General features: G+C 48.5%; 4 protein-coding genes across 5 annotated transcripts; 1 reads left to right on the top strand and 3 right to left on the bottom strand.

The window, feature by feature from the left end:
• Nucleotides 1–6729: 6729 nt before the first annotated feature.
• Nucleotides 6730–15259, bottom strand: RIPPLY1 (ripply transcriptional repressor 1). Its single transcript, XM_084638265.1, has 5 exons — nt 15136–15259; nt 12920–13204; nt 12091–12166; nt 8000–8070; nt 6730–7621 (listed from the first exon to the last, which is right to left on the bottom strand). The coding sequence occupies exons 2-5, from the start codon at nt 13150–13152 to the stop codon at nt 7366–7368; spliced, it is 636 nt and encodes a 211-aa protein (XP_084494391.1). The 5' UTR covers nt 13153–13204; nt 15136–15259; the 3' UTR covers nt 6730–7365.
• A 14992-nt stretch (nt 15260–30251) lies between these two features.
• On the top strand, nt 30252–31864 carry CLDN2 (claudin 2). The gene has a single exon (XM_084639720.1). The coding sequence runs from the start codon at nt 30435–30437 to the stop codon at nt 31122–31124; it is 690 nt and encodes a 229-aa protein (XP_084495846.1). The 5' UTR covers nt 30252–30434; the 3' UTR covers nt 31125–31864.
• A 19161-nt stretch (nt 31865–51025) lies between these two features.
• On the bottom strand, nt 51026–84637 carry MORC4 (MORC family CW-type zinc finger 4). Its single transcript, XM_084639241.1, has 17 exons — nt 84470–84637; nt 84310–84382; nt 80389–80521; nt 76942–77160; nt 75235–75381; nt 68412–68574; nt 67982–68110; nt 65969–66088; nt 65066–65157; nt 62807–62905; nt 61862–61990; nt 60185–60262; nt 59604–59667; nt 57818–58008; nt 53200–53941; nt 52620–52903; nt 51026–51250 (listed from the first exon to the last, which is right to left on the bottom strand). The coding sequence occupies exons 1-17, from the start codon at nt 84512–84514 to the stop codon at nt 51097–51099; spliced, it is 2862 nt and encodes a 953-aa protein (XP_084495367.1). The 5' UTR covers nt 84515–84637; the 3' UTR covers nt 51026–51096.
• Nucleotides 84638–88453: 3816 nt separating this feature from the next.
• On the bottom strand, nt 88454–99701 carry RBM41 (RNA binding motif protein 41). Of its 2 annotated transcripts, none has more exons than XM_084640274.1 (7): nt 99551–99701; nt 96030–96146; nt 95283–95475; nt 94189–94393; nt 91913–92307; nt 89586–89661; nt 88454–89180 (listed from the first exon to the last, which is right to left on the bottom strand). In XM_084640274.1, exons 1-7 carry the CDS (start codon nt 99556–99558, stop codon nt 89014–89016), a joined length of 1161 nt encoding a protein of 386 aa, XP_084496400.1. In that variant the 5' UTR covers nt 99559–99701; the 3' UTR covers nt 88454–89013. The 2 variants fall into 2 exon arrangements, with proteins under 2 accessions (XP_084496400.1, XP_084496399.1); XM_084640273.1 differs by having other exon boundaries at nt 89586–89733; nt 99551–99685.
• Nucleotides 99702–104167: the final 4466 nt, after the last annotated feature.

Below are 104167 nucleotides of genomic sequence, written 5' to 3' on the forward strand. Positions count from 1 at the left end.
CCACTTGCCCCAGACTTGGAAGGAAGTTGCTCCCAGTGGAGCCTTGAGCAGCCAGAGAGCTGCTGGGGTCATGGGGGAGGGTCCCTTTCCTCTAGGCCGAGGCTGAGATCCCAACCCTGTTGTGCCAGGTGCACACACAGTAAGGGACAGGCCGTGTCCAGGGAGCTCACAGTCCACACAGACAGGGCAGTTAAAGACATGGGGTGAGATGGGCCAGGCTTCACCCTGCTGACAGGTAGTAGCACATCCCACTGCCACTCTGACCCCAAAAGCATTGTTGGTGCTGTTGCTAACAACAACAGAGAAGGGCTCAAACCAAACAATTCCGAGCTGCAAAAGTTGGTCCCAGCACCACATGTTGCAGCATATAAATAACTAAAATGATGATGACTAATGATGCTCTGCACTTCTACAGTATCTGTCATCTCAGGCTCTTACAACAACACCAGGGAGGGAATGGGGATTAAACTGGCCACAGATAAACTTAGGCTGGAAATTAGAAGGCTTCTAACCATCACATGAGGGAGGTTCTAGAACAGCGTCCCAATGAGGACTAGTTTTAAAATGGAGTTCGGTATATTTATGAATGGGATAATATGAAAGAGCTGCCTGCGATAGCAGGGGACTGGACCTGATGACCAAGGAGGTCCCTTCCAGTGGTTGACTGAGGGTTGTCACTTGCCCAGGTTTTCCCAGGATCATCCCTTGTTTGAGGTAGCTGTCCTGGGAAAATCTATAAGGGGGCTCAGTACACTCTGGCAGCTGTCTAGGTTTATGGGTTTGGTCTCCAGATCATCCCTGATGTCCTGTTTTTTTGTACCTCAGAGGAGCCAACCCTACCCGTCCTTTGTTCCTAACACTGCACAAACAGCCATTCACTCATGGCATAAAGAAAAGGAGTACTTGTGGCACCTTAGAGACTAACCAATTTATTTGAGCACAAGCTTTCGTGAGCTACAGCTCACTTCATCGGATGCATACTGTGGAAAGTGTAGAAGATCTTTTTATACACACAAAGCATGAAAAAATGGGTGTTTACCACTACAAAAGGTTTTCTCTCCCCCCACCCCACTCTCCTGTTGGTAATAGCTTATCTAAAGTGATCACTCTCCTTACAATTTGTATGATAATCAAGGTGGGCCATTTCCAGCACAAATCCAGGGTTTAACAAGAACGTCTGGGGGGGGGGGGCAGGAAAAAACAAGGGGAAATAGGTTACCTTGCATAATGACTTAGCCACTCCCAATCTCTATTCAAACCTAAGTTAATTGTATCCAATTTGCAAATGAATTCCAACTCAACAGTCTCTCGCTGGAGTCTGGTTTTGAAGTTTTTTTGTTGTAATATCACAACTTTCATGTCTGTAATCGCGTGACCAGAAAGATTGAAGTGTTCTCTGACTGGTTTATGAATGTTATAATTCTTGACATCTGATTTGTGTCCATTTATTCTTTTACGTAGAGACTGTCCAGTTTGACCAATGTACATTGTCAAATGCAAGGCACTGCATTTAGCCGTATGGAGTGGAAATCTATCAACTGCATGAAAAAACTTGTACAGATACAGACAGACATCATCTTCCTTTCCAAATGCAAACAGATGGACATCGTACCAAAAGGACTGAAGGTAAAAAATCCATTACAATCTACATACCACACAGACTATGCTGACAGCTTGTGCCACACTCTCTCAAAGAAACTGCGGAACCACCTGATCAACATCCTCTACAACAAACAGGGAAAGATTAAGAATGAGCTCTCAAAAATGGATACTCTCATAAAAAAACAACCTTCCACACAAACTTCCTCGTGGCTGGACTTTATTAAAACTAGACAAGCCATTTACAACACACACTTTGCTTCTCTACAAAAGAAAAAGGACACTAAACTTTCTAAACTACTACATGCCACAAGGGGCCACAGCAATGGTTCCCTCAACGCACCCAGCAATATTGTTAACCTATCCAACTATACTCTCAGCCCAGCAGAAGCAGCTGTCCTATCTCAGGGCCTCTCCTTCTGCCCCTCCAGCCCCACGAACATGATACAGTTCTGTGGTGACCTAGAATCCTATTTTCGACCTCTCCGACTCAAGGAATATTTCCAACACACCTCTGAACAACATACTAATCCATAGAGACCTCCCTACCAACACTACAAAAAGAAGGATTCTAGGTGGACTCCTCCTGAAGGTCGAGACAGCAGACTGGACTTCTACATAGAGTGCTTCCACCGACGTACACGGGCTGAAATTGTGGAAAAGCAGCATCACTTGCCCCATAACCTCAGCCGTGCAGAACACAATGCCATCCACAGCCTCAGAAACAACTCTGACATCATAATCAAAAAGGCTGACAAAGAAGGTGCTGTTGTCATCATGAATAGGTCGGAATATGAACAAGAGGCTGCTCGGCAGATCTCCAACACCACTTTCTACAAGCCATTACCCTCTGATCCCACTGAGAGTTACCAAAAGAAACTACAGCATTTGCTCAAGAAACTCCCTGAAAAAGCACAAGATCAAATCCGCACAGACACACCCCTGGAACCCCAACCTGGGATATTCTATCTACTACAAAAGATCCATAAACCTGGAAATCCTGGGAGCCCCATCATCTCAGGCATTGGCACCCTGACAGCAGGATTGTCTGGCTATGTAGACTCCCTCCTCAGGCCCTACGCTATCAGCACTCCCAGCTACCTTTGAGACACCACTGACTTCCTGAGGAAACTACAATCCATCGGTGATCTTCCTGATAACACCATCCTGGCCACTATGGATGTAGAAGCCCTCTACACCAACATTCCACACAAAGATGGACTACAAGCCATCAAGAACACTATCCCCGATAATGTCAAGGCTAATCTGGTGGCTGAACTTTGTGACTTTGTCCTTACCCGTAACTATTTTACATTTGGGGACAATGTATACCTTCAAATCAGCGGCACTGCTATGGGTACCTGCATGGCCCCGCAGTATGCCAACATTTTTATGGCTGACTTAGAACAACGCTTCCTCAGCTCTCGTCCCCTAACGCCCCTACTCTACTTGCGCTATATTGATGACATCTTCATCATCTGGACCCATGGAAAAGAAGCCCTTGAGGAATTCCACCATGATTTCAACAATTTCCATCCCACCATCAACCTCAGCCTGGTCCAGTCCACACAAGAGATCCACTTCCTGGACACTACAGTGCTAATAAACGATGGTCACATAAACACCACCCTATACCGGAAACCTACTGACTGCTATTCCTACCTACATGCCTCCAGCTTTCACCCTGACCACACCACATGATCCATTCTCTACAACCAAGCTCTGTGATATAACCGCATTTGTTCCAACCCCTCAGACAGACACCTACAAGATCTCTATCAAGCATTCTTACAACTACAGTACCCACCTGCGGAAGTGAAGAAACAGATTGATAGAGCCAGAAGAGTTCCCAGAAGTCACCGACTACAGGACAGGCCCAACAAAGGAAATAACAGAACGCCACTAGCCATCACCTTCAGCCCACAACTAAAACCCCTCCAATGCGTTATTAAGGATCTACAACGTATCCTGAAGGATGACCCAACACTCTCACAAATCTTGGGAGACAGGCCAGTCCTTGCCTACAGACAGCCCCCCAACCTGAAGCAAATACTCACCAGCAACCATATACCACACAACACTAACCACACTAACCCAGGAACCTATCCTTGCAACAAAGCCCGTTGCCAACTGTGCCCACATATCTATTCAGGGGACACCATCACAGGGCCTAATAACATCAGCCACACTATCAGAGGCTCGTTCACCTGCACATCTACCAATGTGATATATGCCATCATGTGCCAGCAATGCCCCTCTGCCATGCACATTGGTCAAACTGGACAGTCTCTACGTAAAAGAATAAATGGACACAAATCAGATGTCAAGAATTATAACATTCATAAACCAGTCGGAGAACACTTCAATCTCTCTGGTCACGCGATTACAGCCATGAAAGTTGAAATATTACAACAAAAAAACTTCAAAACCAGACTCCAGCGAGAGACTGTTGAATTGGAATTCATTTGCAAATTGGATACAATTAACTTAGGCTTGAATAGAGACTGGGAGTGGCTAAGTCATTATGCAAGGTAACCTATTTCCCCTTGTTTTTTCCTACCCCCTCCCCCAGACGTTCTTGTTAAATCCTGGATTTGTGCTGGAAATGGCCCACCTTGATTATCATACACATTATAAGGAGAGTGATCACTTTTAGGTAAGCTATTACCAGCAGGAGAGTGGGGTGGGGGGAGAGAAAACCTTTTGTAGCGGTAAACACCCATTTTTTCATGCTTTGTGTGTATAAAAAGATCTTCTATACTTTCCACTGTATGCATCCGATGAAGTGAGCTGTAGCTCACGAAAGCTTATGCTCAAATAAATTGGTTAGTCTCTAAGGTGCCACAAGTACTCCTTTTATTTTTGCGAATACACACTAACACTGCTGTTAGTCTGAAACCATTCATGGCATAGGAGTCACATAAGACCCAGCTTGATTCTCAGACTTTAGGTGGACTGGAGACTAGAGTGCAGGAAATTTGGGTGGGGAGAAGGGATTCTCTTTTTGACATATAAAATGGGGCCCTTACTATGGGAGTGCAGGATGTGGGGTCCACACAACTGTAGCTAAGAAACATTAATTTAAAGGGGAACAGCAAAGTGTTGTTTAAATTGAGGATATAAGTGATTGATGCATAATATGGAGAGCATAAGCTGCCTATTAGCTAGAAATCAACATTTTTCCTCGCTGAATCAAACTGAGAGGGGATCCATGCTCTTAAATGACAGAAAGAAAGGTCTGTGGACTCAAACGGGCTTTGCCAACTCAAGAAATAGCTGAAGAGGTTCACATAATCTCCAACTCTACAGTAAAATGTTAACTAAAGTGCAACATGCCTAATGTCCACCAGGTGTCAGTAGCTGCTAATATTTTAGAAAGGCCTGACAGCACAGTAATTAGGACGGGTATCAATTAGAGGTCCTGGAGTTTTCATTACAGTTTACAAGTAGCATACGTTTTTGTTTGGAGGCTGTGTTTTAGAACTGGGACCCTTATAACAATAATAATACCTATAAGAACATAAGAATGGGCATATTGGGTCAGATCTATGGTCCATCTAGCCCAGTATCCTGTCTTCCAACAATGGCCGGTGCCAGATGCTTCACAGGGAATGAACAGAACAGGGCAATTATTGAGTGATCCATCCGCTGTCATCCAGTCCCAGCTTCTGGCAGCCAGAGGCTTGGAGATCTGAGAGTCAAGCTGGGTTCTTCCTGGCTCATGGATCCCCAGCAGGATTAAAGATTCTGCAGCTGGAACGTAGCTGACAATGGCATGGATGATCCTTAAGCCAGAACAGATTCAGAGCTAGGATGGCTCTGCAGGTCTGCCCATAAAAGCTCGTTTCTGTCCACAGAGGCAGCAGCTATGACTCGGGAAGGGCTGACACCTGAACTTGTACCAAAACTACAACCCTGCCTTGGAGTCCCACCTCTTGTTATTTCATTGTAGGTCTGTGTATGGACACCTATTTCACCTGTTCTGATTCGCTCCTGACTTCAGCACACTCAGAAGAAGGCACTTTGACTCTGGGATAAGAGCACCCCTCCCCAGGGTTTGTCTACATGGACATTGCACCAGTCGAACTGATGGGGTCACTCTGCAGCCACTTTTAGTTAAGCTGCTGCAAATGCATGCGTGGGCCCAGTGTTGGGCATCCTCAGCAGACGTGACCCTCATCCCCCTATGAACCTGCTCACTCACCGCAAGAGCCAGCCTGAAAGAGGAGCAGGTGGGAGTGGGGAACGGGTCTGAGGAGATGGGGGCATTGGATGTTCAAATGGCAAATACGCTCACCCCTCAGTCCATTCAGCAGCATCTTCTAGCAGCGTGACTAGAACTTGGATCTCCTGATTCTTAGTGCAGAGCTTTAACCACTAGAGGTTGCTGTCACACTATTAGTTCAGCGAGTCACAGCTAGTTTTGTCGTGAAGAAGGGGCAGAAATGCTGCTGCGTGGTGTGGTTCCCCTCGGTGGCTCTAGGCCGCGCTGCATTCGGCCACTAGATGGAGCTATTTAAGCAGTTTGACATAAAAATAAGAGTTTCCTGTCCTCAATGCCACTGTAGATTCTGCTCTGAGCCTGACTGCATGGCAAGGCTGGTGTAGTGGAGGGCATTGGGCACCCCCTGCAGCCTCCCCCAGCCCCATTAGCCTGCAGGGCTGCACTGTCCTTGCCTGATGACACCTGTCCCCAAGTGCTAATGGAGAGGGTGCCCCAGGTCAGAGCACAGATTGGCACCCGGCCTGGCCAGCAACATAGTTCTCGCCCCACCCAGAGACTGGCTATCAGCCATCTGCCCCCTGCAGACAGAGGTGCAGGTTGTAGACGCCATAATCTTGTGCCCGGCTCCAGGGACAGCAGTCAGACCTTGGAGCAAAGGCACTAATTTGGCACTTCCCTTTGCCGTTTGGGGCCCCCTTGTCCCATCCTCCCCACCTTCTGTTGAGCACAGTGATGACCCTGCCCTGCCCCCACCAGGTCATTCCCTGACCCACAGCCCTCTCCCCTCATCACACATGTGCCCGCTTCCCCATGCTAGGCAGATTTCCTGGCCATGGACTCCAGAGCACCATGAACCCTGATGTTAGAGGATCACATGCTTTATTTCACTCGTCAATGCCCTGCTATACATTAACCCCCAGAACACACAGACTAAAACCCAGAGCCACAGCTGAGCTCCACCAGGGCACCAGCACCCCCGAGTGGGAGCAGACACTCCCTCGGGGTTAGGGGGAGCAGGCTGGAACACTCACTCTCAGCCCAGCTCCCACAGCGTTGTCTGTCCAGGCTTCTTCCTTGAGACCTCCTCACCCGGCTCCCAAAGGGGCTGGTGCAGAAGGGCAAGCTGACCTCTGCCCTCGGCCCAGCCCCACTCCCCAGCACTAGGCAGGCATTGCTCAGGGGACGTCATAGTCTGGAATGGGAGAGTCCTCTCCCTGGCAGACACTTAGACCAGCTGCCCCGAGCTCTGACTGCTCACCTGGGACAGGCGTGGGGGCCTCTCGCCTCCCGCAGGACCATCTTGGAGTTTTGCAGCCCCTGGGTTTGAACTGTGCTCCCTGCTGGAGAGACCTGAAAATGCTTCCAAACAACCCTCTGGCCCCCATCACCGCACACAGCCCGGTGTAGGACGGCAAGGGCCGGGGTCTCAGAACCTTGGGGCGGAGTCTCTGGCAAGGCTCCTTTACCGGCAGCATTGGGAAAGGTGGTGGCATTTATCCCCACAGCTGAGTCTTGCCCAGGTGCGCTGGGCACTGTGGGGGTCACTTCAGACAGAGCTTTATTGGCTGGCTGGCCCCAGCTGGCCCCTGATGGCAGCTTGCCTCCTGCTGTAACACAGACTCCTCCGCCTGCTGACCCCACTCCTCCGCCTGCCCTTCCTCCCCCCAGCCTTCCTCCTCCTCCTCGCTGTCGGAGTCCTCATAGAGGCTGATGGTGGCTTGCACAGGGAAGTTCTCCAGCAGCTTCTCCCCCTCACTGTACAGGTAATCGAAGGATTTGGAGCGGGGCCAGAAGAGTCTGTGGGGAAAACATGCTTGACAAATACAGGTTCCTTTGCTTCCTCTTTGGAAAGCCCAGGGGTGTGAAAGAGGCACCACATCCTGCATGGGGCCCAGCACTGGGCTAGCAGGGGGTTGCAGGTCAGGAGTGAGAGGCATCAGCACAGCTGCGTGTGGGGCTGCAAGGCAGGCTTGCGGGGTCTTGGCAGACCTATGGGGCAAAGGCAGGGCGGGACTGGCCAAGCACGGGGGCACTGCAGGGCTGGCCAGTGGGGCATTGGCCGAGCCAAGTGCACGAAGTTGACGCTGCACTCTAGTGAGCACCATGAGCACTGGTTACCCGCCCCAGCGAACAGAAACAAGCAGCCTGCCTGCCATCACTGTGGGATGCACGTACCTGACGGGGTGCCGGAACAGTGCCGATGCCTTGCCAGAGCCACCATCCACCATTGTCTCGCTGCCACGGGCCTTGGGAAACACAGAACAGGAATTCGGATGCATGCCTTCAGCACCTACGCTGCAACCTCCCCCCAGCATGAAGGATGGGGGCAAGTTAGGATCCCTTTGGGGGCTGATGGGATTCCAGGGGCAGGGATGGCGGATGCACTGGGAGAGCCCAGGGATCTCCTGCTGGGAAAAACAGGATGTAACTAAGCAAAGGAAAAGTTAGTTTGACTAGCAGGAAAGATTGGCCTGCCAGTGGGATCTCTTGGGCCATGGGATCATCTGTCAAGGGAAGAAGGAGCAGCTCCGGCACACAGGACCCACCAGCTTAGATGAAAGATCAGCCATTGTTGTTTGCAGTGCTGTTGTAGCCGGGTTGGCCCCAGGAAATCAGAAAGACAAAGTGGGTGAGGTCATGTCTTCTATTATCTTAATATTTCTCACCAACAGAAGTTGGGCCAATAAAAGATATGACCTCACCCACCTCATCAGACTAGATCAGAGACTAGGTCCATATGGCCTGTCTCTGGCAGGGGCCAGCAGTCAAAAAAGCAAACAGAACGCTGGTAATCATTAAGAAAGGGATAGATAATAAGACCGAAAATATCATATTGCCTCTATATAAATCCAGGGTACACCCCCTCCACCCCCCCACTGTTCCTCAGACGTTCTTGTTAACTACTGGAAATGGCCCACCTTGATTATCACTACGAAGGGTTTTCTCCCCCCCTCACTCTCCTGCTGGTAATAGGTCATCTTAAGTGATCACTCTCCTTACAGTGTGCATGATAAACACTCATTGTTTCATGTTCTGTGTGTATATAAATCGCCTCACTGTATTTTCCACTGAATGCATCCGATGAAGTGAGCTGTAGCTCACGAAAGCTTATGCTCAAATAAATTGGTTAGTCTCAAAGGTGCCACAAGTCCTTTTCATCTTAAATACTGCCTGCAGATGTGGTCGCCCCATGTCAAAAAAGATATATTGGACTTGGAAAAGGTTCAGAAAAGGGCAACAAAAATGATCAGGGGTATGGAACAGCTTCCGTATGAGGAGAGATTAATAAGAGTGGGACTTTTCAGCTTGGAAAAGAGACGACTAAGGGGGGATATGATAGAGGTCTATAAAATCTTGACTGGTATGGAGAAAGTAAATAAGGAAGTGTTATTTACTCCTTCTCAAAACACAAGAACTAGGGGTCACCAAATGAAATTAACAGGCAGCCGGTTTAAAACAAAGAAAAGGAAGTATTTCTTCACACAACGCACAGTCTTTTGCCAGAGCATGTTGTGAAGGCCAAGACGATAACAGGGTTAAAAAAAGAACTAGATAAATTCATGGAGGATAGGTCCATCAATAACTATTATCCCAGATGGGCAGGGATGGTGTCCCTAGCCGCTGTTTGCCAGAAGCTAGGAATGGGCGACAAGGGATGGAGCATTTGATAATTACCTGTTCTGTTCATTCCCTCTGGGCCTCCTGGCACTGGCCACTGTCAGAGGACAGGATACTGGGCTAGGTGGACCTGTGATCTGACCCAGTATGGCCACTCTTATGTTCCACACCATCTGCTGCAGAGGGAGAACCTGCAAGCAGGCGGTGAGGGACTAACCTCCCCGCAGGGAGAGTGGCGTCCTTACTCCCACTAGTAAGAGTTGGGCTCATAGCCCGAACACGGAGGGGTCATACCTTTTGCTCTAGCTGATTCAATTTTTCTGTGGTGCCTATTCTAACCCCAGGATGTTAGTATGCTTTTATGAGCCCTGCTAAACTCTTGGCCTCTGTGATGCTTTGTGGCAGAGAGTCCCGCAGGCTAACTGTGTGGTGCCCAGCAGGAAAGTATTTCCTTGAACCAGTTCTGAATTTGCCTCCCACCAGCATCCCCTTGTACTTGTGTTAGACCCAGCCCCTTCACTGATGCATGCACTGTAGGGACCAGCCTGCATAGGCCGGAAGAGGAGGTGAGTCCTCTCCCAGCTCTGGAGTGTCCAGTGCTTTCCAGGCAGGATAGGAGATCAGCAATGGCATGAGATGAAGAGAGGGGACGTTTAGGCTGAATAGCAGAAAAAGGTTCCTGCTCGTGAGATGTGGGAAGCTGTGGGACCTGCTCCCAGCAGAGAGTGGGGAGCCCTGTTGCTAGCCCGGCCGGGATGGCAGCCCTGGCATGAGGAGCCAGCTGCCCTTCTGGGACTTTGTCGTCTCTCCTGGAATCTGAGGCTCCTTTGCCTACTGGTATTCTCCAATGAGGCAGGGCACATGAGCAGTGCAGGGAGTAGGGAGGCCATGCTGGCCGCTCCCCATCCCTGGGGGAATCACACCCAGCAAGGCAGATTTCCTTTCCTTCCGGCTGGCTGCCACCCATGCTGAGAGGGTGAGCCTGCTAAGGGGACACGGTCTGGCCTCCTCCACACCCCAGCCTCACTGAACACACTCCCTGGTGCCCACAGCAAAGACGAGGGCCAGGGAGGAAGCTGGCTCTACCCTCGGGAGGGCTTTATCCATTGTAATCTCTCCCTGTGCCAAACCCCTGCCTAGCGCAGCTAACCCCTGAGGAATCCCAGCCCTGGCCAGGGAAGAGGCATCCCTTTCCCACCGCCCAGAGCCCTCTGAAATCTAACCCCCCACAGCAGCTATACAGGGAGAGCCAGCCCTGCCAGCAGAGGTGCCAACCTGGCACTGGCCTACACTACCCACTGCAGGGAGGGGGCTCGTTTCACAGCTGCTTGCCTTCAAAAGGAGAGTCTGTGCCAGCTGGGAGGGCTGGGAGAAGATGCCCTGTCTTCCAGACAGGTCTGCCTGCCAGCCTCCAGGATGCCAGCCAGGGTGGTCTGCCCCCAGCCTCCAGGGGGCACCAGCTGGGGGGTGAGAGGTTGGCCTGCCAGCCTCCAGGGTGCCAGGCGGGAAGGGTCATCCAGCTGGGAATGTCTGCCCCCAAGCCTCCAGGGGGCACCAGCCTGGGGGGTCCACTCACCAGCCTCCAGGGGTGCCAGCATGGGGGGGTGGCTGCCTGCCAGCCTGCAAAGTGCACCAGCCGGGGGGGTCTGCCCACCAGCCTCCAGGGGTGCCAGCATGGGGAGTGGTTTCTTGCCATCCTCCAGGGGTTCCAGCCAGGGGGCGTCTGCCCCCCAGCTTCCAGGGGGTGCCAACTGGGGAGGTCTGTCCCACAGCCTCCAGGGGGTGTCAGCCGGGGGGGTCTGCCTGCCACCCTCCAGTGGTCACCAGTGTTGGGGGATCTGCCCACCAGACTCCAGGGGGCACCTGCTGGGGAGGTCTGCCCCCCCCCCAACCTCCAGGGGATGACAGCCGGGGAAGGTCTGTGCACTAGCCTCCAGCAGGATGCAAATGGAGACTACACAAAGGATCCCATGCATCAGGTTGCCAGGCCCTGCACTTAGAATAACTTTGCTTGGCTCCCACCCCCTCAGTCCTTTTCTGCCTCTGAGTGGTCCCTGTGTTCAGCCCAGCAAGCCAGTGGAGCTCGGAGGTTAGAGGTGGAAAAGGCCCAGCAGCTCAGCCTGTCCAGCTCCTGGGGCCAGCCAGGATCCGGCCCTGTCAGGTGCTGTCCAGCCCTAGCTATAAAAAAGTGTTGAGGGATGGATCTCCCCTGGGAGCCAATCACCCAGCCCCCCCGATCTCACAGCCAGGCAGCTTCCCACGAGCTCCATCCTGAATTCCCCCTCTGCAGTGTGTCCCGTCAGGCGAGCTGAAGCTCTGGGCCTCATGGAAACAGAATCCAGAGCCGGAGGTCACCCAAGGCTACCTCCCTGGTTCCCGGACCAGTCCCTGCTGGACAGCGACTAGCAGTGTGGGGCCCAGAGCTGAACGCAATAACCCCAGGGGCTGGGGACAGCAAAAGAACCTAGGGGAAATGCCTCGGGAACAAGGCTGCTCAACCTAGGAGCGGCCCCACCATGGGGATGCTGTGATGCAGAGGTCCGCAGCCCAACCCCGCCCTCCGACCCACCTTGAGCCCCAGAGGGACTAGGCGGATTCTGGGGCTGGGCCAAGCTGGATACCCTCTGATCAAGAAGGGTGAAACTCACTGGGTCTGTCTGGTCCCTGTTCTGCCTGCACAGGTCCTTTGCAGTGGGAAGCCAGGGTCTCCAGAGCGGTGGGAATCTGCGAAGTGAGACAAGAAGAGGGGGTGAAGTGGGCCAGTCAGCGGTCATCAAGCCCAGGGTGCTATCATGCTGAGAAGCCCCAGCTCGTCACAGCTGATAGAGCCGTGGCATCACACAAGCACCAACGCAAATGCAGGCCCATAGTGCCTGCACACCCACACAGGGCAAGGGTGTTCTCAGCACTAAAATCCCCTGTCCTGCAGCCCCCCCACATTCACACACAAACGCAGCGATGCAGCCCCGTCCCCAGCCCTCCGCCTCCCCCGCTCCGGGGGATTTGTTTTTTGTGGGCAGACCCTGTCCCCAGACTGCCAGCGGTTTTGCAGGATGATCCTCGGAAGCCCTAAGCTTTGCAGTGCCAAGGGATGGTCGGGAAGGGGAAAGCGCTGCAGTCCCCACCCTAACCCTCCCCCCAAAAGTAGAGCTCAGGGGCTAAGGGCTAGCAGTGACAGCAGGAGAGTTCCTGCATCGTGATCCTCTGACACAGCCTCAAGGTGTCCCCATCTGGGAGGTGGGTTTAGGGGCCTGTTTCTGAGCCCCCAGCGCAGAAGGGAAGAGAAGCACAAAGCCCTTATTAACAATCACAGACAGACGCACCCCATTCCGTATGACACTCCCCGCCACCACCCCTTTGCCAAAAGCAGCAAGACAGAGTGCCACACTTCCCCCTCTGCCGGCCCCGTCTCCTCTGACTCGGCTGCGCCAGCCACAGAGCGGGTAATGGGCACTGTGGCCACAAGACCCTCATTACCTTCTGCCTTGTTCTTGGCCCTGCACAGGGCATCCACAGCCCCAGGCAGCTGGGGGGCCCCAGAGCCAGCCGGCCAGCCCGAGGGGAGTGTGGACAGAAGCATCCATGGTGTGAGCTGGCGAAGAAGGAGCAAGGTCTCTCTGTCTGGCCTGTCCTAGGAGCTCTTTATAGCCCTCCCAGCCTGGCTGGGGCTGGTGAAGGGGGAGAGCAGGAGGTCCCAGGGTGTCCAGCATGTCCCAGTTGAGTAAACAGTGGCTCAGCAGGAGGCTGGGGGGGCACCGTCAGCTCCGGTGGAAAACCAAAACACAGAAGGGAAAAGTTAGACACCATTTGTGAGAAATGCCCCAGGGAGTCAGGGGGAGCGGGGCGGGGACAATTAATGAGGGTGATTAGGAGCTTTGTCCCCATTACCCTAAGGGAGGGGACTGGAGGGGCAGTAATGTGGGGAGGAAATGGGTCTGTGCAGGATGGCCCAGCTAATGGAGAGAAGGCCAGAAGGAAAGAGAGGGAGGAGAGAGTGACTTTCGAGGGAGGGGGGCAAGGAACAGAGGAGGGGAGGAGAGAGAGGCGTGAGATTTCAAGGCTGTAACAAAGGGGTAAAAAGGGAAGCAGGCCTGGCTCGGTACTAGTTGGGGGTTTCTCACTGCAGGCCCCATCCGGCTGCCAAGGGCACCCACAGGGCAGGGTCGGGCCTTGGGCTCAGAGTCCCTGCTCTCAAGTCACTGCTGTGTAGGCTGGACAGCACCAGGGCAGCCCAGAGATCCAGCCCCAGCAGCACCGGGCGGGGCGGGACGCACATAGTCAAAAGGATTTGCTCTCTGGGATGTAGGTGAGCGGGGAGCAGCCCTGCAAGGGAAAGCGACACTTCGGCTCCTCCTCCGGGGCTGAGCTGCATCACTGATTGCCGGAGAAACAGGCGACTGGTGCCTCTGGGGCAGCACAAGGCAGCCAGATCCCCCTAGGCCTGTGTTCTCTGGCAAGAGAGCGATGGATAATTCAGCAGGGGTGATCAATGGGGCAGCCCCATTGCAACTGGAGATTACAGGCCCTGCTTTTGTCTAGCTTGGTGTATTCCAGGACTTTCAGGGAGCCAGCTCCCGCTTCCCAGCCCCAAGGCTCAGCAGGAGAGACTCTTTCCCAAGCATTCTGCCCTCCCAGCCTAGCATGGGGCTATGCCACTGCTAGGGGCAGCCCTGTGCGTCTCCCTAAATGAGCTTGTTTTCAGCTGGGCATTGCCAGCAGGCGCTGGGCTGTTAGCAGGGGCTCCCTGGGGAGCGGGTCTCTGGAATTTCCCTGGCAGACCAGCCTCGCAGAGCCCTCTCACCCGCCCAGGGGGGACGGTCCATGCACCTTCCACTAAGCCCCTACCAGAGCTGCCTTCCCAGCACTGGGCAACTTGCCCCCCTCCCCACCTTGCCCCTTCTCACTGACAGTGCAAAGGGCGTGCAAAACCGGCCCAGAGCCAAACAGCACCATTTCTCCCCTGCTCTGTACAAGGGATATGCTGCACAGGGCACGAGGCTGGGACCAACCAGGCCCCATGACTCATGCCCCCCCACGCCGCTCTACTTCCCAGTCTGCCCGTCACCTGATTCCTCCCCTCTGGCCTTGGGGAGGCATTGCTCTAGTATCTGCAACACCAGAGGGAGCCTCTGATAATGATAGCCTCGAAGGGGCCCTAATGAAGCTTTAATAGGATTTGTTACAGGCCTCTGATTAACACTGACTCTGCAATGCAACCGCTGAAGTGAGCTGTAGCTCACGAAAGCTCATGCTCAAATAAATGTGTTAGTCTCTAAGGTGCCACAAGTCCTCCCTTTCTTTTTGCGGATACAGACTCACATGGCTGCTACTTGGAAAACTGGCTCTGCAGTGACATCTCCACCTCCCGCCCTGGCCGGGCCAGCTTCCCCTTTACCCAGCCCTGGGAAATCTCTACCCAGGCTGGGGCCACAGCCCCCACTTCCCAAGCCCTACCTTTGGGCCAGGAGGAAGGAGTTGGAGGGAATTTTCCCAGCTGAGTCAGCACAGCCTGGAAAAAACCTACAGGGAGGGACTTTGCACACGGCACACCTTAGAGCACCTGAATCGCTAAGCGTTGCAAGCCCTGAGACAGCCTAATGCTGGGTTGGGGGCACGGTCTCCTCTTCGGAGCTGTATCAACCCCGGCTTACGCTGGGCCCTTCCTCACTATGGCAGCTGAATTTTTCACTCACCTCCAAGGCTGCACATCTGGAAGCCACCACTCCAGTTCTTTCCTGTCCATGGTCACAGAGCAGGGATCCTACTTCAACAGGTGTTGGCCACTAACTCTGCTCCTGGCAAAGCTATCATTGGCCCTGGAACAAGAAGCTGGGAAAAGGATCCTATGGACAATCCAACTACGGAAAATGCCTGGAGTGACTATTTCTGAGCCGAGCACTGCAGGACTGAGCATGCTGATGACCTATAAAGTGTGCAGCACACCCAGTGATCACACAAGAGTCTCAAGCCATGAAGCCGTCCCTGCTTTCAGTGCAGAAGCTCGCTCGTGTCTGATTGTTAATACTTGGTGCTCGATTTCTTGGTACAAGCTACTCCTCAGCTCTGTAAAACATGTCATTTAAAGTTTACTCCCCAGCAGTATCTACCGTTACCAGAGAACTCGCCAGCTGCAGCTCGCCCAGCCCTTTACACAGGGGAGATCAATAAAACAAATCAAAGGGTAGCTCAAGCAGAGATGGGACACTTCAAAAGGAGCCAGGCCAGAGATTCCAAGTCCCCTAGGAACTTCCCCATTGCTATCAATTTCATATGGAAGGTGCCCACATACAACGATGATGGACAGCAGTATAAAATCATTAGCTAGACTGTATTGTTAGCCCCATTTTACAGTGGAGGAAGCTCAGACATGGGGAGGGAAAGGCCCACAACCTCAAAGGTATTTAGGCACCTAGCTCCCATGTCAAGGGAATTTCAATGAGTGCCTAAATACGTTTGAAGATCGGAGCCTACGTGACTTGCTCAAGGTCACTCTACAAGTCAGTGTGGGCTTTGACAGCCATGAGACATCTCCTTTCTGGGCCCACGTGACCACTGGACTGGTGCTGTCCTTCCACCTGCCCATTCGCATAGCAGCCTGCCATGGAGGTGACCCAGCTCCCACTGCTTGTTCAACAGAAATAATCAAGGGAAAGAACTTGGGGATTCAGTGCACGGATGGGACCCCAGCCCTGGCCTACTCCCCCACCACGCTGGCTGCTCCGATGCCTCCGACTGCCCTTTGATTCCAAACATGAGGGGACTGTGCTCTGGTCTTTTTATGGCACATTTAGGGGATCAGTGCTGCTCGGCCCTGGGGAGTCACGGGTGTTATTCCCCCTCCCAACTGTGTTTGCTCAGGTGCTGTAAAGCCAGAAATGTTACCTTCTCTGTGCTGGGCCTCTCCTCCATCCCCACCCCCTGGGGCTGAGGAGCCATGCAGCTATCCATATGGGAGCCTGGGCTATGGGGCACTTCACATCACGCACCTGCCGGCTGAGACCAGGGGAAACTGATGCAGGCAGGCAGGGAAACAGCATGCGTCTGATTCCAAACAAGGCTCATTGTGCAGAGCTGCTGCCGGGTGTCGTACAGCAGGGAAAATAACCCTCATTCCAGAGACATTCCGTTTTAGGGTCTGATTTGGGGGGGACTTCATGCCAGTTGCTTCCCACCCCTTTGCCTCCATTCCCTGCCCTCATTCTAACCCCAGATTAACTGTCTTTCACTTTGAAACAGAGTCAGCAACCATCCCCCTCAGCCTCAGCATAACAGTACAGCAAGAAGCACATGGGCCTTAGCTGATGTAGAATACAGGGCATGCAAAGAGGTAAATAAAAGCAACCTAAACACGATGCTGTAGGATGCCCCCACCCTATCCCAGGAGACCCACTCCAAGGATATGCCTCTTCCCCGTTTGCTATTCTCATCATCGGGTGAGACCCGGCTTAGAAACACTGGTAGGGTGGGGACGGGGGCAGGAGGCAAAGTGGGGTCACAGGTCAGCCCCCTCTCTCAAGATGCCTTGAGCGTGGGAGAAGAAAAGAAAATAGCAAATGGTCCCGTCCAGCCTCTGCCTTCTGCGTCCAGCTGTCCCAAATGCTCCGGCTCTGGGAACAAGCATTGCAGGCTTTGCTGGGCCCTTCTGGAGAACACAATTTGTCACCCCCGGGGCTTCCCTCTGCCCCCCATTTGTGACAGTGGTTAGGCCTTTGCCTGCACGGCAGCCTGTGCAGGGCTTCTTACATTTCCCCATTTGTTTCTCATTTGGGCCAGGAGTCTTAGAATAACAAACCCTGGGGAGGGCGGAGAAGGCTGCTGCTGAGAGAGGTATTTCAGCCAGTCAGTCCAGATCCCCCGTCCTCCTCCCTTCCCCGCTACCCTGCTCCAGAGAGCCCTGCAGCCTCTGGGAACTAGCCTGAGTGCCCCATCACCTTTGTTACACTGGTGGGGGGGAGGGGGGAATCACATTGGGGTTATTTGTACGCACCAGACAGACAGACACCATGGCACAGATTTTCAGGATCCCCTCCCCTCCGGTTCACAATGCTGAGGATCTGTGTTTAGGGGCACTCCAGCTTGTGTGTGCATTCACACTCCTCCCTCTAACCTTCAGGGTCTGCCTAGCCAGGCTGCGCGTGCAAATGCCGCTTGCACACACAAACCAGAGGGCTGGGGAGACGCGGGGATAACAGTCCTTCCCTGCCTACCAGGAGCGTTAGGACACTAAATATATTACAGGTTGTGCAGTGCGCAGATGTGAGGGGGCGGTTAGGAAAACATGGGCCTGCCCTGGAGTAAAGAGAGCGAGCGCTGAGCTGGCATGCCCTGGGCATTGCTGAGCTCTGTGTGGGAGCCTTAGCCAGCCTTTAGCCACGGCATCCTCACCCAGGACTCAGTCTTGCTCTCACTGCCGGCATGAGGGGCTCTGCCATCGACTTCAGTGTGTTGTACCAATAAAATAAAAACCAGCAGGATCGTATTAAAGAGGAAAAGGCAAAACACCACATTTATTGTGAATACAGAAAGAATCATAGTAAGCAGTTAGTTATAGCTATAACATGCCATTCAATCTCATATTTATTCACACATTCATTCATACAAACACACGCTCACAGGTTCTGCAAGGTTGTTATCATAGTTACCAGCCTTAGAGTTGCTCATGCCAAGCCACTGGCCAGGTGGCCTGGACATGAGGAGGGAGCAGGGCCTTGTCAGATGCTCATCTGATGCTCCTGGAAGTTGATTTGCAGAATCAGACCCCAAAATTCTCACTTTTTAGAGTCTATTTTTATAGGAATTTCTTCCTATGCCAGTCTATGGGAATTGCTTCATCATGCTGTTGCTGAATCAATCAGCAGATAGCACATTCCTGACGGCTCCAAGATGTTATCTTGTTCTTTGGTTCTCCCATTCTTGAGGCTGTTGGGTGGATTCCAGTCTGCCCTCCGGGTGGGGTCCTCTGGTTATTTCCACTTGACGCCTTCTTCAGCCGATGGACACTGGATTCTTAGGCTGGCACCTCCCTGATCATTCAGTTATTATCCACACCAAGCATCCATCCACATACATCTTCTATCTCTATTTTAATCACAATGGTTAATACAACAAAAGGGCGGGGAGTCTCTGGGTGCTGTTTCTGTTGTTACAGAGTATTGCTTTGAGTCTCTCTCTCTGTGAATTGCTTTGAGAACAGACTCTGTCTTAGAATGTACTAACGCAATTAGCAGCTTGCAAGTTTCACACATAGAGGGAGAGAAACAGTACCAAAAACCAAGAGACCTCTGAATTAGTAATACCCTGGAATTTAAACTCTGGGGAATCAAACTCATTTGTGATTTTAATACAGAACTTCTTTAATATGATCCAACATAATCCCCCTTTTGACACTAAGATTTATAATCGTCAGTGTCACTTTCTATGTAGCCTATTCAAGAGAAGGTACTGTGAGGCAATTTGAGTTTGTGATTCCAATTCATGCCACATACATGATCCTAGTGATGTATCTTTACTACAAGGTTCTGGGGCAACAGGCAAGGTGAGGCACACCCACTTTTGAGGAGTCCATTCGGTACAACCTCTAGTGTCCAATAGCTTCCCTCCCTCCCCAGCCCACTGGCTCAAGGTCCAGGGTAGCCAAAAGGATCCCATGTGTAATATGGGGAGTGGGTTAACCTTCAATACCTTTGCCTCCAGGGACTGTTGGTGTGCAATTTTGACAACAATTTCTCCCATTAACAAGTCTGGTTTACAATAGTGGAAACATATTGCATCCATTCATATTGATAGGTGTCAAACAATGATCTCTTTCTTTTTTAACAAATGCATCAAACCCTTAATATTTCCCAATATGACCCAGAACATTTTGTGTTCCAAAGTAGCTAGTGCAAGTATCTGCATTTCAGTGCATCCCATAGCTATGGCTGTGTAGTTTCCTATTTCTAATATATATATATTTTTTTATGGATAAGCCATGTGGTAGTATTAAGCCATTACTAAAGATTCCATCGGCCTTTTAGGTTACCCAGACCAATTTGGACCAAGTCTACATTGGCATGTACTTGTTTTTGTATCAGGCTGTCCTGTAGCTGGGACAGAAAGCTTAATTTATTTTTAATTACCTGCAGGTCTTCAGTATTTTTTTTTAAACACACAACAGTGCTAGCAACAACACAAAACACAAGACAAAACATAGAACACAGAACACAATTTCTATTGTGACAGTAGATTCATGGTATTGGGTTGCTTTTCAGCTGGCAGCTTTTCCTGATTTTCTGAAAGACAAAAAGAACATGTTTCTACCCCTTTTGGGGTGGCAGATTATTGCTTAAAATATTTCTTTTACAAATACCCTTGCTGATTGCAGGCAAAACAGAGAAATTGCCCCCATATTTTCCTGTTTTTGTTCTATAGGCAGGCCAGGTTTCAAAGGCTTTTATCTTTTAAGGGTTATGGGGAAATTATCCCACTGTTTAGTCATTAAATCCCTGAGTTTTCCTTCTTATACAGCAGACCAAGTTTATAATGTTTTTCCTGCTGTGTTAAGCTTTAAGTTTTATTTACAGGTAATAACTGAGAAGCATCATTACCATACGACCTTAAAGGATTTTTCCAAAAATCATACACACTATACGTTGTTACAGGGATACTTATTATCATTAAATTTATTAAAATTATCTTGTTATCCCATGCCTTTTATTTAGACAATTTGTTTGCTGACTAGGTATGTCCTTTATCTGCAGCTCCTTTGTGCTGCTAGTTCTTTCCTTCCTTTATCATTTAGGTAATTTGCATTTTCACAGAAACTTCCTGCTTTTGGATTTAAAGCCATCAGCAGCTCAGAGACTCTATCTTAAAAGGGACACAATCAACTTTCACCAGAGTTTTGATTACTTTTAACTTCTGCTTCCAAAACACACAGCAATCTGAAAAAGAAAACCCAACCTATTGTGGCTCCCTTTGGAGCCCTAATAGCATTTTAATTAAGTAGCATGGTATGTTTGCATTTCTTTTGCCCCTTCTACAATATATCCTGCACATGTTCTGGGGCAAATGCACATTCCTTCCATAGTTTAACTTCTATAACATTATCCAGATCCATTTTTACATAAGGTGTCACTATTTCTTTTTTTTTTTGCTTACAGAGTTTTCATGTACCTTTATCAAAGTGACAGTCTGATTACTCAGAGCCATTTTAAGACTCAGTGTTTCTAACATTGCTTCTTTTTGTTTTGTGCACCTCACCCCTGCTGTTGCTTCAGAGAGGCACTGTCTTTTTTTAATTTTTTTTTTACTATAACTCTCATCTGCTATTTTGTTACAAAAACAAACAAACAAAAAACAAACAAAAAGAATCCAAAATATTTTTTTTTATATTCTCCTGATTTTGACTGCCCTGCTGCAGCCACAACTTAAAAACATTTTAAATTTTGTAAAGCATTGAGTTACCTTTTAAGGGTTAAATGCCAAATCCCAAAGCCAAACAACACTAATTACCTGTGTCTAGCAAAAAGGTCTGTCAGTTTTGCAACTTTGAATTAAAGAGTCAAATGGATTTTGAGTGGCATTATTTAAAACAAAAACAAAACTAACTGGTCCTTAGAACTTTACATATTTACACACACACAGACAGATACATACACATTTTCTTTTCCTTAACATCCCTTCCACACTGCTCTGTTTTTTACATCTTACATTCCCTTGATACATTTGAGGCAGTTAAGTTCCAATAGAACCCTCTTATGTTCTTTTAGCAAATTTGACTAAATTGTCCAGTCAAATGATTTTAATCAGATAGTTTATTTTTGCCTGGCTAATTTACAGACATTCCTTTGGAAAAGGGCCCATTTTTCTTTCAGAATGGCTGCAAAGAAACCAAGAATGCTCTAACACTTTTCCTTTTTAACATTTTCGGTTAAAAGTTGTTTGGGTGAAATACAAAGTTTAACTGCTTAATTCCCTCCAGCCTCTGCAGAGTTAACTTTTTTTTTTTACTCTCTTTTCTCTTTGTAATTATGCCTGGGGGTGCCGTACATAGGACCTTCTCCCCCTTTACCTGCCTCCCTCCAGCCTCTGCAGAGTTAACTTTTTCACTCTTTTTGTATTCCTGGAGTGCCTCTTTCACTATTTTCAGCTGGCTTTGGGTATTTGTAGCCAGCACCTTCCAGTTGTCTGCTCCCTTTTCCATTTGTGCCTTTTCCTCTTTACATGAAGACAAGCGGAGGGAAGAACCCTTACATGCCTCCCACAACAACCAAATTGCTGCTGCATCTCTTTTGGCAGCACTAGAAGGTTTGTATATGAGGATATACTGAGCCAATCTATCCTCTAAGTCCGAAATAGTGCAGACATCAGCTAGGGCTTGTTTAGTCCAAGGACTGTGCCCACATTTTTGAAGGATTTGTTTAAAAGGTGTAATTTCTTTAACAAAAGGTGAGGTTGGAGTTCCTTCTGACTCCATTCCTCCCTCTGGTACTGGCTTACCCTGTTTTCTTTTAAACATCTTAACATGGATATTTCAATCTCTTTGTCACTGCTGGTATTACTTAGCAAGTGACACAGCCTAGATTCTGAAATCATAGCTTAATCTATGCGTTTTCCCCCTGCTACCTTCCCGGAGGCCAGCAGGTCCCCTGCTACCTTCCCAGAGGCCAGCAGGTCTGGTTAACCTGTTTCTCCCTGCTACCTTCTTGGAGGCCAGCAGGTCCGGTTAACCTGTTTCTCCCTGCTACCTTCTCAGAGGCCAGCAGGTCCGGTTAACCTGTTCTTCCCTGCTACCTTCTCGGAGGCCAGCAGGTCTGGTTTAATCTGTTTTCCCTACTACCTTCTCGGAGGCCAGCAGGTCCCCTGCTACCTTCCCAGAGGCCAGCAGGTCTAGTTTAATCTGTTTTCCCTGCTACCTTCTCAGAGGCCAGCAGGTCTGGTTTAATCTGTTTTTCCTGCTACCTTCTCGGAGGCCAGCAGGTCCCCTGCTACCTTCTCGGAGGCCAGCAGGTCTGGTTTAATCTGTTTTTCCTGCTACCTTCTCGGAGGCCAGCAGGTCCCCTGCTACCTTCTCGGAGGCCAGCAGGTCTGGTTAACCTAATAGAAATGCCTAGCTCACTAGAGTTGGCGGTGTGCACACCAATATTTACAATAACTGAGGTTTTTTACCAATATTCCCCCTTTCGCAATTCTCCACCAAAATGTTGTACCAATAAAATAAAAACCAGCAGGATCTTATTAAAGGGAAAAAGGCAAAATACCACATTTATTGTGAATACAGAAAGAATCATAGTAAGCAGTTAGTTATAGCTATAACATGCCATTCAATCTCATATTTATTCACACATTCATTCATACAAACACACGCTCACAGGTTCTGCAAGGTTGTTATCATAGTTACCAGCCTTAGAGTTGCTCATGCCAAGCCACTGGCCAGGTGGCCTGGACATGAGGAGGGAGCAGGGCCTTGTCAGATGCTCATCTGATGCTCCTGGAAGTTGATTTGCAGAATCAGACCCCAAAATTCTCACTTTTTAGAGTCTATTTTTATAGGAATTTCTTCCTATGCCAGTCTATGGGAATTGCTTCATCATGCTGTTGCTGAATCAATCAGCAGATAGCACATTCCTGACGGCTCCAAGATGTTATCTTGTTCTTTGATTCTCCCATTCTTGAGGCTGTTGGGTGGATTCCAGTCTGCCCTCCGGGTGGGGTCCTCTGGTTATTTCCACTTGACGCCTTCTTCAGCCGATGGACACTGGATTCTTAGGCTGGCACCTCCCTGATCATTCAGTTATTATCCACACCAAGCATCCATCCACATACATCCTCTATCTCTATTTTAATCACAATGGTTAATACAACAAAAGGGTGGGGAGTCTCTGGGTGCTGTTTCTGTTGTTACAGAGTATTGCTTTGAGTCTCTCTCTCTGTGAATTGCTTTGAGAACAGACTCTGTCTTAGAATGTACTAACGCAATTAGCAGCTTGCAAGTTTCACACATAGAGGGAGAGAAACAGAACCAAAAACCAAGAGACCTCTGAATTAGTAATACCCTGGAATTTAAACTCTGGGGAATCAAACTCATTTGTGATTTTAATACAGAACTTCTTTAATATGATCCAACAAGTGGGCGCAGGCCGCCATTTTGTCCTTCCCACTGTTTCTGATACTGGATGGGCAACTGTTGCCTTTCAGCTCGTTTTCCTCCATCCTGTTCAGGAGCCTGAGTTGTTATTGTAGGGTTGCTCAGGAGGAATAGACGCCTTCTTCCAGCCGGATGACTTGGCCCCCTGTCGATGTTGTCTTGGGCCAACTCTTGGCGGTGTGGGGACACTTGCTCCTCCTAATACAGAGCCTTCCATTCCCCTGGAGTGCCCTGTGTACCAAACCCAAGCTCATCGCCGGCCAGCAGCTTCGACCCCGACGCTCCGATAATCAGAGGGGCTAGGCTCCCGTAATTCCACCTGGAGTCAGCCAGGGACAGAGCTGCCCAGCATGATGGAGAATCAGGCCCTACAGGCTAGCCCTGGGCAGGCAACCCACAAGCTGAGCCACAGCAGGCCAGAAGGGGGCGCTGTAGAATGGCACGCCTGCCCCACAGGGTCCCCTTTCTGGCCTGGTGTGCCTCAGTAGCAGCCTGCATCCGATCTCTTCTTTGCACCCCTTATTAATTCCTCATGGGCTTTATTTTTGTCCAGTAGCTCCCCTTCTCCCAGGGTCTAATTTAATGGCCTAAATCACACAACAATGCGCAGTCCTGGGGCTTCTCTTTTCTCCCCTGATCTGCTCTCTGCAGCACTTCCCTGCCTTGGCAATCCACTCCTAGCCCTCCCTAACTCCAGTCTTTTCTATTCCTGCTCACCTGGCTCTCAGCCCTCACCTCTCTGCAGCCCGCAGGAGCCTCCCAGCGTCTGCAGCCCTCTGCTTCATTCCTCTTTACGAAGACCACAGTGCCTCCCCGTAAGCCCCAATGGCGCAGCAGGTCGGCAGCCCCGGTGCACGGACCCCTGCTCCCTCTTCACGGGCCCCGTCACCCTGTGACACCTGGAAACCTCCCCTCCCCCGCCACTCCATCCAAACCTCACGTAACTGGCTCACTTTCTACCTCTACCTGCCCACACCTGCCCCCCTCCCCACCGCTCACATTGTATTTTATACAACAGCCATGGTACAAACAAGCCAGACGCGCACGCCCCAGCTCAATCCCTTTGCCATCACGACTGCAGCCCTTCCCCACCTCCCTTGGTTTATACTTGGCTGTTGTAGTTCACAAGCTCTTTGGTTCAGGGACATTGTCTCCCTTACTCAGGCTCATTAAATCAACTCGTGGTCACATGAGGGGGCCTGACAACTGCACACCATAGCAACCTGCCCTGTCATGGGATCCAGCCCAATTGCTTCGAGCATGTACCGCCTGGCTTCCTACGAATGGAAACTGGCCATGGTGACCATTCCCCTGGCCCCACAGCTTCTCTTGACAAAGCAAAAACCCTGACAGGAATTCTTTAAAACGCCAGCTCCCAACTTTCAGTGACTCCCACCAACAGCAGGGCTCAAGTGCTCACCAATGCTCTCCTTTGCAGCCTGCCTAACAGGGCTCTCTCTCTATCCCTCCTCCTCGCTAGTGTCACTTTCACAGCTGCGGCACGAAAGAGCCTGCGATTTGGATGCAGGTTTGACGCCCTGGGAAAGCCCCAAGCCTGAGGTTAGACAAGTCTGATGTATGGGCGTACCGGCTGCAGTGATTCTTTGATCACACTTGTCAGGACCCCATAGCAGCGTTCACCCATCTCATGACTAGCACCAGCAAAGATAGGATCAGCGGAGTGGACAGGAGTCTGGAAAGTGTAGCCTAAATGGGAGACTTCACACCTCAGCCTCCCAAATGGTCTCTCTTGCCCTTTTCAGAGGCGACAGCTTGGCCCGGGAAGGTGTTGGCACACTCTGCTTAGCTGTCACTTCTCCAGACCTTTGGACCCAGCACACTTCGGAGTTTGTGGCAAAGAGTCAGACAAAGGTCAGAGAGTCACACACCCCCTTTCTGCATCTGCATTTCTCACACCCCATGGGGCTGAGAGTTTGCAGAGCCATGGCCTATCTACAGCAGATCTGCCATTACACTGGTGACAGAAGTACCATGCATGCAGCAGTATCCCTGTGACCTTTGATCTTGATAATCTGAGCTCATAAGATAAGTGGGGCTGCAGCTGGCCAGTGCCTTGATGGCCGCTCTCCAAGGAAAACCCGCGTGCTGACGGCTATCCCACCAGAGGATCTAATGGGGGCACAATGATGCATATGTCGGGATGGAGGTACAAGAGCAGTAGCAGAACACTTGCACTAACTCAAGAACTCTTACATTTTGTCTCCCCTGTGTCTAATTCACCTTCAGTTCCAAGACACTTCCCCATGCACTGGCTGAGACAATTCAAAGGGATGCTTATAGAATGCTGCTATCTAAAATCAGCTCTGTAGATTTATGGGCAATCCTATATTCACCAGTAAGAGTCCAACCCTCTCTCTACCACCACGGGCAGCTCTCACCATCTGCGTCACTCCTCGCCTAGTCAGTTTCCTACTTTGGCACAGATTGGAGACTGCACCAAATCGGCACCTTTTCAGCTTTACAGTTGTTTGCCCCAAACCATCTTCTTGCTGCTCTATCCTCCCTTCCCTCCACACCCCTCCCACAAAATCACATGGGCAATAAACCCCAAACCCCTTTGCCAAATATTTACAATTTTAATTAACTGGGGGGGAGGGACAAACAAAAAGGTGACCACAGCTCCTCAATGCTTTGCATCTTCTCAAGGATTTAGTTCTGATCTGGAATAAGCCTCTGACCCCAGGCTAAGATTTGCAGATGGATTTTGCAAAGCTGCAGTTAACCACTAGAAATCCTTTATCGCCCTGAACCCCGGCCTCCTCTCTGCTCGCCCTGTCCCAAGGAGACATGGTCCTCCTACACTTGGATAACTCATGCCCCTTGTGCAATCCCCACTCGGCTACTCCATCGCTCCCTCCGGTTGCTGTATTTCCAGTAAGTATTTCAAAGCCTTTGTGCATTTTTCTCTGGGTGCCAGTCAGGGCCGGCTCTAAGTTTTTTGCTGCCCCAAGCTCCAAGAGCGCAACGGCCCAAGCAAAAAAAAAAAAAAAGGGTGGCCGGAACGCCGCCCCTGGAACTGTGCCGCCCCAAGCACGTGCTTGCTTTGCTGGTGCCTAGAGCCGGCCCTGGTGCCAGGATGAGATTTCCCCTCGTTCCTTTCTTCACTTCCTGGCCTGGCCTGAGCCAGTCCCAATGCCCTCGCAGAGTGTCGCTGAGCCATACATACAGGCTGCTGCTGGCTTTCAACACTCCTCTTTAATACTTAGTCCTGCCGTGAGTGCAGGGGACTAAACTAAATGACTTCTTGAGGTGTCTTCCAGTCCTACAATTCTATGATTCTCTTCCTGGCTGCATTTCAGGGACGGGGGATGCAGCTCTGCCTATGTCACTTGGCAGGGCTTAAGCCAGACCTTTGAACAACACGTCTCTCCGCTTTTGGAGTCCACACTGCAGTCATCTCCAGAGGTCACATCAGAGCTGTGATACGACCCAGACGGTTGGCACCAGTGAAATGCCCTGGGACTAACAGGGGCAGTGCCAAGAGACTAGTGTGATGTGCTCAACAGAAACACCGAAGGTAGACAGCTGGGATACCATCAAACTGCTGGGCTGGGGTGTGGGGGCGCTGGTGGCAGGGAGGGAAACAAAGACATGTTGGGAAAACTTGCAACAAAATGATCACGAGGCAGATCTGAGGGAAAGGGGACAGGCCAGAGACTCTTTTGCTGTGTTCTATTCTCTCTCGGGTTGTTGCTTTCAAAGAGGGTTGCCAACCCTCCAGGATCATCCCAGAGTCTCCAGAAATTAAAAATTAATCTTTAATTAAAGATTATGTCACATGATGAAACCTCCAGGAATATATCCAACCAAAATTGGCAACCCAACTGTAAAAGCAGGGTGCTGACTTTTCCAGGGAAAGAGGCAGCTGGCCTGCAATGGCTGTGTCTTTTAGGGGTGCCAGCCCCCATTTCTGAATGCACCTGTGGGAATTTTTGGAACAAACGGGGACAGGGAAAGACATTCATTTGCTGCAAAACTCCAGAAGTATACGTATAATGCAGCGGTCTACATGTGTCCATGTTGTCATGCCATACTGGGAGGGGCCTGGCGGAAGCCAGAGACAATGGAGGGCCAAGGAGAGGTGCTGCAGCTGGAGAAATACCCCAGCAGAGCACCGAACAGCAGCGTGAGTACAGAACAAGAGCAGCCCTTAGGGATCGTTCACAATCCCAGCCTGGGCTATTGTCACTGCCAAGCAGCAGGTGCACTGCACTGCACTGCACTGCTGTCAAGTTTGTTTCCTCCTTGTGCCAACTGAGGGGCTGCTAACAAAAGGATCCCTCTCTCCACCTGAAATCAGCAACCATGGCTCACCCAAGTCCCCTAGGACAGTTACAGAACCTCTCCTAGGCTGACATTATTATAAACACTTTACACTTAGGCAGTGCTTTTCCTCTGCAGATTACAAAGCACTTTCCTGAGCAGGCAGACCCCTGGGCTGGGGATGGGAATATTGAGGCATAGACAGGTGGCGACCAACATTTTCAGAATATCATTTCCACCAACTCAGGCATCTCCATTTTTAGGTGCCCAGCTGGAGACACCATTGGTGGCTAGGAGAGGCATGGGCATTAAGTGCCTGGGGAAATCAGGCCCTAGGCGTCTCAACTCACCCATTAATTCCAGCTGCCCACATCTGACCTAAGTGACTTGCACATGGTCAACAGCAACTCACTAGCAGAGGCAGGAAGAGAAACCAGGTCTTCTGACTTCACATCCCAGGCCTTAGTTACTTAACTGAGGTGTCTCTCTGGCCCAGGCTGTTAGCAGACAGGGTTTGCCTGGGACCCAGAAAGGCCAGCCTGTGAAAGGAGTGCACCTGGCCAACACAACCAGCAAATTTAAGTTCTCCCCACTAATGTGACAATCTGGGTTAGAGCTGCAGGTGTCACTAGGCAATATAGCACTCCTTGCTGGAAGCCTGGGGCCCTGCTTGGTCACCAAACCAAAGACAAAAAGCAAAGCATGTCTCTGCAGCAGTTAATTCCCAGATGATGTCATTCCCTTTCAGGCCACAGTCCTCTCTCTCACATGTCTCAGCTTCCCCTCCAAGGAAAGATTAGGAAGCGATCCTAAACACAGCCTGCTTTCCTCCCCCGCAGTCTGAGGCTCTGGGGGATTCAGCCACGAGGCACTGGTGCACACTATGGCTTAAGCTCAGAACTGCAGTGATCCCCAAATGTAGCCCCAAACCCACTGGGGAACCACTGATTGCAAGGGGATGGGCTTATTCAGAAGATGTTTTAAGAGGGAAAGGGGCTGAATTCAAAATAAAGATTTTCCCAAAGCAGGATGATCAGATCCACTCCCAAGGGCCATCCCACTGCTCTCTGGCATTTCCCTGGAAGCTTCCCAACTGGATTGTGTTAGCTACTGGACTCTAAGCTTGTGCGACAGGGAGCAAGGTCCCTCCCAGTGCTCAGCCAAAGCCACCTGGGGTGGCAGGTCCTGAAAACACCACATGGAACGGGAGAAAATGCAGGAGAACGAGCCCTGCACTGAGGAGAACGTAACTGAGGGCAGAAAGCACAGGGGCCAGGAGACCTTTCCTCCCTCCATCCCAGTGCTCAGAGGCCTATGCGTTGCTGTGCTGTACACACCAGGAGTGGCAGGAACCCCAGCAGAAATGAATTCTGCTCCTACAGCATTAAGAAGTGCTGAATTGGCCAGCGAATGCCAGGCAGGGGCCAAGCAGTTGCATGCCCCAGAGGAAACAGGTTTGTAGCTGAGGGTGGGGAGCAGTGTGAGAGAGCCCAGGATGAGATGGACATGGAGACCTGAGCTGTCCCCTCACCTCCGAAGGGTGAGCTTCTTCAGGGTTAGGTCTCTGCTGTCACCTGAGCTGCCACGGCAGGGCTCCCAGGGACAGCATCCTGGAGCTGCGCCTTCTCACTAGTGCTGTTCCCATCAGGCAGTCAGCGAGGGAGCCTAGGGGATCTTCTTCAGGAGGGAAACACACAGCCTCCTCCCTGGCCCAGTCCCTGCTGCACCTAGGGATAAAGGTGGAGTCATCCCAGATGAGCGGAACCTCGGAGCAGGGACAGGGTCTCTGTTTTGAAGGGCTTTGCATCCTGACAGCACTACCCCTCAGGCTGCCTTTGCATTACTGCTCAAACTGGCCTGGGCTGACAGGGAGCTGGGCGCTGGCCTGGCACTTACAGCGCACTCCTTCCCTATGTGCATGACATTAGCGATGGCTGGTGGAGATGGCTCCGGGGAGGTGGTGTTCTCAAACACAGGGGGCCAGAGGGGTCAGGATCTGTGGGCAGCCATAGGCGATTCCCCACCAGGCTGCAGGAGAGAGAGAGAGAGAGCGTCTAATCGCAGGGTGCCCCAGCTCAGGCAATGCAATGGCACGTGCCACTAGCCGCTGATCCAGCAGCCGGGCTGGAAGGGAACATGGAGATGTGGAGCAAAGCTCTGATTCGTCTCATGTTCCTGCACATGGGTGTTTCGCCAGGCCCCTGCCACCAAGGCACATTTAGACTCCCTTGGTTGAGTTTATTATTTGGGGGGCTTTTTCTCTCAAAAACTTGTTTGGAATGATAGCGGAGGTGAAAGGGCACTTGGCATCTCTCAGAAGTCTCTGGTCAATATTTAATCTGCTATGGATTTTTTTTTCCTTCCAGGGAGTTTCTCCTCCCCTCTCTCCCGCTCCCACACAGATAGCCCCACAGACCTAGCATACAAGGACCGGGGAGGAGATAAGCCCAGATCACCGAGCTGCTCTCCAACAGCTGGGACAATAGAAAGACAGGAAAGGGGCTGGTGGTGAGGAGCCAGGCAACCAGCAAGGAAAGGCAGGAGCAGTCAGCCACAGCCAGGTGAGGAGAGCGACTGAAGATGATCTCAGTCGGGCTACAGCTTGTGGGCTACATCCTGGCGGGGCTGGGGTTGCTGGGCACAGTGATCACCACGCTCCTACCCAGCTGGAAGAAAAACTCCTACATTGGCTCCAGCATCGTGACGGCGGTGGGCTTCACCCGGGGCCTTTGGATGGAATGTGCCATACAAAGCACCGGAGTCACCCAGTGTGATAGCTACAACTCCCTGCTGGCCCTGCCGTCCGATATCCAGGCAGCTCAGGCTTTGATGGTGACCTCCTGTGCTGTCTCCTCGCTGGCCTGTATCGTTTCCGTGATGGGGATGAAGTGTACCATCTTCGCTAAGGGCTCCTCTGCCAAGGACAGGGTAGCAGTGACAGGGGGTGTGATCTTCATCATGGGGGGTGTGCTGTGTTTCATCCCCGTGGTGTGGAGCACCCACGTGCTGCTGCGAGATTTCTACAACCCGATCCTCCCAGACAGCGCCAAGTATGAGATGGGGGAAGCGTTGTACCTGGGCATTGTCTCAGCCTTGCTAACCCTCCTTGGCGGTTGCATCCTCTCTGCATCCTGCCCGCCCCGGGAGTCTGAGACAATGTACCAGAGCGCCTACCAATCCAAAGCCCTGGTGACCCCCCAGCCATCCATCAGCCATACTCAAAAACCTAAGAGTGAGTTCAATGGCTACAACTTGACTGGGTACGTGTAGGAGCCCCAAGGTCTGGCCAACTCCCCAGCAGTAAGGCAGCCGGTATCTAAAACCCTCACCTGCCTTGGGGGCCACTCAGAAGGACTGGACTGGGGGAGGTAAGAGGAGAGGCCGAACCAATCACTCGAGCTCGTCTCTCTCATGCACTTGTCCTTGAATCCCAATTTCCACTGACTGACCGATGCTCCCACAAGGCACTCAGCAGCTCGCATGGACTAGGCTGGTTCTGGCCTTCTGCCATAGCCCCCTCAAGTGGCAGGCAGCAAAACACAAGCCCAGGGGAGCACTCTCCATTGGGAACCCCCCTCTGCACCAAGAGGAAGAGCAGCATCCCAGATGGCCGTCCGCATGAGAGCAGCAAGTGCTCAGTCGGCACAGCAATAGACGGACTTGTGGAACGCAGCCCCAGCACCTGGCTCTCGCAAGTGGTCACTGGCCTGCGTGCTCATGTGCACTGGACACAGAACAAGGGGCATGTTTGCCAATGCCGCCCGCCTGCAGGTGAAGGACAGTGAAGATGGGAGGGTGCAGTCACACAGCAGGTGGAAGAGCGTTTGACAGGGCGGTGGGCCAGGGGTGAGCTTGCTAGGACTGGCCATGAAGCACTTACTGTACTTTGGAGTGATTTGGGGAGGGGGGTGGGGGGAAGAGGCAGCAGCTCTCCGGGAGCAGCACATTTGCTGAATGGCCCCGTGGGTCAAGAATGATGAGGCATTGCAATAAATCTGTGTTACAGTCATGCTGAAGCTGACTTAGCTTTCCTTCTGCGCCGAAGGGGCTCTGCCCTCACCCCCAGGGAACCCCACCCACGCTGGGCCAGGCCATCTTGTGCCCATTACAGCTGCCCACTTGATGCCCAGCCAGAGGGCAGAGGCACGGAGGTATATTTCAAAGGGGACTGGGAGCCCCAAACCCAACCCCCCCGTGCAATCCTGTGTTTGTTTCCGTGCTTGGCTTTGAAGAGCCGTGACCCTCGGGCATGAGAACGCCACGGCCCCTTGCAGATGGTCCGAGTAAACAAACAGATCTAAAAGAAGACAGGCTGCTGCTCAGGAAGGGCCCAATTCTGGTCCCACTCAACTCAGTGGGAAAATACCCACTGACCTTTGGGGAACAGAACTGGGCCCTGAGGTAAACAGGTGACAGGAGCTCAGTGCGGAGAGTAGATATATTAGCACAACCCTATTACCTCTGGGAGCACAGCTCCAGTCCTGCCAGAGATTCGCAGGGAGCAGAGAGACAGCATGGTCCAGTGGATGGAGCAGTGCCCGGGGAGCCAGGAATGCCTGAGCTTAAGCCCAGCTCTGCCAGTGACCTTGGGCAAGACTCCATTCCTCCATGTAAAACAGAGCTAACACCTGCCTTGGTAAATGCCTGGAGACCCTAGACTGGAAGGGTCTCTCAACAGGCACACAGTATTGTTATTAAGGGGTCTCTCAACAGGCACACAGTATTGTTATAAAGGGGTTATTGGTGGGGTCCTCCTCACATGAGACCCTCCTGTCTTGTGCGTGGCGCAAACAGCTGTGTGACGCCCCGTGCATCACTCCCTGCTGTTAATTCAGAGCCCCACAGGCAAAGCTAGTCTAAGAGCAGCCTGGCATTCCCCAGCTCACAGGGGCTGTCTTGCGGAGGGCAGAGGGCACTCCTTGCCTAGCAGCGACCCTCGCTGGATGACTGATGGGCCCTGAGACTTCCAGTGAAAGCTCCTTTGCATGTTCTTCAGCGGTGGAGGGCGGCAGCTGCACACAGCACTGAGCAGGTGTGTGTGTGAGGGGGGGCAGGAAAGGGACTAGGGATTTAGGGGAATAGCCCCGGTGGCAGGGGCGATGTCCTCGCTGTCCTGTGTGCGTGAAAGTTTGCACATTACAATGGAAACACACAGGGACTTCACAAATGCTCCCACCCCAGCTCCAGGGGGTGGCTGATCTGGGCATCCCGAAGGACCTGTGCTAGCAATGGCCATTTAAATGCCCCCTTCCTATGCTGAGGTTGGCGAACACTGCATGGTTTCCCCTCAGACACTGAGCCTTCTTCCCTGATGCCTTCTGTGCTTCAACCCTTCCTCTCTCTCTCTGCCTAGGCTAATCCTCATAGCAAAAAGCATGTGCAGCCTTCTGCTGCACCAGCCCAGGGCCCCACATGGCCCAAATCGGACCGCACGTTGCCTCTTGCTCTGGCCACTGGCTCCAACAATGAGCTGAGGGGGACAGGGCACGTGTCCACAGGCACACAGCAACACTAGCCAGGATACATGACAAGACCTTCCAGGCCCATGTGTGAAATGATCCCTGCTCGGAGTCTGCAGGAAAGCTCCCCCAGTGAGAAGGGATCGCACAGGTAGGGAGCCTGGGGAGTAACCCTGACGTGACTGGCATTGGCAGATCAGATGGGCCACTGACTCCATCCCCCCAAGCAATCCTGTGCATCAGAACATCATATTATCCTTCGCTAACTAACAGCCCAAAGCCAGGGGAGCCCTTCTTTCCCAGGGCAAACACTCCAGTCCAGTGCTCCCCAGAACTGGAACACCAGAGGTTCTGGTCTCCCGCTCCATGCTGAGGGCCGGTGCCTGCCATCTGTCTAGCTGCACTGTCTCTGCACCGCTCTGTCACTCACAGCTTCGCTCTGTCTGCTCCTCCAATATGTCAGTCACTTCTAGCAACTGAAGATGAGTCCAGGAGGTGAGTGGAGAAGCAGAAGATGCAGGTTTGCATCCTGTGGCAGCCTCCACCCCATTGTGATCAGAGAGCGTTTCCCAGTGTGAGGGAACCCAAGTGTTTTCACAGCATGGACCAGGGTCAAGGGACAATGGAGCAGGGGAGTGCAGCTCCCAATCCTCTCTCTGGTTTGGGTAAACACCACTTCTGCACAACTCCTCTCCTCTTTGGCTGGTGCAGTGAGAGATCCCAGGCCGGTTTCAATCCACTTTCACTCTTGGTGAGGACTATTCCCTTATGGAGAGAGTCAGCGTCTGGGGGTAAGGACTGTCCTTACCACCTCCCAACGCAGCACAAGGGGCCCTGATCTTGGCTGCGATCTTTAGGGGCTGTGGCAATACACAGCAATCATGGGCCGTCTCCCCCCATGCACGGGCATAACATCCCTGCAGAAGCTGTGTACACAGACAGAGAGAACCGGGGTGTTTCTCTCTCTCTCTCGATCAGTCTTTGGTGTTCTTAAAAATTAGAGCCAACATCCCCTGTTGCTCTTCAGTCCACTACCCCATCTGTTCTCCGCCAGAATAAGGAGAGCCGGCACCACGTGACCAGGCAGGTCTCTGCAGACCACAGGTGGGAAAGCCTCTGGGCTAGCAGCCAGGCCAGGGAATTGGAGTCTAGGCTCTATACCCAGTGCTACCAGCAATTGGCCATGGGGCCTTAGCCGGTCACACCATCACTCTATGCCTCAGTTTCCCTATCTGTAAAATGGGGGTAACAGCCACCTATCTCAGAGGGGGAACTGCCAGGCCTAAATGCACTGATATTTGCCAAGTGCTTTGAGACCCTCCACAGGAACATGCTATAGGTGAGCAAAGGAGTATCTTTCAAGCTAGTTGTGTGGGGGACCATCTGGCTCGGAGGACTGGTACTGAGACAGCATCTTTCACCTTCAGGACAAGGGGACAAATCCAACCTAGGGCAGCAGTAACACAGTCATTGGCATATTAGCAGGCAGGTGTCATCACACAGGCACTGTAATCACAGTTCACTCCCTTGGTATTTGGGAACAGGAAGGGAGAGGCCATGGGGAGAGAACCCCCCTCCCTGCAGCCCCCTGTGGGTCTGAGCTGAGGGCAGCTTGCACTGCCCAGGCTGTACCTGTTTCACACATAAACAGAGCACTTCCCTGTGCAGGGACAGCCATACACTTACCCCATGGAAGGAATATTAAATAAGCTCTCTAGGGAGTGAGAGACCCAGAAGCTGGAATGTTTAATCCTTGAGACACTTAAAGAAAGAAAAAGATCAGAGAGGGCCAAAGTCACGGCCCAACCTGGGAAAACAGGCAACAAAATAGCCTCTGCCTGTCACATTAAAACACTGAGGCTAACGAGGATCTCTCCAAACATTTACAAGCCCTGCCTTTGCTAGTAATTTCTGGCATTTCTGTAGCTCTCGCAGACACCAGTTCATCCTCCCCAATGCCTGTAAGGTGGATTTTATTGGTCCCATTTTACAGATAGGTAAACTGACAGTGCGTGGGGTAGCTTGCCCCCAAAAAAAGCAAGGCAGTGGTACAGCTAGTCTAAATATAGGCATTCCTGGCTTCCAGGCCTGAGCTCAGACCACGATGCTATGCTGCAGCAGGCTGGGTCAGCAATCACAGTGCAAGACCCCTCTCGATGAGCAAACTGGTTTCTCATAAATCCTCTAACTTGCTGGAGGACAACATGGCGCACTCTGTACCACCATGGTCAGTTTCCCAATCTGTCCAGCTGAGCCACGGGACACTCTCATCCCAGTGCCTTGGGGCTCAGGAGACAAGGGTGCCTTACAGAGTTGTGTATTTCCAGGGCACATTCAGCTGAACTCTGCCACCCACTCTGAGAGGTCAGAGATGAAGGATTTTGGTGACGTGCTTATGCTGGCTCTGCCGCGTTTTATGAGAGGCATTGATCAAAAATGAGGAATAAACTAATTAAACATGGCAGCCTCAATATGCTCTACACATGCCATGAGCCCATGGCTACATTGTTAGATACTTTATAATTAAAAAGCCCTGCACAGATGCAATAAGCTAGAGGAAAGCACACCATGGCAACAGCATAGGTTGTTGATGATGCAGCGATGAAACAAACATGTGCGACAATGGATAAAGGTGATAAGGGACAGTCCAGCCAGACTGGAGCACTGGCAGAGTCTGCAGGGACCATCCATCATTTAGAGGGCAGCTGGTTTTGCCACGGTGTTGCCCCACCCTGCTGAGGTCTGGGGTGGCACTGACCAAGCACTACATTACAGAGCCCTGCAGAACTCTGTAGTCATGGCTGGCATGGCCAGTGCACTGCGACCAGGAATCACACATCGCTGGGCTCAGTATCAGTATGAACATCCTCCAGCTAATCCTTATCTGGTGCACAGTGAATGCCTCTTCACTTGCCAAAATTCCTTTTATGAACTTGAGGGCATCGGGTTCAGTTTTAAAAGTTCCCTACATGCTGTCCCAACATAAAGCAATTTAGATTAGCAGGGCAAGCGGGGCAGGAGGTTCACTGCTCAGACGTCACCGCCTCCACCATTAACCTTGCACAAGGGAAATTATATTTATCTGAAGCGCTAATACTCCTGATAATAGCATGACTCATGCTTTCTCCCCTCCAAGTTTGTTGCAGCAGCAACCCCAGGGACCTGTCCCCAGTGATAATGGAGACGTTAGTTAGGGGAGGCTGCAGCTCATAGCAAGGCAAAGGGCCTTCGCCTCTCTGGGCCCAGCTTCCTCTGGAGCAAAACAATGAGCCTGAAATCTCTTCCACAAAGGGCACGAGGGATCAAAAGCCACAAAAGGCCCTGAGATGGATGAGCAAATAGGTTGGTGGGACCAATCTGTTGACCAACCCATGTATTGGTGGTAACCGGCCACAGGGGCAGGAGAGGGAACTGGGGTCCCGGTTCAGCAGAAAGAGCACAGGACAAGAAGAAAACTCACTGCAGCAGGTGGCAATAGAACAGAGGGCTCTGCGAACGCTAGCCCCCTACTGTGCAGCAAGTCCTTTCTAAAGACTGTTCCTCACAGAAAAAGACACCTTCATTTGAGTTGGGGAAAGATGGTGAGTTCATCACTCAGGACATGTCTACCCTACAAAATTATCTTGGCCTAAGTTACATCAGCATACAGCCACCACAGTAATTAAATCGCTTTTGCACGTCCACACTATGCTTCTTGTGTCAGCAGTGCATGTGCTCACCAGGAGCACTTGTACCAACCGTACTGTCAGTACCGGGCATTGTGGGACAGCTTCCGAAAGCCAGTAACAGTCAATGCAAGCAACACAGTGTCAGTGACCTAACTACGTCAACCTTGACTCTGTGCCACTCATGGAGGTGGAGTTATGAAGTCGGCGTAGCGTGGCAGTTATGTCGGTGAGAGTGAAATTTTAATGGTGACACTTCCATAGTTAGGTCGACATAAGCTGCCTTGTGTCGGCCTAACTGGAGTGTAGACCAGGCGCTATTTACATTTACTTAAGCCATTCAATTGTAAATGCTTGCTTCTTTGCAGATGATGTACAATGGTGACTTGAAATAATTTTTTCCCCTGCCCTAGAAATTCAGGTTTTGTCTGTCCAGTGTTGTCCTGCCCCTCCTCAAAGATTCTACAGCTGACAGGAGAACCAGCAGGTTTACGATATCATCAATATTCAGGGAGACCTGATTGAGAAAAGGGGATACTTTATTCAGATTATTAAAAATTCTGAGGTTTATTTTTAGCCACTCCTAATTAACCCAAATATCTGAACAAACAGTCAGAAGTAAAGCTCTTTTGTTAAAAGATTCAACACCCCAGCAGCTACAATTAAGGGCTGAGAGCGCTCCCAATTCACAGGACAGGCTGAGGGAAGAACAGAATATATGGCGGATATAATCAAAGTAACAGATGTAAGGTGCATGGGTGAAAGGATGTCTGAGAGTTGGGCACACAATTTGCAGGGCTACCGGGGCAACATTAAGGTTGTTTAGGATAACGTAATAGACAAGAAGTATGCGTAACCTTAAAGTAGAGTTTCTTAGCACAATGTGTGGCTTTTGTAAATCTAACGTTCTTTTAAATTACCAATAGGAACTTCGAATCACTGCCTTGGAATTTCCTTTTTCATTTCAAAAACAGAGTGTCAGGCTTGATCCATGAGCACTTAAGGCTCCAAGCAGAACTCCAGAGTTAGCAGCAATTGTAAAGTGAACCGGAACCAATGTTACAATTTACAAGACTCTGAAACCAGAGATCTAGGGGCCTGATTGCAGCAGGGAAATTTGCATCAACGTAACTATACTGGAGCAGAGCCCTAATGTAGACAGTGCCCAGGTACTATTGTGATTTACTCTGGTAACTTACTGTGGACAGCCCATAGGCCTAGTGGCACTTTTAAGTTGAGTCAGCAGTGGGAAGGGCGCTAGATCTACATTCCATCCCTGGCACTGCCGCTGAGCTGCTGCGTGACCTCTGCTTGTCTGTGACTCTATTTCTCCTCTCATCATTTGTCTGTCTTGTCTACGGAGACTGTAAGCTCTCCAGGGCAGGAGCTGTCTTTCACTGGGTGTTTGTACAGTGCCTAGAACAATGGGTCCCTGAGCTCAGTTGGTACTGCTGTAATACAAATAGTAACTAACAGGAACTGGCTCTGGCAGGCATGGGGAAAGCTTTCACGGAAGCCCCAGAATCCAAGACTCAGGTGGTGTGCCAACAGGGCACAAAAAGTCCATCATACATGATCAATCCTTTCATCAAGCTCCTGTAATGAACTTCAAGAGTAAGCGCCCCCTTCTCCAGTAAGTCCTGTGTGCTACATCCCAGACACTCTGGAACCAACTCTGAAGTAGCCAAGCCAAGCTGTGTTTGAGTAATGAAACAACAAAAGAAAATTAGCATAAGGCTTTTCAAAATGCATCATCAGACCTTCATCCAACTTTAACACAGCTGGAAACTTGCAACAATCTCTGCGACCGACGAAACATGAGCTGGTTTACTTTTAAACTAGGATTAAGGACAGGAAAAATGAAAAAAATTGGGCAGATCATATAAATCCAGTCACAATCTTCACTACACGCGATTGCAATATATGATAGGGAAAGAGATCAATTAGACTAAATCAAGTAAGCAGGTCATTGACGGGGGGTCTCCCAATACAGTCCAGCTCAGCGACATGGTGTATGCACTGTGGTATTCGACAGCCAGGGGCCCACACCCTGCAGCCCGAAAGAATGCCTGCGGATATTGCTGCAGCTGAGTATTTTTCAAGACCATCGAGGTATCACGATTTGCATCACTGCTGTGCATGTCTCAAGCTGAACGGACTTGTGAGCAGAACCATTTCCTGTTTGAACCAAAGCCAGTCAATAATCAGGCACGTGAATGAATGTGGGGCGCTGGGGATGGAAACGCTGCAGAGGTGGCTAGAAGCTCATTCAGCACAATAATGTTGAAAACGTGGCACTGTCTGAAGTTCCCTGTTCTCCAAGCTGCCTTTGTTTTCTCAAGGTTAATGTGAATTTCTTGCTAGTGGAATATGCCCAATTGACGGGTTCTTTTAATATGCTGCCCAAAGAGAAGACCGTCTTCTCCCCTCTGCTAACTCAGCTCAGCTACTCAGTTCAGGGCCCACTCTCTAGGGGCCAGAGGCCCGTTTTGTCTCCATGCCTACGCAGCTGTCTGGGCTGGGCTGCCCTGTATCTTGATGGGCAAGTTGTTTATTGTCAGCCCTCAGAGCCTTCTTTGCAGGGCTGGCCATGATGCACTACACACCAAGGATGAATCACTCTGAAGAAAGGCCAAGGCGAGCAGGACAGTGAGTGCAATGGACTCGGTGAAACAGAAAGAACAAGGCACTGAGGGCACCAGTTAGTGGCCAGGGCAGGAGGGACCCCTCCGCCCAGGCTTTAGCAACCAGTGCAACCCCTGCAGCAGCACTCCCACTGTACTTCCTTCCAAGGACAGGGATCACTTCCATTCCTGAGAGCCCTTCCGCCACCCCTACACCGGAAAGAGTGGGACCAGGAGGGCCAGAGCCCAGCCTTCTCTGCTAAGTGGTGGCCCTGCTTTGATGACTCATATATAAATATATCCCACCACTAAAGCTAGTTTTGATTGCCTTGTTGCCTGACTGCTGTCTCAGATCAAGCAATGGGCAATAAAATATTAACATGCTCTTATCTCCAAGTGCGATACAGGCATCATAAACAGATTTAGGTAGAAACCAGCAGCCACACCTGGATCTGGGGGTTGCAGAGTTCAGCATTAGTGCTGCTGCAAAGAGCATTTTCCTGGCTTTCACCATGTCACCTCTCTCTTTGCATCCCTCCACTAGCTTCCCCTTCCCCACTGCACCCAAAAACTTGCTTTCACTTTGAAGCCCCTTCATGGCCTATCCTCACCCTACCCATCATATTTCTTTCTATATCAAGACGTCAACCGCTCCACCTTCTCTTTGCAGGTTATGCCAGTCTTGATTACCCATGATTATAAATTTCCAAGAGGCAGCTTCATGTTCTCTGCCATGCATGGGAGAAGCACCCCACAAATATCTGCTGTCCTCCTTTGAACTCTCCTTCAGTATGATGCCTTCAAAACACTCAACAATGACTGGTGTGCTGGGACTGCTGCTTTGCAAGCTGACCTATGTCATCTCCTAGCTTCCTGGTGCTCCTCTGCCTGCCTTCGCCTGTTGTCTATAGTTTTACACATAGATTATAAACTCTTTGGGGTAGGGACAGTCTATCATACGTTTCTGCGGTGCCTACCACAATGAGAACCTGGCTTCTATCACAACTCAAACTCTAGTCAATACCCCTGCCAAGTGATGGAACCTTCCACTTTTTAACCTGCCAGAGTTACCTCTGCCTCACATTGGGAAGGGGTCACAGGCCAACTGAGAGAAATGTGGGGCCTGGTACGTAGTGTTCACTGAGGCCCACTCCCCTCCCATTTCAGTCCAGTTACGGATGTTTCGGGGGCTCCACTGAGCTGGAGGCCCTGGTACAATTGCCCCCTCTTCTCAGAAATGGTTCCAGTTCCACACGCAGGGCCAAGTAGGCAGGCACAGCTTCAGAGTCTCAATGCGTGGATGAGACGATGGTGTAGAGAGGACGGGTTTAGATTCATTAGGAACTGGGGAAATGTTTGGGGTAGGGGGAGTCTATACAGGAAGGATGGGCTCCACCTAAACCAAAGTGGATCCAGACTGCTGGCACTTAACATTAAAAAGGTTGCAGAGCAGTTTTTAAACTAAGAGATGGGGGAAAGTCGATTGCTGCAGAGGCGCACGTGGATCAGAGGGAGACTTCTCTTAGAGGAGAGTCTACTGGTAGAGATTCTCTAGGGTTTAGTCAGGAGGAGAGGAAGAAAGAGGACAAAGTATGGGGAAGATCAGACGAGAAACATTCACATAAAGAATCTAACACATCAGAAAAGGGCAGACAAATAAACAGTGACAAGTTTTTAAAGTGCTTGTACACAAATACTAGAAGTCTAAATAATAAGATGGGTGAACTAGAGTGCCTTGTGTTAAAGGAGGATATTGATATAATAGGCATCACAGAAACCTGGTGGAGTGGGGACAATCAATGGGACACAATCATTCCGAGGTACAAAATATATCGGAAGGACAGAACAGGTTGTGCAGGAGGGGGGAGAATGGCACTATATGTGAAAGAAAATGTAGAATCAAATGAAATAAAAATCTTAAATGAATCCACATGTTCCATAGAATCTCTATGGATAGTAATTCCATGCTCTAATAAGAATATAACAGTAGAGATCTATTACTGACCACCTGCCCAGGACAGTTATAGTGACGATGAAATGCTAAGGGAGATCAGAAAGGCTATTAAAATAAAAAACTTGGTAATAGTGGGGGATTTCAATTATCCCCATATTGACTGGGTACATGTCACCTCAGGACGAAATGCAGAGACAAAATTTCTCGATAGTTTAAATGACTGCTTCTTGGAACAGCTGGTAAAGGGACCCACAAGGGGAGAGGCAACTCTAGATTTAGTCCCGAGTGAAGCGCAGGATCTGGTCCAAGAGGTAACTATAACAGGACCACTTGGAAACAGTGACCATAATATAACAAAATTTAACATTCCTGTGGCGGGAAGAACACCTCAACAGCCCAACACTGTGACATTTAATTTCAGAAAGGGGAACTATGCAAAAAATGAGGAGGTTAGTTAAACAGAAATTAAAAAGTACGGTGACTAGTGTGAAATCCCTGCAAGCTGCATGGACACTTTTCAAAGACACCATAATAGAGGCTCAACTGAAATGTATACCCCAAATTAAAAAACACAGTAAAAGAACTAAAAAAGAGCCACCATGGCTTAACAACCATGTAAAAGAAGCAGTGAGAGATCAAAAGGCACCTTTTAAAAAGTGGAAGTCAAATCCTAGTGAGGTAAATAGAAAGGAGCATAAACACTGCCAAATTAAATGTAAAAATGTAATAAGAAAAGCCAAAAAGGAGTTTGAAGAACAGCTAGCCAAAAAACTCAAAAGGTAATAACAAAATGTTTTTTAAGTACATCAGAAGCAGGAAGCCTGTTAAACAACCAGTGGGGCCCCTGGAGCACTTAAAGACGATAAAGTCATTGCAGAGAAACTAAATGAATTATTTGCTTCAATCTTCATGGCTGAGGATGTTAGGGAGATTCCCAAACCTGGGCCATCTTTTGTAGGTGACAAATCTGAGGAATTGTCACAGATTGAAGTGTCACTAGAGGAGGTTTTGGAATTAATTGAGAAATTTAACAGTAACAAGTCACCGGGACCAGATGGCATTCACCCAAGAGTTCTGAAAGAACTCAAATGTGAAATTGCGTAACTATTAACTATGGTTTGTAACCTGTCCTTTAAATCAGCTACTGTACCCAATGACTGAAGATAGCTAACGTAAAGCCAATATTTAAGAAGGGCTCAAGAGGTGATCCTGGCAATTACAGACCGGTAAGTCTAACGTCAGTACCGGGCAAATTAGTTGAAACAATAGTAAAGAATAAAATTGTCAGACACATAGAAGAACATAAATTGTTGCCCAAAAGTCAGCATGGTTTCTGTAAAGGGAGATCATGTCTTACTAATGTATTAGAGTTCTTTGAGGGGGTCAACAAACATGTGGACAAGGGGGATCCAATGGACATAGTGTACTTAGATTTCCAGAAAGCCTTTGACAAGGTCCCTCACCAAAGGCTCTTACATAAATTAAGTTGTCATGGGATAAGAGGGAAGATCCTTTCATGGATTGAGAACTGGTTAAAAGACAGGGAACAAAGAGTAGGAATAAATGGTAAATTTCCAGAATGGAGAGGGGTAACTAGTGGTGTTCCCAAGGGTCTGTCCTAGGACCAATCCTATTCACTTTATTCATAAATGTTCTAGAGAAAGGGGTAAACAGTGAGGTGGCAAAGTTTGCAGATGATACTAAACTGCTCAAGATAGTTAAGACCAAAGCAGACTGTGAAGAACTTCAAAAAGACCTCACAAAACTAAGTGATTGGGCGACAAAATGGCAAATGAAATTTAATGTGGATAAATGTAAAGTAATGCACATTGGAAAAAATAACCCCAATTACACATACAACATGATGGGGACTAATTTAGCTACAACTAAACAGGAGAAAGATCTTGGATTCATCATGGACAGTTCTCTGAAGACGTCCACAAAGTGTGCAGCGGGCAGTCAAAAATGTAAATGGTATGTTAGGAATCATTAACAAAAGGGAGAATAAGACGGAGAATATCTTATTGCCCTTATATAAATCCATGGTACGCCTACATCTTGAATACTGCGTACAGGATGTGGTCCCCTCATCTTGAAAAAAGATATACTGGCATTAGGAAAGGTTCAGAAAAGGGCAACTAAAATGATTAGGGGTTTGGAACAGGTCCCATATGAAGAGAGATTAAAGAGGCTAGGACTTTTCAGCTTGGAAAAGACGAGACTAAGGGGGATATGATAGAGGTATATAAAATCATGAGTGGTGTGGAGAAAGTGAATAAGGAAAAGTTATTTACTTGTTCCCATAATATAAGAACTAGGGGCCACCAAATGAAATTAATGGGCAGCAGGTTTAAAACAAATAAAGGAAGTCCTTCTTCACTCAGCACACAGTCAACCTGTAGAACGCCTTACCTAAGGAAGCTGTGAAGGCTAGGTATAAAACAGGGTTTAAAAGAGAACTGAATAAATTCATGGAGGTTAAGTCCATTAATGGCTAGTAGCCAGGCTGGGTAAGGAACAGTGCCCGTAGCCTCTGTTTGTCAGAGGGTGGAGATGGATGGCAGACGAGAGATCACTTGATTATTATCTGTTAGGTTCACTTCCTCTGGGGCACCTGGCATTGGCCACTGTCGGTAGACAGAATACTGGGCTGGATGGACCTTTGGTCTGACCCATATGGCCATTCTTATGTTACTGCCATGTTCCCTGGTCCACAAAACCTGATGGAAATATCACAGGGGCAGCAGTGAAGGCTACTTATTGATTGGCCAACAATTTACATTAACCCTTCACTCCCTCAGCCTCTTCCCCTTTTCCATCCTTCCCACACTGCCCCAGAAAATCCTGAGGATCATCTGCTGTCCAATTCCAGTGCCGATATTATATTCAAATGACAAGGTGAGATGGGGAGATGTGGACTGCTCTGGAGTGCAGGAGGTGCCCAAGGTCAGGCTACAATGAGAAACTACTGTGTCTTTAGAAAACAGCTTCCATGCCTGGTTGAACACCGCCTAGGAAAAAAGATAAAGGCCATTAGGGGTGGCCAACCACAGCCACATGCGGCTCCTCAGAGGTTAATATGCAGCTCCTTGTGTAGGCGCCAACTTTCCAATGTGCCACAGGGTGCTCACTGCTCAACCCCTGGCTCTGCCCCACGGCCCGGTCCCATTCCACTCCTTCCGCCAAGGCCCCTTCCCGAGTCTGCCGTGCCTTTGCTGCTCTTCCTCCCGCCCCCTCCACCTTCTGCACACCACAAAACAGCTGATCGCAGCCGGCAGGAGGCACAGGGATGGAGGGTTAGGTGCTGATCAGCAGTGCTGCTGGCATGTGGGAGACACTGGGGCACAGGGGGAGCTGACAGGGGGGCTGCTGATGTGTTACTGTGGCTCTTTGGCAATGCACATTGGTAAATTCTGGCTCCTTCTCAGGCTCAGATTGGCCACCCCTGCACTAGAGTCACACATTACGAACCAGGAATGCTACAAAAGGGAATGAAACGCACCCAAGTTCTTTCAGCACTTCTCTCTGCCAAGCCAGGAATCTTGTGCCAAGTGCATGTAAGAAAATAAGGAGAAGACCAATACTGAAGAGCAGCAATGGTAAAGGGGCAGGAGGGGAGTTGGAATTCACAGAGCACTTGAATGCCACAGGAAGGGATTGTTCCCATCACACAAACTTCACTTCAGCAGAAGTGAGAGTAAGCCCCTGGGTTCAAAACAGGGACGGTTTTAATTTAGACTAAAACTGGATACAGCAATAGGAAGTGGAAAGAGAACCTTTGACAGGACAGCTTCACACCAGCAACCCCACGCTATTTGAAGGCAGCACTGTACAGAACACAGCAGTTTAAGAGTATGACATTTCAGGAAAGCAAGCTCTGGGGAAATATGAAATTTAGTGAGTAAGGGGCAAAGGGTGGAAGGGTGAAAATCTACCAGTGCGCAAGGCAATGCTGGGAATCCTAAGAGACACCATATCAAGGCACAGAGAACAATTCCTCTATTAAAGCAAGCAAACGAGGGAGGAAGAAATGGCCAGTCCACCTTCATAAAAGAGACTGTTCAAGGCAGTTTAGAAAAGCTGCATGGGAAACAGAAGAGGGAAGACAAACAGGAACACAGCCAATTAAGACATTTAGGGTAAAAGATGAGAAGAGGAAAAGGGCATATAAATCACAGCTACATAGTAGAGTTAAGGGAAATAAGGCCTTTCACACATTTACCATGTGAGGCTGGGACGCTGAAGGTCCCCAGGCCTCAGTTGAACACTGAAACACATAGCTGCAATCAGTCGGGCTCACCTGTGTTAGTGTTGTTCAAATAGGTACTAGAATTATAAGAATGTGTTTAGACTTTATTGAATGTTTGCAAGTTGCTGCAAGCATTAATCTTACTTAAAACATCTGTATCCCATGCTGTAAGGAAATATTTGAGCATTCACATTATAAGCCTCTGTAACTGTGTAAATCATCAGACAGGAGAGTGTGAAGTGCTGGTCTCAGAAAGAAGAGTAGAAAGTAGAAAGAAGGTGTTATGTCCTACACAACACTGAAGACCCTTCAGCACAAACTGAATAGAGTGGAACAGAACAAAAGACTTTGTTGTTTACTCTCCCCTGCCCATGAAGAGGAGTCTTGCAAGTGGATTCCTCCCATCAGCTGAGTGTGCAGCTCAAAACAGAAGGGGGAAGGAAAAAAATCCCTAACAAGAAGGAACTGGATCTCTATGCTGCCTGGACTCTTGGGGCCAGGTTTCTAGATGTAAGCCAGGGATCCCCAGCTACTTAGCCTGGGTTAGCCCTAAAGGACATACTGTAAAGAGCTTGATTATAGAAGCTTCTATTACATGTTGAAACTTAAGATTGTAACTAATTTCTGTATGTATGTTTACCTGCTTTAATTTTGTAAATAGCTCTCATTTCTTTTTCCTATTACTAAATCTATACATAGTTTATTAAAGGATTGGCAACAAGCTTTGTCTTTGGCCAGAGATCTAAGGTGCAATTGACCTGAGGTAAGTGACTAGTTCTCTGGGACTGGAAGTAACCTGAATATTGCTGTGATTTGTGGTGTAAGGGACCATCTATCACAGAGGCAGACTCACTGGAATGGCAAGACAGACCCAGGGTCTGTGATTTCATGTTAAGGCTGTTAAAGGCACCTGAGGAGTTTACACTTGATAATTGGTTGGTGAAATCTAAATATAGAACTCACAACTAATTTGGGGTTTGTGCCACGGCTCTCAACAGTCGGCCCTGAGATTGGTACTCACGCTCTTGAGCCATTCAGGACATCTTGACAGAGGCATATTAGAAAGTAGATTCATTAATGGATGAAATTGAGGTCTCAAGCACTGCCCTTTTAAAAATGATTTTTAACAAGAAAGTTGGACAATTATGAAAACTTCTAAAAGCAGCTATTGATCCAGAACAGATTTCGAAATGCCTGACAAACAGCAACACACTGTATGCAAATCAGAAGAGCTGGAGGACTTGATCAAAAGATTGTATCACAATATTCTTCTTGCCCGCTCACCTGAGATGGATAACTTTTGATAGGAAAGTTAAATATTAATTTTTGATTATAACTGAGGTATTTTGGTATCTAAGCTGGTAAATTAGCTTTGCAAGGTTATAACAGTGAAGTGCGTAGTTTCAAAAAATAGATAACCAAGTGTCAAGGTAGCCAAGAAGCTGAGAAAGAGAAAGATCAGTGGATCTAATTTCCTCAGGGCTCATTCTATGGAAGTACTCACTGCACTGTAGCTGAAAAATAATGTAATAGAAACAGTGGAATTTTTAAAAGGCAGCATAGCTAGTAGGTAAGGGTGGTCTTGTCTTCTGGGAAGATCAGGGAGAAATATAAAATCCCTTTGCAGATTATTTCTAAATTAGAGCTAACATCTAGTTGTGGTTAACAGGTCTACAAATATTCACTGGAATGATGGCAAAGAATTTATTGCAGAAGAAAGTAGTGAAGGGGAGTTTAACTTCTCTGATGTATCAGTATACTTAGGAAAGGAATTAATTACCTGCAAAATAAAAAAAACTGAAGACAGACTTTGACGTTTCCCCAGGGGCAGCAGAACTAGCTTGATATCTGGAAAGCTGTTTTCAGTTTCCAAAACATAAAAATTAAGACAAGTCAGCTAAATTTTTTCCTGGATTTTATTTAACCTCAGTAACCTTTATTTAGCCATGGTAACCTTTGTTATTTTTTCTACTGGTAAATGGCAAGTGTGCTGGAAGCATGGCTAAAGTCCAGGCAGATACAGAGTAAGAGGCCAGATCTCTGGAGGTAAACGAGAATGCAAGAAAATAGAAGTCAGTGAATAGATCTGGGGATAAGAAACTGTTACTAACCTGTTCTGTAATTGTTGTTCTTCAATACATGTTGCATACGTCCATTTCACTTCACATGTGCACAGTGTTTTCAGAGATTTTTGGTACGTGTTGTGATGGCGCATATGCCCTCTGCTGCCTCGTGCTACTGTGTGACAGTATAAAGGGCAGTGCCATCCCAATCCCCACCTCAGCTCCTTTTGATAGGACAGACTCTGCTACAGAGGGAAAGGAAGGTGGATCATGGGATGGACATGTGCAACACATGGCCCAACTTTATTATCATGCACATTGTGTAAAGAGTTGTCACTTTGGATGGGCTATCACCAGCAGGAGAGTGAATTTGTGTGTGGGGGTGGAGGGTGAGAAAACCTGGATTTGTGCTGGAAATGGCCCACCTGATGATCACTTTAGATAAGCTATTACCAGCAGGACAGTGGGGTGGGAGGAGGTATTTTTTCATATTCTCTGTGTATAAATAAAGTCTGCTGCAGTTTCCACGGCATGCATCCGATGAAGTGAGCTGTAGCTCACGAAAGCTCATGCTCAAATAAATTGGTTAGTCTCTAAGGTGCCACAAGTACTCCTTTTCTTTTTACATCTCGAATAGTAGTTACGGAACAGGTTAATAACAGTTTCTTCTTCAAGTGATTGCACATGTCCACTCCACTTCAGATGACTCACAAGCAGTTTGGTCTAGAGGTGGGACTAGAATCTACCTGGATAATGACTGAAGGACTACCTATTCAAATCTAGCATCATCTCTAGATTGCTGAGATGGCATAATGTGAAGCCAAGGCACACAGTGAAAACCAAGCTGCAGCTCTACAAATGTCCAGAATAGGCACCAGGGCTAAAAGGCCTTCAGAGGCTGCATGAGATCTGGCTGAATGCACCAGCATGCTCTTCAGAGGAGTTACGTTGGCCATGTTGTAGCACAAATGTAAGAGATAAGAAGGCTTTTAATCCTGTCTGCAACTGCCACAAACAATTGGGTTAGTCCTGTCCAAGTAAAACACATCTCACGTGTGGAGTCTCTCCTCATTCCTTATGAGCATGAAGGTTCGGGAAGAAAGTTGACAAATATATTTCCTGATGGATGTGGACGTCAGAACCACTTTGGTGAGAAACTTCGGATAAAGGTGCAGGTGTCCCTTGTCCTGTAGAAGATAGGACTCGGAGGTCGACACTAGAGCTCATAATTCACCCCACTCTCCTGGCTGAGGTGATTGCCATCATGATTGCCATGCCTTCATGGCTACCTTCCTCAAGAGATGGAGTAATGAACAAGTGGCTAATGATTCAAAAGGAGGCATTAGCTTTGTCAATACCAGGTTTAAGTCCCAAGGGGAAATAGGATCCTTTACTTGGGGATAGGACTGGTCCACACCCTTCAAAAACCTGATGTACATGGGAATGCAAAAAAGAGAGCTATTACCAATTGGAGGATGGAAAGCTGAGATAGCTGCCACGTGGACCCTGATGGAACTAATGACCAGACCTTGCTGTTTCAAGCATACCAAATAGTCCAGCACATATACTGGAGCCCAGACCAGGGAAACTCCTTTCTGTTGGGACCAGATGGAGAATTTCTTCCATTCACAAGTAAGTATACCCGGTAAAAAGGTTTTCTTTACTAATCAAGAGCACATCTTGCACCCCTTTGAATAGATCTCCTTTTGAGATGTCAACCACAGAGTATGCAGGCTGTCAGCTGAAAGGCCTCTAGGTTGGGATGGAAGAGGCGACCCTGGTCCTGTGAGATCAGGTCTGGATCCCATGGTAGCGTCAAAGGAGCCTAGTCTAACAGTTCAGCAGAGTGGAAAACCAGTATTGGTGATGCTACACAGGTGCTACGAGTATCACTTGGGTGTGGTCCTGCTTGATTTTTAACAACATTCTGGGTAGGAGTGGAATAGGACAGAGCTTATAGGAACTCATTCATCCAGGGCAACAGAAAAGCACCCGAGAGCTCCAGGACTGTGACCTGCTCATGAACAAAACTGATAACATTTCCTGTTGATTTTGGTTGCAAACAGATCTATATGGGGAATCTCCACAGCTGAAAAATGAACCTGGCTACATCTGGGTGGAAACCCCACTCATGGTGGCTGGTGAAAGACCTGCTCAACTGGTCTGCCAGACTGTTCTGGATGCCCCTAAGGCAGGAGGCTTTGAAATGGATTGAGTTGGTGGTCACACAGCAGCACTGCCTAAAGGCATAGCAAAGTCAGCCAGGCTCCTCCTTGATATACATTTACATATAAATAATATACATTTTCTATAACCTATTAGGCCATTTGTTTCTTAAGTCAGGACTAATTCTTCTACAAGACAGACATAATTCCAAGTTAAATCAAAGCAGCCCAGCCAATTGTGACACTGACACGTGGGGGTGTTCCTTCCACTTTTAATCAGATGAGAAGGAGAGTTTGTTTCAAAACAGGAAGATGAATGAAGAATTTTAAGGGTTTTAGACCCTTTAGAAACTCCAAGTAGTCTCTGGAGCCACTGGCCCCTCCCCGGCAATCTATGTGTGATCTATCCAGGTACTTCTATGGCCCTCATCATCATAGTTTCTGGTTTTGTTTGTCTTACTTACAAGAGGTACTCAATGATCTCTTTAGTCCCTGCCCCCAAAAGGCAAGCTTCGATACTGGCTTTGTTTCTTATGGGTCTGAGAATGAGTGCATTCTTACAGGGAAGTTTGGGCAAAGAAGAGAGTTTTACACAAAGCACCCATCTGCTGAAAGATGCCAAAGAACCTCATCAATATCATTCTAGAGCTTTGCAATTAAACTGACATCAGGATAGTGTCAGTGAGTCACCAACAGGTTCCCATAGCAACTTGGAATGTTAAAATTAGTTCAAAGAATCGTCTCACTCCATTATTTAACAAAAAAAAAAATGAAAAAGCATTTAAGAGACAAAAACATCTGAGGACCCAACTACCTAGAAGCCAGCCAGCACACCCCCAAAGCAGCTTTAAACAAAGGAGACTGGCCAGGACACAGAGAGATGAGCTACCCATGTTGGTCTCCACAGGACTCTGACAACAAGTTTACAGAGCCACAAGAAAGGAGGAGGGAATGGAAGCCCCACTCCTAATGAAATGAAGGAAGGCCCAGAGTTAGGATGAAGCACTTACGAGTTTATTAAAGAAACTATACAAAAAGGCACAATGGCAGCATGGGACAAGGGCTACTCTGACATCCTGTTAGTCTCCAACACCGTCTGCAAGATCTCATCAATCTGGTCTGACTCATAGTTAACATCCTGCAGTTCAAGGTGAGGGAGAACCAGCGAGAGGAGCTGGCTGACATTCCTACGCAGGTTCTTCAGCTTCTCCATAGTGCTGTGGACAAGAGGAGAAGAGTCAACAGTCAGAAATGCAAATGTTAGTTCCAATACATCCCTTCCCTTAACTTGCTGTCTTCCTTCCTATCACCAGTGCCGTGGGAAGCTGAGGTTCTTTGCTCCATTCTAAAAGCAGTGCAGCATGCAGATGGTAGGATGGGAAGATCTTGGGTCCAACGCACATGATTGGAAATAGGGGAATGTAACTCAGTTCTCAACTCTGTTGTAAGTTTCTCATGTGACACTGTGCAAATGAGTTCACTTCTCTGTAACAGGGGGGCAACAATACTTACCACACAGAGGGGTTGTATTTGTAAATCATAGAATCATAGAATATCAGGGTTGGAAGGGACCTCAGGAGGTCATCTAGTCCAACCCCCTGCTCAAAGCAGGACCAATCCCCAATTAAATCATCCCAGCCAGGGCTTTGTCAGGCCTGACCTTAAAAACTTCTAAGGAAGGAGATTCTACCACCTCCCTAGGTAACGCATTCCAGTGTTTCACCACCCTCCTAGTGAAAAAGTTTTTCCTAATATCCAACCTAAATCTCCCCCACTGCGACTTGAGACCATTACTCCTTGTCCTGTCCTCTTCTACCACTGAGAATAGTCTAGAACTATCCTCTCTGGAACCACCTCTCAGGTAGTTGAAAGCAGCTATCAAATCCTCCCTCATTCTTCTCTTCTGCAGACTACACAATCCCAGTTCCCTCAGCCTCTCCTCATAAGTCATGTGTTCCAGACCCCTAATCATTTTTGTTGCCCTTCGCTGGACTCTTTCCAATTTATCCACATCCTTCTTGTAGTGTGGGGCCCAAAACTGGACACAGTACTCCAGATGAATCTAACTTAGGGTTGCATAGCTCAGCATTCGCACTTGTTCCTTATGATTCCATAAGTGTTGTCAGGTCAGAAGCAGGGCTAAAAACACATCCTGGATATGGAAAGTCCCATGCTTGTGGGAAAGACAGTTCAGTACCTACAGAGTATTTCTTTCCCCTTACGCATTCTCTTATCCTTAAGAAAGCCAATATTGTCTGAATGATTCAACAGGAAAACTCCATAAAGTGAACAATGTACTGCAGGAGAGAACCCAGCCCTGACAAAGGAACTCTGCATGGGGTATCCTTCAAACCTGTAGTTATTTGACTTCACCTGTAAATCTCCTCCGTAGCCGCCCTTCTCCTCACAACTAACAATCCTTAGTAATAACCCACTGTTACTCATGCAGCATCTTCAATTCATGGATACCAAAGTGTTCTCCCAGAAGTCAGTTTCCTACGTGGATGTCCCCCCGCAAGGTAACCCATGTTCTATCCCCCCACCTTGGGACTGACTGATATCTATGGTTTAACCCACAGTTCTCACCTTTTCAAGTCTCCCCTCTCTGGGCTCCTGCAGGAGACATGCGCCTCCCTAAGCACCTCCAGGTGCATCTCTGTCTCCTTGAGCCTCTCCTTCAGCTCGGTCTTTTCCTCTATGGTCCTCTCCAGCTGAGCCTTCAGCTCTTGCAGTTCAGCCTGGCGGTAACCCATGTGTTTCTTGCTCCAGTACAAGCCTTCGGTTTCCTGAGCCCTGAGCGTTGCCAACTCCTGTTGGCTTTTCAAGAAATCTGTCTCCAGGTGGCACTTCTCCTGCTCTAGTTCTTCCACCTGAGTTAAAGAAACAGCAAATGCAGGAGCATGCACAGGAAGTGAGATTGCACATTAAGGGGGAAAAGAAAAATTAAAAAAAAAAAAAAAAAAACTTTCCAGGGGCTAAGGAACAGGGTAATGGCTAGTAGGGTAAAGATGAAATCCTAACCCCTACTTGCCTTACGTGAGACACAAGGCAAGGGGATTCTCTCTCCTTGTTAAGTCAGTCTTGATCTTCCCCATCCAATTCCCTACTGCCGCAGAACTTTACCCCTCCTGCCACACCGGAATTCACAGCCAGGTGCTAACATTACCTTGCCCTGGAGCAAATCTCGTTCCGCTGAGACCCTCTTCAGCTCCACCGAGAAATTCTCTGCAATTTGTCTCAGCTCCGCTTGCTCCACCATATCCCTCTGATTTGTGGTCTTTGGTACCTGCAAGTCTCCTCCTCCTTTGTCCCCATCAGGGGGAGGATCGTTGTGGCTCCGGGCCTTCTCAACCTTTGCTTTATCAAGTCTCTCCTCCCACCCAAAAGGGATTAGCTGAATGGGGGCTTCACCATCCGCAGCAGCCTTTGAAATACCAACAACAGCCACGAAGGGCCTCTTGTCCATCTCCTCCACGTTCCCACAGGTATTTACACAGACATTCCTATCTGCTGCCTGGCTTTCTGATATTAAGGCCGGCATTTCCTCTTCCAGTTCCACCTGAACCACTGCAGTCTCCTTTTGCTCTCCTTCTAAGTGACTGAGACTTGCTTGAGTCTCTTTGGTAGGACAGAGACCCCCATTGTGTGAAGCATCCCCAGCTTGGTTGGTGCCACTGAGTGCATCCAGAGGTTCTCTGACTAGGTGGGAGTCTATGCTGTCCTCTACACTCTCATCATCCTTGTCAGACTCGCTGCATTCCTGGTCCTGGTCTGCTTCAGCAGAGCTGTCCCTTTCAAAAGAAGTGCGGGGGCTGGGACTGGTCAGATCTGGGGGGGATGGGTCTATCCGCTCCTGATATCGCTTCCGCTTTTCCAGCGGCTCTTCTTCCATAGATAGCTTGTGCTTGCTGCAAAAGAGAGGACTGGGTCAGCGAGCCTGAACCCACTCTGTACAGCAGCCAAGCAGTGCCACCCCATCCCACTGAGAAAACTAACCTCAGTGTTTAGGGAGTAATGTTGATCTCCAAGAGTAGTCAGAGTCACTTTCCCTCTCCCCCTTCCCCACTAGTCAGGGGTGCTCTTTGGGGCAGGGGGCAAGCTCCACAGAAACATTAAGACGAGGCCAGTGCTGGAGGCAGGAGACCAGTTCTGCGGGCCTACTGGTCTGAATACACTCAGCACTAACAAAGCACTTTGAAAATCTAAAGTGCTATACAGAAACTAACTAATAATCCTCACAACCCCCTCCCCAACCCTTGAGAGAAACAGGTAATTAATTGTTATCCTCATTTTACAGATGGGGAACTTGCCACGTCAGTGGCAGAGCTGGGATTAGATCTCTGGAGTTCCTGGCTCCTCACTCCTCCCCAAACTCAATCCAGAAGAACCCACTGCCCCTCTATTCCAGTATAGCAAAGCCTGTGAATCCTGTGTCCCTGAATGGAAACCAGCTGCAGCTTGCAAAATCTCTCATGAAAAATGTTGGGTTGATACATTTAATTAAACACAACACAGGGTATGTTTAAAATATTGGGCTCTCTTAAGTATCAGGAAAATGACCCAGTTAAATAAAGTTTACAATACATTGTCAAGCATATATTGTCCACATTCCCAAGCAAAATCTGCGCCACTCAAACTGTCAGATGGCTGATGGACTTATTCACACAATTAAAAACAAAACTGAACTTCAGCCAGGAAGAAGCCAGCTCATTTGTAAGTGCACAGTGCACCTACACCCATAAAAACCATGCACGGATCTGGAGAAGCTAAGCTCTCAGACTCGCTCATTCCAGACCACTTCTTAAAACAGATCTTCCCCAGCGGGCAGACACCTTCCTCTCAATCTCACACTGTCTCTGCAGTGACTACAGTGCTTGCTTATGTTGGAAAAAAATAATCAGGGAAGCATTAACTAGATGAACATACATTTGCTTTAGCACAAAGTGGCTTCCTGCTTATGTCCCCCTTTATTCATATTTAGGTTGTTTAGTTCTGCTCCCTGATTGTAAGGCTTCAGGTTTATTCAAATCTCCTCTTGTTGCCTCCATCCCACACTGCTTTACATTTCTCCAGGTTGCTTTGCACTTGATTCTTTCCACTAGGAAAGAGCAGGAGTTGGCCATTACCCCGGCCAAATCCCACCTTGGCCAATTCCATTCTACCTTCTTAAACTTCCTGGTTCAACAGTCAGCCAGAATTTAATTTTCACTTCTGTGCCTGGAAAATCCTAAAATCTGGTATGCAGTCTGGCTGATTCAGAATGGCTGCCATCATTTACCCAGAGGTGGCTGTGTTTTAGTGGCAGGTTAAGTGGTTCCTCTCCATGTATGGTCTACTCAGGGATCTGTTATGACTGGAAGATTTGATCCTCTACAACAAGAGTTTTCCAACTCTTCAACACCATGGAACATTTAAATATGAAGACTTGGTCTACCATTTGCAATGTCAACTACAGCGACTGCTCAGGGGAAAAAGCAGTGTTAGGAAGGTGCTGAATGTATTTTCTGCTTCTTGGCATGAATTAGAAGCTGGAAATAAAAGCACCAGGTGAGCAGCATTACCAAAGAGTTCCACTGACAACCTTTTAAGAATTTGAGAACCTCTGCTCATGCCATTGCATTATTTCTAAAGCATTTTAGATTCACTAATGCTACGTGTCACTACCCTTGTGCACACAGAACAGGCTGCGCCACCTGGGCAGCTCCTCTTCCAAATGGGGCTCTAAAAGGGAAGGTGGACAAACTGTGCCACCAAGTGCACAGAAGGTGTTCTGCAGCACTGAAAAAACTGACCAACGACTTCTCACATAGTAAATACAGACCTGGAGACGACGCTAGGGCAAGCGACAGGAGAGGAGAAAATGAACCTAAAACCCCAGTGAGGTTCCAATTTAACTAAGAAGCTTCTCTTAACCAAAGCACCTGCCCCACCTGCTCAAGGCCAAAAATCAACGGGGTTTTCAGCGAGAGCTCTTAAGGGCTGACTTCACAGATTTTGCTGAATTTCCTGTCTCCATCTGATGACAGGAAGTCACATTGCCCATTATCCAGACTGACCCTAGGGGCTGTGGGAGAATCAGGATTGCACCAGTTAGGGTTGCCAACTTTCCACTTGCACAAAACCGAACACCCTTGCCCAGTTCCCGTCACTCCACCGAGGCCACGCCCCCTGCTCTGCCCCTTCTCCGAGGCCACGCCCCCTGCTCTGCCCCTTCTCCGAGGCCACGCCCCCTGCTCATTCCATTCCCCCTCCCTCTGTCACTCGCTCTCATCACTCTCACTCACTCATTTTCACCAGGCTGACTCAGGGGGTTGGGGTGCGGGAGGGGGTGAGGGCTCTGGATGGAGGTGGGAGCTCCAGGGTGTGGCCAGAAATGAGGAGTTCAGGATGTGGGAGGGGGGCTCTGGGCTAGGGCAGTGGGTTGGGATGTGAGTGGGAGTGAGGGCTCTGGGGTGGGGCCAGGGGGTGCAGGAGTGGGCTCCAGGCTGGGGCTGAGGGGTTCGGAGAGTTGGAGGGGGGATCAGGGCTAGGGCCCGGGGTTGGGATCGGGAGGTGGTCAGGCTCCAGGCGGCACTTACCTCAAGCAGCTCCTAGAAGCAGTGGCATGTCCCCACTCTGGCTCCTATGCGGAGGGGTGGCCAGGTGGCTCCGCACACTGACCTGTCCGCAGGCGCTGCCCCATCAGCTCCCTTTGGCCACAGTTCGCCGCCAATGGGAGCTGCAGAGCTAGTGCTTGGGGCGGAGGCACAGTGCGGAGCCCCCTGTCTGCCCCTACACGTAGGAGCAGAGGGGAGGACATGCCGCTGCTGCCGGAAGCCACAAGGAGCCTGCCTTAGCTCCACTGTGCTGCAAACCAGACTTAACTGCCCAGGGTCCCTTTTTGACTGGGCATTCCGGTCGAAAACCAGACACCTGGCAACCCTAGAACCAGTGCAAAGATCTGCTGAGATGAATTTAGGTTGAGACTCTACATATGTAGAGCTGTGAAGGTGGTGGCACCAATGAGATAGAAAAAGGACACTGCTCAAAGTGAAAGGAGGAAAAGATTAAAAAATTAGGACATAATAAGGATTTCTGTTCCTTCCTCTATGCCCACCCTGCTCCCACTTTCCTTGTCCTAGGTTAAGGTGAAAAATCAAATTTGTGTCACAAACTGCAAGAGACTCACCTCAAAGAGAAAGACAAAAGGAAAAACAACTCTGCAAACGTGATCCTGATTAGTTAGTAATATTCCAAACTTCGTTCTTTCAGCATTTAAGGGAGGGCATCATGGGTACCAATGTCAAGGACTGGAGAAGCCCAGTCATGCATGCCCTAGGTACTTGTTAGAAAATTAAGTGAACCACACCATCCCTTCCCCCAGTGTACCGTGATTCACTGAGTGCTGCTATAATCTCAGCACTGAAGGTTCAGCCGAGGATACACAGACACTAGCTGTAGCCATAATTAAACCAGATCGCCTTGCAATCCATTTAGCAAAGCTCTCCGTGTTCCCATTTCAAGGCCAGCAAAACACCAAGAAGAAAGCTGAATTGTGTTCAGAGAATCTGAAGTTAAAAAAGGAAAATGTAAGAGGAATGAGGACAGATCTTCTGGCTCCAGCCAACACCTGCTTTAATCAGATTCTCAGATAATCCTCTCTCACTCCCTGCCTCATGTCCCTACACTCCAAGAGCAAGCATACCCCTCCCCCCACACAGAATCTCACTCACAGGGTGGGTGTCCCACAACAGGAAGAGGGTTGTTATTGATAAGGAGGCACTTGTTTGCACCATCGCACCTACCTTGCTGTCTGTGGTATATTTTGCTCCAAAGGCCCAGTGGTCAGATAGACAGCACTGATCTTGTCAAGAGCAGGGGGAGGGGTGAGAGAGCCAGCAATCCCAACAGGCCCCTCTTCTGTGGGCTCTCGCTTTGCCACACTTGTTACACTGTTATTGTGAGCAGGACAGGGCTCTGGAGTAGTGGATAATACCTGGCAAGGAAGGGAGCATTGAAACAATAAAACGAATAGCCCCTCTCACATGCCAGCTGCAGCTTTGGAAAAAAGTTACTTAACCAAACTGAGCAGATCCACCAACTGGGAATTAAAAGAAATTTTTCCTAGTGGGTACCATCACTGGGGCTCTGCCAGCTAAGACCAACACCCACTCTCCTCCCCCACACCATCTCAATCACCTAATGGTCATGAACTGCACCCACAACACCATCAGACAAGTCTCTACAAGTCCAGGACTGACCCATTCCCCTAGTGGCTACCACTTCAGGGGACTCTGCCAGCTGGATGTTGAACTGGTCCCCCTTGCAATAACCACCTCAGCAGACTTTACCAGCTGAGGACCGAACCAAATTACTGCACAGTCACTGTCCCAAAGGGGAATTCCTCTCTCCTCCACATCCCCAGTCACTACCACAAGTGGCACGGTTAGTGTTTAGGGCTATAAGAGTTCATCTCCTTCCCAATTCAGGCAATGGTGCTTTAGCTTCTCCATGCCAGGATGCGAGGGGTTTCCTGGTGCTTCTGTGAGAATGTCCATGCACAGAGGGATGCATGCAAGAGACAAACTGACTTTCTTTCTACACATACAAGGGCATGCACCTGGGGAAATTGTGGGATGACCATGTCATGAAAGAAACATGAATGACTAAGGGAAGAGAGGAGAAATTGATGCCACTACTGTGGGAAGAGACGACAAACATGAGTGAGGACAGAGTAACACCTCAAAGAGCCTCCTAGTCTCAAACCAGATCAAATGCTCTGCAACAGTGATCAAAGCCTCATCTACTTACGTGCTTCACGGTATGCATGGCTTATTGGGAGGTGGCTTATGGAGAGGAGAGAAGGTGGGAGTGAGAAGTCCTCCTGTCCTCACCAGGTTTGTCCTTCCCAATGGATCAGGGAAAGACTAGTCTAGCATGCGACATGAGGGTATCTTTGGGAAGAGGGCATGCAACAAGACTAGGCTGGGGTTGGAATGGGAGCGGGAAGATGTTTTAATACCACGATGATTGTTGGGAGGGAATTGTCCCTAAAGGACGGCCAACCTGATCGCACGCTGCAGTGTCCAGAGCTGCCCGGAGAACCCATCCTGGGCAGCCGTGTCCGAAAGACAGTGCTCCTGAAAATTCAAAACATCAGTCTTTATATAACCAGATAACCTGAAAGTGGGAAAGGGCCTGAAAGAACCAGCCCTGCGACCGCAGGACAGGAAGAGGGACCTCACTGACCCCTCTTCTGTGTTGAAAGGGGGCAAGATCAAGCCCCTTGATTAAGACAGGGCTTGGGAGAAAGAATGGCATGTGAGCTGGAGCTCCTAAGCACTGTCACACTGTTAATAAGTATGGTGTTAATATTGCTCTGGTGTTTTCATGTCCAAGCTGTGCATACACAGGGTTTTCTTGTTCCAGCCAATACACTGTGATCCTCGTGTCAGCGCCTCTCTCAGCAGAAGACAGAAATAAGAAAGACCGGGGCAGGGCAGAGACTTTGCCATCCTCAACAGCAAAGAGCAGGGTTCCCCACTCTCCAGACCGTCGCAAAGCCTTCTCCAGTCATCTCCTTCCTCTCACCTGGTGTTCCAGGTTCTCCAAAGATGACGACGACCTCCTCCTCTTTCTATCTGCGGTCTGTTCTCTAAGTGATGGGAAGGAAGAAGGCATTCAGTTTCCGCTCTCTGTAAGGCTCAATCGGGATCTGAAGTTTATCTCTACTAGGAGAAACAGTTGGGAGGTGGCACGTGCAAGACTTAGGACTTTAAGATACCTCAGCATGAGTAGAGTTTACTACTACAGTGCAAGAACATTGTCATGGCATCACCTCTGTGACTCCAGTGAGCAGGCAGTTTGGATTAACTAGAGAAGTCTGGTTTCAGAGATACAGATCCTAGAAAGTGGGTGAGAGAAACCAAGGGGACATCATTGATGTTCACTCAGGAACCACTGACATGTGCGCCTCCTATGAGAAAACTGGGACATGTCACCTGCACCTTGAGCTGCTATGCAGAGAGGTACTGCTGTTTCCTTCTCCCCCTCCCTGGTTGGGTTGAGTGGACAGAAGCAGCAGCAGGACTGGGGAGGGAAAACAAAATTGGTTTGCCGACTCCCTTGCTGTTGCTAGCCCATCTGCAGGATGGAGTCAGCAAATACTTAACTGTTTCCTGGATTTTCGGTCATAGCTGGGGCTCATCTCCTCATCACTGGGCTCCTGCTCCTCAGGTGCTGAGCAGCTTCTGCAATGAGATCAGTCCATCATGCTTGAGCATGAGAGAGTACAGTTTGATTGTCGCCTACGAATTCCCCAAGTCTTTAGGATCTTTGTATACGTCTCCAGCTGCTCTCTCAGACTCTTCAGTACTTTATCTTTCCTTATAACCTTTGCATCTATTTCACACAAAGAGAGCTGTGGGAGCAGCCTGGAAACAACAAAATTTAAAATATTTAGAGGAAAACAAGCAACTTACCTCCTAAAATTACACAGGTGAGGAGGCAGAAAGTGAAGCTTTTAAGATCTGAGTTTACGGCATCAAGTATTGTTGCATGTGTGTCATTTCCTCTCAAATTATGAGTTACTATAGAGAACAGTGTGGCAATCCCTGTCTCCCATACTGGCCAATACCAAATGCCTCAGGGGAAAGCATAAGACCCCCATAATGAACAATTAGACTGTAATATGCTTATAGGGAAAAGTAACTCCTGATCCCAGACAGTTAGTGGTTGCTTATAACCTGAAGCAGGAGGGTTTACATCCCTTATATACTAGTTAAAAAAAAATGCAACTGTGGATATGAATTGTATAAAAATATCTAATTCTACTAAATTCCTTACCTCCATTTTACCTTGTGGCAATGAATTCCCCAGAGTAATTATGTGCCACGTAAACACTGAGTTCCTTTGTCACTTTTAAATTTGACTGAATATTCCCTAGTCCTTATACTATGAGAAAGGGCAAAGAGGGGTTCCCGACTGACCACCTTTACACCATTCATTATTGTGTATACATCCAGTACATCCTACCACTAAACGAGTCGATCCTAATCCTTTTGATTTCTCCTCCTATGGAAGTCTTTCCATGGCTCTAATAATTTTCATTGACCTTCTTTTTTGTGAGACAGGGTGACCATGAGTAGGCACAGAATTCCAGGTTTGGGTTTACCAGTGATTTATATAAAACTGTAAAAATAGTCTCAGTAATATTCTCTATCCCTTTTTAAAGTACCTCCTAGTAACACCTTGATGGGTTTTGTTTTGGTGTTTTTTTTAAAACCACAACTATGGCACATGGAGCAGATGTTTTCACTCAACTGTTCATAATATCATAGGTCTTTCGCCTGAAAGGTTACAGTTAATTTAGAAACCATCTGTACGTATGAGTAACCTTAATTGTTCCTTTTAACCTGAATTGCTTTGCACTTGTTTATCTTGCCCCCTGACTACTCAGTTTAAGTAGATTCAGCTGAAGTTGCTGACAATCCACTCATCTTGACTGAAAAATTGTGTCATCTGTAATCCGACACCTCCTTTTCCAGATCACTAATTAATATATTAAACAGCCACTATTCTAGTCCAGAATATTGAGGAAACCTATTAACCTCCTCCCATGTGAGGACCTGTATTTCAAGGGGGATTTTTGTTCCATACCTATGTTTTCTGAGTGGCAATCATAAGGGCTGGCCAAGTACGCTTCTGTATTTCAAGGTCTATGCAGATGCACATGTACATGGGAAAGGAAGCAGGGGACAGCAAAAATTGGGACAGTGAGCATTTGTATTAAGAGTGGGAGGCAGCAGGGAGAAAGTTCAGACAAGGACTGAGATAGGTGAGCTCCTTACTTGTATTTGGGGTGGGGATGGAGATGACAGAACCACTTCTCAGGTAATGATGCAGGATCAACCTTGTCAGGGAGCTTCCTCCATTTCAGACACTCCTCACACTGCACCCAAGTCTGGTCTGGTCTCCCTCTGGAAAGAGAGATACATGGACTAAATGTCTAGGATACAAAGCAAAGAACTACCCCTGCCCTATATTTCATCCCTCGAGTACTGAGAACATTGCGTCCAGAGCTGCAACTGCGTGACTGGCTAGCCTGGTCTACAATTTCTGGCAGCACGTGTCCCTGTTTAGTTTTGTTTTTAATAACTGTCCATTCTCAGACGTTCTGATCCACTCTACAGGTAGTGCCTGTATAATATGAGCAGCCCCAAGTGAAGCTCCTTCCCCATCGCCAGCAACAGATTCCCTGTAGACATAAAGTGCTTGGCCTTGCAGAGGACAGATAGCCATCAGCACCTCACCCATTCCCCATCACCTCAACCCCACACCTCGCCATGCTCTGCCAGCTGCACATAGCTCCCTCAGAATAGATTGCTCACCTCACTATTGTGCTGTTCACATCAGAGCTATGAAAATGAAGGCTCGATCATATTAGCACCTAACCTGGACAGGTAGCTCAGCCAAGGCACTGCACATCCCAGCCTGGACCACCACATTATCCTAGTCACAGTGCCCTCCATATGCCTGCCAATGCCCCTCCATTCTCACCTGGAACACCCTATCCTTACATGTCCTGGTCACAACATTAGCCAGTGGACTAGGCTGAGATCACTAAAAACTTATTACACTAGCAGCCTTTGCAGCTAGATCTCCCAATGTGAAGGGATACTAATCAACCCGCCATACTTTCTGTCCTTCCTCAACTCCCCACCTTCTCTGCAGATGAAAGGCCCAGTGCTTTTAATGCTGCACTAAAATTAGACCATCATCATGTTCGAACTCACGCTATCATGTTGGCGGTACTGGAACTACCCAAGTTCATCTGTGCCATCTTCGCCTTCCAGTAAGTGTTGAGTTTCTGTCCCAGGGCAGTAATTGTCCGTCTAGAGGGAAGGGGAGACAGCAGTGAAAATCAGGCAAATTCCACTGAAAGTCACAACAGATAGCACAAGTAACACAACCCAGGTGGAGAAGCAAACCTTCTTTACTGCCTGTCTCTGCCTTTCACTTCAGTAACCACAGGTGCTCAGATATGACAGTGGTGGGGATGGAGAAGGTACTCAGACATGCCATTGCAGGAACAACTTGGGTTTTGGAACATTCTTCTAGATTTGTACCAAGAATAACCCTGATGTATCACCCATCCCACAGCTTCAGAAGTCTGCCAATACCACCCTATGTTACCTGTACACAGGGTTCCTGATACTCATGATCTCTGGGGTCTCACTCTCTGCCGCCCAAAATGGTCTTAGAGCCTCTCATTAGAGCCGGATTGCCTTTTTGTTCAGAGCCAGGGTCATTTCCTTTCCAAACCAGAGTTACGAGCACCCCAGTTTTCACAGAGTTTAAAACCAGAAGGGACCATTAAGATCATGTAGTCTGACCTCCTGTACAACACAGGCTAGAGAACCTCATCCTATAATTTCTGCACCCTTTAGGGCTCAAGGTCAGGCTGTGCACAGAAACTAAGGTCTCATCTTTGGCCCCAAAATTCGGCTACAGCATAAACACATAATTTTTACCAAGGAAGACTGAGGCCTCACAGGCTAAGACCAAACCCAAGCAACTAACTAGTCCTGGCTAGCCTTGCCTGAAACCTTTGGGCAATTCCCCCACACCCTCCAAAGAGAAGCCATCAGGCCCTCTAACATTTCCAGGTAGCCTAATGAAATGTCTCATCCAGCTACTGGCTGCTATATACGATTCAAGTAATCACTGGGATTAAGGCCAGCATCCATTAACTTAAAACAAATTAGATACGAGCCCAAGCATGGGTATTGTGCACAGGTAGAGAGGGTGGAGCAGACATAGGGTTTTCTTCTCCCAAGGAAAACTGCATTTTTACCCTTTGCATTTGGATGAGGCTGGTATATCAGAATAAGGTCTTTAATTGCTTTTTGGGATAGTCTCGCCATCTCCTACACATCCTAACAGAAAATGTCTCATCACACTGACCAGAGGATACCTTAGAATGTAGAGATACCTGACACAGTTATGAAAAAGAGAAAATTCAAATTCTAGATAGCCGCGTTCACACTGGAACACAAAGCACAAGCCTCACCCCCAAATTACTGTCTCTCTTGCTCTACAGGCCAGCTTGCTATAGGGACCAAGATTTGGGGATGCCTTGTCTCCCTTAACTTTAGGCATCCCCTGCATTCAAGGATTAATTGCATCCATAATATACCCTTTCCACTGATAAAACAGGCTTCCTGGTGTCAGACTCACACCAAAAGCCCCCATCAAGCAGCAGCATGAAACCTATGCACCTCAGAAGGATGTAAGTTCTGGTCAAATCAACAATCTAGCAGCTTGGTTATTGGTGGGGGAGGAGGTCATGAAGATGACAGACTAGAGAGACGTTCACAAACATCTCACCTCTCACTTCCTGCTGAGACAAGGGGGCCCCTAACCTCAGCACAGCAGCCCAGAGCTCTGGTAGCTATTTGCACTAACTTAAGAGCAGCTGGCTATCTGCAAAGCAAAGACAAACGGCAGGGTCTGCTCTGACCCCCTCCCTTCACTCCCCCACTGCCCGTTCTAAATTCGATGCTTACATTCATTTGTAAATGTTCATCTCTATAGTGCAGCATTTCCCCAAAGTTAGGGGTATGTCCAACTGAGTAGCTGGGGGGAGGGGAGGTATGGAACAGTGTCAATGTCAGTTTCTCTCATGCTGCCCTGCTAACATGACAGGGTTCAAGGTGGGGACATGACTGGTTTAATTTTCCAGCTGTGGGGTTCAGTTTCTGAAAGCCTGGGAAACACTGCTTTAGTGAATGAAAACACACTGTTCTATTTCAGATAAATCTCAGGGGCATGGTTTAGGGTTCATGGGTGGAGACATGCATGAAAACCAGCACTAGATGAACATGGAGACTACTCCCTCTCTCAACCCAGGACAGCAAGGTCTCTCCAGACTGCTCAGAAACATGGTCAGATATTTTCTGGTAAGGGCATCAGAAGGAAGATAGGCCAACATGGAGCTACTTCATACGTAAAGCCCATGCATAACAGTAGCCCCAGCTGCAGCCCTCCCTTACCGGTATTCCTTGCTTTCTTCAAAGTCCTGTTTGTTGTGTGCTGGTTTCAAGAAGTTACATTGGATCACCCCAATCACGCCCATGCCATCCCCCTACACCAATGGTCAAAAAAGAAGGAACAGAACCAAACATTTCAGCCATACTGATTACAACAGAAAAGGAGGTAGCACCTTCAGGAGAACAATTCCTATTCCCCTGGAATCCCAGCAACAAGATTCAAGTTACCATACATCCCCTCCCTGATGCAGGAGTTGATGGTAACACCTCTGAATGTGCCATGTACAGCAACAACATGCATCAGATATGAACACTTGGCAATCTCCAAGGGCCTGATCTCAGTCCCCAGCTGGCAGATCCCCTTGAGACAGTGCAGACAAGGAAAGGCGTAAGCACAAATCCATAAGGCATAAACCTCGAATATCATCTAGCTTCCTTACTCTGAAAGCCACCAATTTATCTGTATCTAAGATGACCCCTAGAAGCAAAGCAATGACAGCCAGCTTGCTGGTATAGCTATGCTGCTCCACCACTGCACATGCAATTCTGTAATGAGTACACCACTCAGAGAAGAGGGTAGTCTGGCTGAGCAAAAAGGATGGCTTTCACAACTTGAGTTCCCCATCAGCATCTGCTCCTTATAGCAGCTATAAATAATCTCAGGGGACGCACTTGGATCTCAGCTTCTAGACAAGTGTACAATATGGATATAGGTTTAGTAAACGGCTCACGGAGACTGACAGCCCAGTTACCAGGTTCAAGAACTCCTGCGCTAAGCTGGTGAGATCCTGGAGGACCATGGGACCTGAGAGTAAGGATCTAATGGACAGGGCCTATCTCTGATGAAGCCATGTTCCTCTCTCCTCCCCCATTCCTGAGAGCAGAGGGGAAGCACTGATCACTCACCTTCATTTGGCAGCCCACCTTCTCGTAGGACTTGATGAGTCGGTTGTTGTGATACATCATGATCCCGAAGTGACTATTGTTCTTGCAATTAAACCCAAAGGTGATCTTCACCCTCTTGTTCTGAGATAAAGCTCGTCAAAGGAGAAAAACAGCAAGCTCCAAGGAGGAAGAAAGAAGTGAATGCTGTTTTGGGGGAAGGCCGTTATGTGTGTGGTTGGGGGCGCAGGGAAAGGGGCCGCTGATGGAGAACAGCAGAAGGTCAAATGTCTCCAAAAAGAGGTAAAGCCCACAAGTTTTCAATGTCTCAGCCTCATGATGTAGGTTGTGTCATGCAAACGTTGTGCTGTTTAGACTAGAGTAACACCTTTGCTTCTTTAGCAGGAGGGCAGAGCTGAGCATTGGCCTTTGTAGAGTGAGGAAGGCCTGGCATACACAGCCAAAAATGGTGGATAAGCATAACTGCAGCCCATCTGAGTTCCAACAGTTAAACACAGCCAGTCTGGACAGAACAAGACTGTTACAGATAGGTTAAAATAACATGGTTTACCCAAGGTCTCTAAAAAGGCTACAATATTAATTTTAAGCTGGTTATAAAGCAATCAAGTTCTGACCAAAGAATCATCATCAAACTGAGTTATAACCCAGATGGGCCAGAAATGACTAAAAATGTGATTAAATTTGGTTGTTTTGGCTTTGTAAACCAAAGAAACCTCAAGAAATAATGTAATGAAGACATCAAGGCCCACAGAAGTAGAGGAAATTCAGGAGACACCCACTTCACTTGGTTTCAGTTCTGGGCAAGAAATTCTGCTACCAGGTTTAAAAAAATAGAAGCTATTTATAAAGAACAATCTTGTTACCCCAGAAGTATCCTTCTGGTTGGCCTATCCTTGTAAGGGGGTTCCCACATTTACAGAACATATGCAAAGAGGTATATTTTCATTGGGTGTCACCTTATGGGGTTACCTTAAGTGCATTCTAACAATTTTTATTCTTCAGCATCAGGGATATATTACATTTTACTCATGCTGGTTCTGCAGAACTAATACAGTTGTGAGAGAACAAGCCAAAGTCCATTCCTTCTTGTGCATTGTCATCGCTTACTAAACTCCACTTAGGTACACTTATGCTCAAGTGTCACTGAAGGCAGGATCTAAATCTGTAAAATATTTAATAGTGAGTAGGATGCACAAACAAGAAAGGACCCATGCCGAGTGTCTGATCCCTGGCTGAGTATGCAGGGCTGGAAGTTTGCCTTGACTTGGAATCATGGCTCTCTTCTTCAGTCAGTGCGTTCTCAAAACGCACACAAAGCGTAAAGAAAAATTGTGTGTTCATATCGCTAACAGGCAAAAAAAATGAATGAAATGAACACAGATCTCAAGCTTTCCATTCAGTCAGAAAAAATAAAGCTAGCAATTGAACGCTGATAAATGGGTTAAAGAAGAGCACGGAGCAAGGTTTCCCTTTTATCATACACAAGTTCTGGTCTTATACACAGAAATCAGGCCTTGGCTTGTACTGAGGGTTCTTCCTATACATTTTTAAAGATGTTTATAGGTTTAAACAGGTTTAAATAGGTTTGTGCCAAAAACATCAGATAAGCCTGGTATTGGAATTCAGTTGCCAGGACTATTGAAGCATGAAGACTCCTTCCACTCATCTGGACCTCACTCACACTTGAAACATGAAAGGGCTTCCATCCAGTAAGTTGACACATCCTTGCCTTCTCCATCCAAGAGTTTTCAAAGCTCCTTCTTGAACTATTCAGGTCAGGATCTAGCCACTATGGGGGGTAAAGGGAGGGCCAGAGAAGAAAAGTCAGTCTCCAAGTTCATTTCAAACCTCGGCTTCTCTACCCTGCTGCCCCAGGCCACCCAATCCAATCCACCCATCTGAGTACAGATGAGGAGTTAATTTCAATTGGGAAACAAGTGATCCTCATTGTGTGCTACCCTGGATGCAAAGAAGTCACCAGGAGGCAGGAAAGGTCAGAGGCAGCTATAAGGATACTGTGGAGGTAGGTCTGTATACATCATATTCAATATTGGCCAAGCTCTTGGAGATCAGCTGAGTCTTCACTTTCTTCTGTCGCAGAACAATCTGCATGCGGGGCTTCAGGTACAAGATACTGCAGTATGCCTGGGAGGAGGGGACAGGGAAAGAAGAGGTATTATGGACACAGACTTCACTGGAGACCTTTAGAGAAAAAAGTGAAGTCATTTGACAACACCATCAGTCCCGTCTAGCCAAGTAGCTGAGTCCTTTCCAGGCAAACACAGCTTGGATTCCACACCTTTCAATTCCATGGGAAATGCTATATTGAGGGGCCCTGGTTTGTCCGACATCAGCACAGACTCTTAGCTTACACTGTTTTCCTAGGACAGACATAGGGCAAGGACCAATCTACTTCTTTGGTGTAACTCCAGCATTCCTAACTCACCCGTAAGGAGTACTCCGTTTCTGGTGCAGAGGACTCTTGAACCTTCTCAAGGCGAGGAGGAACCTTCCTCCCGGCATTTTCTGATTCCTCCATGCTGAAGTCTGATATCCGAATGTCATACTGGTCTGTAACAAAGTCCAATTCAGGCTTCCCATCTTTATTTCTGAAAAACATGATAAACAAAAATCAGAACATCCTATCCAGCCACTCATTCTGTAGCAGCAATAGAACAACTTTATAGCAGTGACGCTATACAGCAGTGGTCCCCAAACTTTTCAGGGTTGCGCCCCCCCCACCCCCAAACCGTGTCTGCACCCCCTTCCCTGCTAGGCAGGGCTGGGACTGGGGCTGCAGCTTCCAGGGAAAGGGGAGAACGCGGACAGGGGTAAAGGAGCCACAGCTGGGGGGCAGGGTAGGCCAGGAACGGAGCCAGGGGCAGGGCTGAGAGCAGAGCCCCTGCCGGGGGGATGAAGCTAGCAGCGGGGCTGGGAGTGGTCAGGGGTTGGTGGCCGGGCCAGAACAGAGCTGGGGGTGGAGCAGGGCTGTGTGGTGCTCCCACCGCAACGGCCCATGGGGCTGGCCTGGCCCCCCCATGCCCCCTCCCTGAATCACAGAACTGGAAGGGACCTCGAGAGGTCATCTAGTCCAGTCCCTCACAATTCAAGGAAGGACTAAGTATTATCTAGACCATCCCTGACAGGCGTTTGTCCAACCTGCTCTTAAAAATCCCCAATGATGGAGATTCCACAACCTCCCTAGGCAACTTATTCCAGTGCTTAACCATTCTGACAGTTAGGAAGCTTTTCCTAATGTACAATCTAAACTGCCCTTGCTGCAATTTAAGCTCATTGATTCTAGTCCTATCTTCAGAGGTTAAGAACAACAATTTTTCTCCCTCCTCCTTGTAACAACCTTTTATGTACTTGAAAACTGTTATGTCCATTCTCAGTCTTCTCTTCTCCAGACTAAACAAACCCAATTTTTTTTCAATCTTCCCTCACAGGTCATGTTTTCTAGACCTTTCATCATTTTTGTTGCTCTTCTCTGGACTTTCTCCAATTTGTCCACATCTTTCCTGAAATGTGGTGTCCAGAACTGGACACAATACTCCAGCTGAGGCCTAATCAACGGGGAGTAGAGTGGAAGAGTTACTTCTCTTGTTGTAAGCAAGTTACTTCTCGTGTCTTGCTTACAACACTCCTGCTAATACATCCCAGAATGATGTTTGCTTTTTTTGAAACAGTGTTACACTGTTGATTCATATTTAGCTTGTGATCCACTATGACCCCCAGATCGCTTTCCGCAGTACTCCTTCCTATGCGTCATTTCCCATTTTGTATGTGTGCAACTCATGGTTCCTTCCTAAGTGGAGGACTTTGCATTTGTCCCTATTTAATTTAATCCTATCTACTTCAGACCATTTCTCCAGTTTGTCCAGATCATTTTGAATTTTAATCCTATTTTCCAAAGCACTTGCAACCCCTCCCAGCTTGGTATCGTCCACAAATTTTATAAGCGTACTCTCTACGCCATTTATCTAAATCATTGATGAAGATACTTAACAGAACCGGACCCCAAACCGATCCTTGTGGGACCCCACTTGTTATGCCTTTCCAGCATGACTGTGAACCACTGATTACTCTCTGGGAATGATTTTCCAACCAGTTATGCACCCACCTTATAGTAACTCCATCTAGGTTGTATTTCCCTAGTTAGTTTATGAGAAGGTCATTCGAGACAGTATCAAAAGCCTTATTAAAGTCAAGATACATCACGTCTACCACTTCCCCCCTATCCACAAGACTTGTTACCCTGTCAAAGAAAGCTATCAGGTTGGTTTGACACTATTTGTTCTTGACAAATCCATGTTGACTGGTTTCAGAGTAGCAACCGTGGTAGTCTGTATTCGCAAAAAGAAAAGGAGTACTTGTGGCACCTTAAAGACTAACAAATTTATTTGAGCATAAGCTTTCATGAGCTACAGCTCACTTCATCGGATGCATGTTGACTGTTACTTATCACCTTATTATCGTCTGGATGTTTGCAAATTGATTGCTTAATTATTTGCTCCATTATCTTTCTGGGTACAGAAGTTAAGCAGACTAATCTGTAATTTCCTGGGTTGTCCTTATTTCCCTTTTTACAGATGGGCACTATATTTGCCCTTTTCCAGTCTTCTGGAATGTCTCTTGGCTTCCATGACTTTTCAAAGATAATTGCTAATGGCTCATATCTCCTCAGTCAGCTTCTTGAGTATTCTAGGATGCATTTCATCAGGCCCCTGGTGATTTGAAGACATCTAACTGGTCTAAGTAATTTTTGACTTGTTCTTTCCCTATTTTAGACTCTGATTCTACCTCATTTTCACTGGCATTCACTATGTTAAGACGTCCAATTGCCACCAACCTTCTTGGTGAAAACCGAAACAAAGAATTTATTAAGCACCTCTGCCATTTCCACATTTCGTGTTATTGTCCCCCCCCTCCATTGAGTAATGGGCCTACTTTGCCCTTGGTCTTCCTCTTGCTTCTAATGTATTTGTAGAATGTTTTCTTGTTTCCTTTTATGTCCCTAGTTAGTTTGATCTCATTTTGTGTCTTGGCTTTTCTAATTTTGTCCCTACATACTTGTGTTATTTGTTTATATTCATCCTATGTAATTTGACCAAGTTTCCACTTTTTGTAAGACTCTTTTTTGGGTTTTAGATCATTGAACATCTCCTGGTTAAGCTAGAGTGGTCTCTTGCCATATTTCCTATCTTTTCTACACAGTGGGATAGTTTGCTCTTGTGCCCTTAAAAATGTCTCTTTGAAAAACTGCACTGATCCTCTGTGCCCGCATAAGGGGGCGCGCCCCACAGTTTGGGGACCTCTGCTACACAGTATCCCACAAATAAGAACATAGTAACCGATGGGGCTCAGCTATGTGAAAAGTAAAAACTAAAGTTGCTCCTCTATTCCTGACTCCTAGTGGCAGGATAAGGGACTAACATGCTATTTTCCACTTACAAGATCATCCATGATATATCTGGCAAGCAGTTCAAAGTGTTACATCTTCTTTCACGTTACCCCACAAGCAGTCATTTTATTTATATTGCTTTTCTATGCCAAATTCCACAGTAAAAGAGTACCTCACAACTGCCCTATGAAAGTAGAGAAACATCCTCATTTTATATGGGGAAACTGTGGCACAGAGGGGTTAAGTGATTTGCCTAAAAATATATAACAAGTCTGTGGCAGAAACAGGAAGATAAACCCAGATCTCCCATGCCCTGTGTGCCAAAAACAAGATTATACACAGGAAGGAGATGGAATATTCAGATTTATCTAAGGTTTCCCAATGGGAACGAGGGGATATCTAGATGTATGACGTAACAAGCTCTTTGTCCATAACTGTCTCTGCAAGTGTTCTACAGAAGTCCCTTCTACTTGCTGAGGGGAAAAGGAAGGAAGGAGAATCAGCTAGTGCTTGTACAAGAGAAGAGACGTGTAAGGCTAAAATCTGCATTTTTGATGACGTACTCTAAGCTGAATTATCCTACGACTATATCCCATTGGCTTATTAAAAAAGCATCTGATTAAACAGAAGCCTAGGTTGGAGGAAATCACATAGAAACCTTAAGATTTCTGCAGTGACAGACAGAGCCTTCAGTCATCCATACGACAGGCTAAATGTGAAATCTGCAGCACTACAATGCCAGGTACAAATGAGCACGATCCAACGTCTGTTTCTGAGCACTAGTAGCCAATACCAACAGCTCTTCCCCCCAACCCACCATCTCACCCTAATCTTGGGAGTGAAATTTTCCAGAGGGGCTATAAATACCTGAGGATAGGAGTTTGATAACAGAAGGGTGCCCACAGGACTATCAGCAATTACTATTATGCCACGAGATAGGAGAGGAAGGCCGCAATAACACTCCAAAGCTAGTGCTAAGTGCTGAAGAATAAATTAAAAGTTTCATCGGTCTGCATAACCTTACACAATTCTGTCAGTGCCCGTGCCACAATGTATACAACACTATCCCCTAAACCACAGATGGAGATGGACACATGCTATGAAGTTAAAAGGAAGCGCTCTAGCAGTGTTTCATTATGTCATAATGATAAAAACCCCAACATATTCTGCAGTCCATGTGGGGCTGAGATTGAAGGGGACACTAGGAGAAGAATTTTCTATTGATAAAATAAAAGTTGCACTAAAAAGAAGCAACATTTCACAGTAGCAGCGTGAACATAGTACCAAATTACCTATAAATAGGGTTTCTAGTTTTTGGAGATCATTTTTGGTATATTTTCAAGACTGTCTAGTTTTTATGTGCTAAAAAGTTAAATTCCAAAGCATCTTAGCCCAAATTCTCAGTTTAGAAAATGTTCTCATTTAAAAAACAGGAAAAACTTTAAGCTGCACTATTCAGCTTCCCCCATCACCAGATGTATCGTTTAATTTCCATCAGCAACAAATTTAAGAGCATAACCCAATTAAAAAACTGAGGGATAAATTGAAACTTCAGAACTAAACAAAATTTTCTCAGTGCTTCCTCAAAGTAACTGGATGTGAACAATAACTTCAGGATAATTTTATTGGTTAAAAAGTAAAAACAGAAGTCCTATCTATAAATATTTTACATTTTATAGCATCTTTCTTCCCAAGCACTTCCTAAACAACATGCATGGAACACCTCTGAAATGCTTCTACTTTTAGGGTAGCATTTGGCAGCCAACTGACACAGAACACAACACAATAATAGGTAAAGGGGAAATTTAGTAAAGAGACTTAGGCAGCACCCTACTCTAATGAGCAACACACAGGATCTTTATATCTCCAACCACCAAAAGCAGGATCTTGGTAATCAAAGTGCAGTTCTACTGCGAAAAGTGACTAAAGAGGGTACCATGCAGTTCCGTTACTGGGATCTCAATGACTTCTGTATCAAATATGCTCAGTCTACAAATAAAATGAAGTATTTCTGAGGGCCAACACTGAAAATTCTGAGATTCAAGCTGCGTTCTTCACTTCTCATGTGCCACAAGCTCTAACAAAAGATCTGCAGGCCCTTGGTGACACCCATGCTAACCCACTACCTTTAGCACAGGTGTAAGCCACTGGAACTTAAATCATTCTCATGCTGCACAGAAGAGAATACACTCCAGATGATTCTCTCTTATTAGGGCTAATCTACACTGGCAGCGCTTTAACGTGTCTTGTGTGGTCATGGCACAGTGCTGGGAGAGAGGTCTCCCAGGGCTCTAAAGAAACCACCTCCGCTGGGAGCCCTGTCTACACTGGCACTTTACAGCGCTGAAACTTGCTGTACTCAGGGGGGTGTTTTTTCACATCCATGAGTAAGGAAGTTGCAGTGCTGTAAATTGCCTGGGTAGACAAGCACTTAGCTGTGGTGGCTCTGCAGGGCTAACAGGAGGGAAGAGCAGCAGCAGAACATATTTAGTTACAAATGCTGGAAGATCTGACTGGGATCCACCCAAGAAGCAAACATGTGGAGTAGGCGGTGCCATTGTTACACTTGAAAGAACCAAACATAGCAAGTTGCATAAAACTGGGTATTTGACCCTGATGCAAATTGGGCCTGTCTAGGTACAGTAACTCCTCACTTAACATTGTTGTTTCCTTACAGTGCTGATCTATTAGGGAACAAGCTCGTTTAAAGTTGTGCGATGCTCCCTTATAACCTCGTTTGGCAGCTACCTACTTTGTCCACTGCTTGCAGGATTCTCTGGAAGAGCAGCCCCTCCTTGTGGTGATTAGAACGGGGGGGGGGAGCAGCCGCCCCAGTCAGCTCCCCTAAATTCCCTGTAAGGTATGTGGCTCGGCAGCTGCCCAGCAGCAGTTCAGGTGGCCCTCCCTGCACTACTGGGCTGCTCCTGCCCTGCCCTCTGCCTTGGAGCTGCTCCCAGGAGCTTCCTACTTGCTGGCGGAGGGGGGGTGCTGATATTAGGATGTTCCCCTTCTCCTGCCCACCCCCACCCCCCATACCTGCTCTCCACAAAGCGGAGTTGGGGGACAGGGCTCAGAGACAGAAAGGAGGGAACTTCCTGGAAGCTGTTGTTTCCTGTCTGAACTGCTTAAATGGGCAACGTACTTGAAGTGCGGTCAGCATACTTAAAGGGGCAATGCACATCTCTCGCTCTCACTCATGCACTCACCCCCAGCACTTTGGAAAGTCAGCACCTGTGCAGCCGTGCATGTGCTGTCAGGAGGAGGGAGTGGTGCGCTCCAGCTGGATAGCGTGGGCTCATCAGCATGTTCCGTTTTTGCACGGAAGTGTTTGCAGCTACTGCCCTGCATCTATTGTGTTTCCTCCCTCTTACCTCAGTCCATGCTGCCCTGTAGAGTGTGAGGCTACATTAACAAGAGCATATTAACCCTTGAGGGCTCAGGCGAGTGCTAGTTCATCATCATTTAGCAGCAAGGCATTCCCTGGGAAATATTCCACCCTTTTACAATCATTCATTGCTGTGTACAATATTAAACTGTTTAAAATTGTTTTAAAAACTTATACTGTATACGTATACCGCCTACTCCACAAGTATATAATGTCTTTGTCTGGCAAAAAACATTTCCCTGGAACCTAATCCTACCCCCCTCCCCTTTACATTAATTTTTATGGGGAAATTGGATTCGCTTAACATCGTTTTGCATAAAGTCGCATTTTTCAGGAACATAACTACAACGTTAAATGAGGAGTTACTGTACTCAATCCTTAGGCTACTGAGTTATTACCTCTTTCTCCCCCTCAGCCTTACAAAGGGCTGAACCTACCATTTTCCACTCCTCCCTCCTTGTGTGCCCTGGCTCCCAGTACCTGCGGATGTTCCAGATGAGGATCCGTGTGCCCTTTTTGCCTGGAATGGCATCAAATTGGGCCAGTAACTCCTCCTCAGTACTGAAGAGCGTATGTTTCAGGATGGCCTCGAGGCTGGGTGCAGAGTCTTCCGTAACAATCATTTTCTTTAGAAGCCACAGAGTCAAAGAAAGAACAAGATTGGCCCAGGTTTCCCCTATCCCCACTACCAATGAGACATTAAGAATTCAGACATTTCTGCATAGGCAGGGGATGTACGTGGACATAGCACCCATCAGAAGCATGACTAGGCGCAGTGCCAACAGCAGGTGTGTCCAAAGGGGAGTTGAACCATGCTAAGTAGTAAACAAGGGAACTTGGTGAAAAAATACCACCAGGCACCAACTTTACAGGGAAGGAAGGGAGTATGTAAAGCTATGCACAGCTGTTAACTTGAGGAGGCAGCTGTGTATTTAAGGCTCCCATCAGTGTGAAGGCAGCACTGTACACACGTATCGTATCACAACACCAAAAAGCGTGTTACTGCTGCCAAGGGATAAGACTATGTGGGGGAATAGACCAGACAACTATTAGAAAAGAGGGGGCACTCCACAGGGGGAGGTGGAGATGCAGTTACTGCAGAAATTATCCAGAAGTTATGCTGGTCATGGAAATTAGCAGAAGTGCCCATCAGATTCATAACAATTTCTGACATCAGTGCAGGGGAATAATATGACGGATGCAACACCAAGCACAGTTGCTATTATAGGGGCTCTCCAAGTGCAGTGCGAAATTTGCCATTACCCTAGTACCGTGGTAGGCAAACTAGGGCCCGCGGGCCAGATCCGGCCTGTGGGATTGCCCCCTCCCTCCCCCACCCTTGGCACTGCGGGGTTAAGGCAGACTCCCTGCCTGCCCTGGCCCCACGCCACTCCCGGAAGTGGCCGGCACCATGTCTCTGTGGCCCCGGGGGGGAAGTGGGGTGCCGCACACTGCCCTCGCCTGCAGACACCACCTCCTGCAGCTCCCATTGGCCGGGAACAGGGAACGGCGGTCAATGGGAGCTTTGGGGGAGGTACCCACCAGTGAGGGCAGCACACAGAGCCCTCTACCCCCCACTCCCCAAGGGGCCGCAGGGACGTTGTGCCGGCCGCTTCTGGGAGCAGCGCAGGGCCAGGGCAGGCAGGGAGCCTGCCTTAGCCCTGCTGCACACCGCTGCCACCCCAGAGCTGCTCAAGGTAAGCTGCGCCAGGCTGGAGCCCGCACCCCAACCCCCTGCCCTGAGTCCCCTCCCACACTCCACACCCCTCCCTGCACCCCAATCCCCTGCCCTGAGCCCCTTCCTGCACACCGCACGCACTCCCTCCCGCACCCCAACCCCCTGCCCCAGCCCTACATTCAATTTCCCCACCCAGATGTGGCCCTCGGGCCAGGAAGTTTGCCCACCCCTGCTCTAGTACTCCATATGGCTGATGCCCTCCACAGATGTTACCTGGAGGCAGCAACACATGCAGATGACACTGTGGGAGGCTACCCAGATATATCCCCAAACAACCCTCACCATCAGAACTCTTGTGTGAAGACACTGTTGCAACAATAGCGCCTCATGAAACATTGAGCCATGGGCTTCCTCAGTACCACACTTCTCCTACCCCTGCAGCCCCAACCAGCCCCTTCTCCTACCCCTGTGCAGATTCCACAGCCACTCTTGCCTTACAGGGAAGGATATTGTTTTGCTGGTTGAATGGTATCACTGGAACAACAACAGCCTGAGCATGGACACGTTCCAAATAGGTCTGCGAAAGGAGCCCCACGCTGAGTGCACCACCATTCTTGGTGAAGACAATGGCATCCTTTCCCAGACGCATGGAGCCTGACTTGAAACCATTACCATACACTCCAATGGATGGGTGGTTCTTCTTCACTGCCTTGTCCGTGAAGCCAAAGCTGCAAATCACACACACTGTCAGTCAGTCAAGTGGAGAGCTGTCTGATAGACAGAGGAAAACATGAAGAGAATAGATGGAGTGGAAAGTGATTTTAAATGTGGAACCCCATGGTGGTCACCTGACTCAAAAAGTGTCAGGCAAATGAATAATACTTTGCCTTAATACAGCATTTCCCATTTAGCAGGCCAATGCTCAAACCACTGAGCTATCCAAATCTGTATCCTCAAGTGGAATAAAATCCTCAGTAGGGGTTGGCAAGACTGAAGAGAGGCCAGCTTCTCCTCCCATCACATACATAATCGAGGCTGGTTCAGGCATCTACAATGCCTGCTGCCCTGATTTTCAAGGAAGCATTTGTCACCACTGCCCGCGTTTTACTTCATGGGTCACAACAAACTGACACCACCACACCTCACTGATACTGCAATTACATTATACGCTACCTCAGCCTATATGATCAGCCTAACGCACCAGCAGAGTACGATACGTGAAGAAAAACTTCAAGATGTTGCAATGATGCAGTTTAGATAAGAAGTGCATCTCCAAGACTCAGCCGCTGTGACCCAAACTACTAAAACCAGCCTTGTACTTGTTAAAGGTTCAGCCTTGGCACAGCACTATTCCATTACTCTTCTAAAGCTCTGCATGTCCAATTCACCCATTTTTATAACTCTACACTTAAGTGTCTGCAGTCAGGAGAGCTAATAACTGTGGCTCTTTGATATTGAGGCTGCCTTTGGGGAGGGAGGGGAGAATAAGGAAAAATAACCAGAAAATTCCCTTCTCTCCTCTCATTATCTGTCCTCCACATAGGTGTCTATGTGCCAGCAACTCTGGGCCACACCATCCAATTCTCTTTTCATTCTTTCCTCTTGGTGTGCATGCATGAGACAGACAGTCCTTCCCCTCCCCCATACACCATGACAAGAAGGGTGAAGAAGTGATGTGGTAAGGAAAGAGGGTCACTTTGTGGCTTTGTCACACCTCAATGTAGCTCACCATAGATTAGTCCTACAGAAGATGTGGAAAGCGTCTCTCTCTAGTTCTGGGGAAGGAATTTGAAACGAGCTTCCCATGTGAAATTATCTCAGTCTTAGAATTTTAACAGCTAGAGAGGCCTGCTGTCCCTCCCCCACTTCAATTTCACAGCCACTTCATATTAACTCAAGAGAACCTGAAATGAGAGACCAAGCCATTGCTTTCCTCCCTCACCACACAGAGCAGGAAGGGGCTAAGGCTTCTGGTTTTCACTTCCTGAACCCCCCTGGCTTTTCGGAAGACCTGTGGTTTTGTGTTCACAGCATTTGAAGAAATGTTAGATTCTCTGCCTCTGTCCCGCACCTTTTCTTATCTATCAACAAATTGTTGCAGAGGAACAACCAAACCATGCCCTACCACGAGTGACTATCTGCTTTGCAGATGGCCTGCTGGAAACAGAAAAATTATTATTAGGTCTAATGGAAACCTAGAGGTTACATGACACTTGTTCTGAGAGGAGAAGTAGCAGAACAGGATAATGGATAGTGCAGCAGCATCCAAGTGAGGAGAAATATCCGCAGATGGACTGGAAATGCAGCCTAGGGAGAGAAAGGAGGGAGGGCTTGGTGATGCTCCTAGGAAAGACAAAAATGAGCACCAACACTAAGCAGGAAGATGGAAATGTGGGACTGGTGTGGCCCCAAAGGAGCAGACATCTGATGTTCCCTGGGCATCTGCCAGGCACGGAGGTGTAACGGAAGAGGCATGCACAGGAAGATGCAGAAGCAAGCTTTTACTATTTTCTAGTCTATGATAAACTCCTGGAAAATTAACTGCCAGTTCTAACATGCTTCTTCAATGTATAGAGCACCTACTGCCATAGCCACTCAAGCACATCTTTTCGGTGTTTAAGATACAGATTCCAGGCCCTTCTCTACATTCAAAGGATGATGATCACACGGCATCTAGTATGACTACTACTAGCAGATACGATTAAAGCACAAGCGGAATAAACTAACCTAAACAAGAGCAAATAAGATCAGCAGGCCTTGTATCACACCCTAAAGTTTGTTGAACTCAGGCTGTGGCAGACTTGAGTGAGGGGTGGAGACTCTACTAAGGGCTTGTCTAAGCTGGCAATTAACAGCACTGCAACTTTCTCGCTCAGCGGTGTGAAAAAACACCCCCCTGAGCGCAGCAAGTTGCAGCGCTGTAAAGTACCAGTATAAATAGTGCCCCAGCGCTGGGAGCAATGCCCCTCATTGAGATGGGTTTTTTTAGAGCGCCAGGAGAGCTCTCTCTGAGCCATGAGCACAAAAGGCATGTTAAAGCACTGCCGCGGCCTCAGAGCCAACTCTTGAGAATTTTACCCTAGGAACCAACTGCAAGAGCATCCAGCTGAACTTTACGCCTTTGGCAGGTGACAGGATGAGAGGTCATCTCTTAGAGAATGCTACTGTTAGGGATAAAAAGTATTTTAGATGATATTACAGTTAGGCAAATTTGATATTCTGTGGTTTAGAATAAAAAGTAACAAGTTAAATTTTAATTTTTTAAAAAGTTAGTTATATAATAAAAATTGAATTGAAATTCCTCACTGCAGAGAGTCAGACCATGTCTCCCTCTGCCATTGTTAATGAGAAGGCATGAAACCAGCAATGAGGAAAGCCTACCTTCTTACATCACAGAATGAAAGATTAAAGAAAAGTCACGTTCTCTAAAACCACAAGCCATTTTAACATTCTGAAGGGAAGGGAGGCAAGATGGGAAACTTATCATTACCACAAGTCTTCAGAAACGAGATCATGGACTCCTGATTTATTTACTAACTCCAGGCGACATTTGTCTATTTTAAGCAAATACTCCTTACCCCATGTACTGTACTGAAGCATGTGCTCTTGCTTACTGCTTCTAATTCATGCCAAATTACTTCAGCTAGGCCAGGGACAGGTTGTTACATGAGGAACCCTGCGTATGGAACAGCCCTGAATGTAAAAAGTCACGAGTCTCTGGACCATGCACTGTATGTTAAAAAACAGCTTGTGAGAGGGTAAATCTAAAAGCAGTTATTTTAGGATTTTGCACAGTGTGAGGGTGAGGCAGAGAAGAGAAACCACAGGGAGAGCCCTGTGTACATCTGAACCAGGATCCCTGAAATCCTGAACCCTGGGTCAACAACAACACTTGCTTGCAAGATCTGAATCTATAGTAGAAGAACCATATCTGGGGTGAATTCCTAGCTTGTTACCTGAGCATACGGTGAAGTTTGTGAGGTGTCATTCCAGCACCATTATCTGTGAAAGTCAAACAAAGCTCCCCCTTGATCTCCACAACATCAATGCAAAGAAGCTTAGCTGTCACACCGGGATCTGAGGCATTGTCTGTGGAAGCAAAAAGCCTGGACAGTTAGGCATTCTCATTGTCCTCAACTATTCCTGACACACAGATCATCTCCTTAGATCTCAGAAATGAAAGCATTCTTGAACCTTCCTTCTCCCAAATACAGGGAAATGTCTGATAAAGGATGTACCATAAGAACACAAGAAAGGCCATACTGGGTCAGATCAAAGCTCCATCTAGCCCAGTATCCTGTCTTCCAACAGCGGCCAATGCCAGGTGCTTCACAGGGAATCATCAAGTGATCCATCCCGTCACCCATTCCCAGCTTCTGGCAAACACAGGCTAATAGCCATAGATGGACCTATTCTCCATGAACTTATCTAGTTCTTTTTTGAACCCTGTTAAAGTCTTGGCCTTCACAACATCCTCTGGCAAGGAGTTCCACGGGTTGACTGTGTGTTGAGTGAAGAAATACTTCCTTTTGTTTGTTTTAAACCTGCTGCCTATTAATTTCATTTGGTGACCCCTAGTTCTTGTGTTATGAGGACTAAACAACACTTCCTTATTTACTTTCTGCACACCAGTCATGATTTTCTAGACCTCTATAATATCCCCCACTTAGTCATCTCTTTTCCAAGCTGAAAAGTCCATTTTATTAATCTCTCCCATATTCCCCAAAACTGCTTATCACAAGAAAAGAGCTTCTTATCTGCAGAAGGGTGTGTAAATATAAATTATACAGAAAATACAGGAATACTATCATATAACACAAAAGATTTAAACAGAATGAGTTGGGGTGGGGTATTTTTTATGCATGAAGAAGCCACAAATAAATTATGCGAGTCATCTCAAACAATTGTCAATAAAATTATAACTCCACATGCCATCCTTGTGTATTCTGTATGTGCTATATGCGTTACAGAACAACTGTTCTGAAAATGATTTAGAAATAAAATGTTATTGGAACCCTTGCATTGTAAACCCAGGTACCGTGGTTACCTTCAGTTCACTTATATAGGGCTTAGAGGAAGTCAATATGAATTTCTTTAAAAAGTGTTTTCTATACATAAAAAGATCATGATTTTAAGATTGTATCTTGAGACCTTCCAGGGCTAGAAGGAAGTGTCCCAAGAGGAAGCTCTCTTGTAATCCTGAAGAGTCAAAAAATATCAGACCTTAAGCCCAAGCAGGACTGGTCACAACCAATCTTGAGCAACAGGCATGTAGAATTTGAGAAAACTGGTGGCGGGAATGCTGCATGTGAGGTGAAAGCAAGAATCACTCGAGCAGGTTGCTTAAAAAAAAATTAAGATGACTGGCTATTTGTAGCTGCTCCGAAGTTTGTACAGTTGGAAATTGTGCTGAAGGAACATGGACTGATGGTCAGAGGAGGCAATCAAAGAATGTATGATCATTGCAAAACCACGGTAATGTGTGTTATATTCTATAAGTAGACACACACCACAAAAGTGATGACAATATTTACCGTATCATGGGATAAGTAGTGATCATGCCCCTTTGACTGCCATTATTCCATCTCACCTGGGATTTATTCTAACATTCCAAATTTCTGAGCAGGTTCATACAGCCAACATTTTGGTTTTTTTAAGTTTCCTGTCCTTGAATATTTCATCCTTCTGCATCCAATTGTGGAACTTTCCATCAAATCATGCCTGCCTGAGGCCCAGGACATGTAAAGTTCAATCCCCAGATGCTGCAAGAGCGGTTTCCACTACCCTATGCTAGCCTGCTTGTGACTCCTTGTCCTCAGTGCTTGCTCAGAGTTTTCTCAAGCAGCATGGAACTGCAGCTTTACTGCTGTCCATAGGGTTCCGAATAGCAACAGCAAAATATAGCAGTGTTCTTAATTTTACATTCCTGTTCTTGGACAAGACACAGAGACACTGAAGCCATCTGTCTGCAGACTCAGGCAGGCATCACTGCACCAGTCACATTCAGGTCAATAAGAGCTTCAAACATATGGGTCAAGAACTGAGTCATTGTTAAATGAGGAGAGAGCTGAGACTCAGATGCCTGCTTCACCTCTCACTGGCAGAGCTGCCCCTGCCCAGCACATGCACAGTGACTTAGCACAGAGGTTCTCAACCGTTCCAGACTACTATTCTACTTTCAGAAATATGATTTGTCCTCCATACCCCAAGTTTCTCCTCACTTGAAAACTTGGGCTTCGTGTTTCTGCCCTGGGCCAAAGTGAGTCTAACACTGGCCCTGGCGACCCCATTAAAATGGGCTCAACCAGTTTGAGAACCACTAATATAATATATAGAACTGGTACAAGTGCCATGAACATTCTCCACAGAGTCCTCCAACGTCCGTCCCCCCCCCCCCGCCCTGCCCCTACCACAGCACAGCTACCAGTGCCCTGAACACCCTCCCCAGCGTCCTCCAAGCCCCCTGCCCTGCCCCCACAGCACAGCTACCGGTGCCCTGAACACCCTCCCCAGAGCCCTCCAACCCCCCCTGCCCTGCCCCCACAGCACAGCTACCAGTGCCCTGAACACCCTCCCCAGCGCCCTCCAACCCCCCCTGCCCTGCCCCCCACAGCACAGCTACCGGTGCCCTGAACACCCTCCCCAGTGCTCTGCCCCCCCCTGCCCTGCCCCCCACAGCACAGCTACCGGTGCTCTGAACACCCTCCCCAGCGCCCTCCAACCCCCCCTGCCCTGCCCCCACAGCACAGCTACCGGTGCCCTGAACACCCTCCCCAGCGTCCTCCAAGCCCCCTGCCCTGCCCCCCACAGCACAGCTACCAGTGCCCTGAACACCCTCCCCAGCGCCCTCCAACCCCCCCTGCCCTGCCCCCCACAGCACAGCTACCGGTGCCCTGAACACCCTCCCCAGCGCCCTCCAACCCCCCTGCCCTGCCCCCACAGCACAGTTACCGGTGCCCTGAACACCCTCCCCAGAGCCCTCCAACCCCCCCTGCCCTGCCCCCACAGCACAGCTACCGGTGCCCTGAACACCCTCCCCAGAGCCCTCCAACCCCCCCTGCCCTGCCCCCACAGCACAGCTACCGGTGCCCTGAACACCCTCCCCAGAGCCCTCCAACCCCCCCTGCCCTGCCCCCACAGCACAGCTACCGGTGCCCTGAACACCCTCCCCAGCGCCCACCCACCCCCCTGCCCTGCCCCCACAGCACAGCTACCGGTGCCCTGAACACCCTCCCCAGCGCCCTCCCACCCCCCTGCCCTGCCCCCACAGCACAGCTACCGGTGCCCTGAACACCCTCCCCAGCGCCCTCCCACCCCCCTGCCCTGCCCCCACAGCACAGCTACCGGTGCCCTGAACACCCTCCCCAGCGCCCTCCCACCCCCCTGCCCTGCCCCCACAGCACAGCTACCGGTGCCCTGAACACCCTCCCCAGCGCCCTCCCACCCCCCTGCCCTGCCCCCACAGCACAGCTACCGGTGCCCTGAACACCCTCCCCAGCGCCCTCCCACCCCCCTGCCCTGCCCCCACAGCACAGCTACCGGTGCCCTGAACACCCTCCCCAGCGTCCTCCAAGCCCCCTGCCCTGCCCCCACAGCACAGTTACCGGTGCCCTGAACACCCTCCCCAGCGCCCTCCAACCCCCCCTGCCCTGCCCCCCACAGCACAGTTACCAGTGCCCTGAACACCCTCCCCAGCGTCCTCCTACCCCCCTGCCCTGCCCCCACAGCACAGTTACCGGTGCCCTGAACACCCTCCCCAGCGCCCTCCAACCCCCCCTGCCCTGCCCCCACAGCACAGCTACCGGTGCCCTGAACACCCTCCCCAGTGCTCTGCCCCCCCCGCTCCCCGAGCAACCCCACTGCGCAGCCGGCCTCACCCAGCAGCTCGGCCATGGCGCCGAAGGGCCGCGTGTGGCTGGTGCTGTTGCTCTGCAGGTAGCGCGGGCTCATCTGCGGGGAGAGTGACAGAGAGGGACGGTCAGGGCCGGACTCCCGCAGGCCGGGCCCCACCGCCCCGCACCCGGACCCCCCACCTACCGCGCTGAGGCGGATACCCTGCTCCGTGTTCAGCCTCCGGGCCATGGCGGCCCAGCGCTCCGCGCCGCGGGCTCCAGCGGGAGGCGAGGAGCCGCGGAGCCGCGCAGTGACAGCTCGGACTGCAGCAAAGCCGAGAGCCCCCTTCCCCCTCAACCGCAGCAATATGGCGGCCCCCGGCCAGCAGATCCCCTCCCGCGCCGTACAGCAACATGGCGGCCCCTGCTAGGTGTCCGCAGCCGTACAGCAACATGGAGGTTTTCACGTCCTGCGCTACGGCAATACAGATTCCTTCACTCTGCCGTACAGAAAGATGGCGACCTCCGAAGGGACAGTTCCACATCCGTAAGGCAACATGGCGGCCTTCTCACCTAGCCAAATGAGAGATCCCCCACATGGTGCTCCCTAAAGGCCTGGACCTATTTGCATACCCACCATCTGGGGCAGCAGCCCTTCTGTCTCCGAGAGCTGCCCCCACGCTGGCTTTCCTGTAACTAGGATTCCCATATGTAGCCCTCCCCCCAGACGTTCTTGTTAAACCCTGGATTTGTGTTGGAAATGGCCCAACTTGATTATCATACACATTGTAAGGAGAGTGATCACTTTAGATAAGCTATTACCAGCAGGAGAGTGGGGTGGGAGGAGGTATTGTTTCATAGGCTCTGTGTATATAATGTCTTCTGCAGTTTCCACAGTATGCATCCGATGAAGTGAGCTGTAGCTCACGAAAGCTTATGCTCAAATAAATTGGTTAGTCTCTAAGGTGCCACAAGTCCTCCTTTTCTTTTTGCGAATACAGACTAACGCGGCTGTTACTCTGAAACATACTCTGAAACCTGTCATATGTTTCAGAGTAACAGCCGTGTATTCGCAAAAAGAAAAGGAGGACTTGTGGCACCTTAGAGACTAACCCATTTATTTGAGCATAAGCTTTCGTGAGCTACAGCTCACTTCATCGGATGCATACTGTGGAAATTGTAGAAGATCTTTTTATACACACAAAGCATGAAAAAATACCTCCTCCCACCCCACTCTCCTGCTGGTAATAGCTTATCTAAAGTGATCACTCTCCTTACAATGTGTATGATAATCAAGCTGGGCCATTTCCAGCACAAATCCAGGGTTTAACAAGAACGTGGGGGGGGGGAAAACAAGGGGAAATAGGTTACCTTGCATAATGACTTAGCCACTCCCAGTCTCTATTCAAGCCTAAGTTAATTGTATCCAATTTGCAAATGAATTCCAATTCAACAGTCTCTCGCTGGAGTCTGGATTTGAAGTTTTTTTGTTGTAATATCGCAACTTTCATGTCTGTAATCGCGTGACCAGAGAGATTGAAGTTTTCTCCGACTGGTTTATGAATGTTATAATTCTTGACATCTGATTTGTATCCATTTATTCTTTTACGTAGAGACTGTCCAGTTTGACCAATGTACATGGCAGAGGGGCATTGCTGGCACATGATGGCATATATCACATTGGTGGATGTGCAGGTGAACGAGCCTCTGATAGTGTGGCTGATGTTATTAGGCCCTGGGATGGTGTCCCCTGAATAGATATGTGGGCACAGTTGGCCACGGGCTTTGTTGCAAGGACAGGTTCCTGGGTTAGTGGTTCTGTTGTGTGGTATGTGGTTGCTGGTGAGTATTTGCTTCAGGTTGGGGGGCTGTCTTTAGGCAAGGACTGGCCTGTCTCCCAAGATTTGTGAGACTGTTGGGTCATCCTTCAGGATAGGCTGTAGATCCTTAATAATGCGTTGGAGGGGTTTTAGTTGGGGGCTGAAGGCGACGGCTAGTGGCATTCTGTTATTTTCTTTGTTAGGCCTGTCCTAACCTGAATTTGTGCTGGAAATAGCCCAACTTGATTATCATACACATTGTAAGGAGAGTGATCACTTTAGATAAGCTATTACCAGCAGGAGAGTGGGGGAGTATTTTTTCATGCTTTGTGTGTATAAAAAAATCTTCTACACTTTCCACAGTATGCATCCGATGAAGTGAGCTGTAGCTCACAAAAGCTTATGCTCAAATAAATTGGTTAGTCTCTAAGTTGCCACAAGTCCTCCTTTTCTTTTTAGGATTCCCATATGTTCAGGTCAGGAAACCAATCTCTATCAGGGAAGATTTTTGAAATATGAGTAAAGGTCTGTGATTTTGCCAGCGGTACTTACGCACTGCCCCGAAAGTGGCAGCTGCTAGTTGAGCACCCAGCTCTGAAGGCAGTGCCTTCGCCCTACCCCAGCTCCCCTTCCCCTCAGCAGTGTTCTCTATTTGGGAATTTGAAATACAGTAACCCCCTAACCCTACTCCTGTACTGCCAATCTCAAGAGATCAAAAATCATGAGTCAGACCCAAAAAATCATGAGTTTAGGGCTTTTTTTAAAAGGACTATATTGTGGTTTTTGGTCTGTCTTGATTTTTGAACTTACCCTGCCCAAACTCAGTGCATACATGTAACAATTAGTGCACCCCACTTGCCCAAATGTATTAGGTAAGGTGATTTTGGCCCCCGTTGCTAGAGCTCTCACCCTATCCCCCAGTCCCACTATCAGTTCTGTATGATCATTAAAGTGTGCACATGTTCAGAGAAGCGTGGGCATGAAAGGTGTAAACTGAATTAAAAGACTCGCTCATGAAAGGAAACAAAATGGATAAACTAGACCTACCTCTGGCATGTCCCTCTGTTTTCTACTCTCTTTTAAAGCGGAAGAAAATTCCACCTTCTCCATTTCCTATGAAATTCAATTTAAATCCCAGCCAGTGCTGAGCTTGGAACCATCCCCATTGTGATGCACAAACATTCCGTGGCAACGTGAACTAAGCAGGCTGTCACCAGACAGGGCCTCAAAGGAACTCTGGTGTTCGAAGAGTCCAAGAAAGCTCCTCAGACGTTGTGCCTATCACGCTGCTGCTTTGAAGAATTAGGCCTCCAGAGTTTGTAAGGGCAAAGGTGGTCAGAACCAAAGCCAGAGAGCTCTGTTGTAGTGTGTAGAGCATTCTTCAAGGCTGGATGTAGTAACACTTCCGCATTCTGCTTGTTTTGCTCTAAAGCCATCGCCCCCAGCATTACAAGTAGGACACTACACATCACTCCATTTGACGTTTGAACTCAAGCCTGGATCTTGCACATGGCACATGATGAAAGGCTACCGAGAGCTGACAAGAGACAATAGCTAGAAAAAAATCAAACTGACAGGCTAGGGGGAGACTAGACAAGGGGAGAAAAAAGCAACAGACAGCAGGGTTAATAGCTGGACGTTTGGGGAAGGAACCAGCTGTTATAGGGAATTTGCATCCCTTCTGGGTGTGTGGCAGGTGTTGCACAGCTCATCTCTGTTAAAGCCATGAAATCTGGTTCCATCAATCAGAGGGCAAGGGGATCTCAAATGCTTCTCTCCAGAAACAGTCGGGTTGGTGGGGAAGAAGCATTACAATAACCTGCCATATTTACTGACAGAGGAGGCTGTTCCTGAAGAAAACCGCATAATTCTCAGAAAGCAATTGAACATTTATATCAAGAACAGCATCTACAGTGAGACTAGCTGGGAAAAATTACAAAGTCTACCAATCGTTGTGCTTCAGGGCTTTAGTGGATCAAGAGTGAGGGGTCAAGAAGTTTTCCCAGTCATGTAGCACAGTATAATCAAATACATTGATGTAACAGTGTGGCTATGGAGTGAGGGGAGGGGCATTTATGTCTGTCTTCTGAACCCTCCAGCACTATCCACTGTCAGAGACAGGCTCCCAGACCAGACAGACCATTGCTGGTCTGCTCCAGTACAGTAACTTGTGAGGAAGGTGTGAGATCTGCTGTTAGTCTGCAAAGCACAATATACCTGGTCCTAAAGGAAAGGCCCTACACAGGAGGCTCCTAGTCTCCAAAAAGATTTCCTCTGGGCAAAGGAGATGATGGATGCAGCTTTCCTGCAATACTGAGAGGGCAAAAGGCTCAAGAGCATCTGGGGAACAGAGACATGCACTAGGAAAATACAACTTGAACACATTTATTTACATATTCACCTCCCTTAAAGGCCATTCAGACGGCAGCACCAAAATACAGATATAAACAGGAGGGAACAGCTATCACCTACCCTGGAGGTGGTGACAAAGCAGGCATCCTGTACAAACAGCATAAAGCTATTTGTTTAAACTATATACAGAATGGAATACAGCACAGGACTCATCCCTCAGAACATGCTGCATGGTATGAGTGTTCAAACACACAGCAATTTAAGATCCTCAGACTCCTTCAAACCAGTGTCTGTTATCAAGCCACTGACCTCAGCATCCCTTCTGCCTTACACCGGGCAAGGTTGCCTCTGTTCCTGTCATCCCAAGCGTCACCTCTGTCCCATGCTGAGTGGGACTGCCTCTAGCTTTCCTCTGCGTCTCACTTGAAGGAACTTAGCTCCCAGGACTCCCCTGTCCCACGCTGGGACTTATATACCTGAATGTTGAGCTCAGAATCAGAGCATTAAAGGATGGTTCCAACAGCTGAGTAACCACAACCCATGAGGATCCACACATGCCCCACAGATTACTTGTCCACTAGTTAGTAGTGGGTTTCTCTGCACGGTCTGTGGCACATGAGCTGTGGGAGACAGAGTCAACACTTGATGACTGCACCTTACTTTTCCCAAACTCTATCACCAGCGTTTTCCCCAGCAGGCTATAGCCGTTCACCAGCAGCATTGCTTCCCGTGCAACCTCGACACCTGGAACAGGAGAGTAAAGTGAGCTCAGGTTACAGGGCACATATAACTGCTCTTACAACCAGCTCTGCTCTCAAGCCCACTGGGTTCAAGCACAGACCTCAGGACCATGTGGTCTTCTCCTGACTATTTCTAGCTCTTGTGCACTGTTATAAGCTCATCAGTAGAGCAGTGTGTGGGGAATGCCAGCACTCAGTGAACATATGACACTGAATCCCCCTATTATTCTACGGGAGGGCTGGAATTCGTCAGTGGGGCAGTGTGGGGATGCTGAGGTCAGATAAGCATGGAGGCCAAATTCCCCTTTTACCCCAGGGAGCGTGGCCCTTCCAGCACAGTGCACTGTGGAGCTGACACTGCACCTTCACTCATCAGGAAAGGCCTGCGAGATGCAGCTGAGCGACTCACTGGGAAAGGTGATGAAGGCCTGGCCCCTCATGCGGCCACTCAGCAGACGGAACTGGATCGGTGTGCCATCCTTCTCCTGGAACCGAGCAAACAAAGAGACCAGCTCCCTCACTGTCACCCGAGTGCTCAGGTTCTTCAAATACAGCACCTAATCAGCCCCCAGAACAATGTGGGGAGGAGGGAGAGAAAGAGTCACCACAGCCTTGTGTGAGAAGGGCCATCTCTATACAGCTAACTCCCATCTCACTCCCACAGCCCCTCTGCCACACACCGGAAGGGGCTAGCCCTGACCCTTGCACTCCCCCTACAGCCCCCCCACCCCACACGGTGGGAGGCTGGCCCTGCCACTCTCACCCCTCTACAGCCTGCTTGCCCCACACGGCAAGGGGCTAGCCTCGCCCTTCTCACTCCCCCTACAGCCTGCTTGCCCCACACAGCGAGGGGCTAGCCCCACCTCTCTCATTCCCCCTACAGCCCCTTCTGCTCCCCATGGGAAGTGCCTGGCCTTGTCCCTCTCATCCCCCTACAGCCCTCCCCCTGCCCCACATGGGAAGGGCCTGGCCCTGCCCCTCTCATCCCCCTACAGCCCTCCCCCTGCCCCACATGGGAAGGGCCTGGCCCTGCCCCTCTCATCCCCCTACAGCCCTCCCCCTGCCCCACACTGGTGGTTGTATGTTTAGAGGACAGAGACAGCCATATATGGGAGGGCATCTTATGGCTTCTTTGAGGCTGTATCACACTATATCTACACCGGTTCCTGTTGGCTCCAGTTATTTATATCATGAGCTCTTGCTGCCTGTTAAACAAGGTTTAAACATAGCATTGCGGGAAGGCAGTCAGATTGCTCATGACTAGTTATGGAGGCAGCACTGTGTTAGTCTAGGTCTCAGAGCCAGAGATCTTCCTCCCGCTTTAGTCCATCTGGGGCTGGGTTTGAAGCATGGCTGGCAGCTAGGTATCCTATGAGTATTTAAGCAAGGGAATCTCTTTTGTTGACTCCAAAGATCCCCCTTTATTCCCCAGCAGAGGAGGCTATTTCTCCTTTGGCTGGGAGGTGACTGCACACACTCGTTTGGTGATGCTCTATCATTAGCAAGCAGGAATCTTTATCCATTAGGATTCTGCCCACTAGCCCCTTCTGGCCTTGGAATCCATAAATCTAATACAGATGCCAGAATAGCATCCCCAGAGCTCCACATTAGGGCATAGAATCAAAGGACTGGAAGGAACCTCGAGAAGTCATCTAGTCCAGTCCCCTGCACTCATGGCAGGACTAAGTATTATCTAGACCATTCCTGACAGGTGTTTGTCTAACCTGCTCTTCAAAATCTCCAATGATGGAGATTCCACAACTTCCCTGGGCAAATTATTCCAGTGCTTAACCACTCTTACAGTTAGGACAATTTTCCTAATGTACAACCTAAACCTCCCTTGCCTCAATTTAAGCCCACTGATTCTTGTCCTATCCTCAGAGGTTAAGAAGAACAATTCTTCTCCTTGTAACAACCTTTTAGGTACTTGAAAACGGTTATCATGTCTCCTCTCAGTCTTTTCTTTTCCAGACTAAACACACCCAATTTTTTCAATCTTCCCTCATAGGTCATGTTTTCTAGACCTTTCATCATTTTTGTTGCTCTTCTCTGGACTTTCTCCAATTTGTCCACATCTTTCCTGAAATGTGGCACCCAGAATTGGACACAATACTCCAGTTGAGGCCTAATCCGTGCGGAGTAGAGTGGAAGAGTTATTTCTTGTGTCTTGCTTACAGCATTCTTGCTAATATATCCCAGAATAATGTTCACTTATTCTGCAACAGTGTTACACTGTTGACTCATATTTAGCTTGTGGTCCACTATGACCCCGAGATCCCTTTCCGCAGTACTCCTTCCTACGCAGTCATTTCCCATTTTGTACACGTGCAACTGATTGTTCCTTCCTAAGTGGAGGACTTTGCATTTGTTCTTATTTAATTTCATCCTATTTACTTCAGACCATTTCTCCAGTTTGTCCAGATCATTTTGAATTTTAATCCTAACTTCCAAAGCACTTGCAACCCCTCCCGGCTTGGTATCGTCCGCAAACTTTATAAGTGTACTCTCTATGCCATTATCTAAATCACTGATAAAGATACTTAACAGAACTGGACCCAGAACTGATCCCTGCGGGACTGCATTCAATACACCCTTCCATCATGACTGTGAACCACTGATAATTACTCTCTGGGAATGGTTTTCCAATCAGTTTTGCACCCAGCTTATATGGTACAATTATAACTGTGAAGAGGGAACATACCCAGTTTATTACCTTCAGCTTGACGTTTACCATACCTTGCTTGGCTCTCCCGGCTTGTAGGAGGAAAACCGGGAGATGCTCCTGATCTCCTCCTCCGAGAGACGATTCTTGCGGATCTCCTCTTCTGGGATGAACTCCACGGGCTCCTTTACAGTTGCAGGCCCCAGGGTGGGTCGCTGGGCCACAGTTCCCGCTGCCTTAATCGCGGGGAGGCTGGGACCTCCATACTCTTCTGTCTGCTCTCCCTGATCCAGAAGCTGTGTGGTACCCTTAACCACAGGTCCACTTGGGGAGGGGAAGCAAGGCAAGCATGGATCACTTTCTGTAGACTGGGATTTCCCGGTCAATGGCTTTTTTAGCATCTCTTGACAGACAGTCTCCAAATCACCCATTGGGTCCTTTTCATTCACCATCCTCTTCTGAGCTTCATCTAATCCACAGTAAAGAAATATGGTGACATGACAAAACCGACTACCACCACAAGTAAATGAATAGATTACTGGGGAGGGCTAAAGTCTGGGCCCCAAAGACAGAAAGTTCTGCTCTAGGGCAGCTAAGTCCAGCCTCTGGCAGGAGACTGGGGGTCACTGAAAGGCAAAATGTAGGCTGCCAGCAGTAACTGATGGTATTCCAGATTAGAACAGGTTTCCGGGAAGAACAGCAACTCTACCAGAATGTTTTCTATGGCTCTCATTCCCAACTCAATTATCCTGTGGACTTGATAATCTGCCACTTGATTTCAATATGTTCCAGAGATCAGCACACTGACTGGTTCCCCTGTGCTCCAGCTAGCAGAGACCTTTCTCCACCTGGTCCGTGCTTATAGCTAGTGAAGCTTATTTCCTGCCATGCAGCTTTTTAAAAATGTTATTTTGAACAAACACATTTTGTTGAGCTTTCAGGGACACTGTCAGGTTAAAAATCAGGGATTTAAAGGTGCTTCCTTGCCTGGGTTACCAATAACACTGCCTTACTTTATTTAATGGAAGCAAGGGCAAAAAAGAAACTTTCCCCTCATCCATGTAGCATTAAATAGGGTGCTTTTTTACTGTGTTAGGGTCCCAGCAGAGTGCAGTGTAACACCAGAGTGGTTAGTCCCTGGGCAGCTGCACTTCCTGGACGCTGCAGCTGTAGGTGGGAATGGGGATCAATGTCATTAGATTGTCAGCTCTTTGGAGCAAGGACCATCTTTCTGTACTGTGTTTGTAGAGCGCTTAGTGCAATGGGGACCTAGACAATGACCAGGGCTCCTAACCACGCCAATAATACAAACAAACAACAATAATAATAATAATCAAAAAAAGCGGCAAAGAGTCCTGTGGCACCTTATAGACTAACAGATGTATTGGAGCATAAGCTTTCATGGGTGAATACCCACTTCGTCGGATGCATGTCTTACTTGAATAATCAAAAAGGCATTTTTAAAAATAAGTCATGAAAAGCACCTCCATTAAACAGTTTTTCTAACAAACAAAACCTAATTGTTAGGCTTGCAATACCCCTTTAAATGTGACCCTTGCTATGATCTGGTGCATGATGCGTTTCTGCAGTCGCCTAGGGCAGTGCCAGATATCACTGCCTAAGGCTCAGACTGTAAGAAAGAATACAACCAAGGGGCAGGAGAAAACTGATGCTTGGGTGAGAGGCAGTGTGGTGAAGTGGAGAGGGTCCTGGGCTGGGAATCAGGACACCTGGGTTTTAGTTCGGACTCTGCCACTGACCCTGCTGGGTGACCTTGGCCAAATCACTTCCCCGCTCAGTTTCTGTCTAACCCTGAGTCTGTCTTCTATATTTAGCCTGATAGCAATTCAGGATAGGGACAGTCTTACTTTGTGTATTCACTCTGTCTAGCATGATAGGCACTGATTTTGGTTGGCCCTCTAGGCACTACAGCAGTACAAATAATGAATAAGAGAACCAGGTTACATGCTGCTATTATACATACAGGCTGAACTCTGTCTCCAGTTACACCCATGCCATCCCAGTGAACCAACAGGGTTGCACAGCTGTCAGAGAGCGCTGAATTCAGCCTGCCAGTGCGGGCGTGTTCATTCTGACAGTGGCTCTGTGCAGACTCATATGTTAGAGAGTCCTTTCTTTAAACGGTCTGTTCATGCAAGATTCTCTGGACAAAATGAAAATAGCTCCTTCCCACCCATCGCACAGTCCAGAAGATTTCTTTAGGGAGAAAGGGCAAGAAAGAAACACTCCAGATCTACGTTCACAGAACACTTGCTCCTGCACACCCAGGTGCTCAGTGAGTTACTCCCACCCTGCTAGGGCCACTGATGGCGTTGGGGAGCCCGTGTACCTTGGTGGTAGAGTGCCCGCAGGAAGGAGTGACGGTCCGTCCCCTGGAAGAGCGCATTCTCAATCTCCATCTCCCGCCGACTCAGCTGTTTGCTGCCAGCAAACCTCTGCGGCAGGGACAAAATGCGCTGGCGCTCTGTGATCTTCTCCTGGATGGCTCGCAGCCGTTCCCGCATGGCTTCAGGGGCTGCCCCTAGCCCAGAGCCCTGAAACACAGTAGCAGCATCGCTTAGGAGAAAAAACACCTAATTCAGACTAGAGGGGCACTGATTAGCGACAAGAGCTACTGTTATCACCAGACAAGGGCAGAAACATCATTATTTTCAAAGCTAGGAACCCACCACCCAGAGGGGTTAAAAGGACACAGAGCTCATTCTCATCTGATCTTACTGATAGTTCTGATTTCATTTACTTTGCTCCTTATTTATTTGTATCCACATACCCCACTGTTTCTGGCTCTCTTTAACTGGGCAATGGCTAACATCTGCTCCAGTTTGCCAATCTATTTGTAGCGCCCTGCACAGATACACAATTTATATCCACAGATATAAATCGGAACCAAAGTGGTAAAAGCAGCAGCCTGGCGGTCCGTCGCTTCCAGGAGCCAGTGCCCTGCGCCAGCAGCCCCTCCAGCTTGGCTGTACCACTCCTAGCACCACCCACTGCACTAGTGCAACCAGGGACAGCTGCCAGTGAGTGTGGTGCCCGCTCCAGTGGGCAGGGCTGGGAGTGGTACAACCACGCTGGAGGAGCTGCCAGCACAGGACACCGGCTCCTGGGAGCGGCAGCCTGCCAGGCTGTGCTTTTGTCACTGCACTTCCTAATAGAGCTCTGCAGTTACCGATTTATATCTGCGGATATAAACTGTGTATCCGCACAGGGCTCTACCTATTTGTGAATGCAGCTCTATGGAAGATAGACATACTGTTAGCCATTCCTTGGAGAATGCTTGAGGTGCCTTAAAATCTGCAATTTATTATTGGCTAGTATTAATACGCTCTGCAGAGCTTTGGACTCCAGACTCCATTTTGTTCTAGAGGGCTCTCTATGCTGGATTCCAGGTTCCTGCGGTTGCTAGTAAAGCTCCTTCCCCACCTTATCTGCTGAACCATGGTTCTTCCAGAGCAGGATCTCCGAGTCTGAGAGCCCCAGTTCCCGAAGAGAGGCTGTTTCTTGCTCACTCTCCTGCAGTGCCTGGAACTGCGATAAGGTCAGAGTCCCTGCCGCCTCCTCTCCAAAGGGCTTGTAAAGAGCAGCTGGGGCGAAGCATCGCCGCTTGGACACGCACCTGCAACCCAAATCAACAGCACAGCGAGATGTCCTTAGGGCTCAGAAGTTAAGTGGGGGGGTAAGATCCTGGCCTTTATATAAACCTGGATATGCTCTCATCACCACCAGCCTAGCACGAGCACCAGAGATGCTGTGCTTCTGAAGCCTGGACATACTCCACATTCTTTTACCTGATACTATAAGCTTATAAAGCAAGGGAGCATCAAGCAGTGTATATTTCTATTATGTGCAGTGTCACCTAGTGGCTGAAAAATCTAACTGCACTGTGTGTTTGCATGATGACACTGTTGGGAGAAAGAGCCGTGCTCCAGTGCTCACTGCTTGAGTGAGACACAGCACAGGAAGCTCTGCTTGTGCAACCTGCCTCCATGTATTTGTCAATGATTCACCTATACCAATATCTTCTCATCACCTGCATGCTACAGCATTAATGTTGCCGTGCTGCTGCTCTCAAGAATCTGAATGAGCTCTGTCCGCCGGCACCGAAGTGCCAGCAGGGGCAGCCTTTAGCCTTGTGCTTTGCTGGACAATGCTGGCTAGTTCAATACTTACTGTTCAATAGAGACAGCAGTATCAAGCTGATGGTGAAGGAGGCTCTTCAGCTGCCTCTCTCCCTCTGTCTCCAAATCCTCTAGGAGGAGCTCATCGCTAGACTGGCTGCTGTTGACCCTGGGCATGGAAACACAACAGAGGGAGTCAGTGAATTACAGAGAGTGCTTTACTCCCCCCACACACCCAAATCTACCATATTTATAATTCTGCAGATATTCTGTCTTTCAGTCCTTTATAAGAACACTAGGAAGACAATGTGACAGTCCAGGTGGGCTATAAAGCACAAGATGGAACTAAAAATACACTTCATGGCAGAATTCTCACTGATGTCAATCAGAAAGGCACACAGATGATTTTTGGAAAATTTAAAATATGACAGGAACACTTTTTTTTTTAATTCACATTCAATCCTGTAATTTTTATTTACGGAAGATCTATTTAAAAAAATTAATTCTGCCTAGCTTCAAATGACTCAGTGCAATAAAAAAAACCCAAAATCAAAAACAAAGCCATCAGAGACCATCAAAGAAAGCAGAAAGTTGGCAGCATTCTAGAATATAGTTATAAACTTGATTATCAATCTGCCTTTCTAAGGGAGAACTTGCTCCACCCATGGCACATTGCCTTGCACTTGTTATTTCGTACAGAACTTTAAAGGACATTGGCATCTACAGTTCTGTGGCTTTTTGTTTCCTTCTCTCAGTGCCTGCACCAAGGTCAGAATAGGGGGAGGAATAGTTGATACACAAGAAATAGTTGATACACTTCTCAAGTCCAACTCCCAATCTTAGAGGCACAGGATGTTTCTGCAAAAGTTATGAACAGTGAAATGATTAACACTTCTCAAGCCCAACTCCCAATCTTAGAGGCACAGGATGTTTCTGCAAAAGTTATGAACAGTGAAATGATTAACAAAGGTCTAAACACGTATTAAGATTCAGGCTTTAATACTTTATTGTTATGAATGGAGCTGCCCACACCTCTCCTAGAGCGATTGTTTCAGGCTGCCTCTAAACTCAGGCAGACAGCCACGCACTGGGGAACATTTGGGCAAACAGCTCAGTGTTGGGTGAAGGTTTCTTCACAACAATCACAGCTAGAAACTTCACTTTGTTTTTAAATGAAAACTTAGAAAGTGCTGGTATAACAACATAAGAACAGCCATACTGAATCAGAACAATGGTCCATCAAGCCCAATATACTGTCTCTGACAGTGGCAGGTGCTAGATGCTTCAGAGGGAATGAACAGGACAGGGCAATTTCAATTGATCTATCTCAAGGGTTCTCAAACTTCATTGCACCGTGACACCCTTCTGACAACAAAATTACTACATGACCCCAGGAGGGTGCCGGAGCCCGAGCCCGAGCCCTGCCACCTTGGGTGGGGGAGAGGAGGCCACAGCCCAAGCCCCGCCACCTTGGGTGGGAGTGGAGCTCAGATTCAGCTCTGGGTGCCAGCAAGTCTAATGCTGGCCCTGGTAACCCCATTAAAATGGGGTTCCGACCCACAGTTTGAGAAGTACTGATCTATCCCATTGTCCAGTCCCAGCTTCTGGCAGTCAAAGGTTTAGGGACACCCAGAGCATGGGATTGTATCCCTGACCATCTTGGCTAATAGCCATTGATGGCCCTATCCTCCATGAACTTATCTAATTCTTTTTTGAACCCTGTTATACTTTTGGCCTTCACAACATCCCCTGGCAATGAATTCCACAGATGGACTGTGCATTGGGTAAGAAAGTACATCTTCACGCTTGTTTTAAACTTGCTGCCTACTAATTTCATCGGGTGACCCACACAGTTCTTGTTATGTGAAGGGGTAAATAATACTTCCCTGTTCACTGTCTCCACACCCGTCATGATTTTATAGACCTCCATCGTATCTACCCTTAGTCGCCTCTTTTCTAAGCTGAACAGCCCCAGCGTTTTTAATTTCTCCTTATAGAAAAGCTGTTCCAGACCCCTAATCCTTTGTATTGCCCTTCTCTGGGCTTTTCCCAATTCTAAAAGACCTTTTTTGAGATGAGGCGACCAGAACTACATGCAGTATTCAAAGCGTGAGCAAACCATGGATTTAAATGGTTGCATTATGATATTTTGTTTTATTATCAATTATTGGTGTGATGTGCCAACTCCATCTGACCCCTCTCTGTGTTAAATTGGAACTTTCTTTTTTAAAATCGCTACTTGGTTTTGCCTTTGCCAAAGACTCCCCGCATTTCACCATCCTTTCCTGTGTTTAACTGGAGTAGAAATTAACACAGAAGCTTTTAGGCCAGGTATTGCATCAGTGATACTGAACTTTGGTAGCAAATGGAGACTGCTCAAACCTCTCACTGCAGAGCAGACAGGCTGTCCTCACTCACTTCAGGGGGTGATGGGAACATGAAAGATTGCAAGGTGGCCAACCCAAAGCCTCAAAAATCATGACTTGGGCCACGCACTGAAATAATTAGATTTATTTTAAAATAATAAATACTGGGCTTTTTATTTCTGTTGAGGTTTAAGATCCTTTAGGGCAAACTCACTTGGTGTTTTCAAGCTTTTCTCTGCAGTCACAAAAGCTAGTACCTTTTTTTTTTTTTTTTTAATGGAAGCTGAGACATTGTTGCCCTCTCTTGATCCAGGAACTGGGGCTTTAAGAAAAACACTAAGTATTGTAGGACTCACAATAAAATCACGAGAGCTGGCAACGCTGGAATTCAGGTACAGGCTGTCTCTATTAAAGGAATCTCACAGGAACTTGCACACAAGGAAATCATTCCCCCAGAGCACCTTCAACCCCCACTTTTCTTCCCCCAAAGCACCTCAAATCCCCATCCTTCCTTTCCCCCCCAAGCTCCCCCTTCTTCCTCCAGAGCACCCCAACCCTCATCTTCCCACCACCTGAGCATCCCCAACCCCCATCATCATCCTTTCCCATCCCCTCCCTTCCTCCCCAGAGCACCCCAACTCTGTAGCCCCCAGCACCCCCGCATCCCTCATCCTTCCACCAGAACACCCCAACTCTACAGCTACCAGCACCCCCTACTAGCCCCCATCCTTCCCCCGTGCTCCCTCTCATCTCCCCTCCCTTCCGCCCCCAGAGCACCCCCAACCCTCTTTCCTCCCTCCATCCTTCCCCCACCCCTCCTTCAGAGCACCCTCAACCCCCCAGTCTTCATCTTCCCCCGACCTGAGCATCCCCAACGCCCAGTCATCATCCTTTCCCCCATTCCCTCCCTTCCAGAGCACCCACAACTCTGTAGCCCCCAGCCCCACCCAGACTTCCCCCTCCCTTCCCTTTCTTCCTCCCTCCCTCCCTCCCCCAGAGCACCCCCAACCCCCACTCCAGAGCACCCCACTCCCACAGAGCAACCCCTTTTCTGCCCCCACTCCCCAATGGAGGGCACAGGAGCCTTCCAGCTGCCGAACCCAGCAGCAGCCCAGGCCCTGGCTGCCCCCGGGGGAGTCACGAGCGCCCAGCTGCGAGATCCGAGACACCCCCCGCCCCCGCACCACCCGGAACCCTCCCCTCTCACCTCCGCATGGCCCCTGCCCCGGCCCGCTCAAGGCCTGGACTGCAACTCCCAGGAGCACCGTGCGGCGGGGCCCGAGTGGAGGGGCGGGGCGGGCTCCAGGGCCTGCTGGTTGTTGTAGTGCAGCCAGGCTCGCCCGGGCCCCCATTGCTAACCCGCCGCGGAGGCCCATAGGGGCCAACCAGAGCGCGGCTGCCTTACGCGGCCTCTATCAACCTCTCTCTGTTCCCCTGGGCCCGAGCCCCACGAGCTTCCTCACGGCGAGCTGGGTCAGACAGACTGGGGCGCCTGAGCTACAGGCCTTTGCCCAGCTAGGGCAGCCAGCTTTCTAATCGCAGAAACCCCCCACGCCCTGCTTCCTGACCCCCGCCCTCCGCTCCCTCCATCTCCCCCCTGGCGCTTGGTCTTCCCCACCCTCAAGCACGGCCTGGTTTTCACGGCAAGGCCCAAACAGGCCTGGCTATTGTTTTGACAGATGGATCCTGCTAAGTTCAGGTTTTATTTGTTACATGATGCTAGAGGGGGCAGCAAAACAGTCAATGAAATTTCACTAAGGTTTTCACCATTCCCTCTTCCCATTTTTCATAACCAGCTCCATGGTTTTTGTTCACTAAAGTTATTGTAATTGTACATGTAGAAGTAGGACCACCCATTATCACAGCTACAGTGGGTCCATTAAAGGCTCACTCCTGCAGCCTGATACAAACCCATAGAGCACAGCCACAAAAATGCACACGGGTCCAGATACTTATAAAAATAAAGCAGTTTCTACAAACTCCCACACCTCCCTGCACATGTGTATTCATGTGTACATATCTAGGATGCACTAACACATACTTCCACATTATTTATTATTACAATTATTGTTTAGTACCTGGAGACCCCAAAGATCAGGTTTCCAGGGTGGTAGGTGCTGGACATCCACATAAAAAGAGAGAGCCTGCAACAAAGTTTATAATGTAGGTAGACAAAGATGGGGAGAAATGTATGATACATTGGCTCTTCTGCAATTACTAGTCAACATTCACTGTTTAAGAAATAATACGTTTCTTTCAGCGTTCCCTTCTCTTTTAAAAACTTGGCATAAAATGTCTATTCATTTCATAACATCCATTTTCTTGTGCGCAAGCCAGCAAGAGTAACAAAAGTCCAGGAGTTAGGCTACAAATTGTATTCACACAGGTATATACACATGCAGGTGATGCAGCAATACACACACCTCTCTACACAAAGACCCACTTGCCATGCATGTATGCACACACACACACTTGCCTACAGACACGCTTTTCCAGGGACTGCCTAAATCACCCAGCCGAAAAGGGGGTGGGGCTGTAGGGGAAAAGATGTAGGGGTTTGCGGAGGAGAGAGGCCAAGGAGAAGAGCAGGGTGGAGGTGAGGGGGGCAGTGAAGGAGAGAGGAGGGTGTGGGAGGGGTATGTGGGGAGGCAGAAGGCTACAGGTGAATGAGGATGTGGGGGGCACAGGGGTGTATTGGTCCATAATGGGAGTGCAGCAGTGTATGGTGGTGAATGGAGTGCAGGGGTGAGGGACATGGGGGTAGCGGCTCTGGGAGGTAGAGAGGATGGGTGGGAGAGTGCCGTAAGGGGTACAGGGCTGGGATGGGTAGGTGTGGGGGACAGGATAGGTCAGGGGAGGGATGCAATGATGGGGGGTGGGGGTTGGAATGGGGAGAAATGCATGATAGGGACGCAGCCCCATTCCCAGCACTGGGAGATAGGGATACGCATACCTTCAACTCCTGGGTGCTGGTGATGGGGCGACAGACCGTGGTTCGCAGCAGGGCATGTGCCGCAGCTCAAGCTGAGCCACATGAGAAGAGGGCCATGCAGCAGCAGGAGAAGCATGCGCCACGTGACCCCGCAACAGCCGCCTGCTGAGCGCTTGCAAGTAGCGCTAGTTCCACCCCTGCCCTGACCCAGCCAATGGGAGCTGCACCTGTGGGCTGGGCAGCACGCAGACTCACCTAGCAGCCCTTAAGGCTAGGAGCTGGACATGCCAGCTGCTTCCAGACCTGGGAGCCCCGCAGGCCACAGTGCTAGGAGGGAGCTTGCCAGCCTCACCGCGGTGATGCAAACCGAACATTGAGTGGTGCTGACCAGAGCCATCAGGATTCCTTTTTGACCAGCTGTTCTGGTCCAAAACTGGACACTTGGTCACCCTAGCCCCACCATAGCCATGGCCCTGCTATGCAGGCTGGCCTGCTAGTAATCACCACATTATGGGTCCTTGGCACCCACCACAATCAGGGCCCCCTCGGGCCAAGTGCTGTACAAGTACGGACAAGTCCCTGCCCCCTTATTACACTAAATCTTCATCCAAACAGGACAGTAAGCCCATCGGGGCTAGGGCTGTTCCTTATTATGTATTTGTATAGCAACTGAAGGCCTGATTCTGACCTCACATTAGTGAGAGGCAAAAGTTACTCTGTTAAAGTCAATAAATGTCAGGAGACTCAGGCCCTTACTCTATCACAGGTGGCAACTGGAGCAAAGGGGCAAACCAGTTGAGGAGGAAGGGAATCATGCATTAACGTCTCAATTTTATTAGCATTGGTCTGGAGATATTCATATATACTTAGTGAACTGGAGTTAAAGAGAGTTGTGGAGGGAAGCTGCTCCTTCTCCATCAGCAAATATACGAATTAAGATCAATCCAGTTTCATCACATTCCTACAAATAACAAAATCAGTTTAAAACCATATAGAAGATAGAGGTCTACTGCCACTTACCCTCACAATCCATATATGCCAGGGGTCGGCAACCTGCGGCACACGTGCCAAAGGCAGTACGCGAGCCAATTTTTACTGGTACGCTGCTGCTAGCCGGGGTCCCGGCCGCTGGCACCGCTCAGCTCAGTGCCTGCCTGGGTGAACGGAACCCCAGGCTGGCAGCGGGCTGAGCGGGGCTGGCAGCTGGGACCCACGCTGGCAGGAGCTGGCGGAACCCCAGATCAGCAGTGGGTGAACCGCTGCCGGTCTGGGTTTCTGTCCGCCACCCAGTTCAGACCATGACAGTCTAGGGTTCCGGCCGCCAGCCCCTTGCCAGCCGGGATCCCAGACATCTGCCCCGCTCAGCCTGCTGCCAGCCTGGGATACCAGCCGCTGGCCCCACTCACCTCGCTGCTGGTCTGGGGTTCCAGCCGCTCGGCCCCCGCCACACGGGGTCCGGGCCTCCAGCCCTGCTCAGCCCTCCTGCCAGCTTGGAGTACCGGCAGCTAGCCCAGCACTCTGCTCCTGGCCTGGGGCCAGCGCTCTGCAGCCCTTATCAAAAATTACACTACAATTAGCTTAAAAACTTTAAAACTTAAACTTTGTATATTACACTAATCGTTAAAAAAATGTTACTATGTAGGTTTGATGAAACAAACTAGTTGTACTTATGTGCCTGTGCTTAGTTTGTGTTTTTGATGATTTATCTTCTTTAAAAAAAAATCTTGTATATCTCGCATCCCCAGAAAGGGCATCTTGCACCCCCAGGGGGTACATGCACCCCAGGTTAAGAACCACTGCACTAAACTGATAAGATCTGCATTTTAATTTAATTTTAAATGAAGCTTCTTAAACATTTTAAAAACCTTGTTTACTTTACATACACTAGTTTAGTTATATAATATAGACTTATAGAGAGAGACCTTCTAAAAACGTTAAAATGTATTACTGGCATGCGAAACCTTAAATTAAGAGTGAATAAATGAAGACTCGGCACACCACTTCCGAAAGGTTGCTGACCCCGATATATGGTGTAGAAGAGCTCATTGAACACTACAAGTGCTAGAAGATAAGGCCCAGATCCACAAATGTATTTAGGTTCCTAACTTCTACTGAAGTTAAATACCTTTGTGAATCTGGGTTAAGTGTTTCTGAAGTGCCAAATTTTCCTCTGGAAAGAAGTGGGTGAGCTTTTGAGCTACATGAAGACCTGAAGAGCTCTGTATAGCTTGAAAGCTTGTCTCTTTCACCAACATCAACTGGTCCAATAAAAGATATTACCTCACCCACCTTGTTTCTCTAGCATCAGGGAGCAACACACCTACAACATTTCCTCCGTAATCTGATAAACCATCTTTGAATAAAAAAAAAGAGATCGGTTGAAGTTATGACATCTCAGAAAAGATTTGTGGGGTACAAGCAGGAAGGGAGACTGCATCTTATTGCAGACAGCAGAATGCAGATCAAGTTTTCAGAAGTGGAAACAGGCCCAATTTAAGATGGACTGATTTCAGTCTTGCATTTGTACTTTAGTTTTCTAAAAAACGTTGATTCTTATTAGTTGGTTAAGCATTAAAACAGGATTTGCAATAAAATACAGCCTTTACACTAAATTTGATACTTTTTGCTCAGCAGGATACACTATATTTATACACATTTAAGTAACTGTACATCTTAAATTAAGATTAATATTTACACTGTTAGAAAATGATGAATAGTGTATTTCTTTAGGTGGATTTTTCACTTGTGATTTTTGTCAAGCTCTATTTGGATGGAATGTGGAATTCACCCCTCCCCACCCCAGCATTTTAAAATTTTATTTAACCAAATAAAAACCAGACAAGCTTAAATGTGCTGGATGCATTTAAAACTTATTAAAACAAAGGAAGTATT

This window comes from Lepidochelys olivacea (genome assembly GCF_965140295.1).
Source record: "Lepidochelys olivacea isolate rLepOli2 genome assembly, chromosome: 9".
Lineage (NCBI taxonomy): Eukaryota > Metazoa > Chordata > Testudines > Cheloniidae > Lepidochelys > Lepidochelys olivacea.

What these genes read in the sequence shown, in the direction of transcription:
- RBM41 (XM_084640273.1), bottom strand. An exon ending in GCGGGCACTCTACCACCAAG is followed by an intron (nt 92,308 to 94,188) that starts GTACACGGGCTC and finishes ACTGTGGATTAG; the next exon opens with ATGAAGCTCAGAAGAGGATG. An exon ending in GGCCTTCATCACCTTTCCCA is followed by an intron (nt 89,181 to 89,585) that starts GTGAGTCGCTCA and finishes CTCCTGTTCCAG; the next exon opens with GTGTCGAGGTTGCACGGGAA.
- RIPPLY1 (XM_084638265.1), bottom strand. Translation starts at nt 13,152, where the DNA reads ATGCTGGACACCCTGGGACCTCCTGCTCTCCCCCTTCACCAGCCCCAG. An exon ending in ACAGGGACCAGACAGACCCA is followed by an intron (nt 8,071 to 12,090) that starts GTGAGTTTCACC and finishes GTGTTTCCCAAG; the next exon opens with GCCCGTGGCAGCGAGACAAT. An exon ending in CTGTTCCGGCACCCCGTCAG is followed by an intron (nt 7,622 to 7,999) that starts GTACGTGCATCC and finishes TTTTCCCCACAG; the next exon opens with ACTCTTCTGGCCCCGCTCCA.
- MORC4 (XM_084639241.1), bottom strand. Translation starts at nt 84,514, where the DNA reads ATGGCCCGGAGGCTGAACACGGAGCAGGGTATCCGCCTCAGCGCG. An exon ending in GAAGAAAGCAAGGAATACCG is followed by an intron (nt 62,906 to 65,065) that starts GTAAGGGAGGGC and finishes CCTTCCCTCTAG; the next exon opens with ACGGACAATTACTGCCCTGG. An exon ending in TGGAGAACCTGGAACACCAG is followed by an intron (nt 58,009 to 59,603) that starts GTGAGAGGAAGG and finishes CTTCCTTGCCAG; the next exon opens with GTATTATCCACTACTCCAGA.
- CLDN2 (XM_084639720.1), top strand. Translation starts at nt 30,435, where the DNA reads ATGATCTCAGTCGGGCTACAGCTTGTGGGCTACATCCTGGCGGGGCTG.